A 118,830-nucleotide genomic window follows, 5' to 3' on the forward strand; every position below is an offset into this window, starting at 1 on the left:
ACTTGATTTCTTGAGAACTAAATTGATGGAGGGTTACATGTGGTGGCAAAACGGAATAGATGATATTGAAATAATTTAACGCGATCACACCAAAGTTAAAAGAAAATTACTTTTTCAAAATCGCTAAAAAATCACGAAAAAGAGATCTCATTGCAAAAATTCTCAAATCGGGAAAATATCGGAAACAATTTTCATTTTAAAATAACAGTACATTCTATTGACAAACTTTGTTAGGATCTTTAAACAGTTGCTGTAAAAAATCAGCGAACAAGTTGAAGATTTTATCAGTTTGTTATTCTTCTTTTCTAATTTTTTTGTTCAATTTGTATTATCATATTGAATTCAGTGGATTTTTTGTGAACAAAATAAAGAATAGTTTTTCACTATATACAATTTTTCACCAAAAAATGAAATAAGTGCGAAATAGGATGTTAACTGACATCTACCTTTCAACTCCAGGGCCTACATCGTGGTTCAGCCGGAAGATGCGCACACATTTAAGCAAACAAAAATGACCGAAAAAGACTAATGGGGCTCATTTCAAAGCGTGGACCTACTTCTTTCATGTGACAATAATCCATCCAATGAGAGCTCAAAATGCAATTCTTTTTGGGAGTACAATCAGTAAAATACTAAATATAAAGGGTGCAAAATAGTAGAGCGAATGTGACTTTTAGTAAGAAAAGGATTTCTATCTTTGCAAAAATTCTTCCCGAATATTCAAGATACCTTAAATCACTTTTGTAGGTCATGATATCGATCATAACTCACGATAAGGGTACATCCCGATTTCATATTTATATAACCATCATATGATTTAAGCTATTTTTGGGGTCTTGGCCACTTTTTTCATTGTTTGGCCCTTATTTGGCATCTTTGTTTCTAAGGGGTTAGGGAACCATTATACAGATAATTGCCACATAGGAATTTAAGTAAAGTCCCCACATTGGAGTATCGCCAAGTCCACTTTCACATATAATGTGTGGTCAGAAAAGAAAAATTTGTATTCCATTAAATTTGTAACTCTCAACAGAATATTGGTTGGAAACGTAGATTTGGGATATACATCTATATGAAATAAATTGTGAACACATGAACAAATTACAAATATATGAAAATAGCACGGGACCGAATAATTGTTGAATCGTCATTGAATTATACTATGATGAAAAATATTGTGGACAAGACTATTTTTACTCATTTAAATCACACGAAATTTTTTTCAGTTTGACATGCTATGTTGTTCTGCTATATTTTTGATTTGGTTTCTATTTGTCATATTGGATTATAAGGGGTAGAAGAATGCTTTCAATGTAGGTTGATGTCTCGGAGTAGGTACCTCCTGATTTTACCATATTACAAAGGATTTGGCTAAAAATGTATATTTGGGGGGTGAAAATCTTACATAAAAATTTCAACATATCTACAAATTTTAGAATTTTTTCCATATAATAGTACCCCCTCAAGTCCACCTTTTGGCGGACAAACAGACCGACATGATTAGGGGGACTTATAAGAACTCTAATGGACAATCTGAGGTGCTAATGACTTTAAAAAAGTAATTAACTTTGGCCATTCCTAATTCATTCAGCCCTTAATTATAAGGTGTACAAAATACAGCAAATTCCAAATTACTGCTCATTTGACTGGAAAATGTTGCTACGATTTTTACCATACTAAAAATTTGTTTGATCCCTTACATGGGGATAACATTAATATATACTTTTTAATAGATTTGTATAGCACATCCACACCTTTGAAGCCCACGGTTTAAATATTGAAGCCCACGGCTTAAATATGGGTACAGGTATTTTAAAATACTTTTAATCGACCAGTACGCGAACACTTATATTAGTCATATCTGTGAATAATTATGCTTTGACAAATATGCATAATATACAAAAACTACGGGCCGGCAACGCGGACTGGGCCAGCTAGTATATGTATAAAAATCAATTGTTGTTCGTTGGTAATGGAATCAGTTGAGAACGGCTGGACCGATGTGCATAATTTTTTGTACAAACGTTCGTCGTACCCCGAGTTAGGTTTTTAAAGAAAAAAATATTGACCACGCCTACTTTTACGCCCACTATTTTATTTTATCTAAAATCCTTATATTTGTCAAATAATGAAGATATCGGCTTAAAAATTATTACATGAGATACTGTTGAAATTGCATCCAGTCCTAGGTATTTATTTGACCGCTTAGGAGCTGACCACGCCTACTGTTGTTCGTTGGTAATTGAATCAGTTGAGAACGGCTGGAACGATTTGGATAATTTTTTTCTTCTAAATATTCTTTCTACCCCGAGTTAGGTTTTTATTGAAAGAAAAAGTGACCACGTCCAATTTTACGCCCACTATTTCGATTTATCTAAAATCCTTATATTTTCCAAAATCATGAAGATATATGTTCCACAGTTAGTATTTGACGTAATCTTGACTCTCCCTCAAACCCTAGGTATCTGTTTGGGTCAGAGGAACTGGCCACACCTACTTCTCTATATGTAAAAAATTTAAAAAAGTATAGAAACACGTAAGTTGAGAACGGCTAAGCCGATTTGACTCAAATTTTCTTTACAGTGAAAATGTTGAGAAAAGTCTCTATAAAAATAGCGGGAATGAAAACATTGACTTTTCTATTTTGATATGGAGTTTTGTGTAGAATAGTTTCAAAATGCCTTTTGGAATTGAAAATTCTTTTAAAAAAAGCCGAAAATATCGAGAAATTTTGCATATTTTCTATAGATGCCGTTATATGGTTGCTATACCAATGCTGCTATTTTAAATTTTGATTGAAAAATAATTTTCAAAGCATCAAAACATTAAAATTCTCAACGTACTTTTAAATTGAGGCTATGCCTAATGGGGTCTAATAGTAGCCAGTTGTTGTCGGTATTGATTTCTCAATAACGAATACTTTAAATGTCAATTTACAGATAATTCGGTAGAAATTGTAATAAAAACATAGAAAAGGACGAATTTGTAGTAGTATTATTATACCTAAATGAATCGGATATATTTTAACTTCCTAGGAATATTGTAGTTTAAAAATTAACCTAAATATTTCGCCTTTATTGCGATTTCAACGAACAAACGGCCGCATACACAGTCGGGTATTGTTTAATTGACTGGTAAAAACTAAATACCATGATCTTCTAAAAGTTACGAAATCTTAAATTATATTTGATTTGGAAAATATTGCTAAGACCTTTATAGTACTCATAACTGAGATTTGAAAATTTAATTAAATACGATGAAATAATGAATATAAAGAGGCACATTTGGTCGACGAATATTAGAAGACAATATTATATGAGGGCTATATCTAAAAGAGAAAAAATATATACCTTTTGTAACATCAATCATCCTAACAATAATATAAAAACCTGTGCAAAGTTTGAAAGACGCATATTAAATTTGTTGACCTCTATCGTAATTGCAGATGGTGAACGAAGAGGCTCACGGACATAATTTAATCAATAACCAGTAAGGAAAGCTCAAAAGTCGGGCGGGGCCGACTATATGATACCCCACACCACTATGCATATTTAGTAGAGCTCTCGTAAAAAGGTTTATACAGGGCATTTCAGAGCTCTATGAGATATTTGGTACAAAATCAAAATCTATCTAATTCTATCGTGCATTTTACGAACTATAGCTATCTCTGAACCGGGTTTCTCCAAATTTTACGTATTCTTCTTCTTCTTCTAGACTGGTGATTTGGGCTGATATTGACCATTTTGTGAACATTTAACCCGAAATCGGATGAAGATATATATGGGAGCTATAGCTGTTTCTGAACCGATTTTCTCCAAATTTGTTGTATTTGCTTTAAGGCTAATCTCGGTCACATGTGCCAAAATTCGGGCCATTTGGGCTGATATTGGTCATTTGGTGGTCAATTAACCCGAAATCGGATGAAGATATATATGGGAGCTATATCCAAATCTGAACCGATTTCAATAAAATTTAAAACAGCTATTTCTGTGCTCCATCTAATACCTGGTACCAAATATCACGGTTGTGGAGTGCATAGTAGGAATGTGAGGAACTTAAAGATCAAATCGGATGAAAGATATATATGGGAGCTATAGCTATATCTGAACCGATTTTCTCCAAATTTGATATACTTGCTTCTAGGCCGAACTCGGTTGGGTGTGCCTAAATTCAGGTAATTTGGACTGATAGTGGATATTTGGTGCACATTTAACCCGAAATCGGATGAAGATATATATGGGAGCTATATCTAAATTTGATCCGATTCTCACCAATTTTCGTCCTTGGGCCAAAAAAATATTGTTTGGAAAATTTCATCTCAATCGGATAATAAATGCGACCTGCATTTTGTTCACAAGAATACATGGACAGACGGACGGACATGCATAAATCGACTCAGAAAGTGATTTTATGAAGGTTCTCAAAAGTAACTATGGGTCTATCTCGTTTCCTTCTCCATGTTACAAACAAATGCACAAAGACATAATACCCTTACCACTATGTGGTGTAGGGTATAAAGATTTCTACTCTTTATGGGGTCCCTTTATGGGTTCCCCAACTTTTATCAATCGATGATACTTTATTTATGATAGTTAAATTAAAGTCGTATTGCCATCATATTGGATTTCAATTTGGAAATTACTATCGATTCTGAGGTCCAAAACTCCAAGAAATTGATTGGGAACTTAAAATGCAAAATTCATTGGGACTGCAATCAGTGAAATGCCGAATATGAAGAGGCACTGTAATATGCGGGCTATACAAAATAGTGGAGCGAATTTAAAATTAAGTAAGAAAGGGATTCATATCCTCGGAAAATTCTTCCGAACCTTTAAAAGTAACCTTAACACAAATGTAATGGCAAATAAGGGCAAAACCGATTGAAAATGTGACCAAGACCCTGGCAATAGCTAAAATCCGGGAACCCCTCTTTTGGGATTTTTATTTACCAACCGAAAAAGTCCTAACCCCAAGATTGTCTGCGACGCAGTGTAATTACTGACAGTGCCCGTATAGCCTTACCTATGATTTAAGGTTACTTTTAAGGGTTCGAAAGAATTTTCCGAGTATATGAATCCTTTTCTTACTATATTTTCAATTCACTCCACTATTTTATATAGTCCGCATATTATAATGCCTATTCGTATTCGGTATTTCACTGATTGAAGTCTCAATGAATTTTGCATTTTGAGTTCTCATTGGATGGATTATTTCCATATCTTATCAAAATTGAAAATTTGGGTATGGCGGCCATATAACAGCATGTATAGAAAATATGCAAACTTTCTCGATTTTTTCGGTTTTTTTTTTTTCAATAAGAATTTTAATTTTCAAAAGGCATTCTGAAACAATTGTACACAAAATTCCATATCATAATAAAACAGTCAATTTTTTCAGTTCCGCGATTTTTTTCAAAATGTTCTTTCTTGACAACGTTTCCACTGTAATTACAAATAACCAAAACAAACTTTGAGTCAAATCGGGCCAGCCGTTCTCAACTGATGTGTTACTATACTTTTTCAAGTTTTTTACATATAAATTTAAAGACGTAGGTGGGCCAGTTCCTCTCACCCCAAACAGATGGCTAGGGTTGGAGGGTGAGTCAAGATTACGTCGTATACTAACTGTGGAACAGATATCTTCATGATTTTGACAAATATTAGGATTTTAGATAAATCGAAAAAATGTTTCGGAGAAGCACCCATATAAAAGTACCACCTGATTTTACCTATTTCGAGGGTTTTGATTACATTTTCGAATCGATTTGGCTTAAAATGTGTGTTTAGGGGCTATTAAAAACAGTTAATGTATACTTTTTAATATATGTGATTTATTATTTAGGTTTTTAACTCTCAAAGTAAAACCTCTGGCTGAAACATGGGATAAGGGTTTTGAAACACTACACATTTTTGCGATGCGTATTTAATTCTATTTAGTCGAGTCATCATTTATATTAAACATTTTGTCAATTATGTGAGCCAGATCTGTGAATTATTATGCTTTAAAAACTATGCATTCAAGACTAAAACTACGGGCCGGCAACGCGGACCGGGCCAGCTAGTTGTATATACATAACATTGCAGACCACATCAATAGTCAATAGTTGTGTGCCGTTTATTTATGCTGACGACATGCATCTATTTTTTAAGAATAATTCGATTTCTGATTTAGAGTCAAATAATCAATGGCTTATAGCTTACAACTCTGTTAATGTTGAATAATATAAATATTAGGTTTTTAAATCAACGAGATGTATAAGTCCTAGCTTTCAAACTAATATGAATGGGTCTATGGAATAGAATTTTGAAACGACATTTTTTGGATTTTTCAAACATTCATTTGCCATTCGTTTCTGTGACTGTGGTTTTTATATTAACACTAGCTGAACCCGGTGCGCTTCGCTACCCCTTTTGATTTTATATGCATTCAAAATTTTGTTTACGAATATATGTTGGTTAAAAAAAAAAAACAAATTTAAAAATTAAAAAAAAAAAAATATTGCACTACTTTAATGCGTAAATAACCAAAATCATTAGAAAAGCAGTAACATGACATACATACACGAAGGGTTTGTCCTTCGGATTTATTTATTTCATAGCAAATACCAAGCGTGCAGTAAACTGCAATCTTTTGAAGTTGAGTGGCATTTCTATTGCAATTAGTGAATTCGAGATAGCAACATACTTCGCCGTAATATGCGTATTTCAAATCAATTGTTGTGTTGTTTTTTAGTGTTATCCTAAGGCGTTGTGGGTCAATGGTTCTTATTAAAATCATATCCCAATCTGATCCGATTTAAATATAATTAAAAAAAAAAAATACTTTTACACCAAGCTCCGCCACACCTTTCATATTTCATTGAAATTGGTGCGTCAGATATGTGAAATCGGCCGATAATATATATATATGGGAGCTATATCCAAATCATACATAATTTCCAATTAATTTGTCACATTTATTATTGTAACCAAATTCCGCCACACATTCTGAATTTCATTGGTATCGGTGGTATCGGCCGAAATATATATGTTAGCTATATCCCAACCTCAAATGATTTCAATATAATTTGACAATTTTTTCTGGTGCCAGATTTTGTCTCTCTCGCTTTGGGTGCATCAAATATGTGAAATCGGCTGAGTATATATATGGGAGATATAATCAAATCAGAGCGTATTTGAATATAATTTGTCAAATTTCCGAATTTTGCCGAATTTCATTGGAATCGAAAATACGTATCGTGTTTTGTGCATCAAATATGTGAAATCGGCGGAAATTATATATGGGAGCTATATCCAAATCTGAACCGATTTTAATATAATTTGACTAATTTATTTTCTAATCAAAATCCCGTTACATATTCCAAATTTTTTTGGAATCGAACATACATATCGTGTATGGTGCATAAAATACATGAAATCGGTCGAAAATATATATGAGAGCTATATCCAAATCTGAACCGATTTTAATATAATTAGACAAATGTATATATGTTTTAATTTCCGCTACACATTCCAAATTTCATTGAAATCATAGATACATAGCGTGTTTGGTGCATCAAATACATAAAATCGGTCGAAAATATTTATGGGAGCTATATCCAAATCTGAACCGATTTCAATTTAATTTGACAAATTCATTTTGGCTCCGAGTTCCGTTACTTATTTTAAATTTCATTACAATTGGAAATACATGTCGTGTTTGGTCCACCAAAAATACTTGAAATCGGCCGAAAATGTATATGGGAGCTATATCCAAATCTGAACCGATTTCAATATAATTTGGGAAATCAATTTTTTAGATAAAATCTATCACACGTTTCAAATTTCATTGAAATTGGGAATACATAGCGTTTTTGGTGCATCAAATGCTTGAAATCGGCCGAAAATATATATGGGAGCTATATAAAAATCTGAACCGATTTCAATATAATTTGACAAATTTATTTTCGGATTAAATCCCGTCACACATTCCAAATTTCATTGGAATCGAACATTCATATTGTGTTTGAGGCATGAAATGAACGAAATCGGTCGAAAATATATATGGGAGCTATATCCAAATCTGAACCGATTACAATATAATTTGGCAAACTTATTTTTGTTCCAAATTCCGTTACGTATTCCAAATTTGGAGACTGTATCTTTAACCAATCAATAGATATGTGCATATAAAATATAAATTTTTGGGAGGTACCTCCGATTCTGATGCTATATCTCCAGTTCCAAGTGGCAATTCAAAAATGTATATAGCCTATGTTACTTTCAGGCGATGTTGCAGTATATATGGAAATTTTCAGGAAAATCTATTCAGCGGTTTTCGAGTCCATAAATTACAAACAAACATACAAACATTTTCCTCTTTTATAGATATAGAAGATGCTTCTGTCATAAGCTGTAACTCTATGTATTGTAGACACAACCCATTTGCTCAAATGCATTTTGTCTAGTCATTACAAAGACATAGAAGTATAAAGATGGGACAAGACAGAGTCAAAATATGGCAACCCTGTGAAAACAACATATTTACCAATGTTAAGCAATTTAGACCGCTAAGGCAGTATCCAATTATTTGGGAAGGTATATGGAATAGAATTTTGAAACCAATATTTTGTCATTCTTTCCTATAATTGTGTTTTTTATATTAACATGCCTTTGCAAAGACATATAATATAATAAGATGGGACAAAGACATAAAACTATAAAGATTGGACAAAATGCATATGGGCTTTAATTCTTCAATCAGGTAACAGATGGCAGGCGACATAACAGAAATGCATTGAAAATTTTAGAAAAATGTGTTATTCCGATATCGCCGAAAAATGGCGGAAATACGAGGAAAAAAATATCGGGTATGATAGACATGCTCTCAAAAATCTATTCCAGAGCATTTCCTTGTACATTGAATCGATAAAAATCAACAACAACCCTTAAAATGTGTCAGCTCTGTTAAATTTAACATAATGCTATGTCACGATATCGTGGCATAACATATTTTTCCACAACCAGCGCCATCTATTGAATAAAAGTAACAATGTATTGTCCCATCTTATTATATTATATGGAATAGAAATTTGGAACCAATATTTTGGATTATCCAAACTTCTATTTGTCATTCTTTCCTATAATTGTGTTTTTTATATTAACATGCCTATGCCATGAGCTGTTATTCAAGGTAGTATAGCCACAAACCATTTGCTCAGAATGCATTTTGTCTAGTCTTTACCATTTAGGTCTTTGTATTAAGTTCGTCATTCCGTTTGTAACTCATCGAAATAATCATTTTAGACCCAACAAAGTATATATATTCTTGATCAGCGTAAAATTCTAAGACGATTTAGCCCCGTCCGTCCGTCTGTCCGTCTGTTGTAATCACGCCACAGTCTAAACGAATTAAGATAGGAAGCTAAAATTTTGCACAGATCTCTCTTTTGTCTACAGGCAGGTCAAGTTCGAAGATGGGCTATATCGGTCCACGATATCGTATAGCCCCCATATAACGGTACCCCCCGATATTCGGCATTTTGATGATGTTAGCCACATTTTTCAATGGAATTGTCTGAAAATCCACACAAGTAGTTCCTTGTGTGTACTTTATACCTCGGCAGAGAATTATCTATATAGGTCCATAATATCGTATATCCCCCATATAACTGTACCCCCCGATATTCGGTATTTTGATGATGTTAACCACATTTTTCAATGGAATTGTCTTAAAATCCACACAAGTCGTTCCTTGCGAGTACTTTACCCCCTGAGAAAGAATTGTCTATACAGGTCCACGATATCGTACATCCCCCATATAACGGTACCCCCCGATATTCGGTATTCTGATGATTTTACCCACATTTTTAACGGAATTGTCTGAAAATTCACACAAGGAGTTCCTTGTGGGTACTTTATACCTCGGCAGTGAATTATCTATAAAGGTCCACAATATCGTATAGCCCCCATATAACGGTATCCCCACGGTATTCGGTATTTTGATGATTTTAGCAACATTTTTCAATGGAATTGTCTGAAATTCCACACAAGTAGTTCCTTGTGTGAACTTTATACCTCGGCAGTGAATTATCTATATAGGTCCACAATATCGTGTAGCCCCCATATAACGGTACCCCCCGGTATTCGGCATTTTAATGATTTTAACCACATTTTTCAATGGAATTGTCTGAAATTCCACAAAAGGAGTCCCTTGTGAGCATTTAACCCCCTTAAAAAGAATTGTTTATATAGGTCCACGATATCGTATATCCCCCATATAACGGTACCCCCGATATTCGGTATTTTTATGATTTTACCCACATTTTTCATCGGAATTGTCTTAAAATCCACACAAGGAGTTCCTTGTGGGTACTTCAATTATCTATATAGATCCACGATATCGTATATCTACCATATAACGGTACCCCCGATATTCGGTATTTTGATGTTTTTAGCCATATTTTTCAACGGTATGGTCACAAGGGGTTCTTTGTGAGCACTTTACCCCCTGACAGAGAATTCTCTATAGGTTAACGATAACGCATAGCTCCCATATAACGGTAACCCGCGAAATTCGGTATTTTGATGATTTTAACCACATTTACCAATCGTATTGTCTGAAAATCCACACACGGAGTTCTTTGTGAGCACTTTACCCCTGAAACTGTAATTGTAATGTAATTGAAACTGGAATTGTCTAGATAGGTCCACAATATCGTATATCCCCCATTTAACGGTACTCCCCTTTATTCTGTATTTTGATGATTTTAGCCACTTTTTCCAATGGAATTATCTGAAAATCCACATAAAGAGTTCCTTGTGAGTACTTTACACGCAGACATGGATTTGTCTTTATAGGTCCACAATATCGTACATCCCCCTATATATCGGTACCTTCCTATATTAAATATTTTATAGATTTTAAAAGAATTTTTAATGGATTTTAATTTTTTTTTTTTTAATTTTCTAATTCGTTCCAAATGGTGGAGGGTATTCAAAGTTCGGCCCGGCCGAACTTACTGCTTTTTTACTTGTTTTTTTTTTAGTCTTTACCATTTTAGGTCTTTGACTTGGCTCCATAATGGTATATATAATAATGAAATATTCTCTAACCAGTTTCAAGTTTTCAGAATTTCACACGACAAAATATAACGATGTTTGTGTAACTTTAGGAGATTTTAATTTGACTAACATTAAATGGTCTTCCTGTTCTGATAGCAATGCTTTTTCCAATGCCAAATACAAGCTTTGATCATTTAATCGATGCATTGGTCCCCTATTTGGCGGTGGTCTATCGCAAATCAATAACATTTCTAATTCCTTTGGTAAATTGATGTCTTACTATCGCATTGTGACCCTCAAGACCGCCTCAAAGATAAATATAATCCACCTGTGAAGCTAAAATGACCCTTGCCTTTTTATACCCTCCACCATACTATGGAGGGTATATTAACTTTGTCATTCCGTCTGTAACTCCTCGAAATACTCATATCAGACCCAACAAAGTATATATATTCTTGATCAGCGTAAAATTCTAAGTCGATTTAGCGATGTCCGTCTGTCTGTCTGTCCGTCTGTCTGTTGTAATCACGCTATCTTTCGAATGAATTGAGATAGGTGGCTAAAATTTTGCACACATGTTTATTTTTCCAGTAGGCAGGTTAAGTTTGTAAATGGGCCATGTAGGTCCACGTTTTCATATAGCCCCCATATAACGGTACCTCCCTATATTCGGTATTTTGATGATTTTAGCGACATTATTCACGGGAATTGTTTCAAATTTGGTATTTGAAGTTCAAAATGGATACTACACCCTAAGACAGAAAATTGTCTGTGCAGGTCCACGTCTTCATATAGCCCCCATATAACGGTATCTCCCTATATTCGATATTTTGATGATTTTAGCGACATTATTCAACGGAATTGTTTTAAAATTGGTATTTGAAGTTCGTTATGGGAACTACAGTCTGTGACAGAAAATTGTCTGTGCGGGTCCAGGTCTTCGTATAGCCCCATATATCAGTACCTACCTATATTCGGTATTTTGACGATTTTAGGTACAATAGCCACCGAAATTGTTTGAGATGTGGTATTTGAAGTTCGTAATAGATTCTACAGCCTGTGACAGAAAATTGTCTATGCTGGTCCAGGTCTTCGCACAGCTCCAATTTAACGGCACCTCCTTATATGCGATATTTTGATGATTTTAGCTACATTATTCACCGTTTATTTCAAGTTTCAAATTTGAATATGGTAATGGCTTATGACAAACAATGCCTATGTATGTCCACGTCGTATAGACTCCAAAATAACGGCTATATTCGGTATTTTTAAAATTTTAACAGAATTTTTTTAGGATTTTATTTTTTGAAAATTTCCAAATTCGTTGCAAATGGTGGAGGTTATTAAAAGTTCGGCCCGGCCGATCTTACTGCTTTTTAACTTGTTTTTCTTTGTACGATGTTACGATTTTCAGACAGATTGAAGATATGATACAATATATTGAATTCGACACAAAGCCAACGAAGTGGGTTGTTATTCGTATAGTTCCATAAATCAAATATGCCCGATGAGCCGCTTAACCAACGGCGAATCACGTCGCATAGTGGTGAGTGTGTGATAGTGTCTATCTGCCTTTCTTTTTCACTGCAAATTTCAGATCATTGAGCTCGTCTCGAAAGGGAAATAAACACACGATCTGATTGTTTATTATTAAAATTCTATTCAATATAAAATCAGACAATTTTTTCCCTTCAATGACATTTAAAGGGAAGGTTACGTTGAGCATGACACGGCGCCTTTTGAGTGTAGGTAATTTTATTATACTCAATCTGAATTCGTACGACAGTAGAGATTGTTGAGTCCAGTCACGACTTTTAATGCAAAATAGAAGGAATCGTTTTTGTACGGATTCAATTGAAGTTGAATGAATTATATAGGGTGGGTCTCCTACAGTGGAACCATATTCTAAAATGCAGCGAACGCAGAAGATATATAATTGTTTGGTAACTAAAGGAACTGCAAATACCTTGCACTATCGCTTAATAAATCCTAACGTTTTATAGGCTTTCACCGTTATAAGGGAGATGTGTTCTCTAAAATTTAATCTATAATTCAAATGGATTCTCAAATCATCAATGGAATCAATATTTTGACTACTCGGTCATTAAGATAATAGCTTGTGTTTATCCTTTTTGACCTAAAGAACAACAAGCGCCGAAATTTCAGAACAATCAATTCTAATAAATTAGAGTTACACCATTCGTAAAATTCGTTTAGATCTGATTGTAAAACAAGTTGGTCTGTAGCAGTATTATGTGAGTAAAATATTTTTACATCGTGTCATAGCCTGTAGCATACATTATGACATTCAGATGAGTTATTAAATCATTAACCATCTGCAATCTATCAAAAAAAGTAAGATTTTATTCACTTTACAAATTGATTAGAAAATCCCATTAGATGCAACTTTTTCAACAATAATCTATGATTGACTTTGTCAGATGCCTTACTAATATCAGTATATATGCAGTCTATCTGAAGACGAAATCTTTCGCAGTTGTAGTGAATTCAATTTGGAATAGCATTAAACTTAGTAATGTCTCTATAGTTAGAGCCCCATCTTCTACTACCTGATTCGATTTCTTCCATGTTAAAGGGAAATGACCGTTTTACATAGATTTAGTAAACATCAGGAAAAGCAAGAATGTCGACACAGTGTTTTAGAATGCATGCGGGAACGTCCTGGTCCAGGAGAAGTTATATTTTTCAAAATTTTCACACTTTTTTAAATTGTTTCAACGTCAAGAGACGGAAGATTTATTAAGGAAGGCATAATCAGCGCAAACAGAACCTTTTTTAAAATTTTGGGGACATTGGAACGGCGTTTTGTATGAATGAAACTATAAAAGTAAAAAAGCAGCTAAGTTCGGTGGGCCACGATTTAGAAGAAAAAAAAAACTACCGGAAACTACAACTTTAATGAAAACTGTTATATGGAAGCTATACGAAGGCGTGGTCCTGCTTACGAAATAGCAAATTTAAAACAATTCCGATGAATGATGTCGCTGAAACCATCAAAATACCGAGAATTGGAAGGTACCGTTATATGGAGACTATACGAAGACGTGGACCTGCATACAAAAAAGGGAAATAAAAATGATTTCGGATTACATACCAAGTTTCTTTTCATTTTATTAATATAATTCTTATAAAGTTGCTTATTTAACGCTGTATACGTTCATCTAATAGCAGAAAAGTATGGCAAGTCTGAAAGTGTACCACTCTTTTTGAATTTTTTATATAGTTTATTCTTCTTGTTTTTTTTTTTTGGACAATGAATATGAACCCCATGGGGGTCCTGTTTGATTCTTGATAAAACTTTTAGGTACAACATTAGATACACCGATTTCTAAAGTGAAATAAAATGTATTAACCAGTTCGTGTAAGGAACTTGACTATTGAAGTATTGTCCAGTCAATTGATTCCAAAAAGGAATTTAATTGGGTATAGTCTGTACCATGGCTCAATAAAAAAGGTTGCTCAACTTCAAAGAAATTGGAAAAATGCAACTCTGTGCTGGAGACTTATAGTTTCAAATAGACTTTTAAATATGCAACAGTAGGCTTTGTTTACTTTTATATTTTTTTTTAACAAAATTCTTATATTGGGAAAAAATCCCGCGAAACAAGAATGGAAGTTCGGGGTTATTCCACCAGATGGAATCTAAAATAGCAGGACAATACAGTTTTATCGCAAAATTGTTCAATTTGTTACCCATTTAAGCCGAAAATTTGCTTTGTTCTACCTTCTGTAATTATGGCATGGTCTGTACCATGGTAAAATTAAGAAGGTAAAGTCATTTCAGATAAGCATTCCCATCTTTGCATTTTCTTTAATTTGCCTTGTCAAATTTCACTGCATAGAAAGGTGGTTCCCATCCCTGATTTGTGTATGTACAATGGATTTATAAATACATTTTTTGACAATGAGATGTTGTCAAATGAATACTTTTGAAAATTTTGTAAACATACGATTGCATGACTTTACCTTCTTAATTCTACCATGGTCTGTACGAGAGAAACAGTAACACGATTTAGTAACTAGATTATTGTAGAACAAGTTAAAAAGCTGTAAGTTCGGCCGGGCCGAACTTTTAATACCCTCCACCATTTGCAACGAATTTGGAAATTTTCAAAAAATAAAATCCTTAAAAAATTCTGTTAAAATTTTAAAAATACCGAGTATAGCCGTTATTTTGGGGTCTATACGACGTGGACATACATAGGCATTGTTTGTCATAAGCCATTACCATATTCAAATTCGAAACTTGAAATAAACGGTGAATAATGTAGCTAAAATCATCAAAATATCGCATATAGGGAGGTGCCGTTAAATTGGAGCTGTGCGAAGACCTGGACCAGCATAGACAATTTTCTGTCACAGGCTGTAGCATCTATTACGAACTTCAAATACCACATCTCAAACAATTTCGGTGGCTATTGTACCTAAAATCGTCAAAATACCGAATATAGGTAGGTACTGATATATGGGGCTATACGAAGACCTGGACCCGCACAGACAATTTTCTGTCACAGACTGTAGTTCCCATAACGAACTTCAAATACCAAATTTGAAACAATTCCGGTGAATAATGTCGCTAAAATCATCAAAATATCGAATATAGGGAGGTACCGTTATATGGGGGCTATATGAAGACGTGGACCTGCACAGACAATTTTCTGTCTTAGGGTGTAGTATCCATTTTGAACTTCAAATACCAAATTTGAAACAATTCCTGTGAATAATGTCGCTAAAATCATCAAAATACCGACTATCGGGAGGTACCGTTATATGGGGGCTATACGAAGACGTGGACCTGCACAGATAAGTTTCCGTCTTAGGGTGTAGTATCCATTTTGAACTTCAAATACCAAATTTGAAACAATTCCCGTGAATAATGTCGCTAAAATCATCAAAATACCGAATATAGGGAGGTACCGTTATGTGGGGGCTATATGAAAACGTGAACCTACATGGCCCATTTACAAACTTAACCTGCCTACTGGAAAAATAAACATGTGTGCAAAATTTTAGCCACCTATCTCAATTCATTCGAAAGATAGCGTGATTACAACAGACAGACGGACAGACAGACAGACGGACATCGCTAAATCGACTTAGAATTTTACGCTGATCAAGAATATATATACTTTGTTGGGTCTGATATGAGTATTTCGAGGAGTTACAAACGGAATGACAAAGTTAATATACCCTCCATAGTATGGTGGAGGGTATAATAATATTACAATTGAATGCCTAGTATTATATTTCATTGGAAAATTGTTGTAAATATTAGTGGTCTATAGCAGGGTACAGTTACCAAGGTAATCTCGTGCTGTCATACAATTACATTTTTTATTTTATGTCCCTTCATTGTCAAATTTTTATTTTGTAGTTATTCCTTAAATATGGGCATACAGCAGGTAAGAATTTTGCTTTTAAATTCGAACAAATATTTTGTTATTTTCACGCCACTTAGAGGCTGTAAAGGTCAAGGAAGAATATGAAAGTCATGTAAGACTTAATTATGGAATGGTTGAATTGGTTGAATATCACGTTTGGTTTGCTACAATACTGGTAAAATATTGCCATCCCTCATCTTCACTCGAATTTGCATTAAATTCGTTACAAGATATTGTTCGCCTAAGTTTTCGTTTGAGTACAGAACCCATATATCAGGTATTGTGAAGATGTTGGCATCATTTTCAGCTGGTAATTCTTGGGTTTTCATACTTGAAGACGGACCTAAAGTGAAAGGTCATTCGAGGCATACACAAGGACCAACATCAGCGAAAACGTTTCCTTAAGATGAAGGGTTCGAAATCTCTATCTTTATGTGTCTAAGTCCAAGAACACCTATACCTATGATATGAAACCTATAACTGTTTTGAAGTGAAAGTAGCCCCGAAAATTAAAGGATTATTTACTATTTTTGTAAAGACTGTCACTCGTCGTACGAAAATATTTTAGATTTGATAATACAGCAGCTCCAAGCGAAACTCGTACACTTAGCATTCAAATTCAATACCGGAAGAAATCTATATTTTGTATTAGTGTATAGGGAACTAGAACTAGCCGTAGAACAAAAATTTACTGTTTTTATTTATTTAACAAAATAATGGCATTTATTCTAAAACTCAATAAACTTATATGACAACTCTGTTTCGAACTGCATCCGACTTCACGCGATTGTTGGAAAATGTATTTGGGCAAGTCCCTAAAAGTTAATTTATCATAAATTTCCATAAACCGCTAAGTGAGATATCTAAAATTTGTAATAGAAGTCGATCTACAGTTCAGTACATCATAAAACGGTTCAAAACATATGGATGTGTGGAAAATAAGTCAAAAACGGCAGATAATAAAATATTTAAAAATATGATGAAAAGTATATTTTACTGCAGATCAAAAAGGATCCATTTTTGACTATGCCGAAGCTCGCAAAAATTGCTGAAACGATTTTTCATTTTGAATGAATATGCTGTTCACGGACGAGAGCAAATTTAACATTTTTGGTTCAGATGGCAGACCTTATGTATGGAGAAATGAAATGAAAAGAAATGAAGGCGCTCCCTGCCAAAAATATGAAGTCTATAGTGAATCACGGTGGTGGGTCAGTAATGGTGTGGTATTGCATTTTATTGAGGGTAATATGGATCAGACTATGTATCATGGCTGCTATATAATTGTCCCCACGTCATGGATACACCAGCCCCTAAAGAATTTATGGAGCTATCTCGATGGAAAAATCCGCCAGCATACGACATCTTGCAAAGAAGATTTGAAGAAAGCGTTGTTAGAAGAATGACACAAATTTTAACTTAGCTTTTGCGAACAACTTGTTGAAAGTGTGCCAAATAGGCTACAAATGGTAAAAAGTAAAGGAATGCATACAAAATATCATGTCTAGAAGTACTTTAAATTCTACGAAGTGTACGAGTTTGGATTTGGTATTGAAATAAGATCTCTTTTAATATTTATTTATTTATTGCTATGCACACTATGTATACTAATACAATGTAAAAAAAACATTTTTGTTGTAAATTTTGATTTTTGGAAGTTATAAGAAAAATAAATTATTTTCTTTAGCTGTACGACTTCCGCTTGGAGCTACTGTAGATTTTATTCGAAAAATGACAAGGTCGAGTTCTTTAGAAAAGGGTTGCTATATAAAATTTAGCAAATCAGTTTACCTCTATTGTTTTGCCATTGTTTATAGTTTAGTCTGTAAGGATGTTTGTAAACCACAGACTTAATAAATAATTTAAAAAAAATCGATTATATTATGGAATAATTGATAAATTTCAACGTCGCTGTCCATATAATTTTTAATGATTTTTGGCATGTTCAATGACAACATATTCAAATAATAGCTGTTTAAGGCTATGGTACCTCTATTGAATGTTATTAAGGTTATGGATATCATTATGGCTACGACTATTTTGTATGTCACGTCTAATTGAACCTTAAGATAACTTTAATGAAACCCCGTAGGTCCAAGTCACAAATGATATTTGACCTTCAAGATCGTAAGTTTCTTATCGGCTATGGTGTCACTCATTCGCATTTCAAAACGTAAAAAATATAAGCGAAGAAGATGATTGAAACGTTGGTGTTTTTTTATCCGCACCCACCCCACCAAAAATGCAACGACATTTACGTAACAATATCTGTAGTACATATGTATGTACGTACGGTGTATATTTTATTCAATAAAAAGTTCTAATTTCTTATGGTATGTGAAAATGATGAAATGAAAACAAACAAAAAATAATTGATAAATAATAACAATAGACTACAAATGATTGATTGATTGATTGATTGATTGATTGAATTGATTTATCATTTAGCGGTTTTGCGCTTTGTGATTGGAGTGGTTGGCGTTGGAGGCTTAGCAATCTGTAAGAAAAAAAACAGAATCATAAGTTTATCAGATTGAAGGTGCGTTTTATAGAATACAAAAAACATTTCAATATCGGTTTTAAATAGCAGAAAAATAATATATGTCGTATAAATTTTATACCCAACAAATCATATCATATTCAGCAATATTGAAAACTTTTTTGAAGGTCGTAATAGTTGGTAAGGCAACGAACATACCGATCGAATGGGCTTCGGAGTCACTGCATTGGCTGGTGGTGGATCTCTGGGCTGCGGACCGTCCTCATCGCCGACCACCGTCACAGCCACTGGCCTCTGTTCACTCGACATACGTTCCGTGCTGCCACTTCGTGATGTCGATCCTGATCTCTTGAACATGCCGGAGAGACGGCCACGTAAATCCTTCTTACTCGCTCTCATGTCACTGGCTACACTTATGTCAGAGTCTGATCCTTGAATCTACAACGGAACCCCATTGGGAATAAGCTAAAGAAATTCAGGATTCAATTTTGGTAATACCCACCGATATTTCACTCTCGGAATTGCGACCACTCTTTGTGAGGCTTCTCAGTTTTCCCATAAGACTTTTCTTCTTTTTGCGAGGTCCACGTGGTATGTCACTCTGCGTCGAGCCACCCGATAATCGTGAATCTAGTCGAGAATCATAGCTCGAGTCGCGTACCAAGCCACCCAATTCGGAGTCAATGGATTGCATCGAGGAAACACTGCCGTCATCTTGGCGCCAAATATTCTAAAAGGGAAGTGAAGGAAAGAGAAAATAGATGATCAATGGTAAAAGTTCTGGCTAGGCTGCTCGAATAATACCTGATCCCTTTGGATAGAGTGATCCAGCGAAAGACTTTTCCTAATCAAACTGCCATTGTGGCTGGACCGCGATAATTTTGTTCCATTTCTGCTGGTACTTGCGGCACTGGCCACCGAGCTTTGACTTCCATGTGGATCATTTTCTTGCGAGGCGGCACGTCTCAAATTACTGCGCCTCATTCGATAGCGTTCATGCTCCTCCTCGCTGATGCGCTGGAATTTACGCACCTCCTCGGAGGCTTCGGCTAGGCGAGCCAGCACGCCCGATACATTCGAGGTGTTCATGGATGGTGATGGGCTGCGATTTCTCCTGACTGCCGTTGGTTCGGGTCTCAGATCATTTGGCGTGGGAGCCGCTCTATTTCCAGCTAGGTCTGGAGCGATCTTTACCAGCTCATCTACCGTTTGCAGAAGTGCCCCAAGTTTGCGTTCACCTCCCTCTTGTTCCATGCGACGCTTTATTAATTCCTTTTCATAGCGTTCCCGTTCTCTTCGCAGCTTCTCATTTGACGTTCTCAATTTCGCATGAACGTCACGTAGTTCGAGGAGATCACATTGTAGCTCAGCAATCTTTCGACGACCCTCTTCCATTTCCTCCTCGGTGGTTCGTTTCAATTGCTCAAGGCGTCTCTTCGATTCCAAGCGTTCCTTGTCGCGCTCTCGTTCCACCTCAAAGAGTGTTTGACGCAAGTCGCGAGCTAACGTCGATGTCTCCTGCAAGAGCCGTTGTTGATCTTCACGCTCCTTTTGCCAAGACAATTCCAGTTTTGTCTTCATGCCCGGTATCTTGGTGCGGCCCGATCCAATGACTCGTTCCTCCTCGAATTCATTCAGCTTTGATTGCATTTCGGATATTTTAATTTCGTTGGCACTGCGTTCCGAGACCAATTCAGTTTTGACTTTGCTGACCTCCAGGCGAGCTTCTACCAGTTGATCTTCCAGGCAACCAATCTGAAGTGGCATAAATTTCAGTTATCCGATACTAATTCAACGTTGTTCCAAATTCAACTCACCTGTTGTTCCAAGTAGGCAATCTTGCTCTTGTCATCTTCATCGCTGCTGTGCATTGAACCACGACTTTGGCGACCAGCGTTGTTTGCCTTGAGATCACCGATTTTCTTTTGGGCTGACTCAAACATCTGTTTGTATGCATCGCGATCCTTTTTGAATTTTTCGCATTGGCGCTGCAATTTGCAAGGGATGCATTAATGGTATTCCCCACACGGAAAACGATTTGTGGCCACTCACCTGCATGGATGTCAATTCGGAACTAAGCGTTTTCACCTGCTGTTCGTAGCGAAGTCGTGTCGATGCCACCTCCGATTTCAATTGTAGCTCCGCACTCTCAAGCCTTTGTGTATGTAAATGAAAATTAATGCAAATGTTCGAAATAAATACCAAATAGAGACTCACTTTTTCGTCAAGGCCTTTATTTCATTTTCCAAATCTGCACTATGCCCATTGAGCGACGACTTTGCCTGCTCTATGCGAGTGAAGTCACTCAGCTTACGGTTCAGATCGTCGTTATCCTTGCGAAGTTGGAACACCAGATCAATATTCATCTCGTTCTCTCTCTTCAGACGTTCATACTCGTGTGTCTTCTCGTCCAGCTTGTTCTGCAGCATTGTCTTTTCGTACTCCTTGGAGTTATTCTTGAGGGTCTTGGTCTCCAGTTCTTGGATTTTCTTTTGGGCATCGTTCAGCTTTTTGGCCAGTTCCGTTCGGTTGACACGAATCGTCTCCAATTCAGATATCTTTTGGTTGGCATTATTGAGCTCCGTCTGAAGGGTGTTCTTTTCGGTGGTCAATTGAGCCCGCATTAGTATGGTCTCCTCAGACAGTTTTTCCCATTGGACATTAAGATCGTTGTAGCGCCTTGTTTCGCTGCTCAACGAGTCCTGGAGGTCTTCAACTTGTTTCTTCAATTCCTGCACTTGTTTTGAATCTGATTTTGAGGATTTGATTTTCAGATCCTTGATTTCCTTCTCCAGGGACAGTTTTATTTTGTCGGCATTTTTACGGGCCTGCAATAGGTCGTTGTCCTTTTGCGATAATTTGGCCTCAAGTTTTTCGCGATCCTTTCGTTCCTTTTCACAGTCTTTTTCCAATTTTGAAAGTTTTTCCTTGTCCAACTTCATTTGCTGCTCCAGGCTAAGTTTATTTGACTCGGTTTGTTTTAGCTAGAATAGACAAGGAATTAGTACAAAAAATCAAATGACTAGTTTACACATCATGTTAAAGTGAAAATCTGACTTCTCTGCAATTATACTTAGCATTTTTATGGTATACTTTTCTTTAACAAACAACCTGTTTTTATTTGCGGCATTATTTTTCGTTCGTTCGTAAATTTTGACGAACGGAAAAACAGTTAAGTTTTGTAGCAAATGTAAGCTTTTTTTATTCTTGATTTTTTTTTTTAAAACAACAATAATGGGATTAAGCCTGACTATTTTGTAACAACAAAATACTACGGTATTCCGAACAAACATGCCAACACTCATGGCACAATTACAGAAGGTAGAACAAAATGGCTTGAGAATAATATTACAATAAGTTTATGAACGTAAACCCTATCTTGAGAAAACTTTGAAAAATGTTTGTGTAACAAGTATAGAATAATCGGAATGGAACCCTTATTTATAAGCTTATACTTGAAATTGTAGAATAAGCTTAAGAAAATAATATTATATTAAGCTTATTTTTGTAATAATATAAAATATTATTTTTTTAATTTTTAATCATTTTATACAGTTTTTTCTTGATGGACATCCCAATAGTAACTGCCTCGTGTGGCCTTGATACCCTGACGCTTTCTTCTCCCTTATTTCAGCTTCTGCATATCTTCCACTAAGACTACACATCTATTGAATTCCTGCAACTTTTTTGATGTCTCCAATCTGAAATGGGATTGAAATAATATATATCGCAGATTCCCGGATTTATTATTCACCCATACCCTACGAATTCGGTCCAGAAATGGGTCCTAAATTCGCGTATTTTGCTTTTTATCAAAGAAAACCATTTTTTGCTGACAATTTTCACAAAAAATCAAAACTAGTTTGTCAACTAAAGACAGATTTGAGAAAAGTTTGTGGAACATAAGTGTTTCTCAAGCATTGTTGAAAAATTATAATTTTATAATATTATTCTCAAGCTGTATTGTATTTTTGGTATGTTGGGAAGCTACCCCCTAAATACAATCTTTTTTTTTTTAGTGCCCTTATTCTGTCAAATCATATACACCTTTTGTGTATGTGTATGTATTTTTTTTTTAATAAAAAATACAATTATTTGAAATTATTTCAAAATATGCATATTTTCGACGTTGATACAGGGTGACAATAACACATTGTAACATTTTGGGATAAAACGGTATTGTTCTACTATTTTAGATTCAATCATGTGGAGTAACCCCCAAAATTATATTCTTGTTTCGTGGGTTTTCCCCAATAAAAGAATTTTGTTAACAAATAAGCAAAACCAACTGTTGCATATTTAAAAGTCTAATTGAGTTGCATCTTTCTAGTTTCTTTGAAGTTGAGCAACCTTTCTTATTGAGCCATGCCAACACTGTTCTATCAATAGACAGGGACGGACGACGAAGGGGGGTTTTGTGGTAACAGCCAAAACCAACTTACATGGTTATGCTATTTCGTTCATAACAAGTGGAGAGAGACGAAAATGTTATAAGTGCGCTTGTAAGATTTGGTAGTTTTTCCAAAAGAATTTTAGTTTAATTTAATTGGTTGGTTCCTCGATCTTTTGGTACGATCTCGTCACTTGGGTAAAAACGTTTTTTGTCATGTTGTTATTTTTAGTTATTTTTAAAATAACTCCTCAGGAAAATATTCCAAACAAAAAACAATGGAACTGATGAGGATTGGTGCCATTTCCGAAACCTAGGTATTCCCTGACTTACCCCATCTTTCTCCACTAATGAACAAAATTTGTTTTTTATAAAAACAGCAATGATGGGATTAAGCCTGACTACTTTGCAACAACGAAATACGACAGTATACCGAACAAGCATGCCAACACAGTTTTTGTTGTTGGTTTGGTTTGAAAGCAGCCTATCTAGAATTCTGCCAAAAATATATAGGGAATTTACATAAACATACATATTTTCAGGACATCCAAATTCTGCGATCAAATGCTATCCCAAAGGTTTTTCGAATTTACTTCTTATTTTTACAAATTTATTGTTTCTAGTTTATACCATTTTGTTATTAGTTTATCATAAGTATTATTATTAATTTATTCAACACTCCAAAACTTTTTTTGTGGTTTAAAACTTGAGCCTTTTAAGGTTTACTCTAAGAATGCTAAATACAAATATCTGACACGTTGGGTAAAATTGTCATTTGTTGGGTGGCTTACCAAGTTCTCCTGTTTCTTTAACTTCTCCTCCAGATCTTTAATCTTCGAATTGGATTGTTTAATCTCATCCTCAGTTTTCTTAATTTGCTTTTCCAATTCCGAAACCTTGGGTGTCGATGAAGTCTTGGATTTTTCTAAAATGAAAACCATAAATATGAAAATAGAATTCCAGTCAACTTTTATCTGAACAGGATTGAATAGAAACTATTCGAATTTTCCGATTTTTTCGGCCTATTAATTGTTTGCAATTAGTTACAAATTGATTTTGATTTTTTTGATCTGTAGTGCGATTCTCTAAAATTTTTGCCGTTATCGGAAAAATTAATAACTTTCAATCACAATATTTTCATGAAAAAAGTACAATAAAAGTTATGCTATGTTCTCATTGCACTTTCAATCAAGTTGTTCGCTCTCAGAATTAGGTACACGATTCATACACCCGTTCATACGGCACGATTCGTAATTCATAGTAAAATAATTCCCTTCTTCAAAAATTTTGTTTGCAGATTTTAATGGGAATTTATACGAAAATACATGAATTTCTCACTAATATGAATAGAAGAAATTATTGTTTTTCTCTCAAAGATTTATTATATCATTTATTTTAGAATTTGCATTCATGTTTTCAACTTTTTGTGTAAATGTTGACATTTTGAACTATATTTTTGTATTTTTCTATTTTTAAATTCTGCTGGAGAGACACCTCTCAAACATTTTTTCTGCCAATATAAACATTTTGGAAATATTGCCTTTTTTGTTTCCAGTTTTCTGTGGAAATTTCAACCCGTGGACAAAATGCCCACCTCGGATGAGAGATAAAACAAAATTTACTTACGTTTGAATGTACATACGCCATTCAACATTGTAGTTTGCATTCATAATTTTTAGTCTTCCTGTACAAAATACTTTGTACATACTTTTGAGTGTGGTTTAGGCGCTGGGAAAATCTAGCAATAAAATATAAATACTCTAAAATTACATATTTCCCAGCCGCCATAAAACACCACTGTGAACAATTCGGTGATCTTGTGCGCTGACGCATACGATAATGTGTGAGATAATAAAGGTTATGACCCACACGCACATATATCGATGCGCTCAGTAGATGCACAAGACCACTTGAATGAAATAACAAGCAGCCGTGCAATGTTCTCCATTCAGTATTAGAATAGATATGATAGATATGAGATAGAATGGCTGCGTTTAGGTTAAGTTAGATTAGTTTTTGTAGCACTAGAGAAACATATTTTTAAATAAAATCAGAATTGAATCAACAGCCAAACAATTCGGTTGGTTTTTTTTTCTCATTCATTGATCCTTCGAAAAATAAAGAATCGACGACCTAAAATAAAATTGGTTTGAGTTATCCCCCACCAGTGGTAAGAAACTCAGAAAAGCCAAAAAAGAAGTAGCTGTTCTTCAAAAAGGAGAAGAACTGCTACCAAAAAGTTAGCTGAGACATTTTAAATGTAAGACCGTAGGGCATTTTAAAAAAATAGTCCAAGTGAATAAATTTAATTAAAAAAGCCATAGTGCAAAAATAAAAAAGCCATAAAGGCAAAAATAAAAAAAGACCCAACGGGCAAAAATTACAAAATACGCCATAGGAGCAAGAAAAAAAAAAACAAAAAAGACCCACGGGGCAAATAAAAAAAAAATAGCTTAAAGAGGACAACAAGTCCCAAAAAGAAAAAAAACATACAAGTCCCAAAAAGAAAAAAACAGGACACCAAAAGTCCCAATTAAAAAAGAAAAAAATTAAAAAAAATAATAAATAAATAATTTTAAAAAACCAAGAAGTCAGTATCAAAAAAAAAAAACAAAGAAACAAAATATACAAAAAAAAAACAAGAAATATAAAAAAGCAAAAAATGGAAAAGGAGTTCCAAAATCAAAAGTTCCAAGAAGAGGATCGAGACAATACAACAGCGCCAGGAGATATTGAGCTCAAAAATCCTGGGATATTAAATATATTCGAGTGCGATATGGTAATAATGGAACGAGAGTTTCGGGCGTTCCAGTATTAGAATAGATAAGAATAAATGTGTGGCTGCGTTTAGGCAACAACGGCCAAACCATTCGGTTGGTTTTCTTTTCTCATTCACTTCCTAAAAATGTTTGAAATTTCATTAAATTTTTCTATTTTTAAATGTCACAATTTATTTTTTCGATAAATGCTCTCATTTATTAGGGATGGCACACATTTCATCTTTGTTCTGAGAGTGATTTGAATGGAACAAAGAACAAAAATCTTTGTTCGCTCAGCAAATTTTGTGTGGGGAATTAAGTAGATTTTTCTTAATTAATGGTCGAACAAGGAATAGAGAGCGAATCACGTGTCATGTGAACTTAGCATTAGCGACAACTTTTCTCGAGTTGTAAGTGAAAACTACAAGCTCGTTAGTCGTTGCAGACTTTTTGGCTGGCATAAAAATAGATAATCGCACAATCTAAAAATGAACTTTGTGATTTTTACGAGGATCAATGATCAATTTCGACTTTGAGACTTTTCAATACCAAAAGTCCGAATTACGCACGCCTAATTAAAATCTTCATTCCGGTAGTCTACTTACGCAAATCGTTTTCCACTTGAGTTAGTTTGGCCTTGTATTTACTCAACTCATCCTCCAATGACTTCTTCTCCGCCTGCAAATTCTTCAGACTCAGAGCACTGCTGTTGGCAACAAGGGCTCTTAATTCGGTTATTTCATCGTCCAGCTCTTCAACCCATTTTTTCAGCTGGTTTTTCGGCGTTAGATCGGTTACGCGAATTTCCAGTCTGGGTGGCAGTTTTGTCTCCGTTTCTTGTAGAATGCGCTTGAGTTTGGTCTCCAGGCCATTCTTTTGTTCTTCGACCGCAGCAAGGGCCTGCTTAAGTTTCGCCAGCTCCCCAGAGTCAGTTGAAGGAGATTTCTTCAGCGACAACAACTGCAATCGTTTGTTCTCCTTCTGGATACGTTCATTCTCGGCTTCAAGGGCAGTTATCTTCGATCGCAGCACCGTGGCTTCCTGTTCGACCATATCCAATTGACGCTTAACATTGAAGTTAGACTGTGACGAGGAAGAAGACTGCAAGCGTTCAATCTGTTTATCTTTTTCGGCTAGCGACTTTCGCAACGTCTCCAATTCATCGTTCAGTGCCTTCAGTTTCTTATCCGAGCTATTAGATGCCGATAAGAAGCCTGATTTTTTGTCCGTTGGTGACGCAGCCAGTTTCTCCTGAAGTTCCCGCACCTGTTTCTTGGCTTCTGTATTCTGCTTCTCCAAGTCTTCTACCTTTTGCCGCAGTATAGAGGCCTCCTGTTCGTTCAGCTCCAGTAAAATACGTAACTCAGCCGGGTCATCTTCATCCGATATGCCTTCGTCACGTTCCGCTTGTACCTCAGGTGCCAAGCGCCGTGGCGTGGGACTAAGCTTCCGAGCTGTGTGAGATGTCAAAGTTAGCATTAGTACCAAAAAAAAAAAAAAATCACATCAATAAAAACTGCATGCACAAACAAGAACAGTAACTGTAAAACTATGAATGATGTAGTAGAGTTTAGAGGAAAATGAGTTCAATTTTTGGAACAACCAATTTCATTGTTTGATGAGCAGCTGTAAAAAATGGCAATAAGACAAATTTAGTAGAAGTGAGTGAACATACATATATACTTATATACATCTAAGGGCGGGGGGTATGCAGGATGCAGGGAATGAGCAGGTTTATTGTTAGGTTAGTGAACAAAATAATAATAAACAAATAGTGACAAGAGGGGAGAGGGAATGCCCTTCACGTAGCACACTGGAGAACAGCATCTCAGCAAGTAACAGCAATGCGGACATGTTATTCTCACTGCTATTTTCCAACTCAGATGCGGTCCTCAGGGCTGACCAATTGGAAGGCCCCTTTTCCTCTCCCTCTCGACCAGTCAATCGTCCATCGAATGCGTTTTCATATAAAAAGACAACAAGAACAGCAACTTGAACTACAATTTAACATACTTCGAGAACGTGTTGCCATTTTTTTCAACTGCATCATTAGAGAATCATTTTCATCCTCCATGCGGGCAACTTTTTTCCTCAAATTTTCAGCCTGCAAATATTAACAAAATGAAACAATATTTTAGCCAAATACAGTTAACATGGGCAACAGATGTACAGAATTTTGAAAGTCCCAAATCGAATGGAATGCAGGACAATCGACAAATAGTTTCAAATGACATTGCCAACAGGATTAGTCGTGTCCAACGTAAAATAATAAAATCAACAACGAAAGTTTCACTACAGAACGCTGCTACTGGTCTAAATGGTAATTTGAGATTGAATGATGTACCTGCCCCAGCGCCCGCTCTTAGAGCATGCGAGATCATGCTGGGAAACAACAATGAGGAGGGAGTCGCCATAGTGGACACTGTCGTCAGAGTAGCAGCAAATGGTGATCGTTCACGATCTTGAATACTCTTAAATATTGCAGATATATTGGTGGTGGCATCGGTGTTTTCCAATGCGGCTGCAGCGGGAGGTTCCTGCGTCTGTGTTTGGGCATCGACAACTTGGCATATAACTTCCTCTGTTATTTCCTCATAATTTTCGTTCGGTACTTCAGAGGTCGGACTCTCGGTATCGGTAGTTCCAAAACCACACATCGTCTGTGTGGCCTTATCATCAGCACTGGCAGTGCTGTCGGTTTGTGAATCGCCTTCGCGAAAATTGAAAACATCCGTTTGTGTAAATGACGAAATTTGCTCAACAAAATTATCCGTTTGTGTTGACCTTGGAAATTTCAAAATGTCGTCAACTAAATCTTCGGTTTGTACGCCTTGATGTGTTAGCGATTTTTTCTGCTTAACTCTCAGTCTGTGCAACTTTCCATTGTAGAACATTATTTTATTGGAAGGAAAATGTAAATGGTGTTTGAATAACCTAAGTGCAGATTGTTATGTCATCGACGATGATGATGTTTTCACGATGCTTGATTCTCTCTCTCTACTCGTTTTCCGAACCATAATTACGAAAAAAAACTACATAATTCCCCCACATAGAATTTCCTGAGCGAACGATGATAACATGCTTGTCCACCCCTATAGTAGATTAGACGAATAAGACGAATATATACATAATATTGAATTCATATATGTTTAATTGCAAACATCATTTCATCATTGTCGATTTTTCTCCTCCTTAGGTAATGTCTACTACCATTTTACTTCGTACATAATGTCAAAGGTAATGAATGTCATTTCTTAAGGAGAGACGTTTTGCAATTGCCACCTTTTCAGAGTTCTACCAACTTTACGAGTACTAGCAAGCATAGGACTACGTCCTATGTCTAAAACTCCTTTGTACGAAGGTAATATTGTTCCACGAACAATCATCAGTAACAAATACAGTTCAGTGCTGTTCTGGAGAAAATATTAATTAATTGTGTTTTTATTTTTCTCCAACCGTTCTTCTTTTTTCAACATTGCCACGGAAACAATATGTAAAGCAGGGCAAGGCAGAGAGCCTCAACAATTTCTTGTGATTGTATATGTTTTGAAATAACAAAATATTGCAAGTGTTTTTTTTGCCTCTCTTTACAGAGTGAGAAATAATTGGTTATCCTAAAATTTTCAATTTAAAATTTTCCGTTTTAAAAACAACTTCGTTGTTAAAAATTAATATTTTGATCCGACAATTCGGAGATATATTTGCACAGTTATTTTAATCATGTTTCATTTTAAATATAAATCTTAGCAGCTGCTATTTTTACAATTTCGGAAATATTTGTTTTAAATATGTAGTAATTATATTTATGTTCTCCAATATTTCTTGCGGTGTATTTCGGCAGAGAGCCTCAATTTTTTTTTTGTGATTGTATATCAGGGCTAGGCAGAGAGCCTCAAACATTTTTTGTGATTGTATGTGTTTTGAAATAACAAAATATTGCAAGTGTTTTGTTGCCTCTCTTTACAGCATGAGAAATAATTTGTTATTTTTTTTAAATTTCCAATTTAAAATTTTCTGTTTTCAATAGTAAATAAAATTCTAAATAGTCGTAATTTTATGCTGATCAAAAACTCATATCCTGCGTTCGGTCCTAAAATATTATTTCTATGAATTACAAACAGAATGACAAACATCAGATCCTGTTCTTTTTCCTAATATTGACTAAAAACGTATATATCATTTCAGAGAAATCAAGGGATATGAAAATGTCCACTAATTCGGAAGGACAATAAATTTATCTAAAAATATTAAATGAATTTCTATTCCTAACATGTGAATTCGTATGCAAATTTTGTCAAATAGAATTCAATCAAAGAATTTAAATCTTAAAAGTTGCAATTTTTACAATTTCGGAAATATTTGTTTCAAATATGTAGTAAGATATATTTATGTGTTCCAATATTTCTTACGGTGTATTCATAAAAATGATATACAACAAGGCTAGGTATCCCTTGCTAGAGTATCCCTTGGGATATCTGTGTGTTCACCAACACAATTGTAAAAAATAAATTGTTTTGAATTTTCTGTCAAAATGGTTTTGGGAGAATATTTAGTTTTGTTCGAGCAGTCGTTGAGGAAGGTGCTGTCGGATATTTTTATGAATACACCGTAAGAAATATTGGAGCACAAATATATCTTACTACATATTCGGAACAAATATTTCCGAATTTGTAAAAATTATAAATTTTAAGATTTATCTTTTTTGATTGAATTCTATTTGACAAAATTTGCATACGAATTTTCTTGTTAGGAATAGAAATTTATTTTACATTGTTAGACAAATTTATTGTCCTTCCAAATTAGAGACATTTTCATATCCCTTGATTTCTATGAAATGATATATACGTTCTTGGTCAATATTGGGAAAAATAACAGGATGTGATGTTTGTCATTCTGTTTGTAATTCATAGACATAATATTTTAGGACCCAACGCAGAATATGCGTTTCTGATCAGCATAAAATTCTACAACTATTTGCGTATGTCAGCCTGTGGTAATCGGTATAATTTTTTAAAGGATCAACTTAGATGGTAAGGATGTTTTGTCCGATATTATTATTTGTGTTTAATAAATAATATATATATATATATATAAAATTATATTATTATTATATAAAATTTTTGAAAATGTCGTGTTATATATTTTTTTATTTCAAAATGAAACATTATTGAAATAACTGTGCAAATATATCTCCGAATTGTCTGATCAAAATATTAATTTTTAATAACGAAGTTGTTTTTAAAACGGAAAATTTTAAATTGAAAATTTAAGGATAACCAATTATTTCTCGCTCTGTAAAGAGAGGCAAAAAAACACTCGCAATATTTTGTTATTTCAAAACACATACAATCATATGTTTTGAAATAACAATTCCCAACATACCAAAAATACAATACAGCTTGAGAATAATATTATGAAAATAGTTTATCATAAGAATTTTTCAACAATGCTAGAGAAAAACTTTTTTGCACAAACTTTTCTCAAATCTGTCCTTTGTTGACAAATTTGTTTTGATTTTTTTTTGTGAAAATTGTCGACAAAAAAAATATTTTCTTTGGTTAAAATCAAAATCACGCGAATTTAAGACCCATTTCTGGACGAAACTCTAAGGTAATGATGAATAATAAATCTGGGAATCTGTAGTGTATATTATTTCAATCTCATTTCAGAATAGAGGCGTCAAAAAGTTGCAAGAATTCAAGAGAAGTGAAGAATTAGTGGAGGAGATGCGGAAGCTCAAATAAGGGGAAAGAAATCATCTAGGTATCAATGCAACAGGAGGCAGCGACAGCTGGGATGGCGATCAATGAATGAAATGTGTAAAATAATTAAAAAATAAATATTTTATACCATTGAAAAAATAAGCTTGATATAATATTACTTTCGTAAGCTTATTCTGCAATTACAAGAATAAGCTTATGAATAAGGGTTCCCTTCCGATTATTCTATAATTGTTAAACAAGCATTTTTCAATACATTCTCAAGATTTTCTCAAGCTTAAGGCTTATTTTTGAAAGCTTATTAAAATATTATTCTCAAGTCAATTTGGTATGTTGGGAAAATATTGCAAGTGCTTTTTTTGCCTCTCTTTACAGAGAAAGAAATAATTAGTTGTCTTTAAAGTTTCTATTTTCAAAACAACTTCGTTGGTAAAAATTAATATTTTGAAAAGACAAATCGGAAATATATTTGCACAATTATTTCAATTATGATTCATTTTTAAATAAAACAAGTAAAAGAGCTGTATGTTCGGCCTGACCGAAATTTGAATACCCTCCACAGTTTGAAACGAATTTTGCAATTTTAAAAAAAATAAAATCCGTTAAAAATTCTTTTAAAATCTTAAAAATACCGAATGTTGCCGTTTTATTAGGGCCAAAACGACGACATGGACCTGCATAGGCAACTTTTGTCATAAACCATTACAATATTCAAATGCGAAACTTGAATAAAAACAAGTAAAAAAGCAGTAAGTTCGACCGGGCCGAACTTCGAATACTCTCCACCATTTGGAACGAATTAGAAAATATTCACAAAAATAATATCCATTGAAAATTCTGTTAAAATCTTTAAAATACCTAATATCGGAAGGTGCCGATATATGGGGGGATAAAGTACTCACAGGGAACTCCTTGTGTGGATTTTCAGATAATTCCATTGGGAAATGTGGCTAACGTCATCAAAATACCGAATATAGGGGGGGTACAGTTAAACGGGGGATATACGATATCGTGGACCTATATAGACAATTCCTTTTGAGGGGGTAAAATGTCCACAAGGGACTCCTTTTGTGGAATTTCAGACAATTCCATTGAAAAATGTGGATAAAATCATCAAAATACCAAATATCGGGGGTACCGTTATATGGAGGCTATACGATATTGTGGACCTATATAGATAATTCTCTGCCGAGGATAAAGTACCCACAAGGAACCCCTCGTGTGGAATTTCAGACAATTCCGTTGAAAAATGTGGCTGAAATCATCAAAATACCGAATATCAGAAGGTACCGTTATATGAGGGCTATACGATATCGTGGACCTTTATAGATAATTCTCTGCCGAGGTATAAAGTACCCACAAGGAACTCCTTGTGTGGATTTTCAGACAATTCCGATGAAAAATGTGGGTAAAATCATAAAAATACCGAATATCGGGGGGTACCGTTATATAGGGGATATACGATATCGTGGACCTATATAGACAATTCAGACAGACAATTCTTTTTGAGGGGGTCAAAATGCCCACAAGGGACTCCTTTTGTGGAATTTTAGACAATTCCATTGAAAAATGTGGATAAAATCATCGAAATACCAAATATCAGGGGAACCGTTATATGGGGGCTATACGATATAGTGGACCTATATAGATAATTCTCTTCTACTAGATAAAGTACCCGCAAGGAACTCCTTGTGTGGATTATCAGACAATTTCGTTGAAAAATGTGGCTAAAATCATCAAAATACCGAATATCGGGGGTACCGTTATATGGGGGCTATACGATATCGTGGACCGATATAGCCCATCTTCGAACTTGACCTGCCTGCAGACAAAAGACGGATCTGTGCAAAATTTTAGCTTCCTATCTTAATTCGTTTAGACTGTAGCGTGATTACAACAGATGGACAGACGGACGGACGGGGCTAAATCGTCTTAGAATTTTACGCTGATCAAGAATATATATACTTTGTTGGGTCTAAAATGATTATTTCGATGAGTTACAAACGGAATGACGAACTTAATACACCCTCCATACCTTTTTTGGTGGAGGGTATAAAAATCGGTGAATAATGTAACTAAAATCATAAAAATACCGAATATCGGGAGGTACCGTTATATGGGACAATACCAAAACGTGGACCTACATAGCCCATTTTAAATACCAAAAGTCCTGCAGACTTAATATACATTTGAGTAAAATTTTATTAATCTACTTCATTTCGTTCGGAAGCTAGAGTAATTTCTACAGACGGACGGTCATCGCTAAATCGAAATAGAATTTGATGCTGATCATGATTATATATACTTTGTCGGGTCTAAAATGTATATTTCGGAATGACAAACTTAATATACCCTCCATATTACGGTGGAGGGTATAAAAAAATTATATACATGTACTTATAAGTTAACATAATATAAGTTAAGTTAAGTAAACATAATTTTGATGTTAACCATCTAACTACCATCAAAGTTGACCCTTTAAAAAGTAATACCTATTACCACAGGCTGACATACAGACATATGCATATAGTCGTAGAATTTTACTCTGATCAAAAATTCATATCCTGGGTTGGGTCCTAAAAGATTATTTCTATGAATCACAAACAGAATGACAAACATCACATCCTGTTATTTTTCCCAATATTGACCAAGAACGTATATATCATTTCATAGAAATCAAGGGATATGAACATGTCTCTAATTTGGAAGGACAAAAAATTTGTCGATCAATATGAAATGAATTTATATTCCTAAAATGTGAATTCGTATACAAATTCTGTCAAATAGAATTAAATCGAACAAGATAATCTTAACAGTTGTAATTTTTACAATTTCGGAAATATTTGTTTCAAATATGTAGTAAGATATATTTATGTGTTCCAATATTTCTAACGGTGTCCCACTCTGACGAAAAATATAAATGGTCACATTAGTTATGACCCACACGCACATATATCGATGCGCTCAGTAGATGCACAAGACCACTTGAATGAGATGTCAAGCAGCCCTGCAATGTTCTCCATTCAATATTAGAATAGATAAGAACAATTGTGTGGCTGCGACTAGGTTTAGTTAGATTAGTTTCAGTAGCACTTAAGAAACATATTTTTAAATAAAATTAGATTTGAATCAACAGCCAAACCATTCGGTTGGTTTTCTTTTCTCATTCATTGTTGGTCCTTCGAGCCGGATTTGAACCAGCGACCTATATTTATTTATCATATCATATTTATTTAGGTCCGATAGGAAATAGACCAAATTGATCCATTCTTTTAAAACCCACTCCATAGAGGGTTAAGAGTTTGAAAATTCATAACAGATGTAAAAATATTTTTAATTAATCGAACATTGGTTGAGGGTATACATCTGTCGGAGAAACCGATCGATACTTTTTTACTTGTTCAACATATGTTTCCGTTAAATTATTTTTTGTTTGCTTATTATTGCAGACTTTTGATTACTAAATTTCATCATGGCCCATTCTTTTATCTTTTCTTTATAGTCCACTTTTGTTATCCCTTACTTTAGGAAAAGCGAAGGCTAAATTTCACATTATTGTATTCTCATTATTACATCTTCCCTTTAAAATATATGCATTTTTTTCAGTGGTGTGGCAATCAAATTAGCAATCATTTGTAAATGTAGCTGGTAGTCTCTGCACTTCGAATACTCTCCACCATTTGGAACGAATTAGAAAATATTCACAAAAATAAAATCCATTGAAAATTCTGTTAAAATCTTTAAAATACCTAATATCGGAAGGTGCCGATATATGGGGGGATAAAGTACTCACAGGGAACTCCTTGTGTGGATTTTCAGATAATTCCATTGGGAAATGTGGCTAACATCATCAAAATACCGAATATCGGGGGGTACAGTTAAATGGGGGATATACGATATCGTGGACCTATATAGACAATTCTTTTTGAGGGGGTAAAATGTCCACAAGGTACTCCTTTTGTGGAATTTCAGACAATTCCATTAAAAAAAGTGGATAAAATCATCAAAATACCAAATATCGGGGGTACCGTTATATGGAGGCTATACGATATTGTGGACCTATATAGATAATTCTCTGACGAGGATAAAGTACCCACAAGGAACCCCTCGTGTGGAATTTCAGACAATTCCGTTGAAAAATGTGGCTGAAATCATCAAAATACCGAATATCAGAAGGTACCGTTATATGAGGGCTATACGATATCGTGGACCTTTATAGATAATTATCTGCCGAGGTATAAAGTACCCACAAGGAACTCCTTGTGTGGATTTTCAGACAATTCCGATGAAAAATGTGGGTAAAATCATCAAAATACCGAATATCGGGGGGTACCGTTATATAGGGGATATACGATATCGTGGACCTACATAGACAATTCCCTCTCAGGCGGTGAAGTACTCACAAGGAACTACTTGTGTGGATTTTAAGACAATTCCATTGAAAAATGTTGCTAACATCATCAAAATACCGAATATCGGGGGGTACAGTTAAATGGGGGATATACGATATCGTGGACCTATATAGACAATTCTTTTTGACGGGGTAAAATGCCCACAAGGGACTCCTTTTGTGGGATTTCAGACAATTCCATTGAAAAATGTGGATAAAATCATCAAAATACCGAATATCGGGTGTACCGTTATATGGGGGCTATACGATATTGTGGACCTATAATATATATAAAGTACCTACAAGGAACTCCTTGTGTAGATTTTAAGACACTTCCGTTGAAAGATGTGGGTAAAATCATCAAAATACCGAATATCGGGGGGTACCGTTATGTGGGGGATATACGATATCCTGGACCTGTACAGACAATTCTTTTTGAGGGGGTCAAAATGCCCACAAGGGACTCCTTTTGTGGAATTTTAGACAATTCCATTGAAAAATGTGGATAAAATCATCAAAATACCAAATATCAGGGGAACCGTTATATGGGGGCTATACGATATAGTGGACCTATATAGATAATTCTCTTCTACTAGATAAAGTACCCACAAGGAACTCCTTGTGTGGATTATCAGACAATTTCGTTGAAAAATGTGGCTAAAATCATCAAAATACCGAATATCGGGGGTACCGTTATATGGGGGCTATACGATATCGTGGACCGATATAGCCCATCTTCGAACTTGACCTGCCTGCAGACAAAAGACGGATCTGTGCAAAATTTTAGCTTCCTATCTTAATTCGTTTAGACTGTAGCGTGATTACAACAGATGGACAGACGGACGGACGGGGCTAAATCGTCTTAGAATTTTACGCTGATCAAGAATATATATACTTTGTTGGGTCTAAAATGATTATTTCGATGAGTTACAAACGGAATGACGAACTTAATACACCCTCCATACCTTTTTTGGTGGAGGGTATAAAAATCGGTGAATAATGTAACTAAAATCATAAAAATACCGAATATCGGGAGGTACCGTTATATGGGACAATACCAAAACGTGGACCTACATAGCCCATTTTAAATACCAAAAGTCCTGCAGACTTAATATACATTTGAGTAAAATTTTATTAATCTACTTCATTTCGTTCGGAAGCTAGAGTAATTTCTACAGACGGACGGTCATCGCTAAATCGAAATAGAATTTGATGCTGATCATGATTATATATACTTTGTCGGGTCTAAAATGTATATTTCGGAATGACAAACTTAATATACCCTCCATATTACGGTGGAGGGTATAAAAAAATTATATACATGTACTTATAAGTTAACATAATATAAGTTAAGTTAAGTAAACATAATTTTGATGTTAACCATCTAACTACCATCAAAGTTGACCCTTTAAAAAGTAATACCTATTACCACAGGCTGACATACAGACATATGCATATAGTCGTAGAATTTTACTCTGATCAAAAATTCATATCCTGGGTTGGGTCCTAAAAGATTATTTCTATGAATCACAAACAGAATGACAAACATCACATCCTGTTATTTTTCCCAATATTGACCAAGAACGTATATATCATTTCATAGAAATCAAGGGATATGAACATGTCTCTAATTTGGAAGGACAAAAAATTTGTCGATCAATATGAAATGAATTTATATTCCTAAAATGTGAATTCGTATACAAATTCTGTCAAATAGAATTAAATCGAACAAGATAATCTTAACAGTTGTAATTTTTACAATTTCGGAAATATTTGTTTCAAATATGTAGTAAGATATATTTATGTGTTCCAATATTTCTAACGGTGTATTCATAAAAATATCCAACAGCACCTTCCTCATCCACTGCTCGAACAAAACTAAATATTCTCCTAAAACCAATTTGACAATTGTGTTGATGAACACACAGATATCCCATGGGATACTCTTGGCCTACCCCTGCTTTATAGTCATGGTAGAATAATACAGGTAACAGCAAGTTCGGCGAGGGAAAACACAAAGATCCTATGAACGAACCCTAATGGGGGCGAACAACTGAAAATGAGGTGTTGGAACATTTTCTATGCCACTGTAAAGCGACTATAAAGAGTACTACAAGACTTAAGTTGGATATATTCTCCCTACTTAATATGGAGCCGTGGGAGATAGATTCATATAGAACATATCAATCTGCACTTGATCTGACCCAATTTGACCATATCAATTGCACTTACTTCTTCTTCTGCAAATTTCAGCTGATCCTTCAGATCGGATTCCCGTTCTACCGAGTCCTGTAGATCTCGCATCAACTGTTGAGGATCCTCTTGGGATCCACCTCGGGTCAGCGACTCCCTGGTGAATCTGGCATCAGCAGATGTTGATTTTCCCAAGGCTCCCAGCATTGGAGCCTTCTTCTTACCTGGATTTCGTAGTTCTTCCGCTTCAGACTGCAAGCAATAAGAGAACCATCAAGATTACAACACCCCAATACCACCTCAAACAACTCAACTATTACCTGTAATTTCTTCGACAATTCCTGCGAGAAACGCAACTCGTCTTCCAATTGCTTGATTCGAGCCTGCAGTTCAGCATTGCCGCTGTTCTGACGTTCCAACTCCAGCGATTCAATTTTGCGCTCACACTTTTTCAACTTGAAGCTCAGTATGCGGCAATTCTTTGTCGTCTTTTCGAGGTCCTTTTGCAAATTGGTTTTTGCCTTGACATCATCCTCACGGAATGTGTCCTGCAGTTCATCCATTTCGGCTTGCAGGTTCATTATCTCTTTCTTGGCCTCCTGGTTCTCTTCCATCAGCTCTTCGCATATTTGTTCGGCAGCCTGCAATTTTCGACGTAACTCATTCTCGGCGCTCTTCGGATTATTCTCCAGCTCTTTCATGCGGGTATTCAGTTTTCGCTTCTCCTCGGTAACTTTTTCCAGCTGTTCCTTAAGTTCGTTGACTTTCTGCTGCAGCATCAGGGCTTCGGAGGCGGCAGTGCGGTTTGGAGCCATGTCAATTGAAGCCAGGCGTCTTAACAAAATGTCGCTCTTTTCCCTTTCGGCCTTTTCGGCGCGTTGTTTCATGGCTTCCAGTTCCTTGCGCAGATTCTTTAGCTCATCCTGGGTGTCGTGCATCTCTGGACTTTCGGTCATCATCGACATGTTGTCGTTGCTGGGCTTCTTGCCTTGGTAGCTGTTATCTTTTATGTTGAGCATGAACGCTATATCCTGAGCAGTTTTTTGTCGATCGGCCTCCTTTCGGCGTGCGGCCGAAGACGACGACGATGTTGTTGCCGAAGCTGTAGATGTGGATGTGGATGTTGTAGTGGAGGACGACGAGGTAGTCTTTAGTTTGGTGGGAGTTGCTTTGGCAGGTACTGGCGGTAAGGCGGATTTTGAATCAAAAGCTGGAGCCGATGTTGGGCGTGCAGTCGATGTGGATGATGTCGTTGAACTGGACGAGGAAGAAACCTTCTTAGGGGGCAAAGCCGCATTTTTTGTTGCACTGCTACTGCTGCTGTTACTGGCACCGGCACTTGCTGACGACAAGGATTTTGTGCGTTCAGGCCGATCTGGGGGTGTTTTGCTTTCTCCATTTTCATTGCTGCTTTCCCTGTAAAGGAAATCCAATGAAAACGCTCAATAAGAAATTTTCAAGTTTAAAATGTCAATACCCACCCTTCGTTCTTTCGTGGCAACGACCGTTCACGACTCGACTCTCGGGAATTTTGACTCCTCTGTTTTTTCAACAGATTCATTTTCCTCACCCTTTCGGCCAAACTATCGGTCGACAAAATTACCAAATCCTCTGGAATATTTTTCGAAGATGAAGACGGTGTCGATGCCGAACTTTGAAGCAATGAATTTTCCACCTGGAAAATTGATTTAAGATTGGGAGCACAGTTTAGGGACAACGTTACTCACCTCCTTCAGATCCAACGTTGTCGTGTGACGCCTCTGTGGAACCGGCAATTTGATGGTGACGTTGACCTCGTTGTCATCAGCGGCCGCTGCCGGCTTGCCACTGGAACGGGGCGTGGCCCGTGCCTTGTCATCGGCCTCGTCGATGTCGGGCGTCGAGGCCCATGACTGTGGCCGTTTCTTCAGCTCTACATTGAAGTGGACAACTTTGGTTGAGTAAACATTCGCAGAGACGGCGGTGCATGCATGCGTTGCACAAAACAGTACGTTACGTTTACGAGAGTGTGCGTGTGTGAGTAAAGTAAATTGCGGTTGGCCGTAATGTGCAATTGTGGTATTATTTGTGGTAAATGTTCATATTTGTCATTAGTCACCAATCAAACCATTTAAAATATTGTTAAATTACGATATGGCCGGGCGAACGAGGGTGCGAGCCAAAACAACCATTCAGCGTACCAAACCATGGAGTGGTGGACGCAAAAACGGACGGAGGCGGCCAATTACACAAATTCCAGTGATATTATTTTTTGTTTTATTTGTTTGTGTGGAAACACACACAGGCGAGCGAGCAGTCGACCACATATCGAATCGTGTAAAACATGAAGTTATGTCGCAAAGTAGTAGTGATGGTAGTAGTGGTAGTGGTAGCATAGTAGTGGTAGTAGTAGTAAAAGAAATTACGGTGGTAGTAAAAGTTGAAAAATAAATCGTGGTTATGATGATGGCGATGATGACATTGGTGGCCGCACATCACACGTAAGGCGATAATGCACAGAAACGATACGAGAACAAAATAATGAATGTCAGTTAATTTGAGAAACACAATTACGGGCGCAGTAGTGAACAATTTCAGAAGAAGTTCGATATTCCAGTTCTAAAACGAATACGCTGTTTGTAATTCAGTTTATTTTTATACCCTACACCACAAGGTGTTCAGGGTATTATGTCTTTGTGCATTTGTTTGTAACAGGCAAAAGGAAACGAGATAGACCCATAGTTCCTTTTGATGATCTGCATAGAATCACTTTCTGAGTTGATTTATGCATGTCAGTCCGTCTGTCCGTCCGTCCGTCCGTCCGTCCATGTATTCTTGTGAACAAAATGCAGGTCGCATTTATTATCCGATTGAGATGAAATTTTGCAAACAACATTTGTTTGGCCCAAGGACGAACCCTATTGAATTATTGGAGATAATCGGTAAAAAGTTAGATATAGAGCCCATATATCTTCGTCCGATTTGCCTTTTATTGTGCACCAAACGTGTAATATCAGCCCGAATAGTATGGAATTTTGCACATACAACCAAATTAGGCCTGAAAATAAGTACGCCAAATTTTATCGAAATCGGTTCAGATATAGCTATAGCTCCCATATATATTGTTCATCCGATTTGTTATTTTTGTCCTCCGCAGCCGTAATATGCACTCTGTAACAACAATATTTGGGGAAATATATCAAATGCAGCTCAGAAATACCTTTGCTAAATTTTATCGAGATCGGTTCAGATTTGGATATATCTCCCATATATAACTTCGTCCGATTTACCATTAATTGTGCACCAAACGTCTAATATTTGTCCAAATGGGATGGAACATACGACCGAATTTAGTCTAGAAGGTAGTATGCCAAATTTGGTGAAGATCGGTTCAGATATAGTTATAGCTCCCATATATATTGTTCATCCGATTTATTGTATTTGTTACCCACTGCCGTAATATGCACTCCGTATCAACGATATTCAGGGAAATATATCAAATACAGCTCAGAAATATCTTTGCCAAATTTTATCGAGATCGGTTCAGATTTGGATATAGTTCCCATACATATTTTTATCCGATTTCAAATTAATTTCGCACCAAATAGGCAATACAAGTCCGAATTTAAAAGATACAAATGCTTCGGCATATTTAGTCCTTTGAATTTTAAATTATAACTATAATCATAGCGTGTATGATTGAATTCTCCCATAAAAACTTTTAATTATTAAGTGGAGCTCAACTAAATTAGCAAAATGGTGTAGGGTATCATAAAATCGGCCCCGCCCGACTTTAGGACTTTCTTTACTGGTTTCATGTTAGACCCCACACAAAATACAAATATATTCTTGATGAGCGTAAAATTTCATGTCCAACTAGGCAGCAGGCAGGTTCATTTCGTGAATGGGCCCATGTCGGTTCACGTTTTCGTATAGCCCCCATACTACGATACCTTCTGTTATTCTTTATTTTAGGGATTCAGTACTTAGAGGTCGTAATGAGTTTTAACGGTTTTACAGTTTGCAATGGGATCAAAGTCCGGTGGCAATAGCTTGCCCGAATAGATCCATATTTTCTAATATCGCTTTATTGCGGTATCTTCGAATAGTCTATACTTTAGCCAGATTTTTTTAAAAATTGCCCAGGTAATATCATGCTACCATGCTATCCTTGGTACAATTACATTTTTTTCTTTTATGTCCCTTCATTGTCAAATTTATATTTTGTAGTTCGTTCTTAAATATGGGCGTACGCCGAACTATGAATACCCTCCACCATTTGGGACGAATTAGAAAATTTTCAAAAAATAAAATCCATTTAAAATTCTGTTAAAATCTTTAAAGTACCTAATATCGGAAGGTGCCGATATATGGGGGGATATACGATATTATGGACCTATATAGACAAATCTATGTCTGGGGGTAAAGTACTCACAAAGAACTTCTTGTGTAGAATTTCAGACAATTCCTTCGAAAAATTGTCAAAATACCGAATTTTGGGGGGTACCGTTATATGGGGGATATACGATATCGTAGACCTATATAGAAAATTCTCTTCCAAGGTAAAAAGTACTCACAACGAACTCATTGTGTGGAATTTCAGACAATTCCATGGGAAAATGTGGCTGATATCATCAAAATACGGAATATCGGGGTACCGTTATATGGGGGATATACGATATCGTGGACCTATATGGACAATTCTCTTTCAGGGGGTAAAATACCCACACAGAATTCCTTTTGTGGAATTTTAGACAATTTCTAAACTCGTCAAAATACCGAACATCGGGGGGTACCGTTATATGGGGGCTATACGATATCGTGGACTCATATAGACAATTCTTTTTCATGGAGTAAAGTACTCACAAGGGACTCCTTTTGTGGAATTTCAGACAATTCTATTGAAAAATGTGGGTAAAATCATCTAAATACCGAATATCGGGGTACCATTATATGGGGGCTATACGATGCTCATCTTCGAACTTGACCTGTCTGTAGACAAAAGAGAGATTTGTGCAAAATTTTGGCTCCTATCTATTGAAGTGAAGTGTATATTAAAATTTACAATACATTTTCCCGCGAAGCTTTTAGCTTGTCTGCAGGATAAATTCGTTTTGACTGTAGCGTGATTACAACAGACGGACAGACGGACGGACGGGGCTAAATCGTCTTAGAATTTTACGCTGATCAAGAATATATATACTTTGTTGGGTCTAAAATGATTATTTCGATGAGTTACAAACGGAATGACGAACTTAATATACCCTCCATACTATGTATGGTGGAGGGTATAAAAAAAATAATCTGATAAGTCATGTAAGACTTAATTATGGAATGGTTGAATGAAACCTAACCTTGTCTGCTACAATACAGGTAAACAATTCGCATCTCTCATTTATAGTCTAGTTGACATTAAATGCGTTTCCAGAAATTGCAAGTGTAAGTTTTCGTTGCAGTACAGAATTCAGATAGCAGATATTGTCAAGATGTTGGCAATATTTTCAGCTGGTAGTTTTGCGGATATGATCCTTAAAGGCGGACCTAAAGTAAAAACTCATTTAGATAAAGGGTTTGAAATATTTATATTTATATGTTTAAGTCCAAGAACAGAGAAATAAATTTTGGTATTCCTGAGATATGGAATGTAAAACAGCTTTAACGTGCCAAAGAACATTTATTATTTTTGTAAAATCTACCACTCGTCATAGGAAAATATTTTAGGTATGAAAATATATTTTATTTGAAAAATTACAAGGTCAAGTTCGTCAGAAAAGGGTTGCCAAATTCAAATTAGCAAATGTGTTTACCTGTGTTGTTTTGCCATAAAAAATTGTTTCCAATTTGGTATTTGAATCTCACAATAGCAAAAACTTATGTAGATGGAAAATGTCTATGTAGTTTCACGATTTGGTACCGCACTTTATGGCATTTTGAAGACTTTTACTTTAATCTGCAACGGATTTCACTGGCAACAAGTAAACTACATTAAGTTCGGCCGAGTATCTGGATTCACAGTTTATTGTAACTACGGGACCTAATGAAGAAGTTACGTAACCACCGGCAACTTTCCATTTGAAGATCAACCCGTCAGACTTTTGTCATTTCCTTACTGTTACAACGCGGTTTACTTTTAATTCATTGCCAACTTTTCCAACACTTTTTCTGAAATTGTTCCACTGTGCAAATTATCCAACTGCTTCAGTACCAACTAATTTAACTACAAACAAAATAAACTGATTATTTCTAAAATATATGTACGTATGTATGTGTGTAATGCATTTGTGCCAAATACTACCAAAAGAAACAAGACATGCTATAAATTTTGTTAGAGAATTTGGAAAATCAGTTGTAATTAATTAATCGTTGCTATAGGAGAGGAAAATGGTTCCTCTCTTTCTCTTCCATACCAATATCATTGCTACTGCCATTCAGGGACGACAAGTTTTGCGTTGAAGTCCACGTTCGTGAAGATGGCCTTAGAGAGAAAGGTTTGAGAAGTATTATAAATTTAAAAGAGCGGGAAGTTGTATTCCTTACCTTGAATTCAGGCCATCGGAGAGATTTGGCGATGATGCAGCTACATCTTCGATGCCTCTTCGTCCACCATGCTCTTTGTAGTCACGAAAACAGCGCTTGCATCTCGTCGGATACCGGGTCTGTGGATGAAAGCCCAAGGGACATAGCTGATCTCCTTTCAGTGATGGATATAAATGATGCATTTAATTAACGGATAAACTTTCAAACTCAAAGACATATGTATGGGTCCTACAAAAGGAAAGACAAAAGTGAAGGATGTTCAGCTGATAGAATGGCAAAAAAGAAAAAATATAAGTAAAACAAGGCTCTGCACTCTAAATATGTTAATGAATTTTCGTTTCTTAACTTGGCTCTCTGACTAAAATATTTTATTTAAGCTTTTACCAATTAGAGTACAAGGGGTTAACGGTTTTGTTTTAGAAGCATGTATCTCCTTAAAAAGTAGATACGATATGCAATATTTAGTTTTTAGATAGCTTCATAACTTATCTCAATATTATTGATCTTCTACATCCACCACGAAATTGTCTTCAAAACGTTCTGAGTCTAAACTATTGAATAATTGACCATATGTCAAAGGTTTTATTTCATACCCATGATCGAGTGCTTTTCCCAAGAAAATTATGTGATTCAGAATCGAGGTTTTCTAAATTGTGTAATTTTGAACAGATGAACACATTTTTTATTCTATGGTTTATTACATGGAACTAGTGCACTTTCTTGCTATAACATTACAAACTTTGGACCTGTTTGAGCCTAAACGTGGCTATAGGTCAAAATGTGTCGAGGATAAGGCCATAACTTCTGAGGTAGTCGAAATAATTTAAGAGTGAACGCTTCGCTTTTCAACGATGCTCTCATTTAATAACTTTTACAAAGAGAATTTTCCTTGCGCAACTCCAGATATGCTGTCATACATTCTTACACTGGCCGAATATGGAAAGTAGACGCTAAGATTCCCATTAAATTAATTTCAACCCATCATACATAGAATGGAGCGCATATTAATTTCGTCTTTGTACCCCCACACCGTACTTTGGATCGTATATTAAATTTGTCATTCCTTATTTAACTCATCGACAAAATAATCTAAGACCCAAAAAAGTATGTATCATGGTAGAATTAAGTAGGTAAAGTCATACAATCATATGTTTACAATTTTTCCAAAATTATTCGTTTGAAAACATCTCACTGTCCAAATTTATATTTACAAATCCGTAGTATGCATAGAAATCGGAGAAGGAAACTCTTTTTTATTTCATAATGGGCAGTTATCTCTCCGATTGTCCTAGAAGGAAGACAACTGTTTAACTTTAATATCATCAGCCAGATTCATTGCGTCTCAAATTATCAACCAACATATTGGTCTTCGTGCCTAGACAAAACACCAGGGGCTGGATTCTCTTTAAAAGTTTTCATTTCATATTTTCAAAGAACGATAATTGAGGTCCAATCTAATAGAGATCAAATAGCTGTATTTCCCGTCTTGTATCTGTCGACTGTTCACAAATGAATACTCTAGCTGGATGAAGTACAAACACATTTGGAACGAGTAGAAAACTTTACTTGGATCCTTAATGACGGGTTTGTGAATAATTAAATTAAATCAAATCAAGTTAAAAACAAGTGACAGTCGAACGAGGTGATAGCCTACAACACTAGAATTTACGTTGAACTTTCTGTAGATGTGATACCCTTTTTACTAAAATGAACGAACTCCTCAATACATTGGAATACAGAATAATTGGAATACTTCAAAAAGGATTCATAGTTCACTCCATTTTAATGTTCATTCCCAATTTAAATGGAGATGTTACGACCATTGGATCCTCCTATCCATGGTAAAATTAAGAAGGAAAAGTCATTTCAAACAAGCATGCCCATCTCTGCATTTTTCGTCATTTACCTTGTCAAAATTCACTGCATTTAAACTAGATTTCCATCTCTGATTTGTGTATTTACAATGGATTTATAAATATATCTTTTAAAAATATGTTTGCATGACTTTACCTTCTTGATTCTGCCATGCTCCTATCCAAAACCTACAATGTCAAAAAGAATTTAATCACAGAAACTCACATCTCTTTTTTTCAAAATTTATAGTTTTTATCCATTGCTGTCTTGAAATAATGTGATATATTCATGCAATCGATTTATATTTTACGATACTGATGGTGACAATTGCCCTACATTAATGTCATTTGTTGTTTCAAAGGAAATTTAAAAGAATATTTTTAAACATCGATTCCTCTATCAATGAAACGATTATTATTGCATTATTTCTTTAATCATAATTTTGAAACACTTTTATTTGTGTTTTGGGCCGCCGTTTCTTCGTTGGGCGTCCATGAAACAGATTTGATGGTTACAATGTAACATGTTAGAATGGAGATCGTTGTATGAGTGGTTTATTCAAATTCATTCTGACTTAGGTTCTATGTTTGAGAAGCGAAACTGTCGTCTAGAACGCAGTTATTTACTAACGTAATGGCTAAGTTGTCTATATTAGTACTAATTTAAATAGAATACAAGGTTGCATGATTTGGGATTAAATATAAATGTACAAGAATAAAACGGGTTGCTTCAATTTGTAATTTCGATGGGAAGCGACTGTCAGCATAAAAAGTAATCCCTGTCGAATGAAAAATTTTAGTTTTTTTACACAAAATTGTAGTCCATTTCACTAGCTAAATATTATCCCATGATCATTCGAATGGTAGTTTTAGGTAAATGTCATACCCTAAAGCAAAATCATCTAATGCGCACAATTAATTTCGAAGAAAGTGTCCGATTTGAACAAAACTTTGTACATCGTACTATTTTGTCCCCTACAGGGTCCATTGATGGGCTTGAATATACAGGTTCAGATGAAAAAACTGCATCCAACTTCAGACTCCTGTCATTTCTACTGCTGTTAAATTTATTCCAGGTACAGCCCGCGTCGCAGTGGGCGAAAAATGATTCGTAAGCTGAACATATCGCAATATTCCAAAGAGGTCGGGTGAAAATGTGCACCTTCGTACTCAGCACGCACCAACCAAGAATGGTTACAAAATGAGGTTCCTCGCTTCATTTCCAGCGCACAATGGCCACCAAAACTTTCGGATACCAATCCCTTGGAATATTGTGTCTGGAGTATTTTGGAAAACAAGGTTGGCACTAAAAAAATACCAAAGTGTCGATCACCTCAAGCAAGCGCTTCGCCGGGAATGGGCCAAAATACCGCAGAGCAACATTCGGGCAGCATGTGACAAAGGTGATCAATTCGAACAAATCTAAACTTATTCTAAAATTTGATGTTTGTTGCAGTTTTGACCGTTGATTGCTTAGGGTTGAAGCCAACAGACCATTCCGAATTGGGGCTAATTGTCCCAATCCGCCTAGCCGTTCTTAAGTTATGAGCGTGAAAAGCCATTCTGCAACAATTCCACAACTTTTGATTTTTTCAATTTCGGAAGTATTTCTCAAACTTTTCGTTCGTGAAAACCTTTACTGCAATTACAAACAAGAGAATGTAATCCAAATCGCCCCATCCGCTCTGAATTAATGAGTTAATATATATATATATATATATATATATATATATATATATATATATATATATATATATATATATATATATATATATATATATATATATATATATATATATATATATATATATATATATATATATATATATATATATATATATATATATATATATATATATATATATATATATATATATATATATATATATATATATATATATATATATATATATATATATTTATATATATATATATATATATATATACATATTTATCGATGCACACGAGTGTATTTGGCCAGTAGGCACGTTAAGTTCGTAAATACGCCATGTTGTTATTGTATAGACCCCAAATAACGATACTTCCCGATATTCGGTATTTTGATAATTTGAGCGACATTATTCTGAATTGAACCTCCGCACAGAGGGGTGAAATCACCAATCACGTAGATTAATTGAAAAATAAAATTCGTCTTTTGGAATAAATGTTTTTAAACTATTACAGAACACTAAATTCTACTTCAGTACCGAAAATTTCAAAGTCATACGTTGTTTGGTTTTTTAATTACACAGTGGCAAAGTTAAGAAATATTTCACTTTTTCGCACGAAGAAGGAAAAAATTTGTCTTTGTTTTTTTTTTTGAATTGCAATAATTTAGTTTTTTTTTCATCAAAAGTTATTATTTTAAAATTCAAACATCGAATACAGGTTGTTATCAGTGTTTTAGAATAAAAAAGTTTTAAAAATAATGATGTAAAAATATTTTAAAAATTAATTCATATTCGAAAAGTATGTGGAGTTTTAAAAAATAATAACGAGAAGGTCTTTGTACAAAATACTTTGTTCATACTTTTGAGTGTGGTTTAGGCGCTGGGAAAATCTAGCAATAAAATATAAATACTCTAAAATTACATATTTCCCAGCCGCCATAAAACACCACTGTGAACAATTCGGTGATCTTGTGCGCTGACGCATACGATAATGTGTGAGATAATAAAGGTTATGACCCACACGCACATATATCGATGCGCTCAGTAGATGCACAAGACCACTTGAATGAGATGTCAAGCAGCCCTGCAATGTTCTCCATTCAATATTAGAATAGATAAGAACAATTGTGTGGCTGCGACTAGGTTAAGTTAGATTAGTTTCAGTAGTACGTAAGGAACATATTTTAGAAATAAAATTAGAATTGAATCAACAGCCAAACCTTTCGGTTGGTTTTCTTTTCTCATTCAGTCTTAACATTTTAATTTTGTATTTTAGAATGGAATGTCATCTTTCATAATCAACAAAAAGCTCGTGCCCTTTTTTGCCGTTTTTGTTTAATTTAAAAAATGGTGAAAATAGTCAACTGATTTTGCGGTGAATGTACCTTGATCTTGTTCTCTGTTTTATTCTTTTTTTTTTTGTTGGTCTTTCTAAAGAAGTATCTATTGGGTTTTTATCCTGTTATTAACTGGAACTCTAAACTATATATAAAACTATACATAAAAGTATTTCAGTCTCCTTTAAAAAATCAGTGGTGAGGTTACTTATTTCACCCTCAATTTTGACTGATGATCCAATTTAAGACAATAAGAGAGATGTAAAGGAGGATGGTAAGGATGATTTTTTACATGTCAGTCACATATATATATTTTTTTTTTCTAAATATATTATAAGGTTTTAGTCTATATCAGGTAGGAATGCTTAATTGCTAGCCAATTTTGTATATATTTTTTTATAATTATTCCTTTCCTCATAAAAATATGTAGTATTTTTGTCTTCAGATTTAGAAGGTTTTACAAAGGATAAATAATTTTTTTGGCTTAACTCAAATTTTGGATTTATATAGGGAATTTTTGTAATATTTCCATCCATCCATTGGGAGACAAAATACCAAATAATAAGTTTGTAAAAATCGTAATATTAGGAAGTACCATTATATATTTTGCAGAGAGAAATTCCCAAAATACATAAAATTTGGAAGTGCCGTTATATACGGTCAATACTTAATAGTGGATTTATCTTCACAAAATTTAGCAGGGAGAGATTTTGTCCGCTCAGAACTCAAAATGTCAAGATACTCATGACATAGACAAAAGAAAATATAGACAACGAAATGTTCTCACCGTTTATCTTCGAAATAAATCGGATCAGCAGATGTCGTCTATATCGTTTCAGGGGTTTGAGTGGGAATATTGAAGTCACTCAATTCTAAAACGTTAAAAATAACAAAAACTGTAGGATATTTCTCAGTTGAAAATTGTTGTAAATAAAAGAAATGTCAAAAGTACGTTATGACATCGAAAAATTCCGAAATAATCAACTTAAATTCTTGAAAAACGAACGAAAATGTGTTTTCGAAGTCGAGTGGCTTGAACGCGTAAATAAGCATGTTGACTATGCAAAACATGATGAGAGCCACCTGGATAAAAAAAACAAAACTAACTTTTCGTTGTCTATATCTTCATTTGTCTATGCTCATGATTGCGTTTGAAATTGTGGCCGAAACCTTCGAAATACCAAAAATCAGGAAGTTACGCTATATGGGGGCCTTACCAAAACGTGGGCCGATATGTCCCATTTTTAATGCCAAACATATTAGAGGTAATATGAATGTCTGAGCAAAATTTCAGAGCGATAAAATGCTTCCCTGAACTAATCTCCGTTTTTTCGTTATTTAGATGATATTAGCGACATTAGATACAAAAGGTGACCGTACCTAATGTGACCGATTGATTTGATGCTCACATTGCAGTCAAATATTTGACAAATTTTGTTTGTTCAAACAGTCGTAAAATAATGCTATGGGAAAACAAGTTTGACACATGTTCACATTGTTTAAATATATTTTGCCAATGAAACTGTTGGATCAAACTGCGAGGAAACATAGGTTTATTATATAGCATTTTCAGATTAAATGAAACCTTTTGCAATTCAAACGAAACTTTTTGCAGCGGGAATGAAACCTTTTGCAGTGGAATTGAAACCTTTTGCAGTGGAAATGAAACCTTTTGCAGTGGAAATGAAACCTTTTGCTGCGGGAATGAAACCTTTTGCAACCGAAATGAAACCTTTTACAACCGAAATTAAACTTTTTGCAAATCAAATGAAACTTTTAGATTTTTAGAAGGAAAAATAACAAAACATTTTTATTTTTAGTAGGTTTAAAATTAAATTAACTAATTATTACTAATATATAGTTAAAGAGGAATTTTTATTGATTATTAATATTTATGTTTTTATAAAATTTTTTCTTAAAGCTTCCATAAAACACAAGTGTAGATGCAGAAAGATTGAAAAAAGTTTTTCAAGGTATTTTTTACAAAGGACCCGAATTAGGTATCTTTTTATAATCTCCTCCATGGAAAGGAGGATATATTAAATTTGTCATTCGGTTTGTAACATCTCTAAATATTTGTCGTAGACCCCATAAACTGTATACAATCATGATCATAGTTCATTTAATGATTTCCACTTATCGGTCTATTGAAATCACGACTGCTCTATCTCCATAATCAATAAAGCTGCGAAGCGGGAATCCTTTATTAGGTAAGATTAATAGTATACTATAACTATAAAAAATTGTGGAAAAGCTTAATTTCACATTTCAGTCCTGGCCATACCTATAAAGGGCAAAATTTGTTTAAATTTCTCTTTTTAGCGTTAAGCATTTGGAATTTAATAATATGGAAGCATTTTATATCAAATCAATAAAGAACCATTTGTTATTACAATAATTGAAAATTTAAGAAATAATATAAATAAATGTGGATATTTATAATCAATAAAAAATCCTCTTTGTCAATATATTAGTTATATTATTATTAATTATTAATTGATTTAATTTAAAAATAAAAATGTTTTGTTATTTTTCCTTCTATAAATTTAAAAGTTTCATTTGATTTGCAAAAAGTTTCATTTCGGTTGCAGATGGTTTCATTTCGGTTGCAAAAGGTTTCATTTCCGCTGCAAACGGTTTCATTTCCACTGCAAAAGGTTTCATTTCCACTGCAAAAGGTTTCAATTCCACTGCAAAAGGTTTCATTTCCACTGCAAAAAGATTCATTTGAATTGCAAAAGGTTTCATTTAATCTGAAAATGCTATATATATATATATATATATATATATATATATATTTATATATATATATATATATATATATATATATATATATATATATATATATATATATATATATATATATATATATATATATATATAGGTATATTTATATATACTAATTTATTATCAGCTATTATTAGGGAGAGAGTGAAAGAGAGACATAAAGAAAATAGAGTTTCGTGTATTATTTGTTTTTGGAGAAGGCAAATAAAAGACCAGCTGTTTAGGTATATGACTGCTTTGCCAGAATTTTTGAATGCATGGGTGTATGTATGTATGCATGCTTGCAAAATCATAAATTGGTAGCGTGCAGTTGCGTTTGCATGTGTATTCCTTTCAATTATATCGACATTTTTTTTACAAAATAATCATTAATGGAGAAAATAATCAAAGTTATTTTTATTTATTTGTTTATTTATTCATATAAATAAATAAATAACCACTTATTGCATCTTATTATGTCTTTGTGCATTTGTTTGTAACAGGCAAAAAGAAACGAGATAGACACATAGTTCCTTTTGATGATCTGCATAGAATCACATTCTGAGTCGATTTTAGCATGTCCGTCCGTCTGTCCGTCCATCTGTTCGTCAGTCTGTCCATGTATTCTTGTAACAAAGTACAGATCGCATTTATTGCCCGATCCAGATGAAATTTTGCACAAATCATTTGTTTGGCCCAAGGACGAACTCTATTGAAATTGGAGATAATCGGTAAAAATTTAGATATAGCTCCGATATATATTTTCGTCCGACTTGCCTTTTATTGTGCACCAAAAGTGTATTATCAGGAATTGTATGGAATTTTGCACATACAAACAGATTAGGCCTGAAAATAAGTATGCCGAATTTGATCGAAATCGGTTCAGATATAGATTTAGCTGAAATATATATTTTTCATCCGATTTGCTATTTTTGTCCTCCGCAGCCGTAATATGCACTCTGTAACAGCAATATTTGGAGAAATATATCAAATACAGCTCAGAAATACATTTTCTAAATTTTATCGAGATCGGTTCAGATTTGGATATAGCTCCCATATATAACTTCGTTCGATTTACCTTTTAAACATCTAATCTTTGTCCAAATGGGATGGAATTTGGCACTTACGACCGCTGCAATTTCAGTTGTTTTTACTGTTATATTTATCGCTTTTTGCTTTCTACAACAATTTCGCTTGTCATAAAACATTTCTGAGAAGTTTTTTTTACAATAGCACGCGTTTGTTTTCGTTTTTTAAGTACTGCCCAAAAAGGTGTGGAATGGCTAGAAGCAAATACAGTACCTGAATTTAACAGCAAATTAACAGTGACAAGCTATCGCAGAAAATGATTTCCAGAAAACATTTCTGTGATTTGTCCTATAAGTCGGATTTATGAAACTGGATCAGTAGTAACAGTCTATAACGGATGAAGGCCGTGAAAAACTTCTGGCCGTACTGATCAACAAATTGTGAGAGAAATAAAAAAACAACCATTTAGGAGTTCAACTGAGTTGGTGATAGGGCTATCATTGGATAAAAGCTCGGTATCAGTGCGTAGACGAATAGTGGCAGCTGGCCTGCATGCCCGTAAGCCATCAAAAAAGCCATTTATATTTGAAAAAATCGGAAAGCCTGGATGGCTTTCGGAAACGATAATAATTATTAGAATCCGGCTCAATGGGAAAACATTTTATTCTGAGATGAGTCTACATTTAATATTAATGGCTCAGACATGAACAATTTTACGGTAAGACCAAAAATAAAAATACTCAAGCCACAGTGTTGCAAGGGTACAGTGAAGCATGATTGAGGGCCAAAAATGGACTTGGGCCTATCTATGAAAAAAAAGGAAGTTATGGGTCGGTTTTTTTACAAAGATGTGTTGGTCATCACATTGGTCCCTTTCTCTGAGGAAAATATTCGGCTTATTTGGCTGTTTCAGCATGACAATGATCCCAAACATGCATCAAAACTCGTCAAAGATTGGTTGCGGGAGACAAAAATCGGTGTTTTATCGTGACCGGCACATTCACCTGACCTAAACCCCTATAGAAAACCTTTGGCGTATCCTAGACAGGAAGATCAAGCGAGATTCAGAAAAAAATAAACACAATATTTTCCAAAGAATTCAGGGTGCCTGGGAAAGCAAATCCAAGGAACAAATTCAGCGTGTTATAGATTCAATGCCTCGTAGGTGTGCACCTGCTATCAAAAATAATGGTTATACTATCGACTACTAGCCAAAGTTTAATTATTTTAAATAAAAAATCAAAAAGCTGCTTTAGTTTCAACCAGGCAAAAATTGGGTCATTTTAGTTTCTAATATATTGTATTTTTTAACCAAAATTATTTTTGTATTTTCACTTCAAATAGTTTTTTAAAAGTAAATAAAGTACCTCATTTAGAACTGGAAAAATAATTACGATTTGTTTATTTTTGTAAAAGTTACAGGGTATTTATTGTGTTTGCGATTTCAGTTGCTTTAGTTTTGGCCACTAGTGTATAGCTTTATCCATTTTCAAATAAATTGTGAACCAAATGGGCAATACAAGTCCGAATTTAAAATATACAAATGCTTCGGCATATTTAGTCCTTTGAACTTTAACTTATAATTATAATCATAGCGTGTATGATTGAATTCTCCCATAAAAACTTTTAATTGTTATGTGGAGCTCTACTAACTTAGCAAAGTGGTGTAGGGTATAGGTAGGGTTTTTAATATAATACTTCGTTTTATATATTATCAAACATTTTAATTTACAGTGTCCAGTTTTTACGGCGACAATGCTGACATTTTCTATTGCTTGACCTTACAAAATATTCGCACCGCCAAATGAATGTTTGACAAAAAAGGCACACTGATCAAATTTTTATTTGCTAGCAAATAACTTAGTTTTCCCAAAATGAGCTGTTTTTGTGTTTAACATCAAATAATGTTTGGCGGTCAGATTGTGACTAAAAAATATCTTAAGTTTTTCGTCAAATATTTGCCCAATGTGGCCTTACCTTAACACTAAGTAGGGTACATATTGCTTGAGTAGAGTTTGAAAGCTTGTCTCAACCAAAATACCTAGAATATATGCTAACAAAACGTACTCGATTCTACCCAAAGTATTGTTAAAATTATATGCCTAACTTCCAGACATTATTGCATTTCTTTTAAAGAAGCTTATTGTCAGTGAATAATCTAAGCACCACTGGTTGAAACGTAAAGGTAACTACTTGCATTCTGATCTAAAAGGTAGCTGGAGGGGATGTGTCATCCTTCAAAATAATATAAACATCATCCGCAAAAACCGCGTGTTATACCACAAGTAGGAAAGAAAAAGTATCGCTAAAGATTTCTCGTTTAACGAGACAAATTGCGATCTACCGCAAAGATGAGATATTCAGACAGTATCAGAAAAAATTAAATTATTCGTAAGCTTCCTTACCAACAAAGGGCGAGCCATCGCATTGAAAGCTTTTGTAATATCTAATGAAACAACTACTGCATTTCTGTTTAAGTTTCGTCAGTCATGTAGAGTAACAATCCCGTCGTACTGCGATTTTCACGAAAAGCTACATCTTCTCACGTGTGACAATATATAGTTTTTCATAATGTGTTCACTAACTTCAAAAAGTCCAGTGGTATACTGGAGCTATCTACGTCAGTGGAATTCGATTTGACTTTACAGAGCGCTGTAAGAACGCCATTAGAATTAACAAAACTAGAAGAGAGTTGAGCATCAGATCCAGTAAATACTGGCTAATTAACATTCTTGAGTCACAAGTAATTGCAAACAAATTATGCATTTGCAGAAATTGATATCAATGTCATCTTCCTATATACAACGTGGACCTCTTAAAAGGCACCAGAGAGCAGATAATCCCATTGCATTACATCTCCAATTTCCCCTTATTGCGGTACATACAAAAAACTTTCCAATTCTCGCGACTCTTGTCACATAGATATGCTCAAAAGCTATATCAGGCAAAGAACAAGCTAGGGTAATACATTAGGGTTTAATCTAAATTTCTGCGAACGCTAGGAACAAACTCGATGAAATTTATAATAAGGGAAGGAACATAAGGAGTATTAACCAACCATCAATCAACAATGTTTAACATATCATAAATAGACCTATGACGTTTGCTTGCATGGTAGGCTACCATAGAACGTTTGAGCATTCTTTAAGTATGTATAGGGTAAGTGTACCAGTAGTCGGCACTTTTACAATTTTCAATGTTTCAATCTTTCAACATTCTGAGTGAAATCTTTCAATTGCAGAAAAATAAAGTTGTTCAGATTCCAAATTTGGTTTAGTTTTCGAAATAATAAACTACAATTGAATTTGTTTTCATTAAATTGGCAAAATTTGCAATTTTACTAAAATAGTAATTTTTTGCCAGTAGTCGGCACCATTTTCCAATGCTCGGCATGTCTATTTGCCAGTAGTCGGCATATAGTATTTCAGTAAAAAAAATATTATTTTGTATTTTTTTTATTTCTAATAGTATAAAACAATGCTATATTACTAATTCACAGTTCAATTAATTAATTTCGTTTTTAAATAGTATTTTATTTAATTATCATTCTAAACCAAATAGGATAAGTGTACCAGTAGTCGGCGCTTTTAGGATTTTCGCGTTTTTAATCGCTAACCATTCTGAGTGGAACTTTTCAATTATTACAAACTTAATTTATTCGGATTCGAAATTTTGTATAGTTTTTGCAATAATAAATAAAGTTTTAATAACTTTTTATTAAATTTCATAAATTTGTAGTTTTATTAAAACAATGCTTTTTTGCCAGTAGTCGGCACCACTTTCCAATTGTCGGTATGGCATTTTCCAACAGTCGTCATACCAATTTTGTAAGAATAATTAATAAAAATAATAAATTAATTCATTAAAATATAATATTTTTGTTTAGTTAAACTGATTCGACGTCTTTGTTGTACTTTTCTTAAGAATATGGATTGTTTAGGACCTTCACAGACAAAAATTTAATTTTTATTAGAATAAATCACCTTTTCTTGGCGAAAATGTACACAAAGATAGCTGACAATATATTTGAAGTAAACAAAATACATTTAGTTATAATAGTTTCATTTATTTGGACTTTAAAATAGAAAGTGCCGACTACTGGGACATGCCGAACTTAGGCCCACTTACCCTATAGGTAGAAAATCAAGAATAATATGGGTACCTTCAGTAACGTATGGATTTTCAATTAAAATAAAAATGAGATTAAATAAAAAAGAAAAAAGTACCTTTCTTATATTTGGAATTTGTGAATTGATCTCTTTCCTTTCTTCAAAAATGCCACCGCTATCTAAAACGTCAAATAGCTGATTTAAAAAACCTACTTAATTTAGAAAAGTTGGTCAAAAAGCACAAATAAAAACAACTGCCGACACAAAAATATGTTTTTATTTGTGTAGTTTTTGGATTATTTTTTAATAGTTTTCTCAAGTTTTGGTGAAATGGGTCAATAATTATATTTTTCTAGTAATCGGCACCCCCTGCCGACTACTGGCAAATCTCTTTTTTTCTGTTCCTAATGTCGGCATTAAAAAATATAATAGAAAAATGCTTGATTTGTACGTTTTTAAGTTATAAAATGATCTTTAGACTGTTATTTACTTTAATAAAATATTTCTGATTCCAAAAGTATTAAATTTAATTTACTTAAATCGATTATTAAGTTGACGCCACCACCAATTTTTTCTTTACAAAGAAGCACAATCGCACGCGTTGGAAGACACTCACTGATGAAAACCGTTATTCTCTCGTAATAAATGATCGGAGCTCATTGTTTTTTTTTTACAGAAAGAGAGCAGAGAACATTGTTGACGTTTTTTTGCAATTATTTCATTATTTGGTCAATTCTGTCGACAGTCGACTACTGGGACATGCCGACCTTAGGGGCATTTATCCTACGCCATTTTATAAAAAATTCTGTCGACAGTCGACTACTGGGACATGCCGACCTTAGGGGCATTTATCCTACGCCATTTTATAAAAAACAAGTAAAAATACATTAAGTTATATGGGGACTATACCAAAACGTGGACCTACACATACAATGTTTCGCCACACGAACTAGGACCCATTATGACCCACAAATACCAATTTTTAGACAAATCAGTGAAAAAATGTGGCAAAAACCATCAAAATACCGAATATCGGGAGGTACCGTTATATAGGGGCTATACCAAAACGTGGACCTATACAAGTTAACACCAGACATATTCAAATTCAACATTAGCAACCCAAAGAATTCATCAACCAAAGTATAAGCGTGTCATTTTGCTGACACTGCAGTTCCCACCGAAACACTGACAACAACATCCAACAGGCAGACAGCAACATTCCATCGCCAACACGAGCAGGTGTCCAGTATCATCTGGGTGCATGAATCCAAAGTATAAGTTAGGGTAGTTTTATTTCATTATTTTCTTTGTAGTCCGGAACCTTAACCAATAAAGACGTGATTGCTTGCAGTAAGCAGCAATCACAAATTTTTAAAAAAATAAATAAATTAACATTGAATTAATTGGCGCCCGAGAGCAGGGACCTGTTTTTAAACAGGTACTAGAAACCCGAAGAAAGGATTTCCGACAAAAGTCAAGCCTTCAGGTGGCGCCCCAGTAACTTAATTGTGAAAAGGACGTAACGTTATGTTACAGCCCCTAAAGCCCGCGACGCGGATCACTAGATTACGGTAGTTTACAAATAAAAATTTTAAAAAAGTGAAAGTAAAATAAAAACATTGATACAAGAATTGTGAAAAATGAAAAACTATTAAAGAAAATAAAAAAACTCCTGAAAAATTAAAAAACAAAGTAAATTAAATTAAATAAAAAGTGAGAAATAAAAAAATAAAAAAATAAAAAAAAAAGTATCAAAATAAAGGAAATTTTAAAAAAGTGAAAGTAAAATAAAAACATTGATACAAGAATTGTGAAAAATGAAAAACTATTAAAGAAAATAAAAAAAACTCCTGAAAAATTAAAAAACAAAGTAAATTAAATTAAATAAAAAGTGAGAATGTAAAAAAAAAAAAAAAAAAAAAAAAAAAAAAAAAGTATCAAAATAAAGGAAATTAAAATGATAATTACAAAATGAAAACTTAAAAAAGAAAAAAAAAAAAAAAAAAAAACTTGTGAAAACTTAAATGCAAAGTAAATTAAATGAAGTGAGAAATAAAAGAGAAACAATTGTGAGAAATTATAAAAAAAAAAAAAAGAGATAAAAATAAAGCAATTTAAATAAGTTTGAATGAATATAAATAAAAATAAAGTTAAGACAGAAATAAAAATTAAAATAAAAAAAATTGTTTGAACAATATTAAATATTTTAACAATTTATAAATAAAAGTGAAAAAAATCGGACACAACAAAACTTTGAAAACTTTGAAAGGACTAAGAAAAACGATCATCTCATCTCATCTCATCTGTAATAGAAGGATGCTACTCCAGACTCTAATGATGCTGCTATTGTAAGAATAACTTTAAGAATTCAAATTAAGAACAAATTTAGTTCCTAACATTTTATAGTTATAGTTATTTGTTACCTATGAAATTTTTTTTGTTCCCAATACTGATAAATAACGTAACTTTGATAGCTCCACCTTTCCTTTTGATAAAGAGAAAAAATGTTAGAATCAGTGGATGATATTGCCGCAAAATTAAATAGAATTACGATAAATCCATCTTCAAATAACATGGAGACTCAAACAAGGGCAAACACCCTTACATCAGGTAGTTCAGCACTCACGGACAGACAAAGAAATGAAATCACACGAATGATTACAAACCTTTTGGCCGGACGAGACGAAACGTTTGACGATGGTAGTGACATACCGGTAGGAACAGTCTCCTCGAGACTGGAGGAACTGGACAAAGTTCCAGATATAGTGAAATCCTTGAGGGAATTTTCGGGAAAACCCGGAGAATTCAGCTCTTGGAGGAAATCAGTCGAAAGGGTGATTGATTTATACTCATCACTTCGTGGTACCGGGAAATACTACGCAATTTTGCATACAATTCGTACGAAAATTATAGGTGAGGCCGATACTGCTTTAGAATCCTATAGGACTCCATTGGATTGGGCCAAAATACGCAAATGTCTGATGGTGCACTACGCGGATAAACGAGATATAGGTACACTAGAGTACCAAATGAATGTTTTGTGTCAGGGGCACAGAGGTGTCACAGAGTTCTATCAGGACGTCTATCAAACACTATCTCTAATTTTGGATAAGGTTTCCTGCCTGGAATTGGACGACGGTAGTCTCAGAGCCATGACGAATACATATCGAGAGAAGGCACTTGATACCTTCATAAGAGGCCTGAACGGCGACCTTCCTAGGCTGCTGTCAAGTGTCAAGGGTCCTACATCTCTACCAGAGGCTCTACATCTTTGTTTGAAGCTAGACAATATGGCATTTCGGAGAGATTATGACCAGAAGGGAGGCCATAGACAGGAACCATTGAGGATGTCAACTGGTTCGAAATTTTACCCAGAATTGGCAAATATTCCGACTCATAGGCCTAGAGTATCCCCAGCTTTTCCATTTCCGAACAATTTGAATATGCAGAATCAGCGTCCTCAGTTTGGGGGACAACCATTTGCTCATCGTCCTCAGCAATTCTTTCAACGAAATCAGATGGGAGGACACCAAATCACTCGTCCTTATACGGGAACCCAGAATTTTCCTCAGAACCAATTTAGGCAATTTCCCTCACAATTTTACAATAACCAGAGTAAGCCAGAACCCATGGATATTGACAGGTCAATACAAGTAAGACCCCAACAGAACCAGAATTTTAAAAGACCTGCCCAGTTTTCGGTACAGACTCCTATGAATAAGATTCAGCGTAATTTTCATGTAAACGTGGATAATCAATACCCAGATATTGAGAACCAATCCCCAAATATCGACGATTACCGAGACAACAGTGACTATCAGCCAGTAGACGAAAATGACACAGGGAATTACGGACAACAGGATATAATACCGGACGATTACCAGGAACGTAACCCCGATGACATTCCAGCCAACTTCATAGATATGAATTTTTTAGATTAAACTGTTCCTCGTTGCCATACTTTCAAGTCAAAACGAGGGACGGGAAGACATTAGACTTTTTATTGGATACAGGAAGCAGTAAAAATTATATAAGACCAACTTTGGTCCGGAGACCCAAGTTGAATGACAATAGGTTTAGCGTAAAATCTGTAGGCGGCGATGTGGAAGTTTCACTCCACACTCTTCTTAACATGTTCGGCGTCAATGACGTCCCACTAAAATTCTTCCTTCTACCTGGTTTGGTATCTTTCGACGGGATTTTGGGGAATGACAGCTTGAAGGAATTATCGGCAGTAATTCATACTTCCGAAGATTATTTCCAAGTAAGAGGTGGCAAGAAAATTGCCATTAGACAGAGAATATCCCAGAATGTTAATAGTCTGGAGCTGGAGGCTGATCATCTATCATTAAGTCAGAGGAGTTCTCTCAATAATATTGCAAGGCAGCACCGGAACCTGTTCTCAGATCCGGATGAGAGATTAACATACACCTCTGTTGTGGTTGGAGAAATCCGAACTGAAAACGAATCTCCAATCTATACGCGAAGTTATCCTTACCCAATGGCATTAAAAGATGTCGTGGAGGAAGAGATTCGTCGTCTCCTTCGGGATGGCATCATAAGACCATCCAGATCCCCGTACAACTCCCCTATTTGGGTAGTGCCCAAAAAGGAGGACAGTTCTGGTCGAAAAAAATATCGTTTGGTCGTTGACTTTAGAAAGCTCAACGCCGTCACCATACCGGATAAATATCCGATTCCCGAGGTGACGGAAGTCCTATCTAACCTAGGGGGGAATCAATATTTTACGGTCATTGATCTTAAAAGCGGTTTCCATCAAATACCCCTACGGGAGGAGGATAGACAGAAAACCGCATTCTCAATCAACAATGGCAAGTACGAGTTCACGAGACTGCCATTTGGCCTGAGGAACGCGCCAGCAATATTTCAGCGAACGCTGGACGATATACTCAGAGAATTGATTGGAAAAATCTGTTTTGTTTACATCGATGATATTATCATCTTTGGCAAGGACGAGAAGTCACACGCCGAGAACATAAAGAAAGTTTTCCAAACACTAGAGTCCGCTAATATGAAGATCCAGTTGGACAAGTGTTCATTCTTTAAACAAGAAGTGGAATTTTTGGGATTTATTGTGTCGAGGGATGGTATAAAAACCAACCCAAAGAAAGTGGAAGCCATTCTTAATTTCCCGATTCCTAAGACACTTAAGGAACTTCGTTCTTTCCTTGGCCTCTCGGGCTACTATCGAAGGTTCGTAAGGGGATATGCCGATGTAGCAAAGCCGCTAACATCGCTCCTCAGAGGGGAGGAAGGCAGAATTCCAAAGACAGCTTCCAGTCAAATTCCGGTGACATTAGATGTTTCCGCCGTAGAAGCTTTCAACGAGCTAAGAAATGCATTGGTTTCAAACGATGTGATACTTGCGTATCCAGATTTCAGAGAAGATTTTGACCTAACGACGGATGCCTCCAGTGTCGCTCTTGGAGCAGTGTTGAGTCAAAAGGGAAGACCAATTGCATTCATTTCAAGAACTCTGGATGAAACAGAGGAGCATTACGCCACAAATGAGAGGGAAATGTTGGCCATCATATGGGCCCTCACTACCTTGAGGAATTATCTATACGGATCGAAGAAAGTTATAATTTATACCGACCACCAACCCCTCACTTACGCCATTAGTAACAAAAATAGCAATGCGAAGATGAAACGCTGGAAATGTACTCTGGAGGAATATAATTACGAATTGCGGTACAAACCCGGAAGACAGAATGTCGTAGCAGATGCTCTGTCTAGAACGGTACAGAAGGACAATAATGCTATTACTCCGATTAATTCACTGACTCCCACACAGCATAGTGCGGAGAGCTCACCAGAGACCCTTATACCCAGTGTTGAGTCACCCATTAATGTTTTCAAGAACCAGCTTCTCATAAGTGTGGATGACACATCAACGTACCAGTTCAATGTTGTTTTCCCAAGCATCCACCGACACACAATTACTGAACCACATTATGACGAACGAAAACTTCAAACAATCTTGAAGAGGTATTTGAACCCGTCTGTAATTAACGGAATCAAGGCACCCGAACAAATAATGGGAAACATTCAGAACATTTATCCACTCCATTTTAGCCAGTACAAATGCAGGTTTACTCAGAAGGTAGTAGAAGATATATTATCAGAAAATGACCAGGAAAGAATAATTATTGATACCCACAATAGAGCCCATAGGAACGACAGAGAGAACAAAACACAGATTTTGGAAAATTATTATTTTCCGGGGATGTCGGGAAAAATAAAGCGAATTATAAAACTGTGCACGACGTGTAAGAAAAACAAATACGAGAGACATCCCAATGAACCTTACCTTTGTGAGACGCCTATTCCAAATTACCCAGGTCATACTATTCATATTGATATATTCTCTACAGATAGGAAATTAGTTCTGACCTCCATTGACAAATTCTCAAAGTACGTTAAAGTGAAAATACTAGACGGAAGATCTACTGAGGCTATTAGAAGACCACTGAGGGAATTATTATTCTCTTACGGAGTTCCGAAGAATGTGGTAATGGACAACGAACCGTCTCTAAATTCCAGTTCGATATTATTCATGATGAAGGACGAATTAGGAATAAATATTTTTACGACCCCATCCTACAGGAGCGAGGCTAACGGACAGATAGAACGCTTTCATTCTACCCTCGCTGAGATAATGAGATGTTTGAAAAGTGATGGAACATCCAGGAATTTTGAGGAATTACTGGAGAGGGCTGTTAATGAATACAATCACTCGATTCACTCCACGGTGAATAGAAGACCTGTTGATTTGTATTTTGGACGCACAATTGACTTTTCTCCACAAGACATAGAGACTACCAGACGGAATATTGTTGACAAACTCAGACAGAAACAGGCCAACGACTTGACGTATCATAACAAAAAGAAACGACCAGTTAAGGATTATATTCCCGGACAATTAATTTATGTAAGCAACAACAAAAGGTTAGGAACGAAACTAAGCGACCGTTACAAAGAGGAAATAGTTAAGGAAAACCGGAATACCACCGTTTTGACCGAAAGCGGAAGGGCTATTCACAAAAGCCATATTAGAAATTAATAAAATCCTAAATTTTACAGATTGTTTCCTGGAAACGCCCTGGCTGACTTCAGCATCCTCGACTACTCGAACGCAAGACTCATTTCAATTCATAATGGAATAGCAAGGAAACAGAACGGGACATTTAAAGTAATTCATTCAATAGATCTTGAACAGTATGAAAACCTCACTCGTGAAACCGAACACATTCTAGACAAATTCGTGAACCTAGACCATCCTCTCCGTCCATTTATGAAGCAACAATTAATTGACATCAATGGACTATTAGACCGTCTGATGCCGCACAGAGAGAAAAGATCGATAGACTTCATAGGAAGTGCTTGGAAGTGGATTGCAGGCAGTCCAGATAGTCATGATTTTCAGATCCTAGAACAGAAAATTGGCAATATTTTGGAAAATAACAATAGACAGCTGATAATAAACCAATTAATTTCGGAAAGAATAACCGAAATAACTAATAAGACGAATGAAATAATAAAAAGGGAAGGGTGGAACGATGAAGTAGTATCCAAAATCGAAAGAAAACTTAATTTTATTGAAAAAGAGTTACAAAACGTAGAGTTTGCAATACAGTGGGCTAAAGCTAATATCGTCAATTCATTTCTGCTTTCTAAAATCGAAATCGATCAAATAAACACTGTTTTTGAAAAATATAATATTCCTACTTATTCGATAGATGAACTATTAACTTTTGGATCCGTAAAAATTGTTACAAATAAACGAGAAATTTTGTACATCCTTAGTATCCCTGTAACTCAAGAAGAAGTTTGTAAAGTATATTTCATAAAACCTATAAAAACTGGAGATGTAATTGATAAAATTGAATACGAAAAAATTTTGGAATGTAATAAAGAATTATTTGGAATAAAAACAGAATGTAAAAGTAATTACGACATAACAATTTGTAATAGAGATAAGCTTATTTCATTAAGAAATGATAATTGTATAACTAATTTGTTCAAAAGTAGAGTAGGGAAATGCACCCAAATAAACAACGAACACATACCAACAATTGAAGAGATCGGATCGGACTTGCTCTTGCTGAACCAATATCAAGGCGCTATCAGTGTAGACAACGAGCAGATTTTTTTAAACGGGACTTATCTCATCAAACATTTCAACGTCACTATAAGAATCGATGGCCACAGTTACAGTTCAAGAGGAATAAGTGCCAATAAACCTCTTCCCGCCTTTTTGCAACCAAAAGGTCCAAAAGACAAATTAGAAGAAGTAATATCATTGGAGCTGCTTAAACAGTTGAACGTAAAGAACATCGAACGAATACGATCTATGGAAACCAAAGGTACCTTAGCAGTCGGCATCGGTTGTGTTTCTGCAATAATCCTTACAACTATAACAATAATATCACTGAGAAGAAAATATGCAAAAAACTCCGAAAATAATAATCTGAAAATCGAAGATGCCCCAGGAGATGAAATAGAGATTGCGGAAGTAAATTTACCTACAACTTCGAAAGAAACTAAAACATCCAGCATTTACAATATTCATTCATTTTGAACAATCGGGACGATTGTATTTAAGAGGGGAGGAGTTAACACCAGACATATTCAAATTCAACATTAGCAACCCAAAGAATTCATCAACCAAAGTATAAGCGTGTCATTTTGCTGACACTGCAGTTCCCACCGAAACACTGACAACAACATCCAACAGGCAGACAGCAACATTCCATCGCCAACACGAGCAGGTGTCCAGTATCATCTGGGTGCATGAATCCAAAGTATAAGTTAGGGTAGTTTTATTTCATTATTTTCTTTGTAGTCCGGAACCTTAACCAATAAAGACGTGATTGCTTGCAGTAAGCAGCAATCACAAATTTTTTAAAAAAATAAATAAATTAACATTGAATTAATTTACATGCCATGTTTTGCCACACGTACAGGGACCCGTTATGACCTACAAATACCAATTTTCAAACAAATCAGTGAAAAAATGTGGCATAAATCATCGAAATACCGAAAATCGGGAGGTACCGTTATATGGGGACTACACCAGAACGTGGACCGATATATCTCATTTTCAATACCAACCATCCTAGACACAATACAAATTGCTCTGCTAAATTTTGGACAGACAGACAGACAGAAGGACATCGTTAAATCGACTTAGAATTTTATGCTGATTATATAGAATATATACTTTATGGGGTCTACGACGAATATTTAAGGATGTTACAAACGGAATGACAAAGTTAATATACCCTCCTTTCCAAGGTGGAGGGTATAAAAAGATCGACAGAAGAGAGAAGAGGCAAAATTTTAGTGCCATTTAAAAACAATATATAAGAAAACAGGTAAAAAACATTTTCAATACCAACTATCCTAGACACAATGCCAAATTTTAAAGCTCTAAGTCAGATAATATGGTTTCAACAACGAAGGGTATAAATATGTAAAGGCGTTGCCTATATATAAGTAACAGTCGGTTTTGCCAACAGATGTATACCGTCAGAAAATGCGTTATGATTGTTCAAAATGTTGATTCCAAATGGTGGGTGTTCCGAAGGAGTAGGCCAATATTATCCATTTCGTATCTGACCTAAGTCCAATATAAATGTTTCAAATGGCAGATTTGGAGATATAGTCGAACGAAGTATTTAAATTTAAATAAAATTTAAAGAAAATCGAAAAGTTATTTCCAATTTTATGCGAAAAGGTGTCGATAGATTTCATCTTCTCATCAGATCTCTGATTGAGAGACATATTTAGATATACCAAGTTTAAAAGGATTCACTGACTTGTTTGGTAGGTTATGAGAGACATAAGTATTGAAAATTACTACCCTTTGTGGGGGAGATACCAGAAGGGAACTATCATCGTGTGTTAGTACATATGTGTAAGACTTAAAGAGAATAGTATACTTATGTCGAATATCAGATCTTGTGTTGATAGAAATACTGGGTTGTGCCGAGTTTTAGAGAAATCGAATGTTCATTTAACGTTTTATGAGCTTCATGATTGTTCAAAATTTTGACTCTTTGTGGTGGAGGTGCCAGGAGTGGGCCGATCTATCCCACCTTCACAGCAGATCTTGTGTTAGTAGAAATATTGGAATGTGAAAATTTATTTTGCGTTTTATAAGCTTCATAATTATTCAAAATTTTGACCCGTTGTGAGGGAGGTACCAGATAGAGTAAATCGATACATTCATGCCAGATCTTGTGTTGGTAGAAATATTAAGAGATGTGTGAAATTTGAAGAGAATCGGACACTGTTTTAACATTTTATAAGAGTTATAAATATTTGAAACGTTGACACTTTGTGGGGTTGGTATTTGGCGGAGACTTAGCAACATTGGAATTTGTAAAGTTTGCAAAAAAGTGGACAATCCTCTCTTGTTCTATGAGTTAAATAATTTTCTGTGAAAATGTCGACATTTTGTGGAGGGTTTAAGAGGGAGTGGACAAGATATTGCCCATCTCCGAACTCGATCTAATTTTGACAATAATATTACAATACACCAAGTATGGCGCACCAGCCAGCCAGACGGACGGACTCAAAATGTCCTGAAATGGATTTAGTCCAAAGAAACCTAAGGTCTAAACCCTTTACTTGGATTAGGCACATTTTGGCTGTATCAAATGATATATAGCCTCTGTAGTTATATGGCTGAGGGTATAGAAACTTAATTATGGAGCAGTATGACCAATAAAATCTGCAGAACACAATGAAGGGTTATAAATATTATTCCATAGAACTTTTGTCAGTTGAACTTGAACGTAGCAGTCAGAATTGCTTGACACGCCAGAGTCAAAATTTTTCCACTGCATGAATTTACTTCTCCTGTTACGCTTTCAGAAGAACAGCGTTGATTTAATACGATCTAGAAGGACAAAAGATACAAGTAAAAAAACATTAAGTTCGGCCGGGCCAAACTTTTAATACCCTCCACCTTAGGGTAAAAAAACATTAGAAGAAATGTGGCAAAAGCCATTAAAATGCCGAATATCGGGAGGTACCGTTATATGGGGGCTACACCAAAACGTGAACCTATAACTACACAATGTTTCGCCACACGAACTAGGACCCATTATGACCCACAAATACCAAATTTTAGACAAATCAGTGAAAAATGTTGCAAAAACCATCAAAATACCGAATATCGGGATGTACCGTTATATGGGGGCTATATCAAATCATGGACCCATGCATGCAATGTTTCGCCACCGAAGCTGGAACCCATTATGACCAACAAATACCAATGTGGCAAAAATCATCAAATTACCGAATATCGGGAGGTACCGTTATATGGGGGCTATACCAAAACGTGGACCTATAATTACAATGTTTCGCTACACGAACTAGGACCCATTATGACCTACAAACACCATTTTTTAGACAAATCAGTGAAAAATGTGGCAAAAACCATAAAAATACCGAATATCGGGAGGTACTGTTATATGGGGGCTATACCAAAACATGGACCCTTACATGCAATGTTTCGCCACCGGAGCTGGAACCCATTATGACCAACAAAAACCAATTTTCAGACAAATCCGTGAAAAAAGGTTGCAAAAATCATCAAATTACCGAATATCGGGAGGTACCGTTATATGGGGGCTATACCAAATCATGGACCCATGCATGCAATGTTTCGCCACCGAAGCTGGAATCCATTATGACCAACAAATACCAATGTGGCAAAAAATGTGGCAAAAATCATCAAATTACCGAATATCGGGAGGTACCGTTATATGGGGGCTATACCAAATCATGGACCCATGCATGCAATGTTTCGCCACCGGAGCTGGAAACCATTATGACCCACAAATACCAATTTTTAGACAAATCCGTGAAAAAAATGTGGCAAAAAAACTAAAATACCGAATATCGGGAGGTACCTTTATATGGGGGCTATACCACAACGTGGACCTATAATGCAATGTTTTGCCACACGCTCAGGGACCCGTTATGACCTACAAATACCAATTTCCAGACAAATCCGTGAAAAAATGTGGCATAAATCATCAAAATACCGAATATCGGGAGGTACCGTTATATGGGGACTATACCAGAACATGGACCGATATATCTCATTTTCAATACCAACCATCCTAGACACAATGCAAATAGCTCTGCTAAATTTTGACGCTCTACGTCAAATAATGTGGGCTGTATCATGATTTCAACAGACAGACGGACAGACAGACAGACAGACGGACAGACATACGGACAGACAGACCGACGGACATCGTTAAATCGACTTAGAATTTTATGCTGATTATGAATATATACTTTATGGGGTCTACGACGAATATTTAAGGATGTTACAAACGGAATGACAAAGTTAATACACCCTCCTTTCCAAGGTGGAGGGTATAAAAATAATTGTAACCGAGATTATACAGGGTGAGATGAAAAAACTACAACCAACTTCAGACTGCTGTCATTTCTAAGCCACTCGTCCGACAGCTGTTAAAATTATTCCAGTAACAGCTCATTATATTGTTTACAGGCGTACAAAAGTATTTTGGTGAGAATTCTCCTGAAAAAAGTTATTCGTGATGGAATTCAAGCGTGATAGTGTGATTTCTTTAGAAAATAGACTCAAAAGAGCTAAAGAGTTGCTTCGCTTGGCCGACAGTGGTAAACTGCCGAATTTGGTTTTTTCCGATGAACAGTACACCTTCGGTTGGCCACCAGAACTCAAGCGCCGGCCATGGTGATGTTATGGGCCGAATATTATCGCGAAAATATTCTGGAGGGTGTATTAAAGCCTTGGGCACGCAAACATTTTGGCCGCAGCCCTTGGACATTCCAATTCCACGCGCCACCCAAGAATGCTCACAAAATGTGGTTCCTCGCGTCATTTCCAGCGCATAATGGTCACCAAAATCGCCGGATACCAATTCGTTGGACTATTGTGTCTGGAGTATTTTGGAAACCAAGGTTGGCATTAAAAATATCAAAGTGTCGATCACCTCAAGCAAGCGCTTCTCCGGGAATGGGCCAAAATACCGCAGAGCAACATTCGGGCAGCGTGTTACGGTTTCATTGGCCGTTTGAAGGCCATAAATCGTGCCAAAGGTGACCAATTCGAACAAATCTAAACTTATTCTAAAATTTGATGCAAATATTCACAGAATAACAACACATTTTTTCAAACGACATAATAGCGGTCTAATTTATAAATATTTCTGCATACTTCTAAATTATTTATTTAGTTGAAAAAAGCACAATTTTCATTTACCATTAACAGCCTGTTTTTTATACCCTCCACCATACTATGGAGGGTATATTCATTTTGTCATTCCGTTTGTAACTCCTCGAAATACTCATGTCAGACCCAACAAACTATATATATTCTTGATCAGCGTAAAATTCCAAGATTAAGATTCTAAGATAATTTAGCCATGTCCGTCTGTCTGTTGTAATCACGCTATCTTTCGAACAAATTGAGATAGAAGGCTAAAATTTTGCACACATGTATATTTTGCCATTAAGGTCTAAGTTATCATATAGCCCCCATATAACGGTACCTCCCGATATTCGGTATTTTGATGATTTTAGCGACATTATTCACCGGAATTGTTTCAAATTTGGCATTTGAAGTTCGTAATGGATACTACAGCCTAAGACAGAAAATAATCTGTGTAGGTCCACGTCTTCATATAGTCCCCATATAACGGTACCCCCTATATTCGGTGTTTTGATGATTTTAGCTACATTATAAACAGATTTTTCTTCATGTTTCGCATTAAAATATTGTAATAACTTATGACAAAAGTTGCCTATGCAGGTCCACGTTGTCGTATATGCATTCGGTATCTTTAAGATTTTAACAGAATTTTTAACGGATTTTATTTATTTGTTTTTTTTTTTGGAAATTGTCAAATTTGTACCAAATGTTGGAGGGTATTAAAAGTTCGGCCGGGCCGAACTTTACTTGTTAACAGTATTTTTTCCATTCGTTTGGAATTTTGGCGAAAGAAAATATATTCTGGGTTTTTGTAAGGCATGTTTTTTTTTTCTGTGAGTTACAAACACAATAAAGCTTTTTCCCCTTGTATTTTTGGGTTTTGTAACGAAAAAATACAAAGGAAAAGGTCAGAAACAAACGATAGGAGAAGACCCATCGTTTTGAACAGAAATTCGGTGTTTGTTACAGAATCTCGCTAAAATTGTATGTATATGAAGGGGAATTTATATATAAACTATTTTTGCATATCAACTTTTTATTTGCGGATCATGCAGGACCAAATTCTTCAAATGTTTTCTTGACATTTTTAATTTTATTTTACAAATTTATAATAAAGTTGCCGGCCCTTAGACTTACAAATCTGACTCACTTAAGTGGCACAATTTTTAGTATAAATGATGACTTGATTTAATATAAATAAATACGTCTTCCAAAAACCTAATCCTATTTTTCAGTAAGAGGTTTTAGTTTGTGAGTTAAAAACCTAGATAATATAGCATATATATTAAAAAGGATACATTAATTGTTTGTAATAGGCCCATGTAGGATGGTTCTCTACCCCCAAAGTAGCCTAAACACACATTTAAAGTTAGATCGATTAATTTAATCAAAACCGCGAAGTAGATAAAATCAGGAGGAACTTTTATATGAGCGCTACTCCGAAACATTTATATTGAAAAATTTCCGCGAAGAGGTCTTCTACCAGAAGCTAGATGTCAAATAAGGGCAAAATCAATTGAAAAATGTGACCAAGACCCTGCTAATAGCTAAGATCACCGGATACCTTCACATAAGAGTTATATTGAAGCATGGTCCTATACTTACAATTATTTGAAAGAATTTGTTTTTCTTTCTAAAATCTCAAATTACCAACATTTGAGGAATTTGAAAGGGGCTATGTCATTTGAGGGGGGGCTATATCACAATGTAGACCAACCTGATACATATTTTGTACAAATGATACCTCATATAACCCCTAGGACTGTATCAAATTTAAAACTTTATCGTAACTTTCGCAAAGTATGGGGCAAAATATTTGCGGACCTTTGTGTATGATTAAGCTATATAAAATGGAATCTAAACAAGTAAAAAAGCAGTAAGTTCGGCCGGGCCGAACTTTGAATACCCTCCACCATTTGGAACGAATTAACAAATTTTCAAAAAAATAAAATCCAATAAAAATTCTTTTAAAATCTTTAAAATACCTAATATAGGAAGGTGCCGATATTGTGAACCTATAAAGACAAATCTATGTCTGCGTGTAAAGTACTCACAAAGAACTCCTTGTGTGGATTTTCAGACAATTCCGATGAAAAATGTGGGTCAAATCATAAAATACCGAATATCGGGAGGTACCGTTATATCGGGAGGTACCGATATCGTGGACCTGTATAGACAATTCTCTCTCAGGGGGTGAAGTACTCTCAAGGAACTACTTGTGTTGATTTTAAGACAATTCCATTGAAAAGCGTGGCTAACATCATCAAAATACCGAATATCGGGGGTTACAGTTATATGGGGGATATACGATATCGTGGACCTATATAGACAATTCTTTTTGAGGAGGTAAATGCCCACAAGGGACTCCTTTTGTGGAATTTCAGACAATTCCATTGAAAATGTGGGTAAAATCATCAAAATACCGAATATCGGGTGTACCGTTACATGAGGGCTATACGATATTGTGGACCTATATAGATAATTCTCTGCCGAGCTATAAAGTACCCACAAGGAACTCTTTGTGTGGATTTTCAGACAATTCCGTTGCAAAATGTGGGTAAAATCATCAAAATACCGAATATCGGGGGGTACCGTTACATGGGGGCTATACGATATCGTGGACCTATATGGACAATTCTCTGCCGAGGTATAAAGTACCCACAAGGAACTCCTTGTGTGGATTTTCAGACAATTCCGTTGAAAAATGTGGGTAAAATCATCAAAATACCGAATATCGGGGGGTACCGTTATATGGGGGCTATACGATATCGTGGACCGATATAGCCCATCTTCGAACTTGACCTGCCTGCAGACAAAAGAGAGATCTGTGCAAAATTTTAGCTTCCTATCTTAATTCGTTTAAGCGTGATTACAACAGACGGACAGACGGACGGACAGGGCTAAATCGTCTTAGAATTTTACGCTGATCAAGAATATATATACTTTGTTGGGTCTAAAATGATTATTTCGATGAGTTACAAACGGAATGACGAACTTAATATACCCTCCATACCTTTTTTGGTGGAGGGTATAAAAAAATTAGATCCGGGAACGCCTCTTTTGGAATTTTTATTTACCAACCGAAAAATTTCCTAACCCCAAGATTAATTGCGGCCCAGTGTAATTACTGACGATAGCGTATAACGCCCGTATAACGTTACCTATGATTTAAGGTTACTTTTAAGGGTTCGGAAGAATTTTCCGAGTATGTGAATCCTTTTCTTACCATATTTTCAATTCACTCCTCTATTTTATATAGTCCGCATATTACAGTGCCTCTTCATATTCGGTATTTCACTGATTGAAGTCCCAATGGTCAAATTGCCCCAGCCGTTCTCAACTGATGTGTTGCTATACTTTTTGAAATTTTTTACATACAAATTTAAAGAAGTGGCGGTGGCCAGGTCCTCTGACCCCAAACAGATACCTAACTGTGGAACCTAAACATAAATGTTCGTCCTAACATTTAAAAAAATATCCAAATAGTTCCAGCCGGTCTCAACTGATTACCAGTTACCAACGAACAACAATTGGTTTATATATAGACTAAGAAGTAGTCGTGGTCAGTTCCTCTGCCCCAAATAAATACTTAGGGCTGAATGGAAAGTCAACAGTATCTTGTGTAATAATTTTCAAACCGATATTTGTATAATTTTGGCATGTATAAGGATTTTAGATAAATCGAAATAGTGGGCGTAAAAATAGGCGTGGTCAATATTGTTTTCTTTAAAAACCTAACTCGGGGTATGACGAACGTTTGTACAAAAAATTATGCAAATCGGTCCAGCCGTTCTCAACTGATTCCATTACCAACGAACAACAATTGATTTATATATATATAGATTTTGAATTTATTGTGGTGGCCATAATCAGGACAATTCTTAATGAATTTAAATAAAAAGTTAACAAAATAATGGTTATGGAAACGCTCACATATCCAAGTTTTTTGGAAAGGGACGAGAGCATTTATTTTTTTAAACCCATATTAAAACGAATACGTTTGAATACGAACGATTCGAGTGCAAGTAATTTACAAAAACCGGTTTTTTATAGCAACAATGTTTTTTTTTATGGATATAACCATTTTATTTTGACACAATATAAAGTAGAACATATTGGGAACACATTTACGTCGTTGACTTTATAAATACGCTTTCGACTTATTTCTGTTGCATATAAATGACAGAAGAACACCCTTTGGGAACGTATTAGGCGGTTTTTGTTTTAACCTGAAAATTGCTAAATGGTTTATTTTCTTCAATTGAGTCAGCCACTAAATAGGAATGGAAATGAGGGCAGTGGAAGAACTGAAATCTACAAAATTTAATAAATACCGAAAATCGAGAGGTAATGTACCAAAAATTGAACTCAAATCTGTAAAATAGAATATACTTAACATACAATTTAAGATTCTAGCCATAGAAATCTGTGGGTCGAATGTACCCAGAGTGTATGAATCGTAAACGGAGTCAATGATATCAAAACTAGATTACAATCTTTCAAAAGCAATAACATTGACAACGTTTAACAAAAGCACATAAATTCGTTTCTAATTAAAAACAATTAAAAAAGCAGTATTTGAAAGATACTTGAAAATTTCAAAAAAAAAAAAAAAAAAAAAAAAAAAAAAAAAAAACCATCGGAAAATACCGCTCTAATGAAAACCGTCATAGGCTGTAGTCACTGTTCCGAACTTTATATACGAAATTTGAATCAGTTCCGGTGAATACAGTCGCAAAAATCATGAAAATACCGAATATCTGGGGGTACAGTTATATGGGCGCTATACTAAAACGTGGAACTATTTAGATAATTTTCTTCTATGGGGTAAAGTACTCACAAGGAACTCCTTTTGTGGATTTTAAGACAATTCCATCGATTCCATATTGACTGAAATCTTTAAAAAATACCGAATTTTGGGGGGTAAGGTTATATGGCAGCAATACGATATCGTGGACCTATATAGACAATTCTATTTTAGGGGAAAAGGTACTCACAAACAACACCTTGTGTAGAATTTCGGCCAATAATAATCAATATACTATTAGTGCCTAAAAGTATGCTAAAAATCTATTATTACGTACAGAACTGCTAAAGGGGAATCAGCTACAAACGTCAACACAAACAAAACACACGACGAAAATAAAACAAAAATGTAAAAGCACAATAAAACAAAACACTGATGTTTTGCGCGGAAAATATTAAATAAACTTATTAAGCAGGAAAAAACACTTTATTCACAAAAACTTCACACTTTTGGAAAAAAGATAAATAGTGTTAAATTAAATATCACAATTTAACACTTTTATGACGCTTTAAACACACAGAAAATGAATTTTTATTTCGTTAGACGAAGACACAGAAAATAAACACTTTCAATCGAGCAGAGTTGCCAGATAATTAGGTTGCTAAAATCATACAAATAAGAAATATCGGAAGATGCCGTTTTATGGGGGCTATAAGATATCGTGTATGGTGGAGGGTATAAAATGAAAAAATTCTTTGTTATGACTTTTTCTGGTATTTTTATACCCTCCACCATACATAGTATGGAGGGTATATTAAGTTCGTCATTCCGTTTGTATCTCATCGAAATAATTATTTTAGACCCAACAAAGTATATATATAGAATGATCTATATAGGTCCACGATGTCGTATAGCCCATATAAGGGTACCCCCAATAATCGGTATTTTGATGATTTTGGCCACCTTTTTCAACGGAATCGACTGAAAATTGGCACAAGGAGTTCCTTGTGAGTACTTTATCCCCTACAAGAGAATTTTCTACATAGATCCACTATATCGTGTAGCCTTATTATAACAGTACGTTTTTTTTATGATTTTAGCCACATTTTTCAACGGAATTGTCTGAAAATTCACGCAAGGCCTTCCTTGTGAGTACTTTAGAAGAGAATTATCTAAATAGGCCCACGTTATAGTATAGCGGCCATATACCGGTACCCCCCAGATATTCGGCATTTTCATGATTTTTGCGACATTTTTCACCGGAACTGTTTCAAATTTCGTATAAAAAGTTCGGACCCGTTACTACAGCCTATGACACAAATTACTTATGCAGGACCATGCTTCGTTTTCATTTGAGCGGTATTTAATATTCATACTCGAGGTATCAAAAATGTTGCAGGAATTCTAGGAGGTATAATATTATTGGAGGAAATGCAGAAACTAAAATAAAAGTAAAAGAAAGCGTCTCGATATCGATATCGACCACAGGAGGCAGTGAATGTGTGAACATTTACTTTAACCAACATTTTTTAATGTTTTTTCAAGATGTTCTCAAGCTTAAGGCTTATGTTCTTAAGCTTTTTGTAATATTATTCGCAAATCATTTTGGCATGTTGGGTATACACATTTTGTGTATACGTGTGTGTATAGTTTTGAATAAAAAAAATACAATAATATGAAATTTTCATATTTGGTTGTAAAATAAATGCATATTTTCGACATTAATGGGCAACACATTGTAAAATTTTGGGATAAAACTGTATTATCCTACTATTTTAGATTCAATCTTATGGAATAACCCAAAAATTTCCCCAATATAATAATTTCGTTGAAAAAATTAAAATAAAACAAAGCCAACTGTTGCATATTTAAGAGTCTAGGACTCCTGCACAAAGTAGCATTTTTCTAGTTTCATTGAAGTTGAGCAACCTTTCTTATTGAGCCATGCTTATGTCTACATCGGGTCTAAATGTCATTATTCTCTGGCAATTATCAATATTTACTCGAAGCTGACCCATCAATAGGCCAAACTTACATCAAATCGCTGTTAACATCAGAGGAGCAAATGCGGATACTTAAAGCGAGAAGAGATATTCTCAAACTGAATTCCAATAATATAGAGGCAAATAGGAACCCACTCTGCTCTTTATGCAGCTTGAAGGAAGCCGAAAATCTTCAACATTTTCTTTGTAACTGAAAGAATTTAGAATTGTGTTCTTCAAAAAGACCTTGCCTAACGAAGATGAACTAATAAATAATTTAAATGGATTTATTGTAAATTGGAAATATGTCGCAAGTTTTATAAAAATTTGTACGCAATATACAAATCTTCTATTATCTGAATTTAACTTTTGAATCCAAATTTGTATCTTCAAACAATGTCTTAAAAAAAACATACAAAAACTATTGTCTTATTGATATTATATATCTAATTTTTTATTTAATCTTCTTTTTTCATGTACACTGCAACATCGCCTGAAAGTAACATAGGCTATACAGATTTTTAAAATTCCACTTGGAACTGGAGATATAGCATCAGAATCGGAGGTACCTCCCAAAAATTTAGATTTTATATGCACATATCTATTGATCAATTACAGATATAGTCTCCAAATTTGGAATGCGTAACGGAATTTGGAACAAAAATAAGTTTACCAGTTGAGATTTGGGTATAGCTAACATATATATTTCGGCCGATTTCATACATGCTATGCACCAAACACGATATATATGACCGATTCCATTGACATTTAGAATGTGTGGCAGAATTTGGTTACAATAATAAATGTGACAAATTAATTGGAAATTAGTTAAGATTTGGATATAGATTTTACATGTCTGCCGCACCAATTTCAATGAAATATGAAAGGTGTGGCGGAATTTGGTGTAAAAGTAAATTTTTTATAATTATATTTAAATCGGATCAGATTGGGATATGATTTTAATAAGAACCATTGACCCACAACGCCTTAGGCTAACACTAAAAAACAACACAACAATTAATTTGAAATACGCTTATTACGGCGAAGTATGTTGCTATCTCGAATTCACTAATTGCAATAGAAATGCCACTCAACTTCAAAAGGTGCATTTTCGAATTTCGAAAAAATAAGAGTTGTGCTGGGTTGTGATTGATTTGTGCTAACTTGTGCCGTTTATTTTTTCTCAATATCTTCAACCGTTTTCAAGATATGGCAATTTCGAAAAAAACAGTATTTTTCAGAAAAATTGCTGTAATTTTTGTAAAAATTCAAATATCGAGATGCGGTAAATTGTGCTGAGTTGTGCTCACATAGCACAATTTCGTCCATATATAACGAATTTCCACCTTTACTCGTTACTCGCTAAAAATTAAAAAAATGTATAACTTTTGTAATATGTGGAATTTTTGAAATCTGCAAGTTGTGCTGAATTGTGCTCACCTAGCACAATTTTTCGTCCATACATTGGACATTTGTATCTCTACTCGTTACTCGTTAAAATGGTAAAAATCAAAATCGCATATTTAGAAATAAGATATCATTTTTACAAAAATTACAGCAATTTTTCTGAAAAATACTGTTTTTTTTTCGAAATTGCCATATCTTGAAAACGGTTGAAGATATTGAGAAAAAAATAAACGGCACAAGTTAGCACAAATCAAGCAATCGAAATTCGAAAATTGCAATTCTGACATACTTTCGAAATTGTCTTTTTTTTTTCGAAATTGGTAAGAGATATCGAAAAAATTTTAACGGCACAAATAGGCACAAACCGAGTATGACTCAACACAACTCTATTTTTTTTCGAAATTCGAAAATTCCAATTCTCTCAGATTTTTTCGAAAAAAAATCTTTTTTCGAATATCTCAGAAATTTTTTCGAATTTCGAAAAAAAAAACATTTCGGCGCAATTGAGCACAAACCTAGCACAAATTCAAAATTCGAAAATTGCAATTCCATCGGACACCACATAAAACACTGTAAAGAATGTGAAATGTTTAAATAAAGAATACTCTACTACTACTTCTTTATCAAAATTCTAAAATGTCTTCAAGGAAGTTCATTCAAATCTTTCTTATGCTCGTCAAATATGGCAAGGCTCAATTCAAATATGGTCTCACTTTTTATTATGCTTTCAATTGTTTAATAAAAAATGAAAACGTCTACACAGCGACAGCTTCCAAAAGAAGCCCTTAAAATATTATAATGTATCGTGACTTACATATATGTATTCTCTTTTTATACCCTCCACCATACTATGGAGGGTATATTAATTTTGTCATTCCGTTTGTAACTCCTCGAAATATTCATGTCAGACCCAACAAAGTATATATATTCTTGATCAGCGTAAAATTCTAAGACGATTTAGCCATGTTCGCCTGTCTGTCTGTTGTAATCACGCTATCTATCGAACAAATTGAGATAGAAGGCTAAAATTTTGCACACATGTATATTTTGCCAGTAGGCAGGTTAAGTTCGTAAATGGGCCATGTAGGTCCAAGTTATCATATAGCTCCCATATAACGATACCTCCCGATATTCGGTATTTTGATGATTTTAGCGACATTATTCACCGGAATTGTTTCAAATTTGGTATTTGAAGTTCGTAATGGATACTACTGCCAAAGACAGAAAATTATCTGTGCAGGTCCACGTCTTCGTTTTTTAGCGAAATTATTTAGCGAAATTATTTACCGGAATCGTTTCATATTTGGTATTTGAAGTTCGTAATTGATACTGCAGCATAAAACAGAAAATGGGCCATATAGGTCCCCCTCTTCGTATAGCCCCCATATACCGTACCCCCGATATTCGGTATTTTGATGATTTTAGCGACATTATTTACCGGAATTGTTTCAAGTTTCGCATGTGAAGTTCGTAATGGATACTTCAGCCCATGCCAGAAAATTGTCTGTGCAGGTCCACGTCTTCGTGTAACCCAAATATAACGGCACCCCCCATATTCGGTATTTTGATGATTTTAGCCACATTATAAACAGATTTTTCTTCTAGTTTTGTAATAACTTATGACAAAAGTTGCCTATGCAGGCCCACGTCGTCGTATAAGCATTCGGTATTTTTAAGATTTTAACAGAATTTTTAACGGATTTTATTTTTTGGAAATTCCCAAATTTGTACCAAATGGTGGAGGGTATTAAAAGTTCGGCCCGGCCGAACTTACAGCTTTTTTACTTGTTTTAATTGAAAACATATTCAGTTCCCAACCACTTTTGTGTCACGAGCATTAACATGTTTGAGCACATGTTTATATATAGGTCGGTGTCGAAATTATTTTTGTTTGTTTTGATCACCTCTTTTCATATTATTCAATGTATTTTGTCAGCACACTTTTGTGTGTATTTCCTCAGTTTTGTTTATTTCTCAACACACATGCGTAGTTGTGTTGTTTACAATTGAGAAATAATACCAACACTCGCCAAAAAAAAAAAAAAAAAAAAAAACATTTTGAAATTCTCTCACAGATTCACGATTCCGATTGACGTATGAGAGGCCCCAAGAGATATCGTGAAAGGTGTGTAGGTACATACAAACTTAGATCCATCCGTCCGTCGGTTATGTGTAGAAAAGTCAGGCACAGTGATGCGAATGCTCGTCATTCCGCGCATTGTCTACAATTCACACACCAACGCACAAAACATTCCAACATTTAATGAATTTATTATTAATTATTTATTTTAAAAATATCGAAGTGACTCATGCCTTGGACGGAAGAACAATGCATCTCACTAAACCACTTTTATCTTCGACCTAACCGGAAATGCCTAGGGATGGTTTATGGGTGCCAGACACAAAATATATCTTTTTCGCGGAAAATGTTCAGAAAATGTCAAAAAAAAAAACGCCGGCAGCTGTTAGTTCTTTGTATGAACCAATGTTAATAACTCAAATGGAAATATATTTACTTGGCATACCTCCTCTGTTCCAGAACCTGCAAGAACCTACTAGTTTTGCCATTTTCTTCGATTTCATAAAGGAAATAATGGGTTTCGTAGTAACATGTTTACATCCTTGCATGTTCTGGAACACAGAAATAATGTTCGTGAAGATACCGTGGAGAACGGTTCGGTTAAAGTATCGCCATGTTAACACCTTTGTCTACTAATTATGAGATATTAGGCATGTACCATTGTACAATAAGGAGGTAGAACAGCTTTGTAAAACTACAGAAATACAGCCCTGAGGTTAGAACCGCTTCCTGTCGGACTCATTCAAAATTATATACAAAAATTGGTTATCACATTTTTCGTATTTTTCCTCATTATACCCTACACCACAAGGTGGTCAGCGTATTATGTCTTTGTGCATTTGTTTGTAACAGGCAGAAGGAAACGAGATAGACCCATAGTTAATTTTGATGATCTGCATAGAATCACATTCTGAGTCGATTTATGTCTTTCCGTCCGTCTGTCCATGTATTTTTGTAAACAAAGTACAGGTCGCATTTATTGCCCGATCCAGATGAAATTTTGCAAATTAGGCCCGAAAATATGTATGCCAAATTTGATCGAAATCGGTTCAGATATAGCTATAGCTCCCATATATATTGTTCATCCGATTTGTTATTTTTGTCCACCGTAATATGCACTATGCAACAACAATATTTGGGAAAATATATCAAATACAGCTCAGAAATACCTTTTCGAAATTTTATCGAGATCGGTTCAGATTTGGATATAGCTCCCATATATAACTTCGTCCGATTTACCTTTTATTGTGCACCAAACGTCTAATATTTGTCCAAATGGGATGGAATTTGGCACTTACGACCGAATTGAGTCTAGAAGCTAATATGTCAAATTTGGTGAAGATCGGTTCAGATATAGCTATAGCTCCCATATATATTGTTCATCCGATTTGTTGTATTTGTTATCTACAGCCGTAATATGCACTCCGTAACAACGATATTCAGGGAAATATATCAAATACAGCTCAGAAATATCTTTGCCAAATTTTATCGAGATCGGTTCAGATTTGGATATAGCTCCCATATATATCTTTATCCGATTTCAAATTAATTGTGCACCAAATGGGCAATACAATTTCGAATTTAAAAGATACAAATGCTTCGGCATATTTAGTCCTTTGAACTTTAAATTATAATTATAATCATAGCGTGTATGATTGAATTCTCCCATAAAAACTTTTAATTGTATGTGCTCTACTTAATTAGCAAAGTGGTGTAGGGTATCAAAAAGTCGGCCCCGCCCGACTTTAAGACTTTCTTTACTTGTTTTTAAAATGAATTAAATAGCACGAAAAATGAATGAAACGCCTGGATTTTGATCCAAACTTTTCAATCTTTCTCTATTATGGATAAACTGGTTAATAGCTTTAATGCGCGAGTCGCAATGCACGTGTCTTCCGATCATTGGTTTGGAACATTTTTCAAACAATAAATACATACACAAAATTGGCAGAAGTCGGGCACACTTACATAAAAATTGTAATCAGTTGGTAGTTCTACCTTACCTTTTTATTGTACCATGGTATGTACGATAACATTTCTAGTAAAAATTTCTAGTAAAAATTGGGGCAGCACAGAGTCAAAATATCCTCAGCATATCATAACAACATAGTTACCAATGTTAAGTAATAATAAGGTAATATATAATTAGTTGGTAAGGTCTATGGAATAGAATTTGGTAACCACATTTTCAAAATTTTATATGTCATTCTTTTCAATAAATGTGTTTTTATATCAACATGCCTCAGTCGTGAGCTGTTATTCTAGATGGTATAGCAGCAAATCGTTTCCGCAGAATGCATTTGGTCCATTTTGGTACCATTTTAGGTCTTTAGTTTAGTAAAAGAATTTTCTTCTTCGCGTAAAAATATTGCAAATATATTCTAGAATCTGCCAAAAAACAATGAATGTATTCCACTCTTAAATTGTTGATATATAGTGAACAAATAGTTATTTAATGATATAATTCAATGTACAATAGATTTAAGAAGGTAAAGTCACTTCAAATAAACATTGCCAACTCTGCATTTTCTGTAATGTACCATGTCAACAGAATGGAAAATAGATTCACATCTCTGGGTTGTGTACATTCAGACAATAAGATGTTGTCAAATGTACAATTTCGAAAAAATATAACTACATGAGTTTACCTTCTTAGTTCTACCAAGGTTGAATGCTTATTATCTGAAAAATAAATAAATTATTGTCAGAAAATAGCTGTTTTTCATAATTCTTACTGAGTAAAAATTCGCAGTAAGATTTTGCACATTCGAACGTTAATATAATGGTACAATCAAGTAGGTGAAATCTAAAATTATTTATTTGACAACATCTCATTGTCGAAATTTATAAATTACAGAATGCTTTAATGTTTATTTGAAATGATAATACCTCCTTAATTTTACCATGGTTGATATGTAAAAAAAATAATTTTTTTTATATCCCCCACCATAGTATCTGTCTTTCCTTTTCACTGCAAATTTCAGATCATTAGGATCGTCTCGAAAGAGAAATAAACACATAAAACTTTTTTTAATATGATACACTCTGCATCTTCTTATTTTTTCTTCACCCTGTTGATTTTTGAGAAGCAAATAATTATTGAAAAAAATTTAGAAATTAGGACATTAATTAAAAAGAGAAACAAAATGTAAAATAAACAAGTTAAAAAGCAGTAAGTTCGGCCGGGCCGAACTTTGAATACCCTCCACCATTTGGAACGAATTAGAAAATATTCAAAAAAATAAAATCCATTGAAAATTCTGTTAAAATCTTTAAAATACCTAATATCGGAAGGTGCCGATATATGGGGGGGATATACGCTATTGTGGACCTATATAGACAAATCTATGTCTGGGGGTAAAGTACTCAAGGAACTCCTTGTGTGGATTTTCAGATAATTCCATTGGGAAATGTGGCTAAAATCACCAAAATCCCGAATATCGGGCGTACAGTTATATGGGGGATATACGATATCGTGGACCTATATAGACAATTCTTTTTGAGGGGGTAAAATGCCCACAAGGGACTCCTTTTGTGGAATTTCAGACAATTCCATTAAAAAATGTGGATAAAGTCATCAAAATACCAAATATCGGGGGTACCGTTATATGGGGGCTATACGATATCGTGGACCTATATAGATAATTCTCTGCGAGGTATAAAGTACCCACAAAGAACTCCTTGTGTGGATTTTCAGACAATTTCGTTGAAAAATGTGGGTAAAATCATCAAAATACCGAATATCGGGGGGTACCGTTATATGGGGGATATACGATATCGTGGACCTGTATAGACAATTCTCTCTCAGGGGGTAAAGTACTCACAAGGAACTATTTGTGTGGATTTTAAGACAATTCCATTGAAAAATGTGGCTAACGTCATCAAAATACCGAATATCGGGGGGTACAGTTATATGGGGGATATACGATATCGTGGACCTATATAGACAATTCTTTTTGAGGGGGTAAAATGCCCACAAGGGACTCCTTTTGTGGAATTTTAGACAATTCCATTAAAAAATGTGGATAAAATCATCAAAATACCAAATATCGGGGGTACCGTTATATAGGGGCTATACGATATCGTGGACCTATATAGATAATTCTCTGCCGAGGTATAAAGTACCCACAAGGAACTTGTGGGTGGATTTTCAGACAATTCCGTTGAAAAATGTGGCTAAAATCATCAAAATACCGAATATCGGGGGTACCGTTATATGGGGGCTATACGATATCGTGGACCGAACTTGCCTGTCTGCAGACAAACGAGGAACAAAATTCGTTTAGACTGTAGCGTGATTACAACAGACGGACAGACGGACGGACAGGGCTAAATCGTCTTAGAATTTTACGCTGATCAAGAATATATATACTTTGTTGGGTCTAAAATGATTATTTCGATGAGTTACAAACGGAATGACGAACTTAATATACCCTCCATACTTTTTTGGTGGAGGGTATAAAAATCATGTGTGGTGGAGGCAGAGATTTTACGCTGTTCTTTAAACATTTTCGAATCTAAAAAATCGACGTTAGGGGATATTTTAACATTTTTACATTGAAACAGCAATGTTTGGGGAAAGGCGTGAATGGTGCCGCCATAGAAGTTACAAACATTAAAATGGTTTTTATGTCTATGTGCATTTTTTTAACATCCAAAAGGAAATCAGACAAGGATACTTCCCAGCAACCGGGAACCAGACTTTCGTTAATTGTTTGTTCGAGCTTTTTCATCTCCTTTCCGAAATGGGTGTCAAAGTTATTTCTAAAAATGACAAATGGACGGCAATTGCAGAAAGTACGTTAATCTTTGTTTGCACTTTGGTTTCAACTATTAAGGTTTCAAAACATTCATATTTATCTTTCTTAACACAAGTCTTCCACAAAAGTAGCTTTTTCTTGAAAGCTCGAATTTTGTTGTGAACTGGAAAAATATCAAATTCGTTTAATCGTTGAAGATACAAATTAAGTTCGTTCAGCTTAGAAAAAAATCCCCGCCAAATATATTAGTCCTTCCAAGTATATTGATCATGTATGCCGCAGTTCCACTACTTTTCAACTGGATAACCAACATATCTCGATATGGTGAAGGAACGATGTATGAAGACCACCAATTTCTTCACACAACTTCTGAAACAAACGAGCTCGTAAAGGCCCTGTTTTGATGTAATTTACAATTTTTACAACTGTTTTTAGCGCAGTTTTCAAATCACCGACCAATGCCTTTAAAGCCAGTACTTTTCTGTAAAGACTACAATGAGTACACAAAGAACAAGGACTTTTTATAACCTCAGCTTTATGGCTACAGTGGGTATATTTGATCATTTGAAACCGCCAACACGTTCCTAAAACAATATCGGTTTTAGACCCTAGTTCTCTTTCGACCAAATCCGTTTCATTTGGGTTCGATCTATCAGGACAAACCGACTAATACTTTTTATCCTGTTTAAAAAACCCACGTTACCACTCTACTATTTTTTCCTCACATACCATACGAATTATAAAAAACATACGAAACGAATTATATAGACTGGGTTTTTTCGATACACTGAATTAATTTACTCAATCACATGCTAAGTATCGACATTGGCACCCAACAACAATCCCCAGCTTGATTCACTCTTAAGATTCGATCGGGGTCGATTGGCCGATTTTTGGCCATAAAACGAAAGGTAAATTTAAATAAAATCGGAATATAAATTTTCTAATAGAACTCATTGAAATTTGATACAACATCTTGTTTATCTTATGGGGGGGAGGGGGGCTGAGACCTGAGCATCTATAGAGCTAGAGTTATTTCCACAGATGGACGGACATAGCTAAATCGACATAGAATTTTATGCTGATCAAGAATATATATACTTTGTAGGGTCTAAAATGTACATTTTGAGGTGTTACAAACGGAATGACAAACTTAATATACCCTCTATACAATGGCATAAAGACATACCATTAAAGACAATATTGTCCCACATGAGATAGAACCGATAACAAACTCTAAATACCGAATGTTAAACTATTTTGTTAGAAAGTGTTGCTAAAATCGTCAAAATACCGAATATGGCGAGGTATAATTCTATGGGGCATATACGAAAACTTCGAACGATATGGCTTATAGCATGTTTCCATTGGAAACCGAACAACGTTGTTCGCTCATACGGCTCGATTCGTTCGCTCATACGGCTCGATTCGTAATTCATAGTAAAATAATTCTTTTTTTCAAAATTTTGTTTTTTGATTTTAATGGGAATTTATACTAAAATACATTAAATTCTCACTAATATGAATAGAAGAAATGATTATTTTTTTATTATAACATTAATTTTATAATTTTCATTCACGTCTCCAACTTTTTGTGTAAATGTTGACATTTTGAACATATTTTTGTATTTTTCTATTTTTAAATTCTGCTGGAGAGACACTTGTCAAACCTTTTTTCTGCCGATACAAACATTTTAAAAATATTGCCTCTTTTGTTTCCTGTTTTCTGTGCTAATTTCAACTCGTGGACAAAATGCGTACCTCGGATAAGAGAGGAAACAAAATTTACTTTCGTTTGAATGTACATACGCTATTCTACATTGTAGTTTTCATTCATAAATTTAAGTCTTCCCAAAATTTTTCAAAATTTCATTAAATTTTTCTATTTTCAATTTTTAAATGTCATAATTAATTTTTTCGATAAATGCTCTCATTTGTTAGGGATGGGACATATTTTTTCGTTGTTCTGAGAGCGATTTGATTTGAACAATGTACAAATATGGAAATTTTGTGTGAAGAATTAAGTAGTTTTTTCATAGTTAAGAGTCAAACAACGAATAGAGAACGAATCAAATGCAGTAGAAACGCCACATTATCTGCGAATATAGCCTGGCTGCAGATAAATGACAACTATTTGCAAAATGTTAGCTTGCTGGAAAATGCCGTTTGGACTCTAACGTGATTACAACAGACGGCACGGCTAAGTCGATTTTGTTGGGTCTAAAATGAATATTTGAATGAGTTACAAACTGAATAACAAACTCAATATACCCCCCATACTATGTATGTGGATGGTATGAAAATAAATTCAGTGCTTAATTAAGAAAATGAGTAACGACATCATTATTTTTTCCTAAGGATTTGTATATCCTTTTTGTGGATAGTTGTTTCATTGTTGTTACTAGCTAAACGCAATCGATAGCGCAAATACTATATCTGGATTTTAAAATCTCCGTCCTAATAGTCAAAAAAGCTCAAGTTTGGGATGAACGATATTAACCTGCTTATTCGAATGTTGTGGGATATATTCAACATCTACAAGTCGAAGAATTCGTGCTTAAGATAACATAATTGTAGGACATTTTTTTCAAGTAAAACTTATCTTGTGTCTGCAAGGTCCAAAGCAATCCGACATTTTTGAAGTTCACCGAAAAAATGGAGTATTCATGAAAAAGCTACATTAGTAGAAGAGTTGTGTTAAGAACGGTAAATATGATTGATTGGAAACCCTTGTAAACAGGTATCAGTTATTTGTAGACACCACGTCTTTATTTGATGAGCGTTTGTAAGACATTAACTTTATTTATTAAAAAAATATTTCTTTAGAGCTATTTGTGACAATATGAATTAACCTAACTTAGCATTAAGTGTAAAAGAGAGAGGAAGAGAACTATGCACCATGCCATCATAAACTTTGGGGGAAGGTCATAAACTCGCATAGCTATCTCACATGTAGCAAGCAAACATGCTGCACTTACTTACCAGTCTGAGTAAAGATTACATCCCGTAATCTAGCGCTAACATGCCACATGCAGCAATTGATCTGATCGAAGGTCTGCTCACCACATTTTCTTATCTTATTTAATGTGGACCGTATTGAGAAGATCCCTTTTTAATAAATCCCTCTCATCTACGCTAGGTAGCCCCGCTATTCTCTTTTATTATAAAAACGTGTTCACTTATCCGTAAACACCCTAATATTAGAAAATCAAGTGCAAATAAAGATAAACCTATTTTCTGCAATTGCCGCCCATTTGCCATTGTTAAGAAATATTTCCGATATGAAAAATCTCGAAAAGTCGAATTGGATAGGTAACCCAGCTCAGGACCAACTTATATGTTGACATAAGCAAAGGAGTTCATGGAGTTATCGGAAGATACGCATCACTGAAAAGTACTTTCAATGGCAAATGATTTACCAAATCAGGCTCTCGGTTGCTGGGAAGGATAGTTGCCTGTTGGATAAAGCTTTCAAAGTCTTGCTACCTCATTTTAGATATAGCGGCCATAAACTATTCCCTTCGATTTGTTGTCAATGATTCTCAACACTGATGAAAATGAATTTTCGATTACGCGACTGATGAAAATGAATTTTCGATTACGCGATTATGTTCTGTCTAGATATGAGGCCATATAGAATTTGATATGAGGCCATATAGAATTTGGTTCAGAATAGTAATTGTCTCCCAATTTAAATTTCTTGAGTCTTGGAAAATTTAGATGTGATGAAAGAAATAATTAAAACTATGTATTGTTTTAATTTGTAAAGTTTTTTTTTGTCAGCGTCTTGCTTTGCTATAATTGCTAAATCAGTAATTACTAATAAATCAGATGATAGATAAATAAATCAGATGAACGATTAAAAGATCATTTATCTAGTTTCTACACTAGCCCTGCGAATTCTAGGCGAGGTGCTAGCATAAAAATTTGGACATTGAATATCATCCAGAGCCATTGACAAGACAATGCCCAACGGAGAGACGTAATTGGTATTTTCCCATGTGAAGTTAGATACATTATTAACAATTTCCTGAATGAGTAAGTTTGAATGCATAAAACACCTGTTGGCACAGTTTTCTAATCAAACGCATAGTATATACCGGGATTGGGATAACTTTAGATACTTCGCATACATAGTGATTTGAGTAACGCTTATTATAACACTGAACACTTATCCCAATGTAGAGACGAAGTATTTTTCTTTCCAATGTTCCAAACCCTATCTTCACAATTAGAGAGATATGGAACCTAATGTTAGTTTGTAAAGCAATAACTTTGTTTTTTTCCGGTAATTACCTGCTATTTAGTAGTATTCCAAATGACTCCTGCCTCACCTAAGTAGTCTTCTTTAAATTTGAGCAGCTTGTTGTATCAAACAGCCAAATGGTTGAATCTATCTCTAAATTTTATTTATACGCCATTTAGAGACAACATTAAGGACTTGCTACCTGGTACAACCCATTTCTTACATTATCCTGAAGCGTTTTTCAAACACATGACCTCGCTCTTAAAAAGATGAGGAGATAAAATTGAACCCTAAGAAACATCGCATGTCACATTTTCAAAACATGATTACAAATTTCCCAACTGTATATAAAATTGCTTATCGGTAAAAAGCAGGGTTTAAATTGCTAACGTCAAATTAGCAATAGCCCCGAAAATTTTCAAGTATTGCCTGCTAAAAAATCATGAAAAAGTAGCCTATCAATGAGCCACGCCAACAAATAGCAACATATTACAAATAAATTTAGCCGAAAGAGCTAATGCTACTTGAAATCATCTGCAAAGGAAAAAAACAGTGAGCGGCTGAAGCTAAAATGAAATTATCCCTATCATCAAAATAGCTCAACACCAAAAAGCAACACGACTGCTGCTGCTTAGCTCGGTTTTTAGCCAACAAAAACAAATATTCATTTTTGAGTTCAGTGTTGCTTATTAAAATTTCACATCGAATGCAATGCGATAAAAACGCGCTTTTTAACATTTGATAGTTTCATATAAAGACAATTTGCAAAAATTGTTAAAGCCTTTGAATTAGGATTTAAATCAATTTTAGGTAAAATTCAACAATATTAGAAAAAAAATGGATTTTAAAATAAATCTCGATTGGTTAACAACCTCAAAAAATAAATTTGTAAAATAATAACAAGACGATTTTTGAACTTGATGAGTTAACAACATAGTGAAAGAAAAGGACGGAATGACAAATGGAAGAGAGAGTAAGGTAGGAAAACATAATTCGGGAAAGTACACATATTGTTGGGGAAAAATAAATTAAAATGTCTACAGAAAATTTGTTTGACGTTAATAAATTCTTTGTAAAAGATGGTGCAAGATGTGTAAAAAACATTATAAATGCAGTAAAAATTATAATCTTAAGATTCATTTGGAAAAAGTTCATAAAGTAATATTTTCTGAGAACTCCAAAACAGTGTCAACAACTTTCAAAACCAAAAAAAATTAGATGCGATATAAGCAAAAAACATCTGTTAAAATCGTACATAGGTTTAGTGAAGATACGCTCCAGAAAATATTGTTGGTGAAGCTGAATTCACAGTTTTTGCATGAAACTATATTAGAGCTTGACATTTTTTCTGATGAGGCTTAATGTAAAATCCAACATATAATTTTTGTTCTTAATAAAAATGAACTACACTTTTTATTTATTTTTATTATATTTATTAATAATAAATATATTTACTGTAATGAATTACCTTTGAAAAATGCAATTTACTTCATAGTAAATGTGGTTAAAATGTTTACTATATTCGATATTACCCAAGGTAACAATTACTATGTCGATGATTTACAAAAAAAAAAAAATTAATTTACCATCACGTATAAATCGCTATTATTGAATATGTACGTGCTTTACTCATTTGTACGTTGACAACACACAATTCTAAAAAATATATTATCGGCTGCTCACTCGTCTAAAACGAAAATAGCAGCAGCCGAAAACAGAGCTATTGCTTTCTTTGTGTGCTGAATTTGTTGCTTAATTGACGGCTAGGCCTAATGCATGTCAACAACGAGCTAAATAGCTTTTGTCAAAGCTAAATAGCTGATCATGTGCAATTTTAGCCGTGGCTTCAAATATTTAATAGCAGTAGCGCTGAAAGGCTAAGGGTGCAAGTACATAAGAAGCTTGAAGTCATGGCTGGGCATATTTTGTGACATTTCATAAAGGAATTACAAAGCCGCACTAAAATCCTGCCGTCGTTTTCCTTTATAATTTGACATTAATATGCCTAGCCATGACTTCAAGCTTTTTATGTACCTGCTCCTTAAGGCTATTTTCATTAGGTGCTGGCTTTTAAAACCTGGCCAATTCTTTGAAATAATTTTACCACATTTGCCACACATCCTAATTGTGTCATTTCAAATAATACGTTCTATCAAACGCATTTCCCATTGCGCGATGCCACAAACGCATTGGAACTTCCAGAAGAAAGGTAAGTGTTTGGATGGACCCAGGACAGCGGATGAAATGTACCATAACTTTTGTTGTTTGTTTCAGATTTATTGCCAGTTTTCGAGTAAGGAGGTGTTTTTGATGCTGTTGGGTGAACTGGAGCCACAAATGAAACGGAACACAAGGAGCAACAGTGTTCTACCAATCGTAAAAATTTCAACATTTTTAAAATTGTTGGCAAGTGGTGGCTACCAATTTTGTGTTGGAAATGAGAGCGTCTCATATATGTCAAAGTCAAAAGTTTCGGAGGTGATAAGCGAATGATTGGACATTGTGGAGCAGCACATATGTGCTAAATGGATTCGTCTACAAAAAACTTTAATTGAGAAAGATGAATGCAAACAAAGCTTTTTCAACAGCGCTGGTGTAACTGGAATTGTAAGATGCAAAGACGGCTCCTTCATTATAGATATGTGATCATAATATGGTAATAAATTATGTTGATGCTAGAAGTCCAGGTGCAAATCACGATGCATTTGTGTGCGATGCACATGATCACTTTAAAAATAATTATATTCGAGACAAGAGGATTTATAGTTGCCTTTTTTAATGCACACATACAACAAAATATCTTCTTTCCTAAAATTCACTTGAAGGGGACTCTGGATACAAACTTCAGCCCTATATGATGACGCCATATCGGAATCCTTCAAATGCCACCGAAAGGAAGTACAACAAGAAACACTCAAAACTACGAAATGTTGTAGAACGGTGTTTTGGTGTTCTAAAGAATGGGTTTAGGTGCATCATAGGATCGAGTAGGTTGCATTACAGTCCCGCCAAAGCAACACAAATTATTAACACGTGTTGTACTTTGCACAACATATGTAAATTTTATAAGAACCATTTATTACCAAGTTATACTGTATTCCAAAATGAAACTGACGATTTAGGTAGTTTTTCTTCTGGTGATGAAACGGCAGCTATTACAATTAGAGACGAAATAGCCTTAAATCTGTTAAATTAACTAATTAAATAAATAAACATTTATTTAATTAAAAATGTAATTTAGGCTCTTTTTTATTAAAATTAAATTAATAGGGAAAAAATAAAATTAATTAGTTGATTAAAAAATGTCTTAACACAACTATTTTCATTCAGTTTTTAAAAATGTAAACATTTCTTGCAAGACATGTTGAATGCCTTGAAGAGAATTGGCCATCGAGTTGAGTGTTTTTGTTTGCACCTTCATCTGTTCTACCATAGCATTATTCTGCTCCAATTGTAATTTTAAAAGTTTTATTTCTGCCCTTTGTTCTTTTTCTACGATCTTTTGGTTGATATTTTTACACACAATATCTTAATGTTTTTTTTAACTTTTGTGAATTAACGATTGGTATTTTTTGATTGCCTACTTTGACATTTTGTTTTGTGTTGGAGTTTGGTGAACCAAAAATTATATTTGTCTGCCATTTGCCAAGCAATTGGAAAAAAAAATAAGTTTGCTGAGCAGGCAATATATCACTATGACACTATACACATATTTCCCATCCGATTTCAAATTAAAATGTACTAAAGCGGAATACGCATTCAATAACGATCGCAAGCTAAGACAGTTTTCGTTGCAAAAAAAACCAATAGAAATGTTTTACTTTTACCATCCCTTACTGGTTTTCGACAAAACAAATTTGAGAAGAATCATGGCTCAATAAGGATAGTTGCTCAACTTCGAAGAAACAAGGAAAATGCAACTCTGTACCGGAGTCTTATGTCAAATATATTTTTTAACATGCAACAATTGTTCTTTTTCAAAAAATTATTATGTTTGGGAAACACACAAAACTTGAATGTAATTTCGGGGTTCCTCCACAAAATTGAATCCAAGATTGTTTTATACCAAGTTTAGTTGCCTTTCTCTAAATTTGAAATAATTTCAAATTATTTTCATTTTTATTCAAAACAATACAGACACAAATAATAACTGTGTATATGTCTTGACAGAATAGGGACACCAAAAGAAAAAAAAATGTATTTGGGTGGTAGCATGGCATAATTACAGAAGGTAGAACAAAGCTACCCCCTAAATACAGTTTTTTTTCCTTTGGTGCCCTTATTCTGTAAAAACATATACATGTTTTTGTATGTGTGTATCGTTTCGAATAAAAAAAACAATAATTTTAAATTATTTCTAATTCAGTTTTAAAATAAATGCATATTTTCGATGGCATAATTACAGGAGGTAGAACAAAGCTACCCCCTAAATACATTTTTTTTTTTTATTTTTGTGCCCATATCCTGTCAAAACATATACACATTTTGTATATGTGTGTGCGTATTGTTTTGAATAAAAGCTACAATAATTTGAAATTATTTCAAATTTAGTAGCAAAATAAATGGAAATTTTCGACGTAAATGGGTAAACAAGTTGTACAATTTTGTGATAAAATTGTATTGCCCAACTATTTTATATTCAATCTTCTGGAATAACCCCGAAATTCCATTCTTGTTTCTCGGATTTTCGCCAATATAAGAATTTTGTTATAAAAATAAACAAAACCAACTATTGCATATTTAAAAGTCTAATTGACGAAGGATGCTTGCAGGGAAGCATTGGACGTGAGTAACTCACTCCCATATTAAGATGCCACTTCTGCGACGTTCTTATCCTAATAAATACGATGGTATGTACAGTTACAATAACAAAACTACTGTTGTCTACTACGTAGTGGCGCCAAGGAAGATAAAATAAGGTGTTCCGTGTGCAGACACTATTTTGTGACTTCCATCGGATAAAACATCGATAGTTTACAATTGTTTACGAATTGAACAAAAATAAGACTAAAAACATATTTTTATACCCTCGACCTTGAAAAGAAGGGTATATTAATTTTGTTATTCCGTTTGTAACACCCCTAAATATTTGTCCTAGACCCCTAAATATTAATAATCAACATAAAATTCTAAGTCGATTTGACGATGTCCGTCTGTCTGTCTGTCTGTGGTAATCACGATACAGCCCACATAGAACAATTTGTATTGTGTCTAGGATGGTTGGTATTGAAAATGAAATATATCGGTCCACGTTTTGGTATAGTCCCTATATACCGGTACCTCCCGATATTCGGTATTTTGATGATTTTTGCCGCATTTTTCCACGGATATGTCTAAAAATTGGTATTTGTGGGTCATAATGGGTTCTAGCTCGTATGGTGGAACATTGTATGCATAGGTTCACGTTTTGGTATAGCCGGCATATAACGGTACCTGCCGATATACCAAATCTAGATGATCTTTGCCACATTTTTACACGGATTTGTCTAAAAATTAGTATTTGTAGTTCATAATGGCTTCTAGACCGGTGGCAAAACATTAAATATTTAGTTCCACGTTTTCCTATAGCGCACATGTAACGATACCCACCGATATTCGGCATTTTGATGGTCCTAGTCAAAGTTTTGAATAACCAAAACGAACATAAAATCTGAAATAAGCATCAGGTCCTCAAATTTGGTATTTTAGAAGATTTGATAGATGAAGTATAAAATTGTCCATAGAGGTTCCCGTTTTGGTATGGCCCCATATAACGGCCTCATTCACTTTATGGTTTTTTTTATATTTTAACTGAATTATCCAAACGTTCTTACTGGTATATGAAGTTTAAAGTGAAACACGCTTGAATACAGAACAACAAATTTTAAATTATTGTTGCCTATGCAAATACAATGATTACAATTCTACAATTTTCAAAATTTTTATCTACTTTCTGATTAATCTGTTGGTTGTGTATGTATATGTAAAGAAATATCAGATGAGAAGAAATTATAAATAATAAAAAGTAAAGTCAACCCAATAGATCTACTGAACCCAGTAATTTAATCTTCAATAAACGCGATATAAATCTGGTTGTACAAATCCGGATTTAGCTATAACATCTCCGGATAAAACTTTGTACCTAGACGCTATATAAGAAAGACTTTAGTTTTTCATACAAAAATATGAAACCAGTAAAGAAAGTCCTATAATTTAAAATTCAAAGGACTAAATATGCCGAAGCATTTGTATCTTTTAAATTCGGACTTGTATTGTCCATTTGGTTCAAAAGTAATTTGAAATCACATAAAGATATATATGGGATCTCGATAAAATTTGGCAAAGATATTTCTGAGCTGTATTTGATATATTTCCCTGAATATCGTTGTTACGGAGTGCATATTACGGCTGTGGGTAATAAATACAACAAATCGGATGAACAATATATATGAGAGCTATAGCTATATCTGAACCGATCTTCACCAAATTTGGCATAATACCTTCTAGACTCAATTCGGTCGTATATGCCAAATTCCATCCCATTTGGGCAAATATTAGACGTTTAGTGAACAATAAAAGGTAAATCGGACGAAGTTATATATGGGAGCTATATCCAAATCTGAACCGATCTCGATAAAATTTAGCAAATGTATTTCTGAGCTGCATTTGATATATTTCCCCAAGTATTGTTGTTACAGAGTGCATATTACGGCTGCGGAGGACAAAAATAACAAATCGGATGAACACTATATATGTGGGAGCTATAGCTATATCTGAACCGATTTCGATCAAATTTGGCATACTTATTTTCAGATCTAATTTGGTTGTATGTGCAAAATTCCATACTATTCGGGCTGATATTACACGTTTGGTGCACAATAAAAAGCAAATCGGACGAAGATATATATGGGAGCTATATCTAAATTTTGACCGATTATCTCCAATTTCAATAGGGTTCGTCCTTGGGCCAAACAAATGTTGTTTGGAAAATTTCATCTCAATCGGATAATAGATGCGACCTGCATTTTTTCACAAGAATACATGGACAGACGGACTGACATGCATAAATCAACTCAGAAAGTGATTCTCAGATCATCAAAAGGAACTATGAGTCTATCTCGTTTCCTTTTGCCTGTTACAAACAAATGCACAAAGACATAATACCCTGACCACCTTGTGGTGTAGAGTATAAAAAGTAAACAAGACAACATTTCGTTAGACCCAGCAGAGTAATGGCACGTTTTCACAAAGAATATATACCCTGGTAAATCGTGATAATTGAACATTAAGAATAAATTTTAGGATTGTTTTTCATAGACAAATTGATGGTGATTGGTCAATTATCAGGCTGAAAGATTTATATTTAAACGTACTTTAAGCATAAGCAACTGAACCATAAAACAGCTGTTCGAAACAACCATTGACAAAGTGTTTCTCACATTTCGCTCATTTTTCCTAAACTCATGGTACAATTGAATCAAGGTAACCTCATGTCAAATAATTGTACCAAGCTTTGCATTTTCTGGGATTTACCTCGCCAAATTTTACATAATTGATAACAGTTTCCCATCTCTGATTTATGCATATATGTACAATGGATTTTTAAATAAACATTTTGATCATGAGAAGTTGTCAAATGTGTAATATTGACATTAGCTTCCTTATTTTACTATTGTTAAGCATTTGCGTTAAAGGATGGCATTCAGTGAAACTGTGTAACAACTGTGAAAAAAAAAACACAAATAATTGAATTATCCAGCCCATATAAGTAGCAATTTTACGACTTCTCTGTAAAAAAATATGTTTGCTTCAAATCAAATTCAAAGGCTTGCGAGCTGAACATATCGCAATATTCCATTCGGCAAATAGTGAAAAATGAGCTCGGGGTAAAACCATTGAAATTCCAAAAAGTGCAAGAACTTACACCGCAACAGAAAGAAAATAGACTCAAAACAGCCACAGAGTTGCTTCGCTTGGCCGAAAGTGGTGAACTGCCGAATTTGGTTTTCTCCTATGAGAAAACATTCGTTGTCCAGCAGTTTGAAAACAAACAAAATGATCGTGTTTACTTGCCAAAGAGGTCAGCTGAAAATGTGCACCTTCGGTTGGGCACCAGAACTCAAGCGCCGGCCATGGTGATGTTGGGGCCGCCATAACAGCCGATGGTCGCTCTCCGCTCGCATAAATCGACCGTGACATCAGAATAAGTGCTCTAACGATAGCGACTTGTGGTTTTCCAGCCAAATATAAAGAAGTCACACTATCACTTTTTTTCTGGAAAATTCTCACCAAAATGCTTTTGTACGCACCCGTATTTTGCCGTCGTTTTCCTTTATAATTTGACATTAATATGCCTAGCCATGATGACTAGCTGCTTATTTGCCCACGCCTTAAGATTATTGATGTTTACCTTGTCTTATGAGTTATTGCTGAGGATCGGGATTACATTGGTCCCCATGATATGACATATTTGCATTATAAATACTATAAAGATCTTGGGAACATATTTTAATCAAGTGAACTATAATTTTCTTTCAGGTATTTGTTTTTGTCCACCTCATGACACACTACACTACACTATATGTTATTTTGCATAAGTTTCTAACACCACATATATTCTTCGATGACCTATAATATATTTATTTATGTTCAGAGTTAAATTCAATGCCGATTTAAATATGTCCATCTGTCTGTCCGCCCGTTCGTTGTATTATCAGGGCTAGAGGTTTCAATATTAAAAAACCTTTCGGACCCCATGACGTCGTTATTTTCCTTGTTTCGATTTCCAACCGAATGGACTGTACTTTAGCATTTTGAATTCTATTTGGTATGGACATTTTTCATATGAAAAATAACGTTCTGAAATAATTAGCATATAGTTGTGTTGATTGATTTGCGATCTAAAGACCCGATTACACATTATGTCAGTGTCATGTGTAAACCAACTTTTTCACATTTTATACTTTACATTTTTATGCCATATCTTTAGGAGCTCCAAATATTTTTTAAACTTAAAATTAAGGCAGTGCCGTACAGAATTAATCTACTCACTACTATAAAAACACTTGTATCATATTTATTATACACTTGTAGTACAACTAAATTAATTAATAACTTCCACCATTAGGTAAAGAAAACATTGTTATATAAAATTATCTGGATTCAAACGTGTTGCACTTTAAGCTAACATGACATGACAATTTTTAAATCTAAAATGATTGTTATCAATTGCGAGAATTAAATACCAAATTTTGTGGGTAAATGTGGCTAGGACTATCAAAATACTGAATATTTGTGCGTACCGTTGTGTGGAACTCGTTGACCAATATGGACAATGTTTTTGGTTGTAGAATCTATTATGAAGTACAAATACCAAATGTTACACAAATCTATTAGAAAATGTGGCTTAAATCGTCAAAATGCCGAATATCCGAAGGTATGAAGCTAAAACTCGTTACGAAGAAAAAATACCACGTTTTAGAGAAATCCGTGGAAAAATATGGTTAAAATCATCGAAATACCGAATATCGGGAGGTGCCGTTATATCGGGGCTATACGAACGAACGTGGACCTATGTATCCAATGTTCCTCCACCGGAGCTAGAACCCATTGCGAACTACAAATGCAATTTTTTAAACAAATCATTAAAATACCGAATATCGGTAGGCACCGTTATATGGGGGCTATACCAAAACGTTGACATATGTATCATTTTCAATACCAAACAACCTGGGCAAAATGCAACTTGCTGTGCCAAATTTTAAAGGTCTACGTCAAATAATATAGGCTGTATCGTGATCTCAGACAGACGGACTTCGTTAAACTTTAGGGTCTATGACGAATATTTAGAGGTGTCGCACACGATATGACAAATCAAATCTACCCTCCTTTCCAAAGCAACTCTAAAATCATGTGTCACAGCTACGATCGTATTGTGCACTAAAGGCTAGATCACTCATTATGATAGATAATGTGTAACATAATGTGTAATCGTGATGTAAAGTGATGTTCTTCACAATTATCTGTAGCATATTTATATCATACTTTTAGCCGCTTCCCAGAATTTTTAAACTAACCAAAGTAAATAGTAAATAAAAAAGCTGTAAGTTCGGCCGGGCCGAACTTTGAATACCCTCCTCCATTTGGAACGAATTTGGTAATTTTCAAAAAAATAAAATCCGTTAAAAATTCTTTTAAAATCTTCAAAATACCAAATGCAGTATCCATCACGAACTTTAAATGCCGAATTCCGATGAATAATGTCGCTAAAATCATCAAAATACCGAATATCGGGAAGTACCGTTATATGGGGGCTATACGAAGACGTGGACCTGCACAGACAATTTTTTGTCTTAGGCTGTAGTATTCATTACGAACTTCAAATACCAAATTTGAACCAATTCCGGTGAATAATGTCGCTAAACTCATCAAAATACCGTCATCAAAATACCGAATATCTGGGAGGTACCGTTTGCCCATTTTCAATACCAAAAGTCCTGCAGACATAATATACATTTGAGTAAACTTTCATCAATCTACTTCATTTTGTTCAGAAGCTAGAGTGACAGACGGACGGACATCGCTAAATCGACATAGAATTTTATGCTGATCAAGAATATATATACTTTGTGTGGTCTAAAATGTATATTTCGAGGTGTTAAACGGAATGACAAACTTAATATAGCCTCCATACTATGGTGGAGGGTATAAAAAAGAAGGCAAGTTCGGCCGTGCCGAACTTTTAATACCCTGCACCATGTGGAAGGAACTTGAAAAATTTCCAAAAAATCCGCAAATGCCGTTTAATGATGACCTATATACGGGGCCATACGAAGCCGTGGACCGGCATAAGTAATTTTTTGTCATAGGCTGTAGTACTCATTAAGGTCTTCATATACGATATTTGAAACAATTCCAACGAATAATGTAGATAATAACCATCAAAATACCGAATAAAGGGAGATAGCGTTATATGCGGGCCATACGAAGACGAAGAACTGCATACCGTTATATGGGGCTATACGAAAACGTGGAAAAATTAGGTTAATAATGTCGCTAAAATCATTAAAATACCTAATATCGGGAGGTACCGTTATTTTTGGAGTCTATATGAAGACGTGGACCGTGGGTATAAAAATTGTTGGGAGCTCAATAAAGTATGCTACTCCTTCTGTTTAATATGCATTTAAAATTGTATATACAAATATTTTGTGGTTCTAAAAAAAATCATGAATTGAAAAATGTATTTATTGTAATGTAAAAAATGTAAAATAAAAACGTGCTAAATTTAGACCGTGCACACGAAGAGGTTGTCCCTGGGATTCATTAATTGCCATAGGAAATGCCAAATGTACAGGAAACTACATCTTTTAAAGTTCAACCGCATTTGTTTGCTATTAGTGAGATTCGAGGTAGCAATACATATGAACCTATATACTTCCTCGTAATAGTCGTAGTCTCAATTAAAATGTTGTGTACTTTTTTTATACCCTCCACCATACTATGGAGGGTATATTAACTTTGTCATTCCGTTTGTAACTCCTCGAAATACTCATGTCAGACCCAACAAAGTATATATATATTCTTGATCAGCGTAAAATTCTAAGTCGATTTAGCGATGTCAGTCCGTCTGTCTGTCTGTCTGTCTGTCTGTCCGTCTGTCTGTCTGTCTGTCTGTCTGTCTGTCCGTCTGTCTGTCTGTTGTAATCACGCTATCTTTCGAATGAATTGAGATAGATGGCTAAAATTTTGCACACATGTTTATTTTTCCAGTAGGCAGGTTAAGTTCGTAAATGGGCCATGTAGGTCCACGTTTTCATATAGCTCCCATATAACGGTAACCCCCCTATATTCGGTATTTTGATGATTTTAGCGACGTTATTACCCGGAATTGTTTCAAATTTGGTATTTGAAGTTCCAAATGGATACTACACCCTAAGATAGAAAATTGTCTGTGCAAGTCTATGTCTTCGTATAGCCCCCATATAACGGTACCTCCCGATATTCGGTATTTTGATGATTTTAGCGACATTATTCACGGGAATTGTTTCAAATCTGGTATTTGAAGTTCCAAATGGATACTACACCCTAAGACAGAAAATTTTCTTTGCAGGTCCACGTCTTCGTATAGCCCCAATATAACGGTACCTCCCTATATTCGGTATTTTGATGATTTTAGCGACGTTATTCACCGGAAGTGTTTCAAATTTGGTATTTGAAGTTCCAAATGGATACTACACCCTAAGACTGAAAATTGTCTGTGCAGGTCCACGTCTTCGTATAGCCCCCATATAACGGCACCTCGCTATGTTCGGTATTTTGATGATTTTAGCGACATTATTAACCGGAATTGTTTAAAATTTGGTATTTGAAGTTCGTTATGGGAACTACAGTCTGTGACAGAAAATTGTCGGTGCGGGTCCAGTTTCGAATTTGAATATGGTAATGGCTTATGACAAACAATGCATATGTATGTCCACGTCGTATAGACCCCAATATAACGGCTATATTCGGTATTTTTAAAATTTTAACAGAATTTTTTAAGGATTTTATTTTTTGAAAATTTCCAAATTCGTTGCAAATGGTGGAGGGTATTAAAAGTTCGGCCCGGCCGAACTTACTGCTTTTTAACTTGTTACTGTTAGAATTTTTGACTTACATAGCGTGTTTGGTGCAGAAAAATTTATATAGGAACTATATATAAATCTGAGCCGATCTCAATATTATTTTGCGATTTTTTATAAAATTTCGTTACACATTCTAGATTTAATTGAAACTGAAGATACATAGCGTATTTGGTGCATCAAAAACATAAAATCGGACGAAAATACATGTGGGAGATATTTGAAGATTTTTGAGAATTTATTTTTGTTCCAAATTCCGTCATAGAATTCAAATTTGAAGACTATAACCGGACAAAAGATATTTGCATAAAATATCTATGCTGATGCTATATCTCCAGTTCCCAGTGGTGTTTCAAAAATTTATATAGCTTATGTTACTCTCAGGCGATGCTATACTATGTCTGGAAATTTTAAGGAAAATCTGTTTAGCGATTTTTGTGTCTATTAATTACAAACAAACAATCAAACGTACAAACATTCTCCTCTTTAATAGATATAGAGAAGATGAAAAAGTTGCTTAATTTGATTATTGTTTCATTTCGAATTGCAACAAATTGTCAAAATTTGTCCAGCTGTTCTCAAGTTATAAGGGTAGTAAGTAATATCACTTTCTTTATTTGAAGCACTTGCTTTCAGGATGAATTCCGTCGGAAGTGCCAAAATTCATTCAATTTGTGCTGATAGTGGCCATTTGGGGCACAAAAAATCTGTAATCGGATAAAGATATATATGGAGCATGTGAGAGATATTAACACCAAATCGTATAAAACATATATATGGGAGCTATGGCTATAACTGAACCGGTTTTCACCAAATTTGATTTGCTTGTAGACTGAATTCGGTCGGGTGTGCCAAAATTCAATCCATTTGCGCTGATATTAGCCATATGGTGTGCAATAAACCTGAAATCGGATAAGGATATATATGGGAGCAATATCCTAATCTGATCCGATTTTGATAAAATTTGATAGAGGTATTTTTGAGCTCCATAAATTATCTGCTACCAAGATCATTGTTGTGGAGTACATATTATGCATGTGAGGGGCTTTAACCCCCAAATCGGATGAAACCTACATATGGGAGCCATAGCTATATCTGAATCGGTTTTCACCAAATTTGAATTACTTATTTTTAGGATGAATTTAGTTGGATGTGCCAAAATTCAGGTTATTTGGACAGATATTGGCCATTTGGTGCACAATTAACTCGAAATCTGTATATACACTGGTGGCCAAAACTAAAGCAACTGAAATTACAAGAAGAATGATTGCTCTGTAACTTGTTTAAAAATTAAGAAAATCAGAAAGTTTTTCTAGTTTTAAGTTAGGCACGTTATTTAATTTTATAAAAACTTTAAACAAAAAACCAAAATTCATTTTTATATAAAAAATAATGTATGGTAAAGTCAAATAACCCGAATTTGGCTTGGACAAAACAAAATCAACTCTGTTGTATATTCGTATGATCGCTTCAATTTCAATTATTTTAACTTTTATATCTATTCCTTGTTGCTATCTTCAATTTACAATTGCAATTTCGCCTGTCATAAATCATTTTTGAGAAGTTTTTTACAACAGTATATGTTTGTTTTCGTTTTTTAAGTACTGCCCAAAAAGTTTAAAAATAGCTATTTGTGATTTCTGTGATTTCCCGTATACAAAGTCGGTTTTATGAAACTGGATCAGCAGTAACAGTCTATAACGGATAAAAGCCGTGAAAATTTCAGCCCGACTGATCAACAAATTGTGAGGAAAAAAAACAACCATTTAAGAGTTCAACTGGATTGGTGAGAGAGCTATCATTGGATATAAGCTGGAGATCAGTGCGTAGACGAGTAGTGGCAGCTGGTCTGCATGCCCGTAAGCCATCAAAAAAGCCATTTATATCTGGAAAAATCGGAAACCCATGATAACATTCGGAAACGATAATATTATTTGGAATGCAGCTCAATGGAAAAATATTATATTCTGGGATGAGTCTACGTTTTAAATTAAAGGCTCAGACATGAAATATATTACGGTGAGAAGACCAAAAAATTAAAGAGTCAAGCCGCAATGTTGCAAGTGTAGCAAAGGTAGGGTGAAGCATGAGGGAGGGTCAAAAATGGTGTGGCGCTGTTTATACCCTACACCACAGGGTGGTCAGGGTATTATGTCTTTGTGCATTTGTTTGTAACAGGCAAAAGGAAACGAGATAGACCCATAGTTCCTTTTGATGATCTGCATAGAATCACATTCTGAGTCGATTTATGCATGTCCGTCCGTCCGTCCGTCTGTCCGTCTGTCCATGTATTTTTGTAAACAAAGTACAGGTCGCATTTAATGCCCGATCCAGATGAAATTTTGCACAGATCATTTGTTTGGTCCAAGGACGAACCCTATTGAAATTGGAGATAATCGGTCAAAATTTAGATATAGCTCCCATATATATCTTCGTCCGATTTGCCTTTTATTGTGCACCAAACGTGTAATATCAGCCCGAATTGTATGGAATTTTGCACATACAACCAAATTAGGCCTGAAAATATGTATGCCAAATTTGATCGAAATCGGTTCAGATATAGCTGTAGCTCCCATATATATTGTTCATCCGATTTGTTATTTTTGTCCACCGCCGCCGTAATATGCACTCTGCAACAACAATATTTGGGGAAATATATCAAATACAGCTCAGAAATACATTTGCAAAATTTTATCGAGATCGGTTCAGATTTGCATATAGCTCCCATATATAACTTCGACCGATTTACCTTTTATTGTGCACCAAACGTCTAATATTTGTCCAAATGGGATGGAATTTGGCACATACGACCGAATTGAGTCTAGAAGTATGTCAAATTTGGTGAAGATCGGTTCAGATATAGCTATAGCCTCCATATATATTATTCATCCGATTTGTTATATTTGTTACCCACAACCGTAATATGCACTCCGTAACAACGATATTCAGGGAAATATATCAAATACAGCTCAGAAATATCTTTGCCAAATTTTATCGAGATCGGTTCAGATTTGGATATAGCTCCCATATATATATTTATCCGATTTCAAATTAATTGTGCACCAAATGGTCAATACAAGTCCGAATTTAAAAGATACAAATGCTTCGGCATGTTTAGTCCTTTGAACTTTAAATTATAATTATAATCATAGCGTGTATGATTGAATTCTCCCATAAAAACTTTTAATTGTTATGTGGAGCTCTACTAAATTAGCAAAGTGGTGTAGGGTATCATAAAGTCGGCCCCGCCCGACTTTAAGACTTTCTTTACTGGTTTTCTTTCTATGAACTTGGGCCTATCCATGGAATAAAGGAAGTTATGGATTGGTTTGTTTAGAAAGATTGTTGTTCCCTTTCGCTGAGGAAAATATTCAGCTTATTTTGGTGTTTCAGCATGACAATGATACAGCATCAAAACTTGTCAAAGATGGTTGCGTTAGTCAAAAGTCGGTGTTTTGTCATGGCTGGCAAAATCACCTGGCCTAAACACCATAGAAAACCTTCGGAAACAAATAAACTCAACATATTCCAAAGAGTTCAGGGTGCCTGGGAAAGCATACCCAAGGATCAAATTAAGCATGTTATAAAATCAATGTCTCGTAGGTGTGCAGCTGCTATCAAAAATAATGGATATCCTTTCGACTACTAGCCAAAATTTAATTATTTGAAAATAAAAAATCAAAAAGTTGCTTTAGTTCTGACCAAACAAAACTTGGGTCATTTTAGTTTTCCATATAATATTCTTCATTCAAAATTATTTTTGTATTTTAATTTTTAGTTTTTTAAAAGTGAATAAAGTACCACTTATTACTTTGTTTATTTTTGTAAAAGTTACAGGGTATTTGTCTTTGCGACTTCAGTTACTTTAGTTTTGGCCACCAGTGCATATATATGGGAGCTATATCGTAATTTCAACCGAGTTCGTCCTTGGGCCAAACAAATATTGCTTGCAACATTTTATCTCAATCGGATAATAATGGCATTTGCATTTTGTTCACAAAAATGACTCAGAAAGTCATTCTATGACGATCTTCAAAAATAAATATGGGTCTATCTCGCTTCTTTCTCCATGTTACAGACAAATGCACAAAGTCATAATAACCTTACCGTTATGTGGTGTAGGGTATAAAAATGCGATAGCAATTTCTATTTCTTTACAATCTCTACTTTATTTATGTATTGTTTGTCAAATTTGTATTTTGTTTATATTTTTCTTTCTACTGGAAGTTTGACATAAATCAACGCAACTGTAAATTGAAGGTGTGTCTGGTTACTCTAAAATTTGTAACAATTGTTACAAATTGTTACTGGAAGTCGTCTGTTAACCCGAAAGTTCTGCAAAAGAGAGCGGTTGGAGAGAGAAATTTTGACAGTTCTTTCAGTGAGAGTTTGCAAATTCTTGCTGGACAAATTTCTTCTTGCAATCACTTGCAACTCTTCTTCTTCTCATTCATCGACATTCAATCAGATGTTTTCTATTGTTTGTTTAGTTTCAATTTGAGAACAACGTAAAAGAATGTGAAAAAAAGTAAATATTAATATGTAATAAGAAAATAAAAGACTATTTCCAACATTTTTATTTAAAAAACTTGTAAAACTAGTATTGCTTCCTTTGTTTTAATTCTCCTTATGGGGACAAATTGGTTTGTTTTGACAAACCAGCTGATTAGTTGCAAACTTCTGCAGGAATACCGTCTGTTTACTTTTCGCATTTTCCTTGCAAAAGAGAATAAAACTACCTTACTCTCTCAGAAAGAAGTTGCTGGACAATTCCTGATGGAAAAGTAACCAGACACACCTTGAGTATTCCTGCAGAAGTTTGCAACTAATGATTTGTCAAAACAAACCAATTTGTCCCCATAAGGAGAATTAAAACAAAGGAAGCAATACTAATTTTACAAGTTTTTTAAATAAAAATGTTGGAAATAGTCTTTTATTTTCTTATTACATATTATAATTTACTTTTTTCACATTCTTTTACGTTGTTCTCAAATTGAAACTAAACAAACAATAGAAAACATATGATTGAATGTCGATGAATGAGAAGAAGAAGAGTTGCAAGTGATTGCAAGAAGAAATTTGTCCAGCAAGAATTTGCAAACTCTCACTGAAAGAACTGTCAAAATTTCTCTCTCCAACCGCTCTCTTTTGCAGAACTTTCGGGTTAACAGACGACTTCCAGTAACAATTTGTAACAATTGTTACAAATTTTAGAGTAACCAGACACACCTTTTATTACACACATTTACATTTGAAGACCTCTAAGTAAATAATTAGGTATTTACATGTGTTTGTATAAATTCACATGATTGATGATTGTAAAGTTATTCGCACCATTTAATGGTAAACATATATGTATGTATGTATGTATGTAGGTACACAGGTGTTTGTATACAGGCGCAAAACCATAATCGAATTTTATTTGTGTATGTATGTATATACGTATATTGTACATTCATATGTGTGACGCAAAAGTCGGCATGCAATGAATTCTTCTCGTTTTTGAATAAAAACCATCAGAAAGCGATCTTCGACAAAGATGAAAACAAAAACAACAAGTGTAGACATACATAGTATGTATGTACTCGTATTTGCGTGTGTGTGTGTGTGTGTATACTTACGAGAAAATGTTTTTCTTTTTTAATATTTTCTCAAAATGGGGAATGCAAATGCGTCCAACAAGACTACCAAAATTTCGTCGATCGACGTGCCTTGCTTGCTGCTAACTGCAGGAAGTTCTTTGTGTGCCACCACCAGATTACGAATGGCCCGGGTGATTTGAAGTCCCACAGTGACGACGCAAATCACGGCTGATGAATTGATGTGGTCGTTTGGCGGTTTGCGGCGTCAGTTGGCGGTTGTCTGTGGCTACTTTTCCACTTCGTTTTACACAGAACAAGTTGCGTAATACTGCCTTCTTTCTTTCAGTGTATTTGGAATTCGCTGTGTCGCGGGTCTTTCGCTTCGGTTTGGATCAATTTATTGTTGCTTTGCTGGCGCAGCTCTGCTGCGGCTTCTTCACCCTTCAGTGCTAAATTTCCTGACCTGGAATGGAAATGCAATCGAACAGTGGCATTGTTTCAAAGCCGCTCGTATTTTTTTCGACAATTGCCCGGGTGTTGAGGTGTGCGAGCGCCCGTATTCGTATGTGCGTTTATAGGTATGTTTATTTTTGTTTCTTATTAAATTCTTCACTTAATTCCGTCAAAAAGGCACCGATCTCCCTTAGAAATTGAAACTAAAAACGAAGGGGAAACTAAATTTATTTTGGAAATATCACCAAAAATACTGCGTTCGTTGAAAAAATTAGCTCTGTTATAAAAATAGAACAGATTCTTTGAAATTGCAACACATCGAGCAGAAGAAGTTTTCCGTTGATTCTTGACACACAATTTGCTGGGGGAACTCACAATTGCACTATGAATCGATGGAACACTTCGATTTCATACGTTTTCCGTATCTTTCGTTTAGCAATAGGATTCTAATTGGATATTAATTATTTTAACGGAAATACGCTTATTTTATATACTTTTAGTTAGCAAATCGATTTCTTAATGGCTTCTTAATTTTTGAACAATATATTTATCCCTTTCACTCTCGCTGCAGGTATATGGCGTTTCTTTGGCACGGCACGGATTCCGCTGCGATTTTCGTTGCAAACATTAGCACGCTCGGAGAAGAACTAACGTGTGGAAACTTGTGCCGCAGATCGCTTAGCCCCGAAAATGTATTTGGGAAATTCAATTTTCCTCTCGCTCTCTTTATCTGTTTTCCTATGTTTCATTTTTCCGGTATCACATTGTGAAATTTATCGACAAATCGGAAAATGACTTTGACTTTTGTTATAGCGAAAGCAAAGTTCTCCAACAATTTCAGGAGCTGCAAAAAGAAAACGTTTACAGCGTTACCTTAAATTCGGCGGAGCATACACAAATACTTAACTTCCCTACTATGGTAAAATGTCCATATCATAAAGTCTACCAACTAATAAACCATGGTAATCTCAGGCTATCATACGATTAAATTTTTTTATTTTTTTGTCCCTTCATTGTCAAATGCATATTTTGTAGTTCTTCCTTAAGTATGGGCGTACCGCTGGTAAGAAATTTATATTTATTTTCGAACAAATATTTTTTAATTTTCACGCCTTTAGAGTATAAAAGTATAAAAGTCAAAGAAGAAAATAATTTAAAACAAGAAACTAAAATATTGGTCTGATAAGTCATGTAAAACTTAATTATATTACACTGACATCACCGAAAAAGCTTCCTAAGATGAAGGGGTCGAATTCTGTGTTTAAGTCCATGTTTAAGTCCAAGAACAGATAAATAAACGTAGTATTCCTAAAGGGCTAAGTACATAAGAAGCATGAAGTCATGGCACGGCCTATTTTGTGACATTTCACAAAGGAATTACAGAGCCGCACTAAAATCCTGCCGTCGTTTTTCATTATAATTTGGCATTAATATGCCTAGCCATGACTTCAAGCTTTTTATGTATTTGCAGCCTAAAGGGCTAAGTACATAAGAAGCTTGAAGTCATGGCTAGGCATATTAATGTCAAATTTTAATGGAAAACGACGGCTGGATTTTAGTGCGGCTCTGTAATCCCTTTGTGAAATGTCACAAAATATGCCTAGCCATGACTTCAAGCTTCTTATGTACTTAGCCCTTAAGATATGGAACGTATACGTTTTTATGTGAAAAGGAAAGCCGAAACAATTAACTTTGCACTATTGTGTTTTGACTCCCTTTCAATTTCAAATCACAATATATAGACCACGATCGAGTATATCGTATGTTAGGTAACGCTGTTACAGGCATATTTTATTATTATTATTTTTTATTTTTTTTTTTTTTTGAAACTATTTGTAATGGCCAAAGTCGTATTAGAAATAGTTAGAACAACGGAGAAAAGATACAACAATACAAAGTGAAACCAGTAAAGAAAGTCTTAAAGTCGGGCGGGGCCGACTTTATAATACCCCACACCACTTTACTAATTTAGTAGAGCTCCGCATAACAATTAATCGTTTTCATGGGAGAATTCAACATACACGCATTCATAATTATATATAATTATAATGATAATTATAATTTAAAGTTCAAAGGACTATATATGCCGAAGCATTTGTATCTTTTAAATTCGGACTTGTATTGCCCATTTGGTGCACAATTAATTTGAAATCGGATAAAGATATATATGGGAGCTATATCCTAATCGAAACCGATTTCAATAAAATTTGGCAAAGATATTTCTGAGCTGTATTTGATATATTTCCCTGAATATTGTTGTTACGGAGTGCATATTACGGCTGTGGTTAACAAATATAACAAATCGGATGGACAGTATATATGGGAGCTATAGCTATATCTGAACCGATCTTCGCCAAATTTGACGAACTAGCTTCTAGACTCAATTCGGTCGTAAGTGCCAAATTCAATTCCATTTGGACAAATATTAGAACGTAAATCGGTCGAAGTTTTATATGGGAGCTATATCCAAATCTGAACCGATCTCGATAAAATTTGGCATACTTATTTTCAGGTCTAATTTGGTTGTATGTGCAAAATTTCATACTATTCAGGCTGATATTACACGTTTGGTGCACAATAAACAGCAAATCGGACGAAGATATATATGGGAGCTATATCTAAATTTTCACCGATTATCTCCAATTTCAATAGGGTGTGTCCTTGGGCCAAACAAATGATTTGTGTAAAATTTCATCTGGATAGGGCAATAAATGCGAACTGTACTTTGTTTACAAAAATAAATGGATAGACGGATGGACGGACATGCATAAATCGACTCAGAATGTGATTCTATGCAGATCATCAAAAGGAACTATGGGTCTATCTCGTTTCCTTTTGCCTGTTACAAACAAATGCACAAAGACATAATACCCTGACCACCTTGTGGTGTAGGGCATAAAAAGAACATTAAGTTTGGGCGGGCCCATGGCATTTAACTCTATAGTAATACCAGTGTCAAATTCGATATGACGTTTGGTGATTCAATTTCTTTTCTTGGTGTATAGTAGGTATACACTTTTTTGATACAACAGTTCTCTGTGAACATATTTTTTGCCTAATAATAGAAAAAACAAAAACACTGTTATAATTGAAAATAAGTAAAAAACATTAAGTTCGGCCGGGCCGAAAATTAAATACTCTCCACCTTAGATAAAGGAAAAATTTTTATATAAAAGTATCTGAAGTGAAGCGTGTTTCACTTTAAACTTCATATACCAGTAAGACCTTTTGCATAATGCAGTTAAACTTATCAAAATATCATAAAGCGATTGAGGCCGTTATATGGGGCCATACCAAAACGGGAACCTCTATAGACAAATTTATACTTCAAGGACTGTCATCTATCAAATCCTCTGTAATACTAAATTTAGAACAATTATGTGGGTAAATGTGACTAGGATTATCAAAATACAGAATATCGGTGGGTATCGTTATATGTGCGCTATAGGAACTAAATATTCAATGTTCTGCCACCGGGCTAGAGCTATTATGAACTAAAAATACCAATTTTTATCAAAATATCGAATATCGACAGGCACCGTTATATAGGGGCTATACCAAAAGGTAGACCTACACATACAATATTTCGCAACAGGAGCTACAACCTAATACGAACTACAAATACCAATTTCTGGACAAATCCGCTAAAAAATGTGCAAAAATCATCAAAACATTAGTGAAAAAAAATTGGTAAAAATCATCAAAATACCAAATATTGGGGGGGTATCGTTATCTGGGGGCTATACCAAAATGTGAACCTACACACACATTGTTTCGCCACACGAGCTACAACCCATTACGAACTAAAGATACCAATTTCTGGACAAATCCCTTTAAAAATATGCAAAAATAATCAAAACACCGAATATCGGGAGATACCGTTATATGGAGGCTATACCGAAACGTGGACCTATACATACATTCTTCCGCCACATGACCTAGAACCCATTATGACCCACATGACCCATTTGTTGATCATAATGGTTTCTAATGTTTCCTTTCCCCTAAGGTGGAGGGCAATTAAAGTTCGGCCCGGCCGAACTTAATGTTTTTTACTTGTTATTCTAACTAATGGTCGGTTCCAAAAAAAAATTATTAGAAAGAATATTATTTTATATAAACATTCACTTCTTAACGTAAACTCAAATTACAACTTTACGTATTTTCTTTTGCTTATATCTACCTGAAACATTAATATTGAATTCATATACAGGGTGAGATGAAAAAACTGCAACCAACTTCAGACTGCTGTCATTTCTAAGCCACTCGTCCGACAGCTGTTAAAATTATTGCAGTCACAGATCATTATATTGTTTATAAGCTACAAAAGCATTTTGGTGAGAATTTTCCAGAAAAAAAGTTATACGTGATGGAATTCAAGCGTGATGGTGTGATTTCTTTATATTTGGCTGGAAAACCACAAGTAGCTATCGTTAGAGCACTCCAGCATTTAAATGTGAATAAATCTTTTGTGTCTCGTACCATCGCTCGTTACTGTGATACTGGTAGCGTAGCCCGACGTCAAGGAAGTGGACGGAAGAAAACAGCAACATCAGCAGGAATGGTTCGAAAAGTAAAGAAGCGACTTGATCGAAACCCGCGTCACAGTGACCGAAAAATGGCTCGTGAGCTGAATATATCGCAATATTCCATTCGGCAAATATTGAAAAATAAGTTCGGATAAAGTCATTGAAATTCCAAAAAGTGTAAGAACTTACACCGCAACAGAAAGAAAATAGACTCAAAAGAGCTAAAGGGTTGCTTCGCTTGGCCGAAAGTGGTGAACTGCCGAATTTGTTTTTCCCCGACGAGAAAACATTCGTTGTCCAGCAGTTGTAAACAAACAAAATGATCGTGTTTACTTGCCAAAGAAGTCAGCTGAAAATGTGCAGCTTCGGTTGGCCACCAGAAATTAAGCGCCGGCCATGATGATGGTGTGCGCCGCCATATCAGCCGATGGTCGCTCTCCACTCGTATCAATCGACTGTGGCATCAGAATAAATGCCGAATATTATCGCGAAAATATTCTGGAGGGTGTATTAAAGCCTTGGGCACGCAAACATTTTGGCCGCAGACCTTGGACAATTCCAACAGGACTCAGCACCATCGTACTCGGCACGCGCCACCCAAGAATGGTTACGAAATGAGGTTACTCGCTTCATTTCCAGCGCACAATGGCCACCAAAATCTCCGGATAACAATCCGTTGGACTATTGTGTCTGGAGTACTTTGGAAAGCAAGGTTGGCACTAAAAAAGCCAAAGTGTCGATCACCTCAAGCAAGCGCTTCGCCCGGAATGGGCCAAAATACCGCAGAGCAACATTCGGCAGCGTGAGACGGTTTCATCGGGCGTTTGCTTCATTCAATAAAATTAAAAAAAATATACAAATTATGGCGTTTGACTTTGTTTCAGTTTTTTATCTCACCAGCAAAATTTTCTGTAAACTGGCATTCCTCACATCTAGACGTTAAGGCAACTTTCTATTTTTTAAATATTTAGCAAATTATTCGAATACAAAAACCTCCACCCCCAAATATTCGTCAGAGACCACAACCAAATCAATCAATTATTTAACGTAGAGCTGTGAAATTTGGCAGAAAATGTTCTACCTCTGGTGGCAGAATGCTGTATATATAGGCCCACGCTTTCTTCAGGATTTGTTTAAAATTCGAACATTGTCCTTATAGACCTCGTTTTCCTATAGTCCCCCAGTACATGAATATATTCGGTATTTTGATCATTTTAGCCATATATTTCGATTGTTCATTTTGCTTCTACACGTACACAACCATTTTCTTGAATACATCATTTCATAAAATCAAAATATCCCAGCTAACTAAGCTATTTTTTCCGAATTCGGAGGATAACTCTGCACAAGTTTTCGATTCGATTCACCCCATCGAATAAACACAATATTTCGTTAAAAATAGCATTTACTTTCAAAAACAGTGATAATAAAATAGTTTCTTAATAAATTAAACTAAGCTTTAGGAGTGCCTGCAGGCATTTGTGAATTAGTTGGGGCCAAAGATTGAGTTCGTCGAATTTCTGGATTTGCGGGCTCTTCCAATTTTATTGCGACCGGCGATTGAGTTGGACGGAGCAAAGGTCTTGGGCTGGCTGTCATCACAGTAGAAAATATTTGAACAGAACCGTTGGATTGAATTACTGGCACCCGGTTAATCCTAATACCCGGATACAAAATCTGGCTAGAGGCAAAGAATGCCACGCATAGGAAGACGCTCGCAAATGCTAAAAACTAAACAAAATACATAAATTAAAAGAAAAAATAAATTAGAGAAAATCTCTTTGGCATACCTTCATCCTCCGTTTAAAAATAAAACAAAAAAAGTTATGTAATAATATTTTGAGGGGTTGTTTCTGTCCAGTTCACCGTTTCAATCGGAACGTAAAAGGGCTTCTATTGAAGTTTTCTTCATGAGCACATCTTTATAAAAAAGCATCCAATATCATGTCACAAATACAAAAAAAAAATCAAGGAAATGTCACAATTTTGAAAAGGCAAATTTAACATCGAAAATTCCGCTTTGAGTGCCATGTCATTCAAATGAATGAATTAATTAAATCAATGCCTAACAGGTGTGGTTGGAAACTTGTTTCCACATTACGCCGTGAAACAAAATATTTTTACAGGAAAATAATAACTGAATATTACTAAAGGAAATCTCAATTTATCTCCACTCGTTCTACTAAAGCAGAAACAAATGTGATTATAGTACAAATATATATTCCGATATTTTCTGGACACACATTAAAATGTATTGATTGTATATCTTATTTCTTTAGTGACTGTAATAAGTAAACATTGAAGGTGATTTGTTGTCAAAACTTAATATTTTCAATAAGAATCTTTACTATAATTTTGAAATAGAATTTTTTAGTTTCTAATTTTTATCACACTTTCGTCTTTAATTATTTCCTAGTATTTTTCAAAATAAAAAATAAAGATTTGTTGCACAGTGTTATTATAAACCGGAAATGATTTAATAAGAACTTCTAAATGAATTTAATATTTGGAATAATTTTGAAACATAAACTGTTTATATGCAAATGTAAGCCCTTTTAACCCAAATGTAAATAAAATTGTTGTTTTTGTTTTTCCTTGATCGTCTTATATTTGTTTATATTTTTAAAAAACCGTCAATTGAGCAGAGCAGTTTTCGATACAGATATTCAATCACTCTAATTTACAAACCTTGCACCAACCCAGCGAACCAAACTGTCTGAGTTCGGCCCGACTTCAAACCGATTTCGGATGCGTATTCGTCCGACCTTTGGCCGAGTTTTGTGCCGAAATCAGACCGAATTCGCAAGGATATTCATGGGAATGTTGGAAGGGAAATTACAGTTATCGGAATGATTTCGGACCGAACTCAGAAGTAATATCGTCCGCATTTCTAATTTTTATGTTGGCTTTTACCAGTTTTCGATTCGAATTCCGAAGAAAGTTGTTATGGAGTTCTGCTGTACATATTAACAACAACTGCCATAATGTATTGACAGAAGCAAATAACAACAAGTAAAAAAAACTTGTAAGTTCGGCCATTTCGTAAAGAAAACATTTTTACATAAAAGTATCTTGATTTGAACGTGTTTCACTTTAAACTACAAATACCAGTAAGGCCGTTTTGTTAAATTTTTCAAAAAACCATAAAGTGGGTAAAGCCTTTATATGGGCCTAGATATTCACTGTTCTGCCACCGAAATCAAATATCATTTTTTTAGACAAATCCGTAGAAAAATGTGGACCGATATATCTCATTTTCAATACCAACCATTCTAGACTCAATACAAAGTTTTGTGCCAAATTTTAAAGCTCTGCGTCAAATAATGTGACCTGTGTCGTAATGTAAAGGCGTGCTGAGAGCCCTCTACATAAAAAGACTAAATCCGCATTCCCATTGTCTATATATTCATTAGTCTATAGTTGTGCCATTAAAAAAGTACAGGAACACAACAATTATATTCAAGTGATTTCTATGGCCTACCTTGCACTATGGTTAAACGATTAAAAGTTACAACTAATACATAATCGATTTCTTTTCCATTATTAAACTGAAAATTGGAGAAATTCGAAACCAAATAGGGAAAGCATAAGGGGAACATTCAAAAATGTTTTACAATCGCTATAATTCCTATAGTCCCAATATAACGCTACCTCCCGATATTCGGTATTTTGACGATTTTAGACACATTTTCTAACGGAATGCTCAAAAGGTCAACATTTTCTTTTAGCCCAAATTGGTATTACCCAACCACACACACTTATGAACATATGATACCACCATGAACAAAGTTTCAAATACTTCTTTTTTCCAAGGTCCACTTTGATTTTTTTCCAAGGTCCACTTTGATTTGTGTGCGTTAGCTGGGTTCCAAGCTAATCAAATGTCGGACTCCGACATCGACGATTAATCAGCTTTTGATAATCAAGGTGTGATTTAGAATTTTTGAAACAATATGTTTTGCTTAATTTATCAACCACTTGTTCCAATTTTTATCGTCTTGTGCCTTAATAAATTCTTTTGCCCTTCACAGTTACCAGCTACGGCGGTAACTCAGCAGCTAGATTATAATTTACAGGAAGCGGTGTTGATCTAATCAGGGCCGTCTTGACAAAATTCGACAAAGTTGAAGCCCTATATTCACACTTAGACCTTGCTATGGCAATTTTGTGTGTCATCCTTGCGCAGGGGAGATAGCTTTATTCTACCTCTTGTTATTGTGCCATGGCTGTATGTATAACCATAGATTATCCATATCTCCAAGAAATAAACGCCAAAATAAATTAAAAGTCGGTTTAGGTAGCAGCGATCATGAAGTTTTTCCCACCATTTCATTGGTCGTACTTCTTATACCATCGCAGCTTGTATATCTGGTATGCACTGTTTTGAATGTTTATTTCATATTTTTGACGGAAATTGAAAATAAATTCTACAATTCCGGAATATAACCTGTGTTTGAATCCGCTACCAGCAAAGTTATAAAAACACCTAAAATTATGCAAAAGGCTTAAGTAGAGTTTAGGGGCTATGCTCGGATTGACCTGTAATTTTTACCGCAGGTAGGTATTTGTAACCTGATTACGACAATGTGATTTCCAACAAGTGGTCCTATGATGGGGTTACTGGAACCGTTTTCGGAGAAATTCACGAAAATTGGTATTTTAGTATGAGTACTTTTTGAAAACCTAATAAAAATTTGAAAATGGACCCAACACTATTGCCTTTCCAAAATGGTGTGTTGATATCTTTTGTAGTTCCGAGATATTGACTTTTAAAGTCGTTACTTATGAAAGCAGTTCGAGTGAAGCCAAGTTTTGTGTCGGGTTTAACGATCTTGTTAATCGGCTTTGTTTTTAATTCGGTGTTGACTAAAAACTACTTTTAATTTAACGGCATTTTTTGCATTCCTTTTCACGAAATTAAATAGAAAGGGAATCAAGATGCAAAGAATTTCTACGAATGTGAGTGGAAAGGGAATACCTAAAAAGTACCGCTAAAAATTATTTAGTTTTTAATTAAATTTTGCTTTACAATGGAACGCGTCGAACTATTCGAAATATACGGAATTTTTTATTTTCAACGCACTGGATGTCGGAAGGTGCCCTTCGCCAACTGCAAAAGTGGGGATTAATTCCCAATGTTGGTGCGTTAAAATGCAATCGAGGACATTGCATGGATTTGTGTCCTTATGTTGATTGTTGTGATGGGTGGATTTGGAGGTAGGTAAATCATATTTTATATATTTCATGTGTCTAATTATAGGTGCGTCTGGTTACCCTAAAGTTTGTAACAATTGTTACAAATTGTTACTGGAAGTCGTCTGTTAACCCAAAAGTTCTGCAAAAGAGAGCGGTTGGAGAGAGAAATTTTGACAGTTCTTTCAGTGAGAGTTTGCAAATTCTTGCTGGAAAAATTTCTTCTTGCAATCGCTTGCAACTCTTCTTCTTCTCATTCATCGACATTCAATCAGATGTTTTCTATTGTTTGTTTATTTATTTTTGTGCTTTCAACTTGAAAATATTTTT

General features: G+C 34.8%; 1 protein-coding gene and 1 long non-coding RNA gene across 5 annotated transcripts; one reads left to right on the forward strand and one right to left on the reverse strand.

Annotated features, from left to right (window-relative positions):
* Positions 1–18,703: 18,703 nt before the first annotated feature.
* On the reverse strand, positions 18,704–109,406 carry LOC131805125 (rootletin). Of its 4 annotated transcripts, none has more exons than XM_059128384.1 (17): positions 108,365–109,406; positions 44,913–45,140; positions 44,783–44,850; positions 40,124–40,308; positions 39,878–40,071; positions 38,717–39,812; positions 38,436–38,648; positions 28,438–28,969; positions 26,699–27,547; positions 24,126–24,259; positions 21,162–21,928; positions 20,997–21,099; positions 20,762–20,932; positions 19,749–20,699; positions 19,447–19,674; positions 19,143–19,382; positions 18,704–18,941 (listed from the first exon to the last, which is right to left on the reverse strand). In XM_059128384.1, exons 2-17 carry the CDS (start codon positions 45,092–45,094, stop codon positions 18,885–18,887), a joined length of 5,970 nt encoding a protein of 1,989 aa, XP_058984367.1. In that variant the 5' UTR covers positions 45,095–45,140; positions 108,365–109,406; the 3' UTR covers positions 18,704–18,884. The 4 variants fall into 4 exon arrangements, with proteins under 4 accessions (XP_058984367.1, XP_058984369.1, XP_058984368.1 ...); XM_059128386.1 differs by lacking the exon at positions 28,438–28,969 and adding an exon at positions 28,107–28,197 and having other exon boundaries at positions 108,365–109,404; XM_059128385.1 differs by lacking the exon at positions 28,438–28,969 and adding an exon at positions 28,107–28,197 and having other exon boundaries at positions 40,124–40,326; positions 108,365–109,404.
* Positions 31,409–31,957, forward strand: LOC131805126 (uncharacterized). The gene is made up of 2 exons (XR_009343522.1): positions 31,409–31,703; positions 31,763–31,957. It is a non-coding gene; the product is annotated as an uncharacterized LOC131805126 (long non-coding RNA).
* Positions 109,407–118,830: the final 9,424 nt, after the last annotated feature.

This window comes from Musca domestica, unplaced genomic scaffold, assembly GCF_030504385.1.
Source record: "Musca domestica strain aabys unplaced genomic scaffold, Musca_domestica.polishedcontigs.V.1.1 5, whole genome shotgun sequence".
In the NCBI taxonomy this organism is placed as follows: Eukaryota; Metazoa; Arthropoda; class Insecta; order Diptera; family Muscidae; genus Musca; species Musca domestica.

Coding starts and splice junctions, on each gene's coding strand:
- LOC131805125 (XM_059128383.1), bottom strand. CDS start 45,094: ATGCATCATTTATATCCATCACTGAAAGGAGATCAGCTATGTCCCTTG. Junction 40,072..40,123: donor CAACGTTGGATCTGAAGGAG/GTGAGTAACGTT, acceptor TCAATTTTCCAG/GTGGAAAATTCATTGCTTCA. Junction 24,260..26,698: donor TCAAGTGGAAAACGATTTGC/GTAAGTAGACTA, acceptor TTTTCATTTTAG/AAAAATCCAAGACTTCATCG.